The sequence below is a fragment of the Pan paniscus genome, chromosome 4 (genome assembly GCF_029289425.2).
Source record: "Pan paniscus chromosome 4, NHGRI_mPanPan1-v2.0_pri, whole genome shotgun sequence".
Taxonomy (NCBI): Eukaryota; Metazoa; Chordata; class Mammalia; order Primates; family Hominidae; genus Pan; species Pan paniscus.
The window spans coordinates 69353703-69497881 of NC_073253.2; the positions used below are offsets into that span (position 1 = coordinate 69353703).

The following is a 144179-nucleotide window of genomic DNA, read 5'->3' on the forward strand; positions in this document are numbered from 1 at the left end:
GTGTGAATGGCCTGAAAGTCCAAGGTAATTGAAAGGCAGGCATAAACCTGTTTTCTCAGACATTAACGGAAATTGCCTCCTACTGAGGTCGCTTTTCTGGCTTAGTGTTCTGAGAAAGAAACAAGCCATTCTGTTTCTAACACAAGTGTTGAGTACACTTTAACTAGTCCATCAAGGAAGAAAAATCTCAGTGGACTGGTATGGATACTCAGTTCTGCCAATCCCATACTAAGAATGGCCCAATTTATCTCTCTCTTTCTATCTCTCCTGCCTCCCCTTTTCTTTTCTCTTCTCTTCTTTGTCTATCCGCTCTACTTCAGAGAAGAGAAAGAGAAGTATTGGATACCCCTGAACACCCACTTCATCTTGTGCCCAAAGTATGCAATATCTTAGTTTTCTTCAAGTTTATGATGATGACCACTTCCACTAGCTATTATGCTGTGAAAATAATCCAAATGCCTGTGGTGGGTGAGTATGTGTGTATAAGTGAGTAAGTTTGTGTGTATTATGTGTGAGTATGTGTGTATTATCTCCAAATAATCCAAATGCCTGTGGTGGGTGAGTATGTGTGTATAAGAAATGTGAATAGGAACATAAAGAAAACACAGAATAATGATAAACCATGGTGCCGTGGTTTTCATGTGTTTCCCAAAGTTCATGTGTTGGAAACTTAACCTCCAATGCACGTGTTGGGAGGCAAGGCTTCATAAGAAGTGATTAGGACATGAGGTCTCTGCTGCTATGAATGGATTGTGTTGTTGTAACGGGAATGGGTTAGTTATCACGAGGGTGCTTTTGTTATAAAAACAAGTTCAGCCCCTGCTTCCTCTTGCTCTCTCTTGCCCTTCCACGTTTTGCCATAGGATGATGCAGCATGAAGGCCCTGCCAGATGCCAGCACCATGCTCATGGACTTCCCAGCCTTCAGAACCAGCAGCCAAATAAATTTATGCTCATTATAAATTACCCAGTTGGTGATATTCTGTTATAACAGCATAAAACAGACTGAGACAGGACGGGTTCAAAAAATATTGATTAATACACATACCTTGACCGAAAGAAAAAGTGATTACTAATTGGACACATAAGTGGACACATAATAAGCCGGGCACATAAATGGACACATACTAGGCTGTTTCAGGGAATGCTGTATAAACCAGCTGCTCAGCACTTGCAGCTCTTAGCAGTTACAAAACAACTAGATGGTTCACAAGACTCATGTGAAGCTGAGATTAGCCATGATCTGCCCAGCAAAGAGGGCAACCCTCAATCAGATTAGCCAGTTACCTGGCTAGTTGCTAGGTAATCCAAAGTTCCGGGGGTCACTTGTCAGATTTCCTGCTTGGCACTCCACATCCCTACCATACCCTACCTGAATACCAAGAACCCTCCTTCTCTTTCAAGGTGATTACAAGTCATCCTGCACTGGGAAAGAAGGTTACATTAATAACAGTTTGAATGGGGCTCATTAAATCTCAGGGCTTAGAGAAGCAGCACTACTTTTGATCAATTAGGAAATACATAAGATGTCACAGGAAGGCACTTCTCAAAACGATTAGGAAATATTCTCAGGCACCTTCTCTGCCCAGGTAACTTGTAGCGTCCTCATGAGTGGTAAGCGATGATCTGTAGGATGTGCCTTGGCCTCCACATAGCTCCCCGAAGCTAGTGATGATTAATGCACCAGCCAATTTCCTTCTCTTTGTCTGTTCCTTCTGAGGGCCAAATGACTCTAATCTCAGCAATGCTTTCTGCCCTCTGCCTCCTCCAAGCCTCTATCCCCTTCTAACCCAGATGACCCTCACCTGATCTGAGGCACAGGAAAGGGCAGGAAGATGGAATTCTCACACTCTTTATTCTTTTTCCATTTATTTTTGTGGTATAAAATCATTCCCTTAACTTTCCTCAAAGCCTCTCCATAGGTGTTCAAGAACTTATTTTGGAAGTTTCAAAACATTTTTAAAAATTTAATCTTAAAAATGACTTTCTCCTTGCTCTCCTGCTGCGACAATCCTAATTCTCCACAGGCAATTGTGAATGCCTCTGTTGGACTAGAGGAAAGGTCAGCACAAGAATGTTCAGAAAAGAAAAGGAGGAAAAAAATACAGTATTTCAAGACAACACCTCTTCAAGACAACATTCACTGCTCCTCTCCTTCTCCTCTCCTTGACTTCTCCTTCAATAACTCTGCTGAAATTCCTTTCTCAAACCTCTTAGTTACATCTACTCATTTCCTTTCTTTCAAACCTCAATCTCTGATGATATTTGATAATGCTGACCATATCTTCTGTATTATTTAGGAAGGGGGCATGGTGATACATAAGCGGTAGGAATCTAACTCCATACTAGCTTAAGCTAAGAGGAGAAATTATTGGAAGGATACTGAGGTATTTCCTTCCAAATGAATTACTTGTTCAACCTTTTGTCTCAGGGTCTGCATCCAGGCCTAGCATGTTCAAATGTGTCCTCCCATCCAGGGTAGAAATTAACTCTGTAATAACCTCTAACAAATGCAGTTGCAATGTCTGAATGTCATTGTTTTTAACCAATTGAAACCTGCCTCCTTGTAACTTCAACATATTATATCTGCATCTTCCCTTAGGGCACACTTTGATACAAAAAGCTAGATCTGGATCAGACATAAAACTTCAGGCAAGAACACATTAACCATTCATCATGAAAATCTTCTCTAAAATGAAACATCATACAAATGAAACAATTCTGAAGAATAGCATCTTTAATGAGTTTTCTAATCCTTGTCATCTGAAGTTTTGAAATATATTTACCAGGGTCAGAACAATACAGAGATAGTATTTGTATAATATAGCTTATTTTAAATTTCATTTAAGCCCTCTCATTTCTCCTCCCACAGCTGCTGTTTTGTTTTGATGAAAGAGAAATAAGGAATAAATAAAAGGTCAATGCTTCAAACTAATCTACCTGTGTACTCCCTGAAAACTCTGGGACTGTATCCACAGAATAGGGAAAACTATTCTCAAATGCACAGTCACTCATGCCTCAGGCATGAACTGATGTTCTTTCAAAAGAAAAAAGAACAGGGGCAAACTTCCAGTCCTATGTTTGACACATACTAAAACCCCAAAGAGAAGACTGAATTGTATTTGTTCTCAGACAAGACACCCCTGTGACCACAGCATAATGAATTCTGCTCTGACATTTTAGTGGTTCAATCTCCCGACAAGAGTAAGTATTCCAGCCAGGCGTGGTGGTTCATGTCTGTAATCCCAGCACTTTGGGAGGCCAAGGCAGGCGGATTACCTGAGGTCAGGAGTTGGAGACGAGCGTGGCCAACATGGTGAAACCCCATCTCTACTAAAAATGCAAAAATTAGCTGGGCGTGGTGGCGGGCACCTGTAATCCCAGCTGCTTGGGAAGCTGAGGCACAAGAATTGCTAGAACCCAGGAGGCGGAGGTTGCAGGGAGATGAGATCACGCCACTGCGCTCCAGCCTGGGCAACAAAGTGAGACTCTGTCTTAAAAAAAGAAAAAAAAGAATAAGGAATTCCTATCTGTGGTGGTTGACTCTATAGGATGAAGTGTGAGATTACTACTCAGGATAGAAATAGTTTGTATCTGTCATTTTTGTTCAAGTCCTCTTTATATTTGGTTCCATTGAGGAAAACCACCCTCTCTAATCAGGAGATCACGTTCTTTCTGTTATCCTAGTCATTTTGTAGAGTGTGTTCTGGCCCATGGGCTGTGTCAATCATACTTAATAAAATGATAGGCCTGAATGGAGCATTCAAGTTTCTCTAGCGCAATCCTCTAATTTTACAGATTTTAAAAAACCAAGGCCCAGAGAAGGTAACACATATTTCAAGAACACGCAGCCAGCCTGTGCAAAGGCTCATATCCTTACTGACATTAAAAAGGAGGCAAAAGAGTAATTCGATTCAGATTTGGGAGAACAAAGGATTGTGTTTATACAGATGGCTGGGAGTTGAGGAGGAAGGTAGACACTGGAGAAGAAGGAAAAGCTGTCCAGTGCCCAGTTGTGCAGATGTTTTCACTCAGCCCCAGCTGCCTGCTGAATTCCAAGCAAGCTGACCAGGGCCTCCAGGAGCCTACTGGGTTTCCACAGCACAAGGCCTTATGCTGGTGACAGAGATGCTCTGCCCTCTGCATCTCAGAGCGCCCGCCTCACACTCAGACATCGTCTGCTCCTTGCCGTTCACTTCCACACAAATGCTAAACCCTTCTTCCTCGCACTCCGATGCTTCTCGGCAGACACATTTGCTGCTCTCAGCTGGAAAAGTAAGTGAAAGAGGCTTAATGGTACATTGTGGAGGTCGGGGAGTCAAAGAACATCACCTCCAAAGTAATAATGTGGTGATCAGAGCTGTAGAAGCTCCTGCCTGGAATGATATAATAAATTATCCCCTGGAAAAGCAGTAGGACCAGGAAATTGGGGCATTTTGCTCCACTCCAAAGAAATAGGTTTTGAGGTTGGTAGCAGGCTTTATATTGGTTAGACCCACATGGGGTGGTTTTATCCAAGTCAAGAGCTCTTCAACTGTCTCCTACATACATGCTGCTGTCCATATGAGCCAGCAACTGAGGTCAAATGAGAAGCCCTCAACAAAGAACCAAGTCAAGATTCAAACAAAGAGAGAGAGAAAAAAAGAGAACTTAACTTGCTTTGAGAGAGAGCATGGCAGGCAAAAGGCTACAAATCCCAAAAAACAAACCAGAAATGAGTTAAGGAGGCAAGGAGTCTGTGCATGGAAAGTCCATGGTTGGAATACACCAGCCAGGAGTCTTCCAAAGATGAGTAACAAGGTCAGCCAGCAGACAATGGTGACCACCTAACCAAAAGTGACCCAGACATGGCTAGAGTCACATATGTATGTCATCAGTCTGTGCTGCAAACCTTGAGGGAGTGAGGGGACAGGTGCCAGCGGGTACAGGCCAGGAGGGCAGAGAGTGAAGAGCCGACAGAGAACTTACAAGTCATAGAGTCCAGCTCCCAAATTTACAGATAGGGAAGCCCAGAGAGTGACTTGGCTCTGGAGACCCAGCCATTCCACTCTCATAGTACTGCCCAAATCATGGGAGGTTTGCCATGCTCTTGGGGGAGTTCAAGATCACTGTAAGTGCTACTTAAACATAGTGTTAGCAAATATTGAATCACAACGTGAGAAAGTAACTTCTTCTTCTATTCTCTTCAAATCCGTCTGATTACTTCTAGAAGAAAGTGTCAGCTTGGTGCTAGTATGTTTTTAACACCCCTCTAACACTTGCTAAACTCACAGAGAAACAGCATAGTCAATGTTGGACCAGTATCTGGCTAGAGTCCACAACTTTATTTAGTTCCATTACATATAACTTTTATAGTTACCTAGTATTTATGGCAAGTGATACCTCCTTTTAAGGACATGATATAAAGTTTTCATTTTAAAGTTATTTTTATGTCAGACTTTTAAAAAATGAGTACACAATATGGATAATACAAGGACAGAGTAAAAATCATGAAGGTGGCATGGAATCACCCCTGTTTGGGAGAACATTTCCACATCAGGAATGTGGGAATCTTATCCTCTGAGGTCTGTGATCCGTGCCCTTCTCCAGTGAGGGGTATAGGAGAGGTCAGTGCATGTCAAATCAGTCTGAGTCTTCAACATCCTCAAGTATCTTCTTCGGCCCACTGCTAAACTAGAAACCACATTTTTTAAATCCTCAGTACTGTGACTTTAGCATTCTTATACTTACAAATATGAAAGGCCCCTTACCATCACATTTTCCCCACAGTGGGCAGGCACCACAAGCTTTCTCAGCTGAGGCAGGCAGAGTACAGCTGTCCCTACCAGTAAGGGTGTAATTTCTACCCTGACAGTGGAGAACATGCATCTTGCAAACTGTCAGAGGCAGTATCCTTTTGCTTCTCTCATCTCGAGCACATACATCCAAGGAAGGTCTGAAAAGAATTTTTAATGACATTATTTACAAGATTTTTCTTCGTAAAAGCTGAGAAGGAGAAATGAAAAGTGATGCTCTGAGCTTAGTGCCCCCAGATGTTATCACCCACAGCAAAAAAAAAAAAAGGTGGAAACTCAAATCCCCTTCATTCCTAGGTCCAACTCACTTAGGTCTTCAAAATGAAGATATTTGTGTTTACTCGTTATTTGCTCACAATTTTTCTAAGTGTAGATATCTAGTGTTGATCTGGTTCTATCTAGAACAGATCAGGTACAGCAAATTAGATGTGAAGGCAAGGTCTGCTAGCAACAGCTGACAAAGGAGACAGAAAGCCAGTGGAGACCAAGCATTCAATGTGATCATAGTTAAATGGGACCATTAATTGCAGGAGAAATGAGCTCATCCCAGCCCAACAGCCAAGAGTTCATGTCCATAAAACTGCATCGTCCAAAAATGGATGACCCTAAATCATCACGGGAAGATGAAACTGTATTTTTCAATGCTACTTTTAAAAGTATCTATGTTTACAAAATAGTTTAGAAATATTTCCATAAGTTTGGGAGCCTGTAATCCCAGTGCTTTGGGAGGCCAACGCAGGTGGATCATTTGAGGTCAGGAGTTCAAGACCAGGATGGCTAACATGGCGAAACCCCATCTCTACTAAGCATATAAAAATTAGCTGGGCGTGGTGGCGCACACCTGTAATCCCAGCTACTCGGGAGGCTGAAGCATGAGAATCACTTGAACCCAGGAGGCAGAGGTTGCAGTGAGCCGAGATTGCACTACTGCATTCCAGCCTGGATGACTGAATGAAACTGTGTCCCAAAAAAAAAAAAAAAAAAAATTTCCGTAAAATGTGTTACCTTCTTCATTAGCATTGGTGCTAAAATGGTGGAAAAAAATAGCTATTTAGAAATGTCACTATCAGAAAACTCCACATTTCTGAATGCTGATAGACAAGGAGGGCATTACTGTCACTGAAACCTTAGACAACACAGCATTTTTGTATACCAGATGGAGTCAGAAAGAGTCTATATTCACACACTTTATTTAGTTCTAATATTTTCCTTTTCTACCAAAAGCTACATTTACTTGGAGTTATTTATAAAACAGAAACAAATCCTGTTGTTTTGAATCTATCTTTTCATCTGTTTATTGAAACTTTAAATAGAACTACTTACAACAGCTGAAAGGGTAAAGACCTTACAATACCACCTTGTTGCCAGTATCTGAGACCATGGAATGACATGGAAATTTATACCATAACTATTAAAAACGAGCTGCAGATCAACTAAATGAAATCGGGAAGTTGGAAAGAGGATGAAAATGACTCAAAATAAACAATAATTATTAAAGATTAGCAGCAAAGTCAGAATATTAGAATGAGAATGTATCTAGGCTGACCACCATTTCCATCACGCCATTTAGTTATTTATATTCCTCTTCACACCAGAAATTGCTATATATAATAACAATTACCCACTGTAGCTTCAAGAAGTTGGATATTGGTTTTGATAACCAAAATCATTGAAAAACAAGTAATTAGTGTTTTGGTTCTTTTTTTTTTTTTTTTTTTTTCTTTTTGAGATAGGGTCTGGCTCTGTCACCCAAGCTGGAGTGCGGTGGCATGAATGTGGCTCACTGAAGCCTCAACCTCCCTGGCCTCAAGCAATCCTCCCACCTCAGTCTCCTGAGTAGCTGGAACTACAAGAGTGAGTCACCACACCCAGCTAATTTTTGTATTTTTTGTAGAGAAGGGGTTTCACCATGTTGCCCAGGCTGGTCTTGAACTCCTGAGCTCAAGCAATTGGCCCACCTTGGCCTCCCAAAGTGCTGGGAGTGCAGGCGTGAGCCACCGCACCAGGTCATGTGTTGGTTCTTAATTTTAAAAATGGCCACTAAGTCTAGGGGCTGGATATTTCTTATTTCCTCCCCAGATCCACTTTCCACTCTTCTCCACCTGCCTGGGAGGCTGACATGTATGGGCCACATCGTGGACTTCCTCGGCCTCTAGCTTCAGTTGGTTTGATCAGTGGTGAGCACTGACTAGCAGGAGACTCGAGGCAGGAAGGACAGTGCAGTTGAGGTGTTTATGCCCCTGGCTCACGCCTGTGGGATCTCTGAAGTCCCTAAAATGAGAGTGTCAGCTCCTCCTCAGGGCCATCTCCACACAGCCCTCTCTGTCTCCAGTTTTTCCTGAATGCCCCTCTCCTTACTCCTTGGACCTGGGTATGGCTATACGGTCAAGCTGTTAGCAGTCTAGGAATACTGCCATGGGACTTGTAGTTTCCTTTCCTCTGTTCACATTTTTGTAAATATTTCTGCTAATAAAGCTTTTCTTGTCCTAATTTAATTGTGCCATCTCTATCCTACTAGGACCATGACACAGACATCTATTAACTACTTCAGAGATATCCTCCTACAATGGAATGATTTCAAGTTGGTGGCATTCTTAACCATGCAAATCTAGAGAAGATGCTTCAAGAATCAACAAAAGCAGCTGCTGTTTCCCTATCAGTATTGCTTTAAGAGTTTATGTGCCAAAGGAATTTCAGTTTTAATCCTCTAATCCTCTAAAGTTCTAAATCCTCAGCTGACAGTTTTGCCATTTTGCTCCATTTTATATATAAAACAAGCAGTGCTCGAGTAGTCCTGCAGCCTTCTCCACTAGCCAGATTAGAACACTGCTTACTGCCATGGCTGTCAGCCCTAGTGACCCAGACAAATAACAGGCAGCAGATGGACTACATCGAAATGCAAACAAAGACCCTTAACTCTTGGTAAGCTACACCTTCCATCCAACAGACACTATTATCTAAGAAATTATCCCTTATCATTAATAAAATAAAACGGAGAAATGAGCAAAGGCGGCACTTACCCACATTCGTAGGGCATTTTACAAACACATCTTGAATTCTGCAGTTTCTCCCAGCGCTGACATTTAGGCACTGCCTGTGTTAACGGATTTTCTAAAAAAGGATAAGGGAGATGTGGTCGTTAGGAGAAAAGCTTCTTCATAGTAAACAAGGTATTATATGAATTGCTGGACCAGGGTCTGTAGTATTCTCAAACCGCAATGCGTTTGCACAGTAACAATAGTAATAATAATCAAGGTGTGATACATTTTACAAGCTATAGAGAGTTTCTAGAGCCACATTACAAATAACTGCATTGGTAGCAATAGCTACCATCTCGTGAACATTTATATTTGTCATGCACTTTTTATACATTGGGATATTCATGCCTCCCTAAAACATGCCCACCTAAGAAATCAGAAAATTAAGAGTAAAAAGAGTTAGGAAGTTGGTGCTACTTCACACATTTAACAAACTGGCCCAGGCAGCATTTAATTCTACATTGGTCTGAATCCAAGGACAATAAAGTGGCTCCCTTTCAAGAAGCTGGTGCTTATAAACTGTTTGTTGTTTGGACTGCATTCTGCCTGCTGTGCCCATAATGAGGCAAAAAGCAGCAACATCACTTGCCTTATACATGGAGAACTCCCTGGTGTGCCGAGAAGATCTACAATAACCTCTTACATATGAATGTCTAACTGGTCTCCCTCAACAGTGAATAAATGTCTAGAGGTAACTACGTTAATAAAATTCTTTCTATAACTTTGTGTTTTATAGAAACTGACAATTCAGTCATCATTTCAGTTTTGACAGGTAAACACCGTGGTCCAACTCACAAGAGCATAATGTGACTGCCATCCCCTCAGCTATCCCTGATTGCAATGGGAATGATCTAAAAACATCCTGACTTTTTTCACCTCGTAATAGCTTTATTACAATGAAATTCATTGCCATACACTTTTGCATCATAAAACTAGATAGTCATTTACTATATCTATAAAGGTAGTTTATCTGGAGAATATGTTTTTATGAATACACAAACTATGGAATACTTCCTTACTTTGGAAAATTCAAGAGCCTTGGACATGACATTACAATCTTGTGAGCATTCATAAACCTGTAAAAATGATGGCAATGTGAAGTATGCCTGCCATGGTCAGCAGTCTCAATAACAAGATTCATTATTAAAACACTTCTCTTGGCTGGGCGCGGTGGCTCACACCTGTAATCTCAGCACTTTGGGAGGCGGAGGCAGGCAGATCACTTGAGGTCAGGAGTTCACGACCAGCCTAGCCAACATGGTGAAACCCTGTCTCTACTAAAAATACAAAAATTAGCCGGGCATGGTGGCACGTGCCTGTAATCTCAGCTACTCAGGAGGCTGAGGCAGGAGAATTGCTTGAGCCCGGGTGGTGGAGGTTGCAGCGAACCAAGATTGCGCCGTTGCACTCCAGCCAGCCTGGGCAAGCGAGACCTTGTCTCAAAAAAAAAAAAAAAAAAAACACTTCTCTTTAAAATGGTATTATCCTAAATGCAACGTAGTACCCTGAACTGAACCCTAGAACATAAAAGAGACATTAGTGGTAAAACAGGAGGTATTTGAATAAAGCGTATAGTTTAGTCAATAGCATTGTACTAATATTAATTTTTTAGTTTTAACCAAGTTGTGTTATGTAAGATGTTACTATTAGGGAAGATGGGTGAAGGGTGTGTAGAAATTATATCTGTGACTTTGCTGAAATCTAAAATTATTCCAAAATGAAATTTTTTAAAAATGGTATTATCTACATCAGTGCTTCACAACCAGGGGCAGTTTTGTCCCCCAGGGGACATCTGGAAATCACTAGGGACATCTTTGGTTTTTACAACTGCAGAATGTTATTGACATAGGAGGATGCTACTGTTGGGTAGAGACCAGGGATGCTGCTAAGCACCCTGCAATGCACAGAAGAGGCTCCCATAGCAAAGAATTATTAGACCTAAAATTCCAATAGCGTTGAGGTTGAGAAGCCTTAATCTAGATGTACCAAAACTTAAGGTCAATGATCAAGCCATGTAAATTAGTTCTGCACTGTGGTTAAAAATTTACTTTAGGACAAATCCTGAAATTTTAGATTTTAAAAGTTTGCTTAAACTATTATAATGTCAAGCCGGGCGCAGTGGCTCACGCCTGTAATCCCAGTACTTTGGGAGGCCGAGGCGGGCGGATCACGAGGTCAGGAGATCGGGACCATCCTGACTAACACGGTGAAACCCCGTCTCTGCTAAAAATACAAAAAAAAAAAATTAGCTGGGCATGGTGGCGAGCACCTGTAGTCCCAGCTACTCAGGAGGCTGAGGCAGGAGAATGGTGTGAACCCGGGAGGCAGAACTTGCAGTGAGCTGAGATTGTGCCGCTGCACTCCAGCCTGGGTGACAGAACGAGACTGCATCTCAAAAAAAAAAAAAATGTATTATAATGTCTTTGTGGAAAAAAAAAACACGATGGAATTACCTAGCCCAAAGAATTTTTGCATTTAAGAAGAACATAGCTTTGTTGCCTTTACAGCTTGGTTAACCAAGTAAACACACTCTTAAGGCCCACCGAAAGTATGTGCTTTTGCTATTTTAAAAGCAAATTTATTCCCCTCAAGACTAACTACAGGGACAGTAGGGGAAAGTGAGGAATTAATGTTTAATGGATATAGAGCTTCAGTTTGGAAAGATGAAAAAAAATGTGATGGTTGCACAACAATGGGAATTACTTAATGCCACTGAACCATACATTTAAAAATGGATAAAATGGTAAATGTTATGTTATGTATGTTTTACTACAATAAAAAAAAAAGACTAAATACTAGAACAGCCAACATTTTAAAACATCAACTTTGGAAGCTGGTAAGTCTTGGATTTTTTTGTTTGTTATAGACTTAGAAGTAGTTACTGTTATTCACATCTTCAGAAAAACACACAGATCTGAAAAACATCCTTAATTAAAACCCACTTTAATAGAATTTTCTACTGGGTAAATGAAACTTCATACCAAACTGTGCTGTAAAATAGCTGAAGTAGCATTTTAGACAGACTAGTCTACAATCTCATTTGAACCAAAAGTGCAACCTCATCAACTGTATATTGTTCTCTTTCATTTTTAGAATTGTAAGTACTGGTCCATGACTTTAAATATTGCAAGTAAACTCATGTTTATACTTCAGTGTTTACAGAACACAAAACAACTGTCCTCTTAGATGGAGCTTTGATAACTTAACAGCACATCAGAACAGGCAGGGAGGGCACTCCAAGGACGTGTGTCTTGCCTATTGTTCTGCCTCTCATCCACTTCACATCACAGCCCATATCTACTATCAGTATCTGAGTGCTCCATACCCTGTCGCATGGAGAACTTAGTTATAAACATCTAATTCCCCTCACACCATCACCTGTGAAATCTAGTACTTCATCCTCACTATTAAAAATAAATTTCAGCATTTAATTAAAAATCACATACTAGAGAGATGATATCACATAAAATAGTATGCAAGTGAGTTTTTCTTCTTTCTCATTTTTGTTACAAATACAATATTTTCCATTTATTTAAAAAATGTAAACAAAGAATAAATAAGGGGTTATTGTCAAACAAATCTATCTCATCTAAAATTACCTCTAAAAAGAAATAATTTGGCTTTCTAAATCCTTTCTACCTTAGGTTCTTAAAAGACCATTTTAATTTTCTTGGTGTTAAAATACTGGATTTTTGGGTTTCCACATTAAGAACAATTTTACGAATCACAACACTTTTCCTTCAATAATGTCTGCTTTAAAGTGTTAAATGAAAATGCTTTCTAAATTTTCAATTTCAGAAATACTGATAAACTCTTTGAAAGCCCAAAAATGAAACATACAGAACTTTAAATAAATTATGATCTCAACTCTGTACTTATGAAAAATGCAGGGGAAAAAAATCTAGAGGAAACAAACAAACAAACAAAAAACAGATTTTAAAAATCCTTTATTGTCTTGGCACCATAACAGATATAAAGCTAATCTTTCACAAGGATGATTTAAGTTAAAAGTTTCAGAATCACCAGGCTATCCTTGCCTTTCCTTGCTTTCATGAGTCTTTCTGTGCCATGTGAAGAAAATCTGTTACTCAGTCTACAAACTGACCCCATCTTAAGGAGCAAGAATGGAGGGAATGACTCACAGCTATGGTGATACAGTACCATGAAGGTCGCCACAAGGACTCTCACTTGCCTGGGTACAAGTGTTCTTGAATAGACACGGAAGCCACTCACCTTTTTGTACACAGCGGGCATTCTTCATCTCAGGACTCCACTTAAGGCTGGAGCCACAGAGAAATGCTGAAGGACCTTCTAAGGACATGCCACCTGAACAGGAAACAGTCACCTTCTCACCAACTGTGTAGAAAGGTTTTTGGGGGTGACTCTGTATGCCATCCATCAGTACAGGCAGAACACAGGCAATTTCTAAAGATAAAAGAGAGCAAAATATAAGGGTCGTTGCTCTCCTAAACCATCTTTTTAAAAAAGTCTTATGTGATGCAGACACACTTGTTCTGCTTTTTCGTATTAGAGGACAAGGAGGAAGACGTAAGTTCACTGTTAGGGTGGACTGAAAGACATGTCACACAGAGCCTGGCATGTAATTGACCCATGAATAACTAAAAACCAAAACAGCTCCCCCTCTCCCACCCCTCCCCTCAAAACAATGTGACAACTTAAAATGAACAACCCCAATAGAGTCCTAATGCCCAGCCTACTGTTGAAACCAAACTTTTCACAGCTGTCACTTATTTATGTGCTCTAGTGATGTTCCACCAGGAGAGTTTCATTAACTTTCATCCAGTTAGATATTTTGCCATCTGAAATTATTAAAACACCACTTTTATTTTTATTTATTTTTATTTTTTAGGGACAGGGTCTGTCTTGTTGCCCAGGCTGGAGAGCAGTGACTATTCATAGGTCTAATCAGTGTATACTACAGCCTCAAATTCCTGGGCTCAGAAAAGCAATGGGGAAAGGATTTCCTGTTTAATAAATGGTGATGGCAAAACCGGCAAGCCATATGCAGAAAACAGAAACTGGACCCCTTCCTTATACCTTATACAAAAATTAACCCAAGGTGGATTAAAGACTTAAATGTAAAACCTAAAACCATAAAAACCCTAGAAGAAAACCTAGGCAATACCATTCAGGACATAAGCATGGGCAAAGACTTCATGACTAAAACACCAAAAACAATTGCAACAAAAACCAAAATTGACAAATGGGATCTAATTAAACTAAAGAGCTTCTGCTCAGCAAAAGAAACTATCATCAGAGTAAACAGGCAACCTACAGAATGGGAGACAATGTTTGTAATCTATCTATCTGACAAAGGGCTAATATCCAGAATCTACAGGGAACTTAAACAAATTTACAACAGAAAAACAAGCAACCCCATCAAAAAGTGGGCAAAGGATATGAACAGACATTTCTCAAAAGAAGACATTTATGCAGCCAACAAACATATGAAAAAATGCTCATCATCACTGGTCACCAGAGAAATGCAAATCAAAACCACAATGAGATACCATCTCACGCCAGTTAGAATGGTGATCATTAAAAAGTCTGGAAAGAACAGATGCTGGTGGGGATGTGGAGAAATAGGAACGCTTTTACACTGTTGGTAGGAGTGTAAACTAGTTCAATCATTGTGGAAGACGGTATGGCGATTCCTCAAGGATCTAGAACCAGAAATACCATTTGACCCAGCAATCCCATTACTGGGTATATACCCAAAGGGTTATAAATCATTCTACTGTAAAGACACATGCACACGTATGTTTATTGCAGCACTACTTACAATAGCAAAGACTTGGAACCAACCCAAATGTCCATCAATGATAGACTGGATAAAGAAAATATGGCACATATACACCATGGAATACTATAACGGGTTAATGTCCTTTGCAGAGACATGGATGAAGCTGGAAACCATCATCCTCAGCAAACTAACACAGGAACAGAAAATGCATGTTCTCACTCATAAGTGGGAGTTGAACAATGAGAACACATGGGCACAGGGAGTGGAACATCACACACTGTGGCCTGTCAGGGGATGGGGGGCAAGGGGAGGGAAAGCATTAGGAAAAATACCTAATGCATGCGAGGCTTAAAACCTAGATGATGGGTTGATAGATGCAGCAAACTACCATAGCACATATATACCTATGTAACAAACCTGCACATTCAACACATGTATCCCAGAACTTAAAGTAAAATTTAAAAAAAAATTAAAAACTCCTAGGCTCAAGCAATCCTCCTGACTCAACCTCCTGAGTAGGTGGGATCACAGGCACATGCCACCACACCCAGCTAAAGCACCACCTTTAAACTTGCAGACATAAAAGTGTTCAGTGTTCCCTGACTTTTCATCTGTATTCTTTCTTACTCAATTACATTCATTAGCTCAAATAGCTTACTTCAAAAAAGAACAGAGAAAAAGAAAAAACACACATAGTATAAACAGCAAGTCAGAATTCATGATTAAAAAAAAAATCTTGCTAATATCCCTAATGGACTTTGGACAATATTCTACAAAGTATTGCTGTATCTTTACAGCACTGTCATCAGAAAACCCATTCATTCATTTATTCATTCAAAAACAGCATTTGATGGATGCACTGAAGGCTTTGACTTCATCACTACGAGATATATCAATGTAGCAAAATTGAGCTAATACTCATGAATATATACAATAATCCACAGCACTTTTTGAATGCCTATATTTTGCCAAATATGTTGTGCACTGCTTGGGACACAGCAAAGTACAAGTCACATCTTATGCCTTCCAAAACTTCATAATCTAGTATTGAATCTGCTTGTTTCTAATGCGTTTGCTGTTGTGACATTAAATCTCCTACCAAGACAAAAAAAATAGAAAGACTGTACAAAATTAAAAGGAAAACTATTTCTGAAAGAATCAGAGCACTAACAAGGCAGTGCAAGTTTAAAAGTCCAAGATTTCAGAGAGAAGGGAAGTCTAATGTGGTGATTACATTTACATTTGGTAACACATTTTTCCTTGAGGTATTAGTAAATTAAAAAAAAAAAGAAAATATGCTGAAAGGCTGCTAAACTGAAGAGAAAACCATAGCTCAGAGGCTAAAAAGATAAACAGCTTTTAGCAGTCTCACAGGACCAGGGTTTTAAAAACTAGAGTCCAGTCCTGTCAAAAAGAAGGGGCCAGGTAGAAAGCCCATACCTTCAGTTGGAATCCCTTAATGGCCACATCCTTGGAATAGAGATAACCCAGACATAAGCCAGCCTCACTGGTTGCCATAAACAAAAGTTAGTCTTCTCTAGAGGAAGATAGCATCATCCAATTTTTAAATTTTCATACGTAAAGTCTGACATTCAATTAAAACTAATTTAACATTCAAAAAGACAAGAATTGACCAAATTCCAACCAAAAAAAACAATAGAAACAGACTTACAGTAACAGACGTACCTAAAGAATGAAATTAACAGATACAGGCCCTGAAACAACTGAAATTAATATATTTTTTTAAATGACAAGATGGAGAATTACAACAGAGAATTAGAAAATATAAAACAGTAAACATAAATGTTTGAAGTAATTGATGTTATTTACTCTGATTTGCTTATTACACACTGTTTACACATATCAAAACATCACTTAAAAACTATATTTTTAAGTGAAAAATTTTAATATTTTTAAATATAATAATGTAAGAATATAGGCTCATTCATTATAATAAATATACCACATTAATGGAAGATGTTAATACCTAATAGGGAAACTGGGCGGGAAGTAAGGAAGTAGATGGGAGCTCTCTGTACTTTCTAGTCAGTTTTTTGTAAGCTAAAACTGCTCTAAAAATGAAGTTATTAATTTAAAAATTCACTATGCAGTAAAAAAGTAGACAAATGAAACCTCTAAAGTTGAAAAATAGCCAGGCACGATGGCTCACACCTATAATCCCAGCACTTTGGGAGACTGAAGCAGGCAGATCACTTGAGCTCAGGAGTTTGAGAACAGCCACGGCAACATGGTGAAACCCCGTCTCTACTAAAAAGTACAAAATTAGCTGGGCACTGTGGCAAGCGTCTATAATCCCAGCTACTCAGGAGGCTGAGGCAGGAGAATTGCTTGAGCCCAGGAGGCAGAGATTACAGTGAGCCAAGATCGCACCACTGCACTTCAGCATGGGTGACAGGAGTAAAATCTGTCTCAAAAAAAAAAAAAAAATATATATATATATATATATATAATATATATATAATTGTTTTAAGTTGAAAAATAAAATTGATAAAATTTAAAACTCTATAATAGAGTTCTTAAAAGGAGATTATACAGAAATATACAGAGAATTAATAAATTGGAAGATAGGTCAGTTGAAAATATTTAGAATGAGGCCAGGTGCGGTGGCTCATGCCTGTAGTCCCAGCACTTTGGGAGGCCCTGGCAGGCAGATCACTTGAGGTCAGGAATTCAAGACCAGCCTGGCCAACATGGCAAAACCTCATCTTTACTAAAAATACAAAAATTAGCCAGATGCATTGCTGCATGCCTGTAATTCCAGCTACTCAGGAGGCTGAGCCAGGAGAATTGTTTGAACCTGGGAAGCGGAGGTTGCAGTGAGCCGAGATTGCACCACTGCACTCCAGCCTGGAAAACAAACCATCTCAAATAAAAAAAAGAAAAAGAAAAAGAAAATATTTAGAATGAAACAGAGGGGGGAAAGATGGAAAACAAACAAAAAAAGGATGTTAAAAAATATAATGGTCCAAAAAATGTATAATTTGTGTCCCATAAGGACAAGTGAGCAAGAATGGGACAGAAGCAATGTTTTAGGACATAATGGTCAAGAAATGGTCTAAAACTGACAAAAAACTTAAAGCACAGGTTCAATAAAAGCCCAGAAAAATATAAAGAAAATTATATCTAGACATCAGAGTAAAGTTGCTGGAGAAAACCAAAAGCAAAAAACAATTAATAATACCCTTTTCCCACCCCAGCACTACTGGGCCTGCAGGTCTCTGTCAAGCCACAAACGCAGGTCTCTGTCCCACAGGATGGGGTTTGTTAAAGTTGTTAATAATAAGGCCTACTTTAAAAGACACTAAGTGAAATTTAGAAGATGACAAGAGGGTAAAACTGATCACTATGTTCGGAAATGCTTGGTGATACAGGATAAAAATAAATACAGCACACCCAAATACAGGATGATATTTTGTGTAACAAACAGAGTTATCATTTGTCAGATTGCTTAGTCCTGTGTAGAAGGGAACGTGATAGTCTGTGCAGTGTATACACATGAACTGCCAAAATATGGTGTAAAGATTGGAGCCAAGATCGCTCCATTGCAATCCAGCCTGGGAGACAAGAATGAAACTCTGTCTCAAATAAATAAATAAATAAAATAAAAAATAACTGCTAGCTTAGAATGTCTTACCTAATAAAAATATCCTGGCCAGGTGCGGTGGCTCATGCCTGTAATCTCAACACTTTGGGAGGCCAAGGCGGACAGATCACGAGGTCAAGAGATGAAGACCATCCTGGCCAACATGGTGAAACCCCATCTCTACTAAAAATATGAAAAGTAGCTGGGCATGGTGGTGCACGGCTGTTGTCCCAGCTACTCAGGAGGCTGAGGTAGGAGAATCGCTTGAACCCAGGAGGCAGAAGTTGCAGTGAGGCAAGATCACGCCACTGCACTCCAGCCTGGTGATAAGCAAGACTCCGTCTCAAAAAAAAAAAAAAAATCCTTTGAAAAGTCAAGGTAAAAGACAGACATTTCATCAGTCGGTTCACAATAAAGGAAAAGAAGCCCTTCAAGTAGAAGTTTCTTATTAATCTTTTCAAAGAACAAACTTTTAGCTTTATTAACTCCCAACTAGCAAATATTCATATTCATATTCTATTTCATTTGTTTCTGCTTAAGGATTCCAAGAGAAAGAGAGAGAGAGATTAATAAGTAAAAGACAATGCCCATCAGTCAATGAACGAGTGGATAAAGAAACTGTGGTATATATATACGATAGAATACTACTCAGCCATAAAAAGGAATTAATTAATGGCATTCTCAGCAACGTGGATGAGACTGGAGACTATTATTCTAAGTGAAGTAACTCAGGAATTAAAAACCAAATATTGTGCCAGGCGTGGTAGCTCATGCCTGTAATCCCAGCACTTTGGGAGGCCGAGTCAGGCAGATCACGAGGTCAGGAGTTCAAGACCATCCTGGCCAACATAGTGAAACCCCATCTCTACTAAAAATACAAAAATTAGCCGGTCGTGGTGGTGTGCACCTGTAGTCCCAGCTACTCAGAAGCCTGAGGCAGGAGAATTGTTTGAATGCTTGAACCCAGGAGGCAGAGGTTGCAGTGAGCTGAGATCGTGCCACTGCACTCCAGCTTGGGCAACAGAGAGAGACTCCATCTCAAAAAAAAAAAAGAAAGAAAACCAAACATTGCATATTCTCACTCACAAGTGGGAGCTAAGCTATGAGGATGCAAAGGCATAAGACTGATGCAATGGACTTTGGGGATTCAGAGAGAAAGGGTGGGAAGGGGGTAAGGGATAAAAGACTACAAACTGGGTGCAGTGTATACTGCTTGAGTGATGGGTGCACCAAAATCTCACAATCACCACTAAAGAACTTACTCATGTAACCAAACACCATCTGTTCCCCAAAAACCTATGGAAATTTCAAAAAATTAAAATTAAAAATTAAATTAAATTAAAAAATAAGAAAAAGACAGACAAACCGATTATTTTTAATGGACAAAAGACATGGACAGCCATTTCTCCAAAGAATATAACCAATGGCTAATGAACATATGAAAACAAGCTTAACATTATTAGTCATTAGAAAAAATATAAAAATAGGCCGGGCACAGTAGCTCGCACCTATAATCCTAGCACTCTGGGAGGCCAAGATGGGTGGATTGCCTGAGTTCAGGACTTCGAGACCAGCCTGGCCGACATAGTGAAACCCTGTCTCTACTAAAAATACAAAAAATTAGCAGAGTGTGTTGGCACACACCTGTAGTCCCATCTACTCAGGAGGCTGAGGCACAAGAATCACATGAACCTGGGATGTGGAGGTTGCAGTGAGCCAAGATGGCACCACTGCACTCCAGCCTTGGCAAAAGAGTGAGACTCTGTCTCCAAAAAATATATACATATATATCACTATACGCTCACCACTGTGTCTGATGCTATCAAGTGTTAGTAAGGACAAAAGCAATCTTGATTTATCAGATTATGCTAGAGATGTAAATCAGTACAACCACTTGGAAGGCTAGCAGCCTCCACTAAATCTAAATGTATGTATACCCAATGTATGAATACCCAATTACTCAGAAATTTCACAATAGGTATATTCCCAAAGGGAGAAATATATGTATGTGTGTGTGTGTACACTAGGGCTTTCCTCATATAGCACAGAGCAACTGATTTAGGAAAAATGTATCACTGCAGCTCGGCCTATTCATTTGCTGAACAAACTTATATTGCAAGAGAGATGGAAGCCAGAGTAGTTTTAGGGTGGTGCAGCATGCAGATGCTGTTATTCAGATGCCTCTATCCGAACAGAACAGGAGGCAAAGCATTTAAGCAAGTTGATTGATTGTGGTACATCCTGAGTAACTGAACTCTAAAGAATATCCTAATGGTCTTCATCTAAAGAGAATTCCCTGGCCTACTTTAATTTGCACGAGAAAGTTTTAAATTGCAATGAAATTGACCTCACTGAATGGGGACATTACCAACTAGAGAAGGCGGAGGGCTTATTCAAGTCGCTCCTAAAACTTGAACAGGATCATGTCAGACTTACAGGAAAGGAAGGCCAACACATGGGCCATATGGTGAGTGTTATTTATCTTGATTCATTCTCTTCCATGTAATTTTCTCATCTTAAATTATATACAACTGACGCCACTCACTCTGACAATGCATTTCCCCAACAAGCCACCGTAAATCTTCTCCACATCTGGCCACTGGGTTTCCAATAAGAGAGTATCCTTCATTGCAAGTGTACACTACATTTTTCCCCACAGGAAACATTGTACCTTCATCCTAAACAAAAGTAAAAGATGGAAAAGGAAAGAGTTTGTCTATTTTGCATTAACAAAACTTTTTTTACATATATTTGGTCTATAAATCATAATCATCAGGCAAGCTACATTTAATTGATTCAGAAAAGTGTCTATAAAAACATTTTCCCCTGTATAGTCAATAACACTAGCACCACCATTAATTGAAATAAAACGATTAATACCACTGTCTATAATGTATTGATTGCTCCCAAAATACCAAGGACTATACTAAGCATTCTACTAAAATTACATTCTATTAAAATTATTTGGACACTGTCCAAATAATTTCTTTTCCTTTAACTTTTAGAAAAAATCAGTTCTTTATTAGATTTGGAGAACATCTTTGTCCATCAACTCTTCATATTAAGGTATTACCAGGCTGGGCATGGTGTCTCATGCCTGTAATTCTAGCCCTTTGGGAGGCCAAGGCAGGTGGATCACCTGAGGTCAGGAGTTCGAGACCAGCCTGGCCAACATAGTGAAACCCTGTATCTAATAAAAATACAAAAATTATCAGGGCATGATGGTGCATGCCTGTAGTCCCAGCTACTCAGGAGGCTGAGACATGAGAATCACTTGAACCTGGGGGACGGAGGTTGCAGTGAGGCAAGATAGTGCCACTGCATGCCAGCCTGTGTGACAGAGCAAGACTCTCTCTCTCTCTCTAAAAAAAAAAAAAAAAAAAAAAAAGGTATTATGAGCTGTTCATTGACAATACTGCCATACTGCCTACAAAATGTCAGTATGAACACCCAGAAATTTTCCAATCCTATTAGTATGTTCATGAAAGTTTAAGTTTCTTGCTGATAACTTTTAGGGGAAGCATAATGTTGATCTTCTCCCATCCTACCCTCCTACTCCACACTATATGTATGGAATGCTGCTGGGGCTGGGTCAGATTCAAGAACATTTCACTAACCTATAATGGCAGGAAGCGAGCTTTTATGGCGAAGCAAGGAGGAATTTGAAGTCTGAGCCTGGGGGTGGATGAAGGGTAATCACACTCATTCAGGGTCTCTCTTTCCTTACCTTTCTCATTGTCTTCCACCCAAGGGGATGGTGAAAAACTCAAGCCTGGGCTTGGAGCTCAGGCCTTGACCAGCTCTGCTCTAGGGATTAGAACAAGATTTCCTGGTATCTCCTTCCCATTGTCAGTATGCGCTTCCTGGCCCACTCTGGCTCTATCATGGAAGTTAGTAGAAAACAGAATGGGCCAGGCTGATGCTGAGGTTTGAGGGAAATGGGGAGGAGCACATGTTCTGTTTCGACTCATGATCCTATTCCTTCCTCCACCTTGCAAAAACAAAACAAAACAAAAACTTTCATATGAGGAAGTCTGATTCAACAGTGCACAAATGCGGCTGTATATCATAACCACTTGTAGAAATTACAAAATAGACTCTTAGGCTGTACTCCCAACCTATCAAATCAGAAAACGTGGAGGACAAGGGAGAAAGAGCCATCTCTAGTTTTAAGTTCCCTGAGTAATTCGGATGCAGCCAGTCCACAGAGCAATATTTGGGACTCCTGGCTCCTAAAACAACACCACACACACTGCAGTTGGGGACAGCAGCCTCATGGTTTGCTAACATGCATGAGTTTGCTTGGCCTATTCTCTGAGCATATGTTCCATTCAGGAACTCCATGAATTACGGTGACTGTGGTAGGACAGAATGGGTGGTAGAGATGCTAGGTTGATTTTCTCTCTCTCTCTCTACACAAACACACACACACATGTGCGTGAACACACAACTTTCATCTCCCAATAGTGCCTACATTTGGGGAAACAGTAAATTTTCAGTGAATGCATGTTCAAGGGCCTGGGGTTTGAAAAGCAAAATCCCTTGTGAGGAAAGCAGTGCTGGTAACATGGAGAGAGTCCTCATGAACAATATCCTGTGTGAGCCATGAAGAGGCACCACTGGGGCTTCAGGCCAAAGCCTCGTCATAAAGACTGAGAGCAGCATTAACGAAAATGTCCCAAAAGCCAAGAACAACAAAAGTCCCTAGAATGACAAATGGCAGATGACTACTCTTCTTTCCTGAACAGGAAAGTTCAATTGCTCAAAGTAGAATGATCCATATCTCACTAGACTCTAGCTAACTGTCTTACTGACTCCTGGAATAAACCTAATACTTCATCCCAGGGCCTACAGTTATGAGGGGAAAAAAAAATAAGTCAGTGGCAAAAATAAGAGAAGCTCTGTGAGTTAAAGAGCAAGCTTGTAGATTCGCAGTTTGGTGTTTAGGGTGGCAGTGTTTAGTAGCCCTCTGGCATGATTACATTTTTGATTCACTGGGTGGCAGTGTTGATTTCCCACACCATAGAAGATACAAAGCCTTCTGCAGAATTCAAATCACCTTGGGCCAAAGAAAAAAAGTCACACACTAAAACCCTCACCACTAAAACTAAAATGCACATATAAAATATTTTTGGCATGGCTTCACCATGGAGGAAGAAAATAGGTTATGGGCTCAGTAGAGAGATAGAAGTTAGAGCATTATAAAGGAAAAAAATATCTTTCATAACCAACTTGAACAAATCCATCTTTCAAGGCAGGAGGTGATGGACAGAATTCTGTTGGAACCAAAGACAAAGGAAAGCAATGTGGTTCAAGCAACCTGGAAGGAAAAAAAATGTAATTAATGTGATTGATTTGCACAGTATAATAATTATTTTGCATTACGTTGGATTTCTCCTTTGTATCTGAAGGAACTCCATTCATTTAAGTACACTGGTGTAATATTTTTGTCATTCTTAGAACCAAATATCTGCTTACATCCTGTGGTAGAAAACTCAAACATAAACTCAAGCTAACAAAAGACAGTGATTTAAATAGCTGCTAGGTCAGTAGTATGAAAAACAAACAGAAAGAATGAGAAGAAAAAGAAAGTCTTTGGCCAACATACTACTTTCTGCTTTCTAGAGGTCACCTGTTTCAAAACCTATTTTTCCTCTTGCCGTTTGGTTCTGAAATTCATTTAATACAGAATTAATTCTGTATTGAAAATAAGGTATTGGGCGAGACGCGACAGCTCACGCCTGTAATCCCAGCACTTTGGGAGGACAGGGCAGGCAGATAGCCTGAGGTCAGGAGTTCCGAGACCAGCCTGGCCAACAAGGTGAAACCCCATCTCTACTAAAACTACAAAAATTAGCTGGGCACAGTGGTGCACATCTGTAATCCCAGCCACTTAGGAGGCTGAGGCAGGAGAATCTCCTGAGCTTGGGAGGCGGAGATTGCAGTGAGCTGAGATCCCACCACTGTACTCCTGCCTGGGTGACAGAGTGAGACTCCATCTCAAAAAAAAAAAAAAAAAGAAGAAGGTAATTAGAGTTAGCGACCCCAAAAGAGAGGTAACACAAAATTATAACTACCTTTTACTAAGCATTTACTATGTGTCAGGCACCATGGCAGTTGCTCTGCATATGTGCATTATCTCAATTCATACAGCAACACCATGAGATACATGGAAAAAACAATGGCACAGAAAGTTCAAATAACTTGTCCAAGATTATGAACTAATAAATACCAAAGCTGGATTTACGTCTAGTCAATTAGGCTCCTACAATTGTGCACCTTCTTCCTCTCACAAGGCAATAGAGAAATAGGAAGTCTTAGTGTCTACATTTTTTTCTGAACGTGTATAACTGAAAGCACATTATTTGGTGAAAGCAAGTTTAAGTAAGGCTAGGAGTAAGAATCTTAAGCCTAAAAGGAAGATGGGAGAACAGAAGTCCTAATATCATCTCACAAGTGCCAATCCTGACACTTTACCATCACTATGACCATCTCCTGGGGGAGCCTGTAATAAAGATACTGATAATGATGACATCTGTCATTAAACAATGGTTTTCAAGACTGCCTCTAAGGTCAAAATAACACTAATATTATCTCCACTCCAGAGACACAAAATCTGAGAGAAAGCAGTACAAATAGCCTGGACTAGTGTGGCCTCCTTCTCATCTGAGTTCCTTATAATCTTGCCGTACTTTGAGGAAACTGTGGCAAGTTTAATTTTCCTATTTGTACTGAGAAAGATGATACTTCCCCTCCCCTGAGCACCAAGAGTGAAAAATCTCTTCAATGACTTTCTTAGGATGTACCTCTCTTCCTAGCTTTATGTCAAAAAGCAGGAAAAATGCATCCTCTCAGAGATCTCCTCCCAGACCCTCATCCTCCCAGAAACATGTGCACAGCAGCCAGCATCCTCTTCCCACCATAATTCACATGCTTGCCAGCTTCCTCAGTCAAGAGATACTGATTAATGCCAGATTACAAGGCACCAAAGATTTAGGAATAAGGCTTCCCACCTTATTCTTTTTTCTTTATTCACCCTATGCTTCTACCAGATACCCAAGCACCTCATCTCTTTCTTCAACTCACATGACCTTCAAATTATCTTACTAGAACATTTTGCCAAGTCCAGTCAGCAAAAATTACTAAGGACAATGTAAAACAGTAGGGTGTGGCATAAAGAATTCTGACCCAGGGCTATGATTCATCAACTGAGCATTTTTGAGATGGCTTTTGCAGGGTCCTGACAAATGGGAAGTTTAGTGCCAGGCTACTGGGTTCACCCACCAAGATATTCTCCATCTCAAGCAACTGGCTCTATGCTTAATCCAAAAAATAAATGAGTAAGAATGGTGTATCTGAAAAGTAATACAAACTTTAATGAATGCTTAGTAATCACTTTGGGTGCTTAATCTCATTTAATTCTGACAGTAACAATAAACAGATAATCTTAGTATCAGTTTACCTGCTATTATCATGCTAATTTTAGAGATGTGGCCAGTAACTTGCCCAAGGTCACACAGCAAGTAGGTGGCCAAAACGAATGAGAATGATCGTATCCACTCAGCAGGACTACTCCCAATTACCCAGCCTTTTGTAACACTTGTTTCAGGAAAACCTGAAGCACACAGAGCAAGCTCCTTCAACTCACCCTAGTGCTAAGGGACAAAGCAGTCCCTGGTAAAAATAGCCATTTAACTTCTAAATCTCTCGACAGCAGTGATCATGTGTTCCATGCTAACTGCAGAGGGTACTGTGTTCTATGCAACTGCCAGGGGGTCGGGTCTCCATTACCTCAAGTGCTCCAGCTCCTCATCTTCGCATTGTGTGCTTTCTGTCGTTTCTCCAACGCAGGATCTCCCACCCCCACTGGGAGGTGGGTTATTGCATTCACGGCTTCTTGTTTTCTTCCCTTGGACACAGGGGCTCCAAGAGGACCAGCAACTCCAACCTCCATCAACCCCTCCTACAAGATGAGAAAGAGGTTGATCAATAAGTTCTTAAAGAGGGCTTGGGAACTTAGTGCTATGCTTCCTGCTAACAAGTTAATTGGAGGAAGAGATCATTCTGGATATTGATTACCTTCACTCTTCCTTGAGGTTTTCTACAATGTTCAGAATGGCTCTACATACAGACTAGGAATGTCCATATTAAGGTTGCATTAGTGAACCTCTTGCAATAATATCCTTAATTTGTTGATTATTTTACAACTGTTTCAAAGCACTTTTACATACGTTGTCTCTTTTATTTACTTCTCACAACAGTGAATGGAGGTGGGCAGGAAATGTTACCATTCTATTTAATTAGACAGCAGGAGAGTGTGCTTCCATTTTAACAGATAAGGGGAAATCCAAGCCACAAAGGAATGAATCACAGTCGTAGAATTTTAATTACCAGAACAGGCCACTTGGAGAGACATTTAGGGATAAGGATGCCTTTGTAATGCTTGTATATAAGCCTCTATAGTTTAGTCTTATATTTATTCATTTATCGTTCTTTTAGTGACTTCTATGAATCAAGCCTTTTGTCAAGCTCTGGGAATAAAGAAAGGAATCAAACAGCCCTGATCTTAAGTAATGAGCGTTCTAGAAGAGACAGACATGTACATAAATATAGAAACAAAAGTATATAGATTGTAGTCATACTTTGACTACTCATAAAGTCAATTTCACATAGCCCTGTACTAAGTGCTTGAAGCACCATATACACTGTAGAGCACACAGCAGATGTTCAACAAATATTTGTGAGTGATTGATAGTACATCACACAGAATAGAAATAGAAATGTTTCAAAGAGCATGCCATCAGAAAGATTAGGCAATGCAAATATACAAGCTCCACAGACCTTTGCTACAGCAAAACCTTACTGAGATAATTACAGAGGATGAAGGTGTTTTAATCATAACTCTATTCTAATAGAGAATGGGAAGTGGAGGGCACAGTGGGGCTGTTACTTCAGATGGATAAATAGAGATAACAGCAAAGAGACTTAACCACAGTAGCTACAATCTGGAAGAAGGAAAGGGAAGGAGGATTCTAAATTCATTTGAGACTTCATCTCTTCATACACAAAGAAGCATCTCAAGGAGCAGAGAAACAGGGTAATTCGCTTTCAATGTGTACAGGCTGACTAGAGAAAATTCACCCCACTGACCTGCTTGATTCCCTACGAGGACTCCTTGCTCACATGCCGCACCAAATGTGTACGGTTTGCAATGGCACAGACAATGGGTCCCCTCAACAGTAGCCAAACCACCATTTTGACAAGGCCGGCAATGACAGGGGTCAAATTCATCCAGATACTCTTCAAGAGCCCATTTCAGGTATAGTTTTTTCACAGAGGCACAAGGTACTTCCTTTACCAGCTCATATAAAGGTGTCAGCTATAGAGATAAAGACATCATAGTCAGTAATCAGGGATTTAGGCAAGAATATTTTGCTTTTCATGTTTAGGAACGACTCTCATTAAAACAAAATCAAAAGCCACTGGTAAGTTTGTTACAATTGTTTCTTATGCAAATACAAAGGAAAACAGTGCACTCTCTTTGCAACAAAATCAAGACAAACTTAAGGAAAATTAGGGTCAGATGGGGGAGGAATTTTTTATATATCTTTTGTGCATGCATAAGATTTAAAAAAAAAAAACAGGCCAGGCAAGATGACTCATGCCTGTAATGCCAGCACATTGAGAGGCTGCGGCAGGGGGGATCACCTGAGGTCAGGAGTTCAAGACCAGCCTGACCAACATGGAGAAACCCCATCTCTACTAAAAATACAAAATTAGCCGGGTGTGGTGGCGCATGTCTGTAATCCCAGCTACTCAGGAGGTTGAGGCAGGAGAATCACTTGAACCCGGGAGGTGGAGGTTGCGCTGAGCTGAGATCATGCCATTGCACTCCAGCCTGGGCAACAAGAGTGAAACTCCATCTCAAAATAAAATAAAATAAAATAAAATAGGACATTCATTTTCTAGTTACAGCAAAGAAGCAAGTGAAATTAAATTTAGAATTAAATTTCCTGACTGAGAGATTTAACATATCTCTTAGTGGAAATCATGGATTCTTTCCTCATGGAGAAATTTAAAACAGGTAAACATTATTACTCTGTGTTGGCTATTTCAGAAGAAAAGCAACCTTGAAATCACAGATGTGCTGACTCAACTTTAACAGTCTGCTCTCCCAGGAACAGAAATGTCTCTGCTTTGTAGCATTTGCCAGTTTCTGCAGTGTAGCTGCTCTCACCATAGCCAATTTCGGGCTGCCACCATGATGCCTGAACTGGGAAGAGATATGCACCATTGGTTCCTGAGAGCCCAAGCTGTTGCGAACACGATGGCTTTGCATAGTCATGTACCTGCACCTGCATAGTGCCTTTTCTTTCTCTGTTCCTTTTTTGCCCTGCTAAAAAGGTAGCACAAATACGATAATTTATAGTCCTATGTGGAAAAGTACATGGAGACTGTTAAAGAACATGTGTCTTTCTCTAATCAATAATTTAATCGAATCAAGAGTTTCTAAAGATTTGTATGGGATGCTGACAATGAATACAGGCCATTTTGAATATTAACAGATGGTCCTTTAAGATAAGACTCTCTAGGAAAACTTCACCCTCCCTCCCTCACCCATATTTGGAAGCCAGTGGGCACTTTATGGGTGTTAGGAGGGGACTTGAGGACCTATTGCAATTTTTGAGTTTATAAAATGTATCTCTGAAAATCAGGCTTTGCCTGGGACATTGACTTTCATGCAGGGAATAGATCATAGAATCGGTTCTGCTATAATGTTTGTTTTGATAAGGTGAATTTGTTCCATTGAGATTGATATACTGAAAATTTTGAGTATAGCACAGATTTGAGATTTTCTTATGTACAACTATGTCCACATGAAACACAGGGTGAACACAAAATGCTTCACACAGTGGAAACAAGTCACATAGGAATATACAAAACTCATGCATACGCATGTGCGTGGATACACACACACACTCACACACCCCTCAACATCTATGTCAGTTCATTTCCTGCATTATAAACTATGCTGTTCACATCTGCTGTTACAAATGCCTGTCGGGTTTCTGACTGGCGTCCTTCTACCACTTCACAGTAACTCACAAGCCGTAACCCTTCCAAAACCCAGAAAGCTTCAGGTCTTTTTCTAGGTAATGCACCACACTTATTGTAGTATAGATACATTTTTAATAATTTAACATGTATAAAACCATGCAACTATTTTTATTGGCACCTGTCTTTTTCATATGAGTGTCACAGATGATAAATTTGAGTGCTGTGTCTCTAACCTGATTTTTTTTCCATAAGCCCTTTATTGTGCAATTTTGCATAGCTCAATGATTTTTAGAAACACATATGTTGCATTATAAAAGAATTGATGATAACAATAAAACATCTTAAAATTCTGCCAGCCAACTTGTTACTATTCTAATTTGTATGACTTCAGGAGCCCACGAGCCATGGCCACACAAAGAAACGTGATAGGAACATAACAGAAGGCAAACCTACATGCCTTCCCCTTGCTAGAATTTATAACTCCTCTGAATTAGGGACCAAGGAAGACATAATCGAACTTAGATCAAAAGTTAAAAATGCAAATTTTGTCATTAATTTCTCTTGGAAATTGCAAGACATTTAACATTTGCAACTAAAATATGAGTATAACACACCTTCTGTTTCTTATTATTATGTGTGCATTCATTTTACTCTACAAAATATAATTGGGATACGGAAAATGCTAATTACAGCCATGTCTGTTTAACCATCTTGATTTAACCACCTTCGTTTTCCTCATGCAAATAAACATGACGGCTTCCTATTGCTTTAAACAAAGCCTGACATACCTTTTGTTTTATGACTTGAGGAAGATTAGTCACAGATTCTGCCCAGGCAGAATATCGCCTTTTGTTTCCAGCAGGATTGTCCAGCTCTAGGTAACTAAGGCCAGATATGAAGCCTGCACCTCCCCCTCTGATGAACGGGTCTCCTCGCAATACATTGTTCTGGGTTCCTATACAGAAGAAAGCAAATGAAAAGTGAAAAGTCTATCAAGTATTAAAAAAAACTATCGAACTGTATGACATCCTGGAAAAAGCCAAACTATGGAAACAGTCAAAAGATAAATTGTGGTCAGAAAGAAGGGAGGGATGAATAGGCAGAGCACAAAGGATATTTAGGGCAGTGACACTGTTCTGTATAATACTACAATGGTGGGCACATGTCGTTATACATTTGTCAAAAGTCATTAAATGTTCAATATCAAGAGTGAACCCTAATGTAAATTATGGACTTTGGATGACAATGTGTCAATGTAGGTTCATCCATTGTAACAAATGTTCCACTCTGTTAGGAGATGTTGATAGTGGGGAAGGCTTTGCCTGTGTGGGAGCAGCGGATATACAGGAACTCTCTGTATTTTGCACTCAATTGTGCTGTGAACCTAAAACTGTTCTAAAAACTAAGCTATATTTATTTTATTTTTGGTGGTTTTTTTTTTTTTTTTTTTTTTTTTTGAGACAGAATTCTCACTCTGTAGCCCAGGCTGGAGTGCAGTGGCATACTCAATGCAAACTCTGCCCCCCAGGTTCAAGCAATTCTCATGCCTCAGCCTCCTGAGTAGCTGGGACTACAGGTGTACGCCACCACACCTGGCTAATTTTTGTATTTTTAGTAGAGATGGGGTTTCACCATGTTGGCCAGACTGGTCTCGAACTCCTGGCCTCAAGTAATCTGCCTGCCTCAGCCTCCCAAAGTGTTGGGATTACAGGTGTGAACCACTGCACCTAGCCAAAACTAAGGTATATTTTTTAAAAAAGAAAAACAACTCTTGCCTGAGAGCAGATGATATTAGGGAATTATTGTTCATGTTCTTTATATTTTTACTGTGAGTATCACATTATGCAAGAGAATGTTCTTCTTAGATGTTACATGCATATATTTAGTGATGAAGTATTATGATATCTGAAACTTACTTCCAAATAGTTCAGCAAATATTATAAACACTTTAAATACATAATATATATTTCAAAGAATCAGTCAATATTATCAATATTATATGTACATATATGTAGTGAAATTACAAAATACTAATTGTATATAGGAAATGGGTATATGGGTATTTATTACAACATTCTAGTCTATATGTTTTAAAATTTTCATAATAAAATATTGGAAGGAAAACAGTTTATTGCATCTGGTATACTAACAATGAATAAAATAAGCTGTTAATTAACAGGAATCTATTACTTAACACATGAAAAGTGTTCTGAAAAGTGTGAAATGCTAATGGAAGCTTCTTTTCCATTTATGTGCCTCATAATTTTAGAAATACTTTACTCCATTTGTAATGGTCATGACAAGAAATTTCCAACCTTGCAGATCGGATTTTGAGTGGTTTTCATTTCCTTGTAACTGTCCAAATTTTGCAATTTCATAAAATAAGCATATTTTACTCATATTCAGAAATCATTAAAGCCTGACAGGTTTTTTTTTTTGTTTTTTTATTTTTTATTTATACACAATAATGGTACACGTTTATGGGGTGCATGTGATATTTTGATACATGCATAGAATGTGTAATGATCAAATCAGGATATTTAGGATATCCATCACCTTACCATTTGTTTGTGTTGGGAACATTTCAAATCTTGTCTTCTAGCTATTTAAAATATACAATAAATTATTGTTAACTATAGCCACCTGACTGTGCTATCAAACACTAGAATTTATTCCTTTTTTTTTTTTTTTTTTTTGAGACAGAGTCTTGCTCTGTCGCTAGGCTGCAGTGCAGTGGCACTATCTCAGCTCACTGCAACCTCTGCCTCTCAGGTTCAAGCAATTCTCCTGCCTCAGCCTCCCAAGTAGCTGGGACTACAGGCGTGCACCACCACACCCAGCTAATTTTTGTATTTATAGTAGAGACAGGGTTTCACCTTGTTGGCCAGAATGGTCTCGATCTCTTAACCTCATGATCCACCCACCTCAGCCTGCCAAAGTGCTGGGATTACAGGCCTGAGCCACCACGCCTAGTCGAATTTATTCCTTTTACCTAACTACAGGTTTATACCCATTAAGCAATCTCTCTTCATTGACCCCTCCTCCTCCCCAGCTTCTGATAATTATCATTCTATTCTATCTCCATGAGATCAATTTTTTTAACCCTCACATATGAGAACATGCAATATTTGACTTTCTGTGACTGTAAATCTTAATAGTTTTAACAAATCACCTGATGCTTCCTCGTCTTCATTGTTAGCTGTGTTTTCAATATATACAGTAACACTTTTTAATGCAGTGAATCACGTCCCATCCCTGTATTATGAATCACAATCATCTGAGGGAACTGCAGATTTCTTAGTCCCCACCAAGACCTACAGGAGAATATCTGAGAGAATGAATAACCTTTGGAATCAGCATTTTAAGAGAATCCCCCAGGTAAGCGTCATGCATATTAAAGTTTGAGAATCACTGCCTTAGCTAGCACACCTATGTAAGAACTGCAGATTCTTTGCTAAGAATGATGGTTTCCGGCTTCATCCATGTCCCTATAAAGGGCATGAGCTCATCATTTTTTATGGCTGCATAGTATTCCATGGTGTATATGTGCCACATTTTCTTAATCCAGTTCGCAAGGACAAAAAACCAAACACCGCATGTTCTCACTCACAGGTGGGAACTGAACAATGAGAACACTTGGACACAGGGAGGGGAACATCACACACCGGGGCCTGTAGTGGGGTGGGGAGAGGGGGGAGGGATAGCATTAGGAGATATACCTAATGTAAATGACGAGTTAATGGGTGCAGCCCACCAACATGGCACATGTATACATATGTAACAAATCTGCATGTTGTGCACATGTACCCTAGAACTTAAAGTATAATAAAAATAAATAAATAAATAAATAAATAAAAAGAATTACAGATTCTACCATTATGATGTTTTTTTAAGGCTTTAGCCTCCCTTTCCATACCCCAGTGAGCTCTCTGTTCCAGCTAACTCTTTTCCCCTAGAAAAGGCAGCCCAATGCAAGTCAAGACCCCAGACTGTTAAGCCAAATTTTATGCATTTGCATTTCATATCTAATTCTTATTAACTATAATCTTGGGCAACATTTCTGGGTCTCAGTGTCCCTGTCTGTAAAATGAGAATATGAATAATACTTAACACATAGGTAGGAGGACTACACTGGTTTATTTTTGTACATCACTTAAAATTGTGCTGGCACACAGTAGGTGCCCTGTGTTTGTTAAATGTGAAATAAAATAAAATTGGTAAGCAGCTTCCTACTGCCAGCCCAACTGAAGACTGATGTCAACATCTTCTCAAAGCTCTCACTTCCATTTCTATGTTCAGATCATTCTTTTTCCACTTCATTCAAAAACTTTTCCTCCTCTGACATGTCAACTTCACGAAGACAAGCACTTTCTCTGGCATATTCACGGCTATATCTTGAGTGTCTAAAACAATTCCTGGCACATACCACAGACTCCATAAATAGTTGATGAATGAAGCAAGTGAATGAGTACATAAACCTGGTTTTACTACTCATCTTCCTCCTTCTTGCACTCATCTACCAATATCCCAAGAATCCCTGCTTCTTCACTGAGAACCATGACACATGGGTCAGTGTCCACTTTTGCCATTACCCCAAGAGGATTTAAGCTCTGATACTGCTCATTCTATGGCCTCACACAATGCATTGCAGTCTCACTTCCACCCCTACCATACTATGGAATCTCTTCCTTTAAAAGCAACTTTCTCTTCAACGTTTATTCTAGATTCATGGGGTACATGTTCAGGTTTGTTACCTGGGTGGATTATGTGATACTGAGCTTTGGAGTATGATTGATCCCAACACCCAGGTAGTGAGAGTAAGTACCCAATAGTTAGTTTTTCAACCCTTGATTCCTCCCTTCCTCCCCTCTCTAGCAGTCCCCAGTGACTATTTTTGCCATTTTTATGTCCATAAGTACCCAGTGTTTAACTCCCACTTAAAAGTAAGAATGTGCAGTATTTGGTTTGCTGTTCCTGCATCTGCACAGCAAAGGAAACTATCAATGTGTAACAGACAACCCACAAAATGGGAAAAAATATTTGCAAACTATGCATCTGATAAAACTCTAATATTCAGAATCTATAAGGAACTTAAACAACTTAACAAGTAAAAAATAAATAACCCCATTAAAAATGGACAAAAGACATGAACGGACACTTCTCAAAAGCAGCAACTAAGTCTTAATCACCAAATCCAGTGAACATTTTTTGGTCCTTATCTTCACTCTGTTGACCTCACTCCTCCTTTGCTTTCCATCTCTTGTTTTTTAATCCTGCCAAATGTTTCCTTCTCCATTCTTCTTTATTCTCTACAACTTTACTTAGGTAATCTTTTATTTCATCACTCCATGTATTAAATCTTTTAATGGAACCCAATAGCCATCAGAATGAAATCCAAACTCCTTAACATGGTACCCTCACAGTCTAGATCAGTTTACCCTTTCAGTCCTCCTTCAATCACCCAAAGACTAGCATACCACCTTCCCCCATCTCCACTGCCAACCAGCATGCACCAAAAACCTGACCTCCACGGAGTAGCCATGTCAGCAAGTGAAACTGAACTGTCTCTTGATATTGTCACTTGTCTAGGCTTGTTTGCCAATCATCATAAGGGAGAAAAGTGCTGCACACTGATAACATATTTATAATACAGAGGAGATAACCTGGTGAACTCCCTATCCTGTGTGATGTCTCACTACCTTGACACATGAAAGAGACAGCAGAGACAAAAATTACCTAATAGATTTTTTAAAACACAAAGTAGAACCCCTGATAAAGCCTCAAAAGCCTTTGGAGATCAAGAATTAACAATAGAAGAGTGGAGTAGAGGTTAGGCTTGTAATTATTCACAATAGCGAAGACATGGAATCAACCTAAATGCCCATCAATGATAAACTGGATAAAGTGTGGTGCATATACACCATAGAATACTATGGAGCCATAAAAAAAGAATAAGATCATGTCCTTTGCAGGAACATGGATGGAGCTGGAAGCCATTATTCTTAGCAAACTAAAGCAAGAAAAGAAAACTAAACATTGAGTATTTTCACATATATGCAGGAGCTAAATGATGAGAATATATGGAAATAGACAGAGGAGCAACACACACTGGGGCATTTTGGAGAGTGGAGAGTGGGAGGAGGGAGAAGATCAGGAAAAAATAACTAGTGGGTACTAGGCTTAATACCTGGGTGACAAAATAATCTGTACAACAAAGCCCCATGACACAAGTTTACCTACATAACTTCACGCATACCCTTGAACTTAAAAGTAAAAAAAAAAAAGAAGTTAAGTTTGCAATGCAAATTGCTCTTTTTTCATTTACCTGAAGCAGCTTTTAAAGCGTTTTCCAATTCCTTGCATCCATGACTTGAAAATTTAACGACAAAATGCCAACCTGAGGATTTACATTTCTTTTCTTCGACTGAATTAAAATCTAGGGGAAAAAATGTAAAAGAGACATGTTTAATTTCTGCATTTCTTGAAGATCTTCAGATATGAGAGTAGGGATAAGAGGTTGTTTGCTGCTACTATGGCCATCTAATCAAGAGTGACATGATATGAACATTTTCAAGTGCTCTAGAAGAGTCAAAGATCAGAAAAAATTGACTTTTGTTATTTTCCTTCTATCAGCTTCAGAGGGGAGGCAGAAGAGATTTCTACATAAAAAGGTGCAGGGAGTAGAAATTGAACACCCCAAAGAGTGATATCTTTCACCCATTTACAGTCAGCTTCTTAGGCATAAGATAAATCAATAAAAGTAGGAGCATGACAGCTTCTTCCAGCAAATCTACTTAAGGTTCCCAAAGCTGGCTTCTGTTTCCACAGGAATTAACTCCTAAAATTCAAGTTCTACTGGTTCAATCTCTCCATCTTTAACATCTGTGACTTCCAACATCTCCTTCCCATGACTTATACCCTTAGAATGTGATCATTTCTATTCATTATCAAGGGGAGTTTTTTGGGTTTTTTTTGCCAATGCATTTTTTGAAAGTAGGATAGAAAAATACTAAAATGTGCAAATATATTTTCTCATTTACTAACTATATTACAATAACCTTAATGTTTCTTAAAGAACAATTATTTGGGGCATACACTATATCCCAGAGGTTATGATTATATTTAAATAAAAATTTTAGGAAAAACATAAACTGCTCAAGAGTAAAATTTTTACTGAAAAATTTAATTTTACCAGCTTGGAATGTTTTTTTAATCCTCTCCATTTCTTTTAAGTGCAATAAAAAGAAGAAAACTGAATTTAGACCAAACTACTTGCTGGATTAATTCTCCAAAGAAATAGTGTCCTTGTCTTTGCTACAAAAACCTGTACTTGTGCACTCATTTCTAACCTGTAAGATTTGAAAAGATCAAGTTCTAGTTAAATTTTATGTAGTAGAGAACTTCAAAAAAAACAGCTCAATGGAAATGAAAAAATATTATAGTTTACCCATTTAAAAAGCTAAAAGACTTCCTCTGAATCTTATGTAAGAGATCTTATTCTTCTCCAAGGTTGTAACAGAATCTTTTCTGAAGAGAAAGACCTTGAAGAGGGGATTTGGAATAGAGAGGGAAATGTGGGCATCAGCTAAAAGACAAAGTTAGGAAAAAAAAGGTTTGACTTGGAACATTAGTAAGCCAAGGCTAGTCTCTGAAGAGGAGGAGTGGTTGTTAAGCCACCACCATCCCTGCCCATATCTAGACAGATAGTGAGGACCCTTCTCTCAATATGAAATCAACAAAGCATTAATTCAGGGGCATGTCCTGATTCTAACCAAAATCAGGCAATTTTAGCAGTGACTAGCATAAGGAATAAGCTAAACTGACTTTGAGGCCAGTTAGACCCAGCCTTAAATACTCTCCTTGCAATCTTCATGACCTTGGATAAGTCTCATAATAGCACTGAGTCTCTACTTCTCACTGTGGGGCAGAGATTATAATGCCCATCTCATTGGGTAGTAGTAAGGATTATTACTAATACATGTAACTCACTTGTCATGAGGAAGGTATCCCATCAATTTAAGCTATTGTTACAAGTATTAAGTAGTAAACAAACTTATGATATTCAGAGAGGATTTCTTTTAAAAGAATGAGAGGGTAAAAAACAAAGGTAAATGAAATACTTATTTAAACATCTTGATTTCTGAAATATTACTAAATTCCTCATTTAGTTTTTCTTGAGAAATGCTGTTTAGTTTGAGAAAGTGGAAAGTTTAAAAAGCATTCTAAAAACCCAGCCAATACCCTCTAGAGATAGCCAATAATGATAATGATTTAGCTCAAGGTACTATGCAAAAGAGTAGACAGGCTTTTCTTAAACCATATAAGATTTTAAGTAGACAATAATACATTCTTGCAATTTTAGATTCCTTTGCAATTTAAATTTCTGTTTGTCAAATTTTAAAGCTCAAAAGCTTACATTAACTACATGTTATTTCCCCATTAAAATCCCAGAAATGCCTTTAGACAACGAATTTTTTAATACTGTACCGTTTTGTTTTAATTTTTCTGAGTCCACATAAAATAGAACTCTGTATTCTCCTCCTAACGACCCAGATTGCAGATAATGTGTCCCGTACTGGTCGATTAAACTTCGGTAGGCACTGTAGTCATACAGAGAGGGGAGGTGGGAAAGCTCCTTCCAGAATGGCTCAGCAAGCTGTAAAAATTCTGGATTGTTATTAATGAACTGAGCCACTTCAACAGTGTTCTCAACAACCAGCAGTTGGTAACTCTGTGGAAAGAAGAAAGAGTACAAGGAGTTTTAGGTGGAAGATAAAAAGGCAATGGAAATAGTTCTCTGTTCAATACCTTCATCAGCTCTCATCTCCAATCAACCAAGACTACAAGAATTTTTATTTTTGACGCATGATGAGCACTCCTATGGGCCCACTTACTGGACGCAATCAGGAATATTTGGAGTCTCAAATAGTAATAATATCTGAGTAATGGCCAGGCAAGGTGGCTCACTCCTATAATCCCAGCACTTTGGGAGGCTGAGGCAGGCAGAGCACTTGAGACCAGCCTGGCCAACATGATGAAACCCTGTCTCTACTAAAAATACAAAAATTATCCTGCCATGGTGGTACACGCCTGTAATCCCAGCTACTCAAGTGGCTGAGGTAGAAGAATCGCTTGAACCCAGGAGGCAGTGATTGAAGTGAGCCGTGATCACACCACTGCACTCCAGCCTGGGTAACAGAGTGAGACCCCATATCAAAAAAAAAAAAAAAAAAAAATCTGAGTAATGCTATGTTAAGCCACCATCCCCTCCCACATCTGGACAGATAGTGAGGACCCTTCTCTCAATATGAAATCAACAAAGCATTAATTCAGGGTTCAGGATTAATTCAGGAAAATTCAGCTTTGTCGTGCCTCAGCCACTTGAGTAGCTGGGATTACAGGCATGCGCCACCATGCCTGGATAATTTTTGTATTTTTAGTAGAGGTAGGGTTTCATCATGTTGGCCAGGCTGGTCTTGAACTCCTGACCTCAAGTGGTCTGCTTGCCTCAGCCTCCCAAAGTGCTGAGATTACAGGTGAAGAAATTATATGATAATTTCTTATATAAACTCCAAAACCCCAAGACCAAGTTGCTATGCCATCTTCAACTACAAAAAGAGAATTAATCTATCAACTGATAAATATAAGTATATAAAATAATGTGTCCCTATGGTCCACATCTTGACAATGACTTGTAGGTATCATTTATCTCCCATGCTAGGGTATTTGCAGGTGAAGCTACTTTATAATGAGGTCTTTTAAACACTTCCTAAGCATCTTTTAATGACGTCCAAGACAGATCACAGATCTACTTTTGCCAAATCCCCACTTTGTGAACAATATAATGTGGAGACAATAAATGTTTTTACAACTCATAGCTCCATAGTCAGTTTCTCAGTCATAAAACAAATAAAATCAATATTCCTTATATTTTCCTAAGTGATTTATTAATCAAGTTACTAACTTTAAGGATGTGATGAAATGTGCAGATTGTGAATAATAATTAGCCCAAAAAAATTATTCAGCCATAACAGTATATCAATTAGTACAATCCATCTCTACTGTTCAGGTTTCTCAAGAGGAAGGTTTTAGTATTTCAAAACAATGAAGTATTTAAAAATGTCTTTTAACTTCCTTAGATAAAAATGTTGGTATCTCAAAAGTAATAAAGTGTTTTTAAAGTATTTTATCTTCATGCACCGTCTAAAAAGCCTCTAGCATTTGCATTTAAGAAGCATATATAAGCATTAATTAGATTTTTTTAAATTGTATATGACACTTAAAATAGTATCACCAGTAATCACAAATTTAAGAAATTTAAGATCGTTTAAATAGAAGATTTCAAGGTAATAAGGGCTTTGTAAACATCTTCAAATAAAAACAAATATTTTTAATGAGAAGTTTATAACTAAATATACATATATATATGTGTGTGTATTTTTTTTTGAGACAGGGTCTCACTCTGTTGCCCAGGCTGAAGTGCAGTGACGTGATATTGGCTCACTGCATCCTCTCCCTCCAAGGCTCAAGTGATCCTTCCACCTTAGCCTCCTAAGTAGCTGGGACTATAGGCATGCACCACCATGCTCAGTTAATTTTTGTGTTTTTATAGAGACAGGGTCTTGCTATGTTGCCCAGGCTGGTCCCAAATTCCTGAGCTCAAGCTCAAGCAATCCACTCACCTTGGCCTCCCAAAGTGCTGGGATTATAGGCGTGAACCACTGTGCCTGGCCAGTATAAATAAATGTATTATCAAAGAGATTTAATGAGACAATATTGTACCTTTTAGAGAAAGATATTGCATTGACTCTTAAAGGAAGTACTATTACTATTACTAATTTTAATATGAAAGCTGATCCTTTTGATAAATACAAGTTTATTAATGTAAGCAATACTTAAAAAAGTAAAACATGGAAAAGTTAACTGATATTTTATACTAACCTTTCCTTTATGGATTTCATTGGTATGTGAAGTATAACTGCGTGAAGAAGATGATGAAGATCTAAAAAAGGAGCACTTCCGACTAGATGATGTGTGTTCTGTCGACGTATGTTTTACATAAGACCAAGTACTATTGTAAAATTCATAATTAAAATCATTATTTATTTTCACCTACAAAGAAAATGAAAAATTTTGCTATGACTAAATTAATGCTTGGAGAGACCCAAGATACTTTTGTCATGGATCCTTTATCATGCATACTTTCTTCATGCAATCTTCCCAAAGAGAAAAGCTCTTCATTGGCACAAAGCAACTGTGACTCTCATTAAGACCAGGCCAGTATGATTATAAGGAAAGAGTTCATTCTACGATTATTTTTTTATTAAGCAGGACACATGGTACCAACAATGGCAATCCCAAGTGACTCACAAAATGCATTTAGGTACAAACAACTTCCATGTTCCTTTAATGTCAGCATTTGGCCCAGAAGCGAGCAAATTAACAAAAGCTACACTGACAGAGAACTCGAAAGAATTTCGTTCTTGATTTTTCATCTAACAAAGAGGAACAGAGATGCAAATAGGTGATATGAAACAATTAGCTCTTTTGGACTTTGTTTCGGAATGTTCTATGTGATCCAATAGTGGATTTAATTTTCTAATTCTGTTTCACTTGGATAAATGCTAAAATTGCATTTTTTTCTTTGCTAGATAGAAGAAAGGGTCACCCCAAAAGAATTTTAAAGTAGACAATAGGTTAGTCACATGTAGCTAAATGAGAAGTGACAGCTTCAGCTTTTATTGAAGAGACAATCATTCATTTATCCTTTATTTTGCTTTAGATCAAGTGTCAAAATGAAATGCCCACAGGGAACTGGCAAGTAACGTCAATGTTGGAAACCTCCAGTGGACAGCATGGTGATGAAAAAGTGAACATGTACCCTGTCTAAAAGGGATACACAACACTCAAATCCACTAGACAGTCACTAGATGTAACTACAGGTTCTGGTATTGACAAATTGTCTGATTTTTTCCAAGGGATAAATTTGACTCTTCATGTAAAACTCTCTTGATTTGTTAAAGTTATAGACAACTAATTTGCTAAAAATGTCAGTCCCTGTGGGAATGAAACAAATCAGGCAAGAAGACTCCCTCTCACTGTGTTTGTTCTATATAAATATTCAAATTGGGAGCTCTCCTTTCACAAGCATTTGTGTTTTTATTATATATACATACACGTCTGCGTTTGAGATCCAAGCATAAGGACAGAGAAAATTGAACTGATGGAAATGATATACTTTTTTGAAAACTAAAAGGAAAGAAAATGACAATATTACACAGTCATACTAAATGATGCTTGTGAAAGCAAAATATTCATGTTGTCACATTAAATAAGAAGACAGGTATAAGTGTGAAAATGCTATTAATGACAATCATGCAAGTATATGCCCAGTCAAAAAATACAAGACAGAAATACACCAAAATACCAGAAAATACAATATGGCTGTTATCACTACCCCCATTGAGTATTAGATATGCATGCTAAAAAGATAAGAAAGATAAGAAGATGGATTTCAACAAATCTTTTATTAGAGCATTATTTCCATCACATTATGAAATTGGTTTGTTTAAAAGTCAGATGCAAAAATTCAGCTTGGGCTGGGAGAATATATATATGTCTATGTGTATATATATACACACACACACATATATGTATATACACATATACACATACACACATATATATTATTGATTTTAAAAATATTTAGTTTATTATCTCTTTGGAGAAAGAAAAGTTATACACATCCCTTTCAATGCAAAAAAAAAAAAATTAGCCTATTTCCGCCTGTCTTTATATCCACAATTCAAATACAAATAAACCTCTCAGCTGCTTTAGTTCAGCATCTTCTCACTCCTATCTACCTACACATAGCTGCAGGAATCATCTTTCTCAAAGTGGTGTGGTCTTATTAAATTTTCTTTAATTAATACCCTCCTTCTTCCAGCTTAGATCCTGGATTCTCCAAGACTGATTCTTCCTCTGAAATCCCAAATTCAACCATCCTATATTCTAACATCTCTTATTCTTTTAACTCTCATTTTTATTATTGCCACATCTATTATTTAACATTATAGAAACATGTTCTTCCACTTATTCTCCCCCTTTCTCCCTATCAACACTTTCAGTTTTTTCACTTCCTTCCTGTTTCAGCTTAGGCTTCTTGGCTCATGACTTCAACCATTCTCTTGCCAATGGATTTAACTTCCTTGCCTAGATGACCTGCTATCATGTTTTCCTGGCAAAAACCCAGCCAGGGCTTGCTAGGCCAGGCATGGGCGTGGCGGCTTATGCCTGTAATCCCAGCACTTTGGGAGGCCAAGGTGGGCAGGTCACAAGGTCAGGAGATGGAGACCATCCTGGCCAACATGGTGAAACCCATCTCTACTAAAAATACAAAAATTAGCTGGGCATGGTGGTGCATGCCTATAATCCCAGCTACTCGGGAGGCTGAACCAGGAGAATCGCTTGAACCCAGGAGGCGGAGGTTGCAGGGAGCCGAGATCACGCCACTGCACTCCAGCCTGGTGACATAGCAAGACTCTGTCTCAAAAAAAAAAAAAGAAAGAAAGAAAGAAAATCGCACAACTGTACAGATTGGTGCCACTACAAATCCATTCGTGCTTTTCAACTTCAGTAGAATCCTCAAAACCAGCCAACAATACTTTATTTCTCTAGTCAGTTCCCTCCTCCCATTCTCTACAGTACCTATTTTTAAATTCTGCAAAATTTTGAAAATTTTTCAAAATTCAATTCCTCGATTCTACAGACACTTCCTTCACTCTCAGAAGATGATCTTACCTCTTTCTTTACAAAAACTCCCATCTTCAGAGACCTCTTAAACTGCTGGCTAACAAATCTACAAACTTATTAACTTTTCTTTCCTTCTTTTTCTCCATAGGTGTCCCTCTCTTTGTCTTAGGATAAATTTTCTCTCTCTTCTCTGTATTGCATTCTCTCTGACCTCTTCAAAGGGTGGATTAGATGGATTGATTGTTCCCTCTCCTACAGCTTCCATTTTTCTTGCTCTACTGGCTCCTTTCTATCAAAACATACATGTTCTAATACAACCAACTAAAATAAGAAAGGCTTTACCTGTTACTATATATTCCTTCTTTCCTACCTTCCCATCTCACCACCTTAAATGAGTTGACTATAATTAATTATCTTAAATTCCTCACCTCCCATTCACTCTTCCTCTTACAATGGTCTGACTTCCAGCAATGCTGCTGGCACATTTCTTATTTCACCAGACAGTGAACACTTCTCTCAACATCATTCGGCACTGTTGACCACTCTCTCCTACTGGAAATACTCTCTTCTGTTGGCTTTCTAGTTTTCTTTTTTTCTCTCTGGCTGTTCCTTCTAAGACTCCTTTACGCATCTCCTTCTATTACTCCTCTATGCTAATTCCAAGAGGAACAGTGTTCTCCACTCTGTGGCTTCAATTACCATTCCTATACCAATAATCACCAAATGTCTATTTCCAGCTCAAACACTTTCTCCTGAGCACTTGGACATACTTTAGATACCTAAACTGGATTTGTCTTCTCCCTGCAAATGGGTCTTTACCCATCTCAGAGGGTTGTATTTTCATCTGGCCATTGGTCCAAGTCAGAAACCCATTCATATCCCAGACTGCTCACTCTCCATCATATCCCGCATTCAGCCGCTCACCAAGTTTTCTCAGGCCGCTATTATGTCTCTCAGGGATTATTACAACAGTTTTCTAACCAAGGTTCTTTCCCCCAGTTGGCCACCCTCCAATATATTCTCCACTGTTCATAAGAGTAGCAACCCTTCTTAAACTCTCTGACTCTTTTTTTTAATCCAATCTCCTTAACTAACCAGAAAAAAAGTCTTTTTTATTTACTTTCCCGATCACTCATAACCTCATTTCTTACAACTCTTCACACTTCACTCTGTAATCCAGCCAGTTTGAACTTCATTCAGTTATTCAAAAGTGCTCCTCGGGCCAGGGTCAGTGGCTCACGCTTGTAATCCCAGCACTTTGGGAGGCCGAGGCGGGTGGATCACTTGAGGACAGGAGTTCAAGACCAGCCTGACCGACATGGTGAAACCCTGTATCTACTAAAAATACAAAAATTAGCCAGGCATGGTAGTACACGCCTGTAATCCCAGCTACTCAGTAGGCCGAGGCATGAGAATCGCTTGAACACAAGAGGCAGAGGTTGCAGTGAGCCGAGATCACACGACTGCACTCCAGCCTGGGCAAATGGGTGAATGAGACTCCCTCTCAAAAAAAAAAAAAAAGAAGTGTTCCTCTTGCACTCTTGTTATTTCATTTTCTCTCTCTCTCCCACTCCCACCCACATATAGAATGAGACACGATATACATATAGATATAGAGATATTCACTGCATATACATACATATATATACTATATAAAATGCTTGTAAGTATAGTGTCTGCTCCGAGGGGGTTTGGAGCCAGACTTCTAAAGTTCAAATCCCACCTTTGTCATCTTCTATGCTGTGGATAAGCTATTTAGATTTTTTGCCTCTGTTTTATCATTTGTAAAATGAGATGCCAGTACCTACCTCCTTAGGTTATTATAAGGAAAATAGGTCCATGTAAAGCTCTTGGAGCAGTGCTTAGTATATAAAGCGTTCTTATATGTGAGATATTTTTAACCATCATTTAAATTATTCCTAGCTAAGAAGGTAGATTTAGAAATCTCAGGTATCTAGTCCTCATACCAACAGAGGAAGCAAAGGCTTAGATAATGCAGCATTCATTAAAATTGCCTTTAGAATTTGTTTTTGTTTTTCATTTGATATGCATTCAGGATTTCTCTTCAAAATATATAATGAAGTATATTCAAGACCAAACACAGAAGAAGCCATGAAGTTTTTCCACCTTGATCATAATTCATTCCCTTCTGCAATTCATCACACACTGAGAATAAACACAATAGTCCTCTGCCATCTCTCAGGCTGAACAAGGCAGAGGGGCACCTTCCCAAGCCATAAATGCCTTCCTTGTTGTATAAAATGTATAAGTAGACAGAGAATGTGCACAGCATCAAAGTTAAGTAGCTTACTCGACAAGAAATTGGGTTTGCCCTGGATAAACCGCGATGCTAAAAACCGAAACAGGGATTATAAGAGAGACTGGCCGATTCTGTTTTATATTTACTACTAATATTTATGTTCCAATAAGCCAAAAGTCATTTTCCACCTCAAAGAGAGCTGAATACCCAGTGGGCCCGAGATGAATTTATTTGAACCATGGAGGACATTCACCACCTCCGCGTCCACACCTGAGTTTAGCATCAGCATGGCTGACTCACTGCCTGTTGCTTCCACTTCACTTCCCTCAGACTGCTCCTCAAAACATCTCTGTTCCTCATTCTATAGCAGGCTATAATTTCCCTCTACTATGACAAACACCTTCACATTCAGTGATGGGGAAGGCATTTCAGATGTCAATCTAAAGACCAAGCCCTGCTGAGGAAAATGAATGTCAGGATCACGTTGTTAATAAATTATCCCTCTTCTTCAGAAATGCAGACTTCCTGCCTGTCTACCTTCCAACGAAGTCAGAAACGCTCTTTCTTATTATTTTCTCTGCTCTGTAACTTTCTAAATTTGACCCTTTCAAAAATATACATGCAAGTCTCCACATTATAATTATGAAAGAATTAGGAACATATTCTCTAAGGTATAGAGGGAGAAAAAAATTATCTGTATATGCCTGTCTTACATTCTCCTTTCTGGCCAAAGGTTAAATTGTAATACATGTTATTCACCACGTTGAATTTAGAATTGAAAAATAAATTAAATGAAACACATGGGGAGAGTAAAATGTAATGGAAAAATAAAAGGCTGTGAAATCTGACAGACCAGATCTAAGCTCTACTACTTTTTAATTTGGTGACTTTGAGTATGTCAGCTGAAGTCCTCTTAAGCCTCAATTTCTACATATATAAAATAGTAAAATATTGCTTACTTTCCAAAGCTGCTGTGAGAATTAAACCTATGCTAATCACCTAAAATAGTGTAGATGCCACAGTAGGTATTCAAAAACTGGTAGCTACAATTATTTTTCAGATCTGTTTTACTTCTCATTTATATTACTCAACAACTCTTAAATGCAACTAACTTATTCTATGGTAAATTGGAAGATGGTATGTTTGCTATTTATAATCAAAGCTGCTTTCTGGAGAAGGTTAATTTGGGTAAGCAAAAGGCCCTTTTGTCTGAACATTTCAGTAGTTTAGGTTTACAAATTTAGAAGTAATCAATATTAAAAGCTGAATTAGACATTTTTGGAGTTTGGGGACAAAGGGAGGAAAAGGAGTGAGAGAGGGGATCTTGAAAGACGAGAGCAAGAAAGAAGCTAACACCCGATGAGACCAGAAATTTCGTTGTGTTGAGGCTGTGGAAGAGTGTTTTAAGATAGAAGATGCCAACCGCTATTGCTTCAATATGTTTGCATTACTGCAACAGAAAATCTCTCCTCTATCTTCCTTCTAAATCTTCTGTAAAGTTTCCTAAAGCCACAACTGTTTTGCATGAGTACGTATTGCGTTGATCAAAACCTACTCACGGGTGAGTTTAGGTGTGTATGACAGAAATAGCTTTTGAGAAACAGAAGCCTGGAGACAGAGGAGATCTGAGATCATAAGCAAAATTAAAAAGTTAAGCAATACCAACATTGGCAAGCATGTGAAGTGGAGGCCACTCATCCCCACTGCTGGGGTATGAAATGATCCAGCCATTTTGGATACTTTACCTAGTAAAATTTAGTACATACATATCCTATGAGGTAGCAATTTGAGTTCCAGGTGTATGCCCTGGAGAAGCTCTAGTTCATTTGTATGGGACTCAGGCACAAGAATGTTCAAGGCATTTTCATAAGAAAAAATTGGAAACAGCAATAAAAATGCCACCTGCAACAGCATGAGTAAATCTCAAATCCATAACTTTTAGTGAAAAAAGTAACAGAAGAATAGATATGATTCTATTTATACAAATGGAAAAAATAGGCAAAACTAAATCACAAATTTATATTTAGGGACAAAGACATATACAGAATAAGCATTTATAGAAAAAACAAGGATAATTAATACAAAATATAAGATAGTGGTTGCCTGAGGAGTGAGAGGGATGTGATCAGAGAGGGGCATAGAGGAGCCTTTAAGTCACTGGCAATATTCTATTTCTTAAGGCAGATGGTGGGCATATAAGGGCAGTTTTCTTCAAATTACACATATATGTTATCCACACCCTTTTGTATATATGAAATAGTTCACAATTTTAAAATAAAAGCATTTTAAGTGAGCTGACACTGTAGCAGTGTCAGGAGACTATCATTACCAGTCATGGACAGGGTCTTCAGTTTAATGCCTATGCCAGCACAGACAATAAGGTCTTGGGCCCATATAGAACATGAATTTACAAATGAGGTATAAGGATATGTCAGCTTGAATGACACATGTTAAAAGTATCATTGCCCTGTATCCCAAAGCAAAAACACTGTGTATACTTTTTAAGTCAACATAAAACATTTATAAAAATTGACCACACGTTAGGCCATAAGTAAATTCTCAACAAATATGTAAAAGTCAATATCATATAAATAATGCTCTCTGACAATTCCAGATTGGAAATCAATAACGTCGTAAGTACCTGGAATGTATAGGAGAGGACATTTCCACTCAGCCTGTAGAAATCTTTTCCATCCCCACTAAACACCTTTCTACATTGACCACCAAAACTTTTGGTATTGATGACTCTGTTCCTAAACTGGCCAGTGAGTTCATTGTAACTGTTAAAAGGAGGAGGAGGAGAAGGAGGAAATAAAAAGCCGTTAAAAACCAGAAATAGCACTTGGTGGGGAAAAAAATTTATTACAGAACTCTACAAATTCTTAAAATGCATTACACTTAAACACTTCTTTGAGAGAGTTCAAATGAAGAGCACAGCATCCTAATACACACCATACATTATCCAGCTTCCCCTGCTTGGTATAATCACTAAAACTAATGGCTCAGAAAATCCAACATTCTTTCCATCTAAGAACATATTTGGGAAACACATGGCTCTTTCGTATCTATGGCAACAGCTGGTTTTGAATTGAATCTGTAGATAAAACCAATACAATTAAGGTTACTCTTGAGGAGAGAGAGCTCTCTATAATAAATTTTAACTAATTGCCTCTTAGCATACTGAATGGTGTACTCTTTCAAATAATTTTACCCTATTTCTCTGTTAATAAATTTTAAAATATTTCAGAAAAATTACTTCTTTCACTCTAAAATAGGTTATTTTTAGGTCTTGAAACCTTAACAAGTCATATGACCCTTAAAAATTCTTCAGAATTCTCTTTGATAACGTAAACACAGTATTTTCCAACCTTCACTTGGAAACAGTTTCTTGGCTAGTTTAGACAATTGCTGTTCAGCCTGGATATTACAACACACTTGCTTCTGTCTCTCTTCTCATCCTGCTCTCATTCTATTGTCTCTTCATTCTCTTGCATAGCCCCACATTATTGAATTAGTCTTTTTTCTCTCTCTCTCCCTCCCTTCCAACCCCCATGAAGTGACCAACTGTCCAGGTTTCCCTGGGCCTGAGGGGTTTCTTGGAATTAGAATTTCAGTGCTAAAACTAGGACCATCCCAGGACAAGGGGTCACTCTGCATCTACCACATGTATCTACAGGTATACATGTGTGAACAAAAATACTGTCTCAGGATGTGGCAAAGAGCTCTGAGCCAATGAATAATCTTGCCTATTAGAAGACTTGTTCGTAGACTTACCAAACTATAAAATAAAACAAAATTTAAAACTACAATTCACTGATGTACTCAGGAGGCTGCCCAGCACCTTACCCATTTCCAGTAAGTTCTATGTTAGGAGGAGGTTTATCGATATCACAGGAAGTTCTCCTTTCTGAGTCCTCACATCTGTCTTCATCAGCACTGTCTTCATCACAGTCAGAATCCCCATTGCAAACCAATGATTTGCTGATGCACTGACCTGAACACCAGAGAAATCCATGTGCAAATGTAAAAGAGGGAAGAGGAGAAACACTACCCAGGACCAAAAAGGGTTTTCCTGCTACCTGTAACACTGCACTGATACACCAATGTAAATGGGAGATAAATCCTCAGAGTGTCTCAGAAAGGACTAGTGAGTATTTTGTCTCCATTTTATGGCACATGGAAATGGTTCTTAACTCAATCAGACACAAAATTGAAAATAGGATCTGAATTCAGAATTTCAGGATCTCACCCATAATCATCAAGCAGCTTGTCTAAATTATATAATTCCGACTACTGAGAAAATAGACTGACTTCCTGCCTTCAACTTTCACTTTTTTTCTGTCATTCTAAGATGACAAAGTTGAGCTTTTTTTGGTAATTTAAATTTGTAAGCTTTAAGAGCCGGACAATTTTATCAAAAGGTTAAAATTCAACATTTCTGTAGCACAATAGGGGCTAGGATACGAATATGAATAAAAATGGCCTTTGCCAGCTTTTCATATACTTTACAATCTAATAGGAAATACTACAAAGACATAGATCATAATTGTTATGATAGCCATAAATCTAGAGTACCAAGGAAGCACTGGAGAGTACCAGATGATCTAGTTCCTGCCTATCTCCCCAGCATCATCCCCAGCCATTCTCCTACTAGCTTCTTATACCCTAGTCATACCAGACTACCTGCATGAATAAAACGCCAAGCTTTCTGTCATCTCCAATGATCTTGCGCTTGGTTAGTTCTCTCTGCCTAGACGGGTTTTCTCTATCTATCTCTTACTTGTCCTTCAAGAATCAAATTAAACATTATCTCCTCTTGAAAACCATCGCTGCCTCACAGGCTCTGATGCACGTTCTTCCTCTATGTCCTCATAGGATGTTTGGTGCACAGCTGTCCTTATAGGACATGTACCCTGCTATACTGCCACTCAATCCAATGCAGCAAACATTTGTTGAGAACTTATTATGTACCAGGGACTCCAGAAGTCAACATGTAAGAAATATAATTCATGTATTCAAGGAGTTCACAGTTCACCAAGAGAGACATTCAGGCCAACGAATCATCCAAATGACAGATGGTACAATATGCATAAGGAAAATATGGAAGTGATTGCTTAATTACTTCTATCAGTTGGGGATTTAGGGCAGGCTTCCTGAAGGAGTGGTTATCTAATTTGGATTTTGAAAGTAAAATAAGCGTTCGACAGGTATCACTGAGGAGCACTTCTAACACAGGGATTATTTATGTACTATTCTGCCCATAAAACTTTAATATTTGTGAGGGAAGAGGCATGTGTTTCACTTGTATATACAACTCTCACCACTATTTGAAACAAGAATCATAAATGTTTACTAAATGTTGTTACATTAATCTGACTGCATAAATGCAACATAGAGTATTGGTCAAATAATATTCTATGCCAAAACTGGTGTTTCAATCACCCCATGCATAGGAGAGAACTGTATTGCTCCTTAATCAGTTCATTAGGGTTGCTTTTCTTGTAGATATAATAATTTAGGCAGTAACATTGTTTTCGTCTAATCTCAATATATGTACAAGACTCACTCTGCATCTTTACTCAAAATACACTGTCAAGAACTATTTGGGTCTGTCAGTAACTAGAGTTCCATTCAAAGAGACAAAGAGCATTCCTATGTTTATTACCAGATGCATCCCCTTGCATTTGAAAAAATGATAGCTGAGTGGGTGATTAACATACCAACAAAAATCCTAATGATATTTGGGGGAATTAACTTTAGGCCAATATAAATTCAGTAAAATTTAACAAATATATAACAAGCAAGTTCACCAAATAACATTTGAATTTACAATCTGCATGCTGAGCCTATGGAAAACAAGTTACCTGAAAAGCACCTGAAACGCTCTCCACATCCCTCCTCTGTTGGACATCCTCTTGTAGGTTCACAGGACTGTGTTTCAAAAGCATTTCCAACACAAGGCTGGCCTCCATACTGCCCATACACAGCAACTGACCGCCTGCGAGTCTAAACACAAAGCAGGCAGTGGTTTGTTTGTTTATTTGTTTGTTTTCAAAGAAATCTCTAGTTTCCTTTATCTGAGTAATAAAATCTGAGAAAAAGTAATACAATTAGAAAAACAACGTCTGGAAAATTGTTCTGGTGTTCTACAGAAATAAAACCTCAAAATCAATGAATTCACAGACCTATTTGTCCTTGAGTTAAGCAACATTTTGGCTATTATTTATAGAGAGCTCCCAGGCATATATTGACTTTCAGGATTAAATGCAAAAAAAAAAATGATGTTAGTGAATCTTTAAGAAAGTAACCTGATTGCAGTGAGCTGAGATCACGCCACTGCACTCCAGCCTGGGCAATAAAGTGAGACACCGTCTCAAAAAAAAAAAAAAGAAAAGAAAAAAGAAAGTAACCTGAGTAAAGCTTAGAGGGTAGACACATAAGCAAATACATTAGAGCATAGAATGATTAATATATTTACCAAATCTGTGTTCCAAGAGCTCATTAGAGAAAGTGAAATGACTTTTTCTGGAGAGAGGATAAGGTACTGGGAAAGGGGTTAAGATGAAGCAGAGTTAAGGAAACCTTCAGAAGAGTGATGGTGATTCCTTTCAGCTAAACTGTAAGCCTTCTTCAGGAAGAAAGGCAAGCAAAAACAATTCAGAGAGAAATACATGAATATGGAAGTCAAATTTACAAAACAGAAGCCTAAGTAATCCAAAGGTGAAGCTACATCTACAAAGGAATACGTAAAATACAAACCTCTTGAGGGAAAAGAATATAGGAAAACTGAAGAAATTATCAAACTAAATGAGAAACTTACAACTAATTCATACGAAAGTTTATTTAATCCTCATTCACTACGAAGACATGTATCTAACATTCAAACAAAAAGAAAGATCTACCCCTGGCAATCAGTGAGCATCTTCCAGGCCTCTTCCTCTACTCACCTCTTCTCCATTAACAAACAAAACGGAACCAAAACTGAGCGTCCTGAGGATTTAAACCTTGAGTGAAGATCAACAGGGAAGAGTTGCTGTACATATCAATGTCGAACTTATTCATCCATCCTAAATTGGGTTAGAAGTGGGAATTCCTTGGCATGAGGGGTCACAGTGGCCATAATTTGAACTCAGCAGGTACGCACCAGCCTGAGCGTGGCTCTGGTGTCTTTCATTATGTTTAAGCAAAGGAGCCACAGAGGAATATGAGTGGGGAATGGAACTCGATAAGGTTTCTTGATACCATTTTTAGTCCCTTTGTAAGAGATGAAGATACCGCTCATGTGTGACTTAACAGTGTCCTTTTGTGAAGTTCCAGAGCCCAGATGGTGTTGTTTGCATAAGAAAGTGTTTTTCTTCTCCATATTACCAGGGAGCCCTTGATGGCAGCCACTCTCCACGGTCTCATTCTCACCTGTCAAAGTCTGACCCTACAACCCCTTTCTCATTTTCACTTGTCTCTTTCTGAATGAAAATTTTGTTTTTATAATCTAGGATGTATCCATTGCATAATGACCTTCACTCAAAGAAAAAAATTGCTTGTATAAAAAACACCCTCTATCTCTCTGCTTCTATTTAGTGTTCTTTCTTCTTTTTAAATGATAAAAATATTTAACGTGCTTGATGTTTCTTTGACCTTTGCTTGTTATTCATGTACCTGGTTGCCTGTAATCAGAGCTGTTATTTATTATACTTGCTAGAAGCCAAATTCTTTATTCGTGTAATTTGTTTTGAAAATACTACTCATGTAGGTACTAAATAAATACCTGATCTTAATGATGATGCTTCAAAATAATAATTATCTTCTACGGTATGATTCTGTTATTTTAATAATTAAAAGTGATTTTTAAATGTAATTTTACCCAAACTGGACTATTTCTAGAATATTTAACTCTTGAAATGTTCAGAAACTTTAAGATAAACATTTTATTTCTAGGACTATCCTCAGAAAATTATGGGAAAAGAGGACAGATATCTACATTCGAAAATGTTTATTAAAGTTTTCTTTATAACAAAAATGGAAACAAATATCAAACAATAAAAAAGTGGAAAAATAAGAAGGCTATATTCATATCATGGAACATAATACTGCTGTTACAAATTATTTTGCTGATAGTATAATGTTAGATTAAAATAGAATACAAAACTATGATAAAATAATCTCAATTTTTTAATTATAAGCACACACAGAGAAAAAGTAGACAGAGCTGAGGGAATAAATACCAAATGCTGTTATATAATTTGTTTCTTCTAAATGGTAGAATTGGCCAGGTGCAGTGGCTCACACCTGTAATCCCAGCACTTTGGAAGGCCGAGGCAGGTGGAACGAGATCAAGAGATCGAGACCATCCTGGCCAACATGGTTAAACCTCATCTCTACTAAAAATACAAAAAATTAGCCGGGTGTAGTGGCACGTGCCTGTAGTCCCAGCTACTTGGGAGGCTGAGGCAGGAGAATCACTTGAACCCGGGAGGCGGAGGTTACAGTGAGCCAAGATCGTGCCACTGCACTCCAGCCCGGCGACAGAGGGAGACTCCGACTCAAAAACAAAAAAAGAAAAAGGCAGAATTGTGAATAATGCCTTATTTCTTCATAACTTTCTGTATTTTCTCCAGTGAACATTTTATAATAAGGAATACAAACATTTTTAGAAGCTTTTTATAATATCCAGATTAAGTCCAACATTGTATTTGTGTTACTTAGCAATTAAACTTTAAGACATTTTGCAAAATTTTTTTTCATGGTTGTTCGCTATTTGTGAAGTAAAATCAAGCAGCCATTTTGCTATTTGCTAGTGTTTGTTTGAGATGAGAAGAAAAGTTGAACTCAGTGAACATAAAACACTTTACATTATCTAAAAATGTCATTCTATGTTATTCCTATTTCTCTCATAGTTAAAGAGTTAGTAAATTGCCTTGAACTTTTAGCCTATATACATTTCTAGCTCCAAGATAAGATCTAGAAAAATGAATATATAAGTTACTTTATTACAATATTACAAGTTACTTTATTACCATATTAATTATTAAACAAGTCATACTTTTCTCCCCTCAAAATTACTAACATAGTTTTCAAATTTGACACTATTTAATGAACATTCAAAAGTTAATACCATTTTGGCCATGCCAAAGTATTTCTGCAATAAATAATCAAACACAAAGTTTTGCATGGTCCTACCTGAGTCTTGGTACAGCCATTGCATTCTGACCAAGGGGCATAGGAGTCCCACTGGCAGTTGACTGGAGAGGAGGCACTGCCACAGTGTCAAATTGTCCATCATAAAGCAGGTGGAAAGATACGCAAGGGAACACAAAGAATAGTGAAAACAGTCAAAAATAGTTAAATGTTGCCTCAAATATTTTTTCCGAAGAGACACTAAAAGTATCCTAAAATATATAAAAATGGAGGGAGCCCCACTTTCTTAGAGACTAACACTTAATAAACATCTATTATGCTGGCACAGTGGCTCAAACCTGTAATCCTAGCACTTTGGGAGGCTGAGGCGGGCAGATCACCTGAGGTCAGGAGTTCGAGACCAGGCTGGCCTACATGGTGAAACCCTGTCTCTACTAAAAATACAAAAAAAATTAGCCAGGCAGGGTGGCGCGTGCCTGTAATATCAGCTACCCGGGAGGCTGAGGCAGGAGAATCACTGGAACCCAGCAGATGGAGGCTGCAGTTACTGGAGATTGCACCACTGCACTCCAGCCTGGGCAACAGAGGGAGTCTCCATCACAAAAAAACAAAATCTATTATGTACCAGGTTCTAAAGACACTAGAATTGTAGAAATAATAAAAGAGGTAGGTCATTGGCCGGGCATGGTTGCTTATGCCTGTAATCTCAGCACTTTGGGAGTCCGAGGAGTGCAGATCACTTGAGATCAGGAGTTCGAGACCAACAGGGCCATCATGGTGAAACCCCATCTCTACTAAAAATACAAAAATTAGCCAGGCGTGGTGGTGCATGCCTATAATCCCGGCTACTTGGGAGGCTGAGACAGGAGAATTGCTTGAACCTGGGAGGCAGAGGTTGCAGTGAGCTGAGATTGCACCACTGCACTCCAGCCTGGGTGACAGAGGGCGACTCCATCTCAAAAAAAAAAAAAAAAAAAAAAGAGGTAGGTCATTGACTATTGATAGAAGGAAGGACAGAGACACAGATGTATAAACAAATAATCATAGTACAATATATCTCATTTGATGGATTTCAGAACAGAAATGCATTCAATATAATGTGTTATGGGAATATAGATAAGGGAGAGTTTGAGTTAAGAGGGTAGGTGAAAACATATGTAAATATGTTTTATGGCCTTTGAAAGGAGCAAGGTTTTATGGCCTTTGAAGGGATTCTGAATGATGAGTTGAAAAGTTATCCAGAAACACTTAACTGAGAGACAAGAAACTATAAAAAGTCCCCATGAGAAGTGGAAAACTAAAAATTGGCAGAGGCTGAATGGACAGGAATTTATTTAAATGCATCCCCTGTTCATTTAGGCCATTTTTCAAGCACACAACCAAGGAGGACAATCTGAGCTTAAACAGCTCCACTAAAATAAAGTACATGTGAAAATGGAGAGTTGACTCCCATACAATGCTCACATTCTGGCCATGTCATATGGAAAAGACTACCTGAGTCAGCTTTAAGAGACTAAGGAAGGCTTGCCTAAAATGATGCTCTACGAAGAATAAAAGAACTAGTATTCCTGATTTCTAGATTCCCAGCACATTCCTCGGCTGGGCAATATCTTGAGTCAAGATGATTCTTGCATGTCTTAAGAGGGTCAGGTTACTCTGAAAGTAATGACTCTCATTCTATAGTGTGTGCCTTGGCTGCTTTTACAGGGCCAATCTTGCCAACCTGTGGTTTTCGTATGGTACCAATGATCAAAATACCTGAATACTTTTGACCCTTGAACAATCTGAACTTACTGTTATTTTTCTAGCCTCTGTCCTGGGGAAATGCAGAGGGCTTCCTCAAACATGGAGACTTACGAAAGAAAGTTTGCTTGACCTTACTGCTGTGCTCCCACATCACCCTGAGCAGGCTTCTGTCAGAGCCCTTAACACATTCATATTGCAATGAACTGGCTCAAGATACGAATCACCCAGCATGATCCCAGTGGCTTCTTGCTCCTTGTGGTATCCCCAGTACCTAGCACAGCCCCTGACACATTTTCTGATAGTTCCATAAAATGAACTGACCTGGCTCTGTCTCATCAATCTGACACAGTGAGAGCATAACAAAGCCTTGGATAAATGATGCTGGCTTTTTTCCAGGCCTCAAGAACTGGTAAAACTATTTTCTTAAAAAACTCTCAACCTTTAAAATCCAGAGGATGCTTTGCAAGGATTACATTTAAAGATCAAATATTGCTCTAAGATATATAAGTCCACTGTGATTATCTGCATTACAGATAAAACCACGGCACTGAGACAAAAAATTTATACTTTTAGTCTTCAATTTTTAAAAATAATTTTACAAGAGAATTATTCTTCTTTAAGTAAAAGAATAATAATTAAAAACACACGCTTTTGTTATCATTGTCTTTTATAAAAATATGGAAACAGAAAATATGTTGGAGGGATACACAGATTCAAAGTGCAATGTCAAAATTAGACTAAAGAATTTCTAAAACATTTTTTAAATTTAATGATTTTTACACACAACCCAAAAAGTCCTCACCTTGAAAAACTTTGGAACTCTCCTATAAATCCCACCAAAATGAATAAGCTTATCACCTGGAGAAGAAAAACAATAAAGTATTATTTTAGCTTGCATTTCTTTTTAAAACTATAAATTGACAATTTGTAATTGTATAAATTTATGGGGTACAAAGTGATGTTATTATTTCTCAATACAATGTGAAATAATTTAATCAAGCCAGTTAACATATCTATCACCTAAAATATTTAACATTTTTTGTGGCAAAGAAATTTGAAATTTACTTTTGGCAATTTTGAAATGTATGATACCCCAATTTAACTATATTCACCACACTGTACAATAGAATTCAAAATATATTTCTGCTAACTGAGATCGTGTACGCTTTGACCTTTATTTCCCTATTACCCCAGTCTCTATAACCACCATTCTACTTTGCTTCTACGAGTTCGATTGTTTTACATCAAATAAGTGAGAACACGTGCTATTTGTCTTCCTGTGCCTGGTTTATTTAACTTAACATAATGTTTTCCAATTCCATCTATGTTGTCATAAATGACAGAATTTCCTCCTTTTTAAGGCTAAATACTATTCCATTATGTACACCCACCACATTTTCTTTATCCATTCATCTGTTGAGGGACACTTAGATTGATTCTATAACTTGGCTATTGTGAATAGTGCTGCAATGAACATTTACTTTTGTAAATACCCAAAAGTAGGATTTCTAGATCATATGATAATTTTTTTAAGTTTTATGAGAAACCTCCATGCAGTTTTCTATAAGAGCTGTACTAATTTACATTACTACCAAGTGTACAAATGTACAGGGATTCCCTTTTTTCCACATCCATACCAACGCTTGTTACCTTTTGTCTTTTTGATAATAGCCATTCTGACAGGTGTGAGATAATAACTCAATGTGATTTTAATTTGCATTTCTCTAATGATTAGCAACGTTGAGCACTTTTTTTACTTATCTGTTGGCCATTTGCATGTCTTCTCTTCAGAAATGTTTACTCAGGTCTCTTGCCCATTTTTTATTTTTACTTTACTTCCATCTCCCTTTCCTGGTATTTTGCCAATTTTTTATTGGTTTTTTTTGTCTTTTTGCTATTGAGTTGTTTGAGCTCCATATATATTTTTGATATTAGCTTCTTCTTAATGTATGACTTATAAATATTTTCTCCCAATCTGTAGGTCGTCTCTGAAAACTGATCATTGTCTCCTTTGCCATGCAGAAACTTTTTGGTTTGTTGTACCCATTTGTCTATTTTTGCATTTGTTGCCTGCACTTTTGGAGTCAGATCCAAAAAATCCCTACCTAGAACAATACAGTTTTTCCCTTAGATTTTTTTCAAGTAATTTTTCAGTTTCTGGTCTTATGATTAAGGCTTCATCCCATTATGAGTAGATTTTTATATACGATGCTAGATAAGGGTCCAATTTAATTCTTTTGCATGTGGATATCCAGTTTTCCCAATACCATTTATTAAAGAGACTATCCTTTCCCCATTGTGTATTCTTGGCACCTTTGCAAAAACAACCAATTGACCATATATGTGGGGTGCATTTCTGGGCTCTCTATTCTGTTCCACTGGTTGATGGGTCTATTGTTTTGCCAGGATCATGATGTTTTCATTACTATAGCTTTGTAGTATAGTTTAAAATCAGGCAGAGTAACACCTCCAGCTTTGTTCTTTTTGCCCATGATTGCCTTAGCCATTTGGGGTTTTTTTGTGATTCCATATGAACTTTAAGATTTTTTTCTATTTCTTTGAAAAAATGATGTTAGAATTTTGATAAAGATTGCATTAAAACTCTAGATCACTGTGGTAATATGGACATTTTAGCAATATTTTCTTCCAATCCATGAACAAGGGATATCTTTCCATTTGTCTATGTCTTCTTCAATTTCTCATCAATGTTTCATAATTTGCAATGTACAGGTCTTTAACTTTCTTGGTTAAATTTATTCCTAAATATTTTTGTAGTTATTGAAAATGGGATTGTTTTCTTAATGTCTTTCTCATATAGTTTGTTGTTAGTTTATAGAAATGTACTTTTTAGTGTTTATTTTATATTCTACAATTTTACTGTATTCATTTATTAGTTCTAACAGTTTTCTGGTGGAGTCTGCAGGGTTTTCTACATATAAGATTGTGTCACCAGCAAACATAGGCATTTTCACTTCTTCCCTTTCTATTTTAATGCCTTTCATTTCTTTTTCTTGCCTAATTGCTCTGGCAAGAATTTCCAATACTATGTTGAATAAAAGTGGCAAAAGTGGGCATTTTTGGCTTGATCCAGACCTTAAATAAAAGGCTTTCAATTTTTCACTGGTGGGTATAATGTTAGCTGTGGGCTTCTCATATATGGCCTTTATTGTGTCAAGGTACTTTTCTTCTGTACCTAACTTGGTGAGAGTCTTTATCTTGAAATGTTGTTGAACATTGTCAAATGTTTTTCAGCATCTAATGAGATGATCATATAGTTTTTGTCATTCATTCTGTTAATCTCATACAACATATTTATTGATTTGTGTTGAACCATCCTTGCATTTCAGGAATAAATCCCATTTGATCATAGTAGATTATACTTTTAATGTGTTGTTCAGTTTGCAACTATTTTGTTGAGATTTTTGTATGTATGTTCACTATGTTCATCAAGAATGTTGGCATATAGTTTTCTTTTTTTGTAATGTGCTTCTTTGGCTTTGATATCAGGATAACACTGGCCTTATAAAAAGAATTTGAAAGTTTTCCCTCGTTTTCAATGTTTTGGAAGGGTTTGAGAATGATTCGTATTAGCTCTACTTTAAATGTTTGGGTTATCTCTTGCACCCACCATTGCAATGTGACATGCCTGTTCCCACTTTGCCTTCTGCCATGAGTAAAATCTCCCTGCAGGCTTCACCAGAAACTGAGCAAATGTTGATGCCATGCTTGTACAGCCTACAGAACCATGACCCAATTAAACCTCTTTTCTTTATAAATTACCCAGCCTCAGATATTTCTCTATAGCAACACAAAGAACAGGCTAACACAGAAAATTGGTACTGAGAATTGAGGCATTGCTATAAAGATACCTAACAGTGTGAAAGCAGCTTTGGAACTGGGTAATGAGCAGAGGTTTGAAGAGTTTGGAGGGCTCCAAAGAAGACAGAAAAATGAAAGAAAGCTTGAAATTTCTTACGGACTGGTTAAATGATTGTGACCAAAATGCTGATAGTGATAGGCACAGTGAAGTCCAGGCTGATGAAGTCTCAGATGGAAATGAGAAGCTTATTGGGAATTAGAGCAAAAGTCACCTGGTTTTGTCTTAGCAAAGAACTTGGCTGCATTCTGTTTATGCCCTAAGGATCTGTAGAAGTTTGAACTTAAGAGGGATAACTTAGGGTATCTAGTAGAACAAACTTCTAAGCAGCAAATTTCAAGATGTGGTCTGGCTGCTTCTAACAGCCTACACTCAGATTTAGGAGCAAAGAAATGACTTAAAGTTGGAATTTATACATGAAAGGGAAGCAGAGTACAAAAGTTTGAAAAATCTGCAGCCTGGCCAAGCAGCAGAGAAAGAAAAAGCATCATCAGGAGAGGAATTCAAGGAGGGCTGTGGAGCAACAACTTGCTACAGAGATTTGCATGATTAAAAGGAAGCCAAGTGTTAATAGCCAAGACAATGGAGAAAAGGTCTCGAAGGCACTTTAGAGATCTTTGAGGCAGCCCCTCCCATCACAGGTCAGGAGGTTTGGGAGGAAAGAATGGTTTCATGGGCCAGCGCCAGGGTCTTGCTGCCCTGCACAGCCTTAAGACACTGCTCCCTGCATGCAGGCCACTCTCTAGCTCCAGCCTTGTCTCAGTAAGCCCCAGATACAGCTTGGGCTGCTGCTTCAGCGAGTGCAAACTGTAAGCCTTGGCAGCTTCCATGTGGTGTTAAGCTCATAGGCACACATAGTGCAAGAGTGAAGGAGGCTTGGCAGCCTCCAACTAGATTTCAGAGGATGTATGAGAAAGCCTGGTTGCCCAGGCAGAAGCCGGCTGTAGGGGTGGAGCCCTCACAGGGAACCTCTACAAGGGCAGTAAAGAGGGGAAATGCAGGGTTGGAACCCCCCACACAGTCCCCACTGGAGTACTGCCTAGTGAATTAGTGGAAAGGGGATCACTGTCCTCCAGACCCCAGAATGGCAGATCCACCAGTAGCTTGCATATTGAGCTTGGAAAAGCTTTAGGCACTCAACTCCAACCCATGAGAGCAACTGTGGTGGCTGAACCCCGCAAAGCCAAAGAAGTAAAGCTGCCCAAGAGGTGGAGTGGAGCCCACCCCTCGCAGCAGTGTGTCCTGGATGTGGAACCTGGAGCCAAAGGAGATTATTTTGAAGCTTTAGGATTTAATGACTGCCATGTTGTGTTTCAGACTTCCATGGGGCCTGTAGCCTCCTTCTATTAGCTGATTTCTCTTCTTTGGGAAAGGAGAGTTTACCTAATGCATGTACCCCAATTCTATCTTGGAAGTAAGTAATTTGTTTTGATTTTACAAACTCATAGGTAGAAGAAACATCTCCAGATTGGACCTTGTCCTTGAGACTTGAGACTTTTCAATTAATGCTGGAATGAGTTAAGACTTTGTGTTACTATTGGGCAGGTATCATTGTCTTTTATAGTGTGAGAAGGCCATGAGATTCAGGGGGCCGGGGTGGAATGGTATAGTTTAGATGTCCCTTTCAAATCTCATGTTGAAATGTAATCCCCATGTTGGAGGTGGGGGCCTGTTGGGAGGGGTGGATTTCTCATAAATTGTTTAGCACCATCCCCTCAGTGTCATCCTTGCAACAGTGAGTCTCATTAAGATCTGATTGTTTTAAAGTGCATGACATTTTCCCCCTCTCTCATTCTTTTTTTTTTTAGACAGTCTTGCTCTGTCACCCAGGCTGGAGTGCAATGGCACAATCTCAGCTCACTGCAAACTCCACCCCCTGGGATCAAGTGATTCTCCTGCCTCAGCCTCCTGAGTAGCTATGATTACAGGCACCTGCTACCATGCCTGGCTAAATTTTGTATTTTTAGTAGAGACAGGGTTTCACCATGTTGGCCAGGCTGGTCTTTAACTCCTGACCTCAGGTGATCTGCCTGCCTCAGCCTCCCAAAGTGTCGGGATTACAGGCGTGAGCCACCACACCTGGCCCCCTCACTCATTCTTGCTCTCACTATTGCCATATGACATGTCTGCGCTTGCTTCACCTTCCACCATGAGTAAAATCTCCCTGAAGGCGTCACCAGAAGCTGAGCTGATGTTGATGCCATGTTTATGCAGCCTGCAGAACCACAAGTCAATTAAACCTCTTTTATTTATAAATTACCCAGTCTCAGGTATTTCTTTATAGCAACACAAATAATGGCCTAATACAATTAGTAATATTGAGCATTTTTTCATATACCTGTTAGCCATTTGTATGTCTTCTTTTGAAAAATGTCTATTCAGAGCATTTGCCCATTGTTAATCAGATTAATATTATTATTAATATATGCTACTGAGTTACTTCCCTATATATTTTGATTCTTAATCCCTTGTCAGATGAACAGCTTGCAAATATTTTCTCTAATTCCATAGGTTGTCTCTCTTTACTCTTTTGATTGTTTGCTTTGTAGAAGCTTTTTAGCTTGATATAATCCCATTTGCCCATTTTTACTTTTGTTTTCTGTGTTTTTGAGATCTTACCCCAAAAAACGTTGCCTAGACCATTGATCTATGCTGTTTCCCTATGTTTTCTTCTAGTTGTTTCATAATTTCACATTTTACATTTAAGTCTAATTCATTTTGAGTTATTTTTGTATATGGCAGAAGATAGGAATCTAGTTTTATTCTTATAAATATGGATGCCCACGTTTCCCAAAAACATTTCTTAAAGAGATTGTCCTTTCCCCAATGTATGTTCTTCTTTTTTTTTTTTTTTTTTTGGCAGTCTCACTCTGTCACCCAGGCTGGAGTGCAGTAGTGCGATCTCAGCTCACTGCAACCTCCACCTCCTGGGTTCAAGCGATTCTCCTGCCTCAGCCTCCTGAGTAGCTGACATTACAGGCACATGCCACCACGCCCAGCAAATTTCTGTATTTTTAGTAGAGACGGGGTTTCACCATGGTCTCAAACTCCTAACTTCATGATCCGCCCACCTCAGCCTCCCAAAGTGCTGGGATTACAGCTCTGAGCCACTGCGCCCAGCCCCGAGTGTATGTTCTTCTTATGTTCTTCTTTTTTTTTTTTTTTTTTTGAGACAGAGTCTCACTCTGTTGCCCGGGCTGGAGTGCAGTGGCACGGTCTCAGCTCACTGCAAACTCCACCTCCTGGGTTCAAGCAATTCTCCTGCCTCAGCCTCCCAAGTAGATGGGACTACAGGTGTGTGCCACCATACCTGGCTAATTTTCATATTTTTAGTAGAGATGGGGTTTCACTATGTTGGCCAGGCTGGTCTTGAACTCCTGACCTTGTGATCTACCCACCTTGGCCTCCCAAAGTGCTGAGATTACAGGCATGAGCCACTGAGCGTGGCCTCCAATGTATTTTTTTTGTTGTTTTTTGTTTGTTTGTTTGTTTGTTTGTTTTTGAGACAGAGTCTTGCTCTGTCACCCAGGCTGGAGTGCAATGGCATGTTCTTAGCTCACTGCAACTTCCACCTCACAGGTTCAAGCCATCCTCCTGCCTCAGTCTCCTGAGTAGCTGGGATTACAGGTGCATGCCACCACGCCCGGCTGATTATTGTATTTTTTTTAGTAGACACGGGGTTTCACCATGTTGGTCAGGCTGGTCTCGAACTCCTAACCTCGTGATCCACCCACCTCGGCCTTCCAAAGTGCTGGGATTACAGGCATAAGCCACCATGCCCAGCCCAATTTATGTTCTTACCACTTTTGCCAGAAATGAGTTGGCTGTAAATACATGAATTTATTTCTTGGTTCTCTATCCTGTTCAGCCATCTATGTGTCTGTTTTTAGGACAGTAGTATGCTATTTTTGTTAGCATACTACTTTTTTTTGTATAAACTATTTTTGTTTTTTTTAATAATCTACTTTTGTAGCTTTGTAGTATAATTTAAAAGCAGGTAGTGTGATGCCTCCAGCACTGTTATTATTCAGAATTTCTTTAGCTACTTGGAGTCTTTTGCTGTTTCATAAATTTTTAGAATTTTTTCTATGTCTGTGAATAATTTCATTGGTATCTTGATAGAGATTACATTGAATCTGTAGATCACTTTGGGGAGTATAGATATTTTAATGGTACTAATTTTTCCAATCCATGAGCATGGGATATCTTTCCTTTTTTGTGTTCTCTTAAATTACTTTCATCAGTGTTTTATAGTATTTTTTGTAGAATCTTTAACTTCTTTGATTAAATTTATTCCTTGGTATTTTATTTTATAGCTTTTATAAATGGAATTTATTTCTTGATTTTCTGTTCAGAATCATCTCTGTTAGCATATAGGAATGCTGCTGATTTTTGCACGTTAATTTGGTAGCCGGCAAATTTACTGAATTAATTCATCACTGCTAAGATTTATTTAGTATAGCCTTTACTTTTTTTTTTTTTTTTTTTGGAGACAGAGTCTTGCTCTGTCACCCAGGCTGGAGTGCAGTGGCATGATTTTGGCTCACTGCAACCTCGGCCTCCCAAGCTCAAGCAATTCTCCTGCCTCAGTCTCCTGAGTAGCTGAGATTATAGGCGTGCACCACCATGCCCAGTGAAGTTTTGTATTTTTAGTAGAGACGGGGTTTCCCCATGTTGGACAGGCTGGTCTCAAGCTCCTAACCTCAGGTGATCCTCCCTCCTTGGCCTCCCAAAGTGCTGGGATTATGGGCATGAGCCACCATGCCCAGCCTACATTTTTTTCTAAATATAAGTTCATGTTGTTTAAAAGCAGGAATAACTTGACCTCTTCCCTTTAAATTTGAATGCCATTTATTTTGTTGTCTTGCCTAATTGCTATGGTTAGGACTTTCAGTATTATGTTGAATAAAAATGGTGACAGTGAGGAAAAATAAAAAATAAATGTTTGGTAGAATTCAGCCATGAAGCCGTCAAGTCCCCTGCTTTTTTTTTTTTTAATGGGAGAACTTTTATTACAGATTCAATCTTTTTACTCATTATTGGTCTGTTCAGATTTTCTCTTTCTTTATGATTCAGTCTTTGTATGTTGTATGCTTTGGAGCACCTAAACATATAAAACGGATGTTTATATTCATACAATATATAAATATTGTACTGCAACCCATCTCTTTCTTCAGATCCACAGGATCTGATGGATTGCAATATAACAGTAGAAAACTTCCATACCTCACTTTCAATGCTGGAAGATCATCCAGACAGAAAATTAATAAGAAAACATTAAACTTGAACAACACTTTACAGAAACACTTTACAGGACCTAAATGGACAGAAGAATTTAACCACTTCTTCTTAGTTATCCAATTTGTTGGTGTATAATTGTTGATGATAGTCCCTGATATCTTTTGTATTTTTGTGGTATTATGAATCTTCTCTTTTTTTTAAATTAATCTAGTTTGTCAAATTTGTTCATCTTTTCAAAAAAGAACTTATTTTATCTATCTTTTGTATTGTTTTTCTAGTCTCTATTTCATTTATTTCTGCTCTGATTTTTATTATTTCCTTTCTTATGCTAACTTTGGCTTAGTTTATTCTTCTTTTTCTGTTTCCTTGAGATATGACATTAGCTTATTTATTTTAAATCTTTCTTCTCTTTGATGTAGGCATTTATTGTTATAAACGTTCCTCTTTGAACTGTTTTTGCTGTATCCCATATGTTTGCTATGTTGTGTTTCCATTTTTGTGTATCTTAAGATAACAAGATTTTTATCTTGTTATCTAAAGATTTTTAATTTCCCTTTTAATTTCATTGACCTATTGGTTGTTGAGGAGCATGCTAATTTCCATATATTTGTGGATTTTTCAAAATTACCCCTATATTCATTCATTTATTTTTATTTATTTATTTTTAGAGACAGGTTCTTTTTCCGTCACCCAGGCTGGAGTGCACTGGCACAGTCATAGCTACTGCAGCCTTGAACTCCTGGACTTAAGCAATCCTCCCACCTCAGCTTTCCAATTAGCTGGGACTACAGGCACATAACATCACACCTAGCTTCCTCCCATAATTGATTTCTAGTGTCATATCACTGTGGTCAGAAAAGATACTTGAGGCCAGGTGTGGTGGCTCACACCTGTAATCCCAGCACTTTGGGAGGCCAAGGTGGGCAGATCACTTGAGGTCAGGAGTTTAAGTCCAGCCTGGCCAACATGGTGAAACCCCATCTCTACTAAAAATACAAAAATTAACTGGATGTGGTGGTGCATGCCTGTAGTCCCAGCTACTCGGGAGGGATGAGGTGGGAGAATCACTTGAGCCTGGGAGGTGGAGGTTGTAGTGAGCTGAGATCAGACCACTGCACTACAGCCTGGGTGACAGAGCAAGACTCCAACTCAAAAAAAAAAAAAAGATACTTGATATAATTTCAATCTTCTTAAATTTGCTGAAGCTTGTTTTTCCCCCTAACATGTTATCTGTCCTGGAGAAAGTTCAGTGTGCATTTGAGAAGAATGTGCATTCTGTTGCTGTTGGATGGAATGTTCTGTGTGTGTGTGTGTGTGTGTGTGTGTGTCTGTTAGATTCATTAGGTCTAAAGCGATATTCAAATCCAATGTTTTCTTACTAATTTTCTGGATTATCTTTCAATGTTGAAAGTGGCATATTGAAATACCCTACTATAATTGTATTGCAATCTGTCTCTTCCATCATATCCTTAATATTTATTTTATATATTTAGGTTCTCTGAAGTTGGGTACATATATATTTACAATTGTTATACCCTCTTGATGAGTTGAACTCCTTTATCATCATATAATGTCCTTACTTTTTTTTTACAGTTTTTGACTTTAAGTCTATTTTGTCTTATATAAGTATAGTTATCCCTGCTTTCTTTTGGTTTCTATTGATGTGGAATATCTTTCTTCCATTGCCTAATTTTCAATCTGTTTGCCCTTAAAAGTGAGGTGAGTTTCCTGCAGGTAACATATAGTTGGGTCTTTTTTATTCATTCACTTACTCTATATCTTTTTATTGGAGAACTTAATTCATTTACATTCAAGGTAATTATTGATAGATAAGGACTTACTACTGCCATTTTGTTATGTTGTTGTTGTTTTTTTTCTTGTTGTTGTTGTTGTGGTATTGTAGATACTTTTTTTTGGAGATAGGGCCTCTCTTGCCCAGGCTGGAGTGCAGTAGTGTGATCACAGCTCACTGCACCCTCAACCTCCCAGGCTCAAATGATGCTCCCACCTCAGCCTTTGTGAGTAGCTGGGACCACAGGTATGTGCCACCACATCCAGCTAATTTTTTTTTAAGTTATTGTAGAGATAGGGCCACCCTATGTTGCCCAGGCTGGAAGATATATTTTTCTTTCTTTCTGTCTTGCTGTCTTTGCAGTTTCGCGGTTTTCAATAGTGGTATTCTTTGAATACTATTTCTGTTTTGTGCTTCTACTAAAGATTTTTGCTTTGTGCTTATTATGAGGCTTCCAGAGAACATCTTACAATCACAACAGCCTATTTCAAGGTGATAACAACTTAACTTTGCATACAACTCTACATTTTTACTCTCCCGTCAAACAGTTTATATTTTTTTGATGTCAGAGTTTACATCATGTGTATCCTTTGATAAGTTATTTTAGTGTTACTATAGTTGTCGTTAATAGTTCTAGCTTACATTTCTTAAATGATTTGAAAACTATTACATTTGTACAAGTCAAGATTTGTGACTTGGCAGTATAAAAATGAAAGAACCATGGAGAAGGCTAAGTGACTCTGCTTATCTTTTTAAGTTTCTATTTTAAATAGAAGTTTGAAGGATCTTCAAAACATTAAAAATAGAACTAGCATATGATTCAGCAATCCCCTACAGGGTATATAGCCAAAGTAAATGAAATCAGTATATCAAAGAGAAATGTGCACTCCCATGTTCATTGCTGCATTATTTACAATAGCCAAGATACAGAACCAACCTAAGTGTCCATCAAATGATAAGGGGATAAAGAAAATGTGGTAAAGAGACACAATGAAATAGTACTTGGCCTTAAAAAAAGAAGAAAATTCTGTCATTTGTGACAACATGGATTAACCCAGATAACATTATGTTAAGTGAAATAAAACAAGCAGAAATAAAACATTCAGTATTTTTCTTTCTGGAAAAATACTTATATTTGGAATCTAAAAATGTTGAAGTCTAATAAGTAAAGAGTAAAATGGTTACCAAGGGCCGTGGGGGCAGGGTGGGGATTGTTGAAGAAATGTTGGTCAAAGGTTACAAAACTTCAGTTACATAGAAGGAATAAGTTCAAGAGATCTATCATACAAAATGGTGACTTACTTAATACCAATATATTATATTCTTTTTCTTTTTTTTTTTTTTGAGATGGAGTCTCGCTCTGTCACTCAGGCTGGAGTGCATTGGCGCAGTCTTGGCTCACTGCAACCTCTGCCTCCGAGATTCAAGTGATTCTCTTGCCTCAGCCTCCCAAGTAGCTGGGATTACAGGTGAGCGCCAACATGCCTGGCTAATTTTTGAATTTTTAGTAGAGACTGGGTTTCACTATGTTGGCCAGGCTGCTCTAGAACAATGTATTATATTCTTTAAAACTCCTAAGAGAGTAGATTTTAAGTATTCTCTCTACAAAACTATGGGAGGTAATGCATATGGTTAATTAGCTCAATTGAGCCATTCTACAATATATACATATTTTATAACATCATGCTGTGCACAATAGACACAATTTTTATTTGTCAGTTAAAAGAAATAAATTACAAAGATAAATAAATGCTTTTTTTAAAAAAATAAAAATTTGGTACAATCCTGTCAAACCCTATCTCCTACCACTGAATTCTGTAAAGACAAGTAAGGGTTGGGTGATGCCATGGACACACAAATTGAAAATACTCAGTAGACTTAAATGGTTTCGAGCATTTCCTTAAGGTCCCATCATCTTTTAATCCCTTATTCTACTCCGGTTCTCTCTGACTACAGCACTCCGGAGGGATACCAAGAGGAGAGAAAACCTGAATGAAGTAGCAGTGCAAATGGCTGATTTTAAAAAGAAACCAAGCTTCCTAAGTTGGTAATCAAGGTTGAAGCACAGCAGTAGGCAGGGGGCAGTGACTCTCATCTTATTCTTTAGTACAGTGGGTGGTCCTTTTGATGTTTAAAACACTCCTGAGGCCTTTTATAATCATCTTTATGTGATAGCACAAGCCTAAATAAATATAGAGGATCTGATAGGTTACAAAATTGTACATAAAATGTGATTACATTTTGTTTGAAAAATCAAATGTGCATTGAAAAACAAAATCTAGAAAGAAATATAATAAAGCATAATAGTTTATTTCTGGTTGTCAAATTATAGGTAGTTTCTATTATATATTTTCCTACTTTAACTGTATGTATTTTCCTACTTTAACTGATAGCTGAAGGTGATGGAGAAGATACAATTCAAATCTTTACTGATTCTCTAAGAATATCAAATGCATCCAATTTATAACTCTGGATAAAGGACTTTAAAATCATCTCACATTTTAATAGCCCAATATTTTCTCTCTTCTTCCTGAACTCCCCAAAACTCTTTTTCTCAATGTACCTATGAAAAGTCTTCTTAACATTATTTTCTGGATCTTTCCACTATCCTTCTTAGATAACCCATTCTCTTATTAGGTATATTTTTTTCAGTTGTAAAATTCTTCCTGCCTGCTTCTGGCTGTTAGAGTTCTAAAAATGTTTAAGCCTATTGTGCTGATTAGCATATCTGAAAGGGTGAAAAGGTGCCAAGGAGTTGGGAAACTGTGAACAATGTTGGGGGAGGTTATTTGGGGGAGATTATGAATACTTTTCTGACTTCAACAAACATGTGGATCATCTAATTTTTTAAGACGTTTTTGTTTTAAATTATAAGCTATGTGGGGTGTGTTTTTTCTTTTCCGATAATGTGGCTTTCCTCTGTGCTGTGTCAGCTCATTTTGTCTTGTCCCTGGGAAAGCCTATCTCACAGCTTTACTAGTCATTTTTAGGCATTAAGCACTAGTCACATTTTCAGAAAACAATCCATTATAATATTCAAACTTCAATTTATCCTCCAATTTTAAATCTCTCTCTCTTACTTTCAGTTTCTGCGTGCTTGTAATGAGGGAGGAGTGGGGTCCACTTCAAAATTGCGCCACCTGACTCCTCTTCCCCACCTCCCCAAGCTGCCTCTTTCCTCTCCAAAATCAGAGCAACAGGAATGAGAGAGACAAGAGTAAAACAGAATCTTGCTTGACTGATCCAGTTGGAGTCTGGTGATGGCAAATAAATGTGTTAGACGTTTGACTGCTGATTCTTTATCTCTCCCAGTGTTTTTGTGGTTCTTTGGACGTCTTCCTACTACTCTGTAGCCACTGTACTCTGGCACAAATGATTCATCCCTTTGTTAATCACTTTCGATTCTCACCCATGCCTGCTTCCTGGGGGTCCTTTCCAAACTGATGCTATTTCTTGGGGTTGCTTCATCCTGCAGTCAAGCACTCTCTCAGGCAGTGTCTCTGACAGTCCAGATCTGGTTCCCTTTTAACCAACCATATGCGGGCCATGGGATCCCTGCACACATCCGTGTCCTGCCAAACTCTGAATGTCCGCGCTGTAACTGATACTGCTGGGTTTATTTACTCTGCTAAAGGAGGTCTGTACCTTTACATTTTCTCAAATGTGCATAGGGTAGCATTTCCTATATCTCCTATGCACAATCTTGTATTCTCTTGAGAATGGGGATGGCCCAAGGGTTACCAAACAGATTTGGGAATACTCTCTTTGTAATATTGCATAGAATGTCTAGCATCTCACTTTAAAATGTGAAGGTCCTCCTGTCTCTCACCTTATACAAAAATCAACTCAACATGGATTGAAAACTTAAATGTAAGACCTGAAACTATAAAAACACTAGAAGAAAACCTAGGGAAAACTCTTCTGGACATTAGTCTAGGCCAAGAATTCATAACTAAGGCCTCAAAAGCACAAGCAACAAAAACAAGATTAGACAAATGGAACTTAATTAAAATTAAAAGCTTCTCTACAACAAAAGAAATAATCAACAGCGTAAACAGACAACCTACAGAATGGGAGAAAATATCTGCAAATTATGCATCTGACAGAGAACTAATATCCAGAATCTACAGAAACTCAAACAATGATAACAACAAAAACAACAACAACAAAAACATTAAAAAGTGGGCAAAGGACATGAATAGACATTTTTCAAAGACATACAAATGGCTCACAAGCATATGAAAATGTGCTCAACATCACTAATCATCAGAGAATTAAATTAAAACCACAAGGAGATATCATCTTACACAGTCAGAATGGCTACTATTAAAAAGTAAAAAAACTGGCTGAATGTGATGGCTCACACCTGTAATCCCAACACTTTGAGAGGACAAGGCAGGAGGATTGCTTGAAGCCAGAAGTTTGAGACCAGCCTAGGCAACATAGTGAGACTCTGTCTCTACAAAAAATAATTCTTAAAAAATTATTTGGGGCGGTCGGACGCAGTGACTCACGCCTGTAATCCCAACACTTTGGGAGGCTGAGGTGGGCAAATCATGAGGTCAGGAGATCAAGACCATCCTGACTAACACGGTAAAACCCCATCTCTACTAAAAATACAAAAAATTAACCAGGCATGTTGGCACGCACCTGTAGTCTCAGCTACTTGGGAGGCTGAGGCAGGAGAATCGCTTGAACCCAGGAGGTGGAGATTACAGTGAGCTGAGATCATGCCAGTGCACTCCAGCCTGGGTGACAGAGCGAGACTCCATCTCAAAATATATAAATATACATATATATATATTTGCACATGGTGGCACATGCCCAAATAGTGCCAGCTACTCAGGAGGCTGAGGCAGGAGGATCACTTGAGCCCAGGAATTCAAAGGTGCAGTGAGCTATGATTGCACCATTACTCTCCAGACTGGATAACAGAGCAAGACCCCATCTCTCTTTAAAAATGTCAAAAAATAACAGTTGTTGGTAGGAATGCAGAGATAAGTGAGAATAGGGAATAGTATATATTCCCACCAATATACACTATTGGTGGGAATGTAAATTAGTACAACTTCCATAAAAAACAGTATGGAGATTTCTCAAAGAACTAAAAATTGAACTACCATCGGATCCATCAATCCCACTACTGGGTATCTACCCAAAGGAAAAGAAATCATTATATCAGAAAGATATCCGTACTCGTATGTTTATCTCAACACTATTCACAATAGCAAGGATATAGAAGCAACCTAAGTGTCCAACAACAGATGATTGGATAAAGAAAATGCAGAATATACACAATGAAATACTGTTCAATTTTTTTAAAAAGAATGAAACCATGTCTTTTGCAGCAGCATGGATGGAACTGGAGGCCATTATATTAAGTGAAACAACTTAGAAACATAAAATCGAGTACCTCATATTCTCACTTACAAGTAGGAGCTAAATAATGTGTACACATGGACAAAAAGTATGGAATAATAGACATTGGAGACTCAGAAGAGTTGGGGATAAAAAGGGGAAGAGTGATGAGAAATTACTTAATGGGTACAATGTACATTATTTGGAAGATAGATACACTGAAAGCCCAGACTTCAACACTACCCACATATCCATGTAACAAAATTGCACTTGTACCCCTTAAATGTATACAAATAAAATAACTAAATGAATAAAATTTCCAAAAAAACCATAAAATTTCAAAAAATCTTGAGTACTTGTTCTTGGCCCTTGACTCTCAGCCAAAATGTGGATACTGAAAATAATTATTTCTAACATTCTGTCACAGATGTTTTAAAATAATTTCAGCCAGGTTTGGTGGCTCATGCCTGTAATCCTGGCATTTGGGGAGGACAAGGTGGTAGGATCACTTGAGCCCAGGAATTTGAGGCCAGCCTGGGCAACATAGTGAGACCTTGTCGCAACAAAAAATACAAAAATTAGCCAGGCATGGTGGCGGGCACCTGTAGTCCCAGCTACTCGGAAGACTAAGGTGGGAGGATCACTTGAGCCCAGGATGTAGCGGCTGCAGTGAGCCATAATTGTACCACTACACTCCAGCCAGGGCAACAGAGCAAGATCTTGTCTCAAATTTAAAAGCATTTTTTAAAATAAAGAATTTCAATGAAATTTTAGGAAATACATTTTTTATCATCATGGATGCCTTTGTCATCACCTTCTTCATATACATACTCATTATAACACATCAAGGTCTGCTTATTACAAGACCAGTTCTGTTCATGAGTTATACAAACTGAATCTACTAACCAAAAGCATTTCTTGAAATTTTGCTAACCTTAGGATAATTACCTTTGGAAAAAATACCTTATAAATGAACAAGAGAGATAGAACAAACACAAATAAATCACGTGAATGACAGTGATAGACATACATCTGAACTGACTCTATAAAAGAATTGCTTGGTTGAAGAAGTATGTGGGGCCGGGCGTGGTGGTTCACGCCTGTAATCCCAGCACTTCGGGAGGCCGAGGCGGGTGGATCATGAGGTCAGGAGTTCAAGACCGGCCTGGCCAATATGGTGAAACCCCATCTTTACTAAAAAAAAAAAAAAAAAATACAAAAATTAGCAAGGCATAGTGGCGCACGCCTGTAGTCCCAGCTACTCAAGAGGCTGAGGCAGAAGAATCTCTTGAACCCAGGAGGCGGAAGTTGGGGTGAGCAGAGATCGTACCTCTGCACTCCAGCCTGGGTGACAGAGTGAGACTTTGTCTCAAAAAAAAAAAAAAAGAAAGAAAGAAAAGGTGTGTGGTATTTTTGTTCTGTGTCAATGTAGCTAAGCTGGAACTACATTCCCCTGAATTATCTTCTCCTCTTTATCATCAGTGAATGAGCATTAGCTCTATCTCCTTCTTCCAGTATGTCCCAGCCACAGTCCTGATTTGAGACATTACTGTGTTTGACCATCACTGTGCTTGGCCACTGTGACGACCATTCCCTAGATTCACAGGCCCCAGGCTCAGCTCGCTCCCGGATGGACAGAACAAATGGCTGGGCCACAGCCAGCTCCGAGGGAAGTCCCTTGGCCCTGACATCCTTCTCAAACACCTCAGACCCAAGTTATTTCCTATCCAAGAACACAGAGAGAACCAAAGGGAATCCTGTGACTGTCTCTCTGAATTTAGTTCACGTGGGGGCTGTGGGGCCAAAACATTGCTTCCTCTTAAAAAGTCTGACATAGAAACCATTTCTAGCTTCTTGATAGCCCAAGGCTTTCACAAGTGTCCCTTCTTTGTCACATATCACCAAAGCATGTCCTTCAGGTTTACTGTAAAAATATGAATGTCCACTTTCAAATACAGGTAAGAGCTCTACATGTGACTTGGAGTGAAATAATTGCTTTAGTGTTACAGTTGTTTTAGTACTTGTCTATCAGGCTTCCCAATTTTTGCTGGAAAGCCCCTATATGTAAAATTTTTAAAAAATTAATTGCTTTATTTGTTGATATTTTGTCAACTAATTAAAGGATAGAAGTATATTTATTACTACAGCAATAAAATATTATAATAATGATTGTAAACATGTTTTTAAGCACAAAGCAATTATTAAGATTTCTTATTGTAAAATAAAGTAAAAGATTAATAGTTAACACAAATATTAGGAAAAAACATTTTGGCTAGATAACTTTCAGAAGAGCATCATATTCTTTTCTTGTTTTTTTTGTTTTCTTTTTTTTTTTGAGAGAGAGTCTCACCTTATTGCCCAGGCTGGAGTGCAGTGTCTAGTGTTGCCATCTTTATGTCCATGAGTACCCAATATTTAGCTCCCACTTAAAATTAAGAACATGGGGTATTTGATTGTCTGTTCCTGCATTAATTTTCTTAGGATAATGACCTCTATCTGCCTCCATGTTGCTGCAAAGGACATGATTTCATTCTTTTTTATGACTGCCCATCATAACTTTAAACAAATTAACTTTGTTATTTGTGTTTAATTTTAATTATTTAATTTCACAGAAGGCATGGCTTAATCAAGATCCATATCTTGCTCCTCCTCTAACCCCAATAATGAGCGAGCTTGGATTCGGTGCCCCAGTGGACAATACAGTGACTATGGAAGCAATCTAGGCACTGACAGGTCTGTGAAATTATTCCTACAGTCTTACAATGCAACATTTTTAAAGTTTAAATACCAAAATTTACAATAATAAAATTTGAATAGCAATCTCAACTTATTTTTGCATTCCAGAGATTTAGTCTATGATAGTGATTTCTATCTTTGGTCTTATCTTTTGTTGAATAGCTTTTTGGTTGTGTTTTGTTTTGTTTTTTAATATTTGGCCTTTTTGCATTGGGCCAACATGTATACTTGGTAGACCTTTAGTTTTAGTCCATCTACTCATATCTTCTATTCTCACAATGCTGACTCTTTCATCCAGGATTTCAAATTCTCAAGTTCCAAGCCTGCAAATTTGCTTTTCTATTAGCTCTTAGATAAATCGCAGGACCCTACTGCATGGCTCCGAATCCAAACAAGCAAAAAAAAAAAAAAAAAAAAAAAAATACACCAGAGGAAAGTTTTTCCCAAGAAATAACAATAGTACTATTGTATTTCTTTATGACTTTATCGGAACTTTCATAAACATTGTCTCCAATTCCTGATTCCCAGACCTCTGGACCTATAATTTCACCACAAGATAAGAAAAAGGAATTCACTTTGGCTGAACTGTTAAATATGTTTAAATAAGGATTTCTAAACATCACCCCCAGGTCTTTTTCTTCTGTATTTTCCTCTGGCCTTCTATTTATTTGATGTCTTTCAGTTAAGTATTACACCTCTTCATTTAAATTACATTTATATTACCCCTGTTCATTTGAAAAGATGCTTCATTTACAAAAGTAATGAATTTATTGTCTTACCTTCATGTTTGGGAAAACATTCAGGGCAGAAGAGAGGAGGAAAATTTCCTCTGTAAGGGCCGGGTAAGTTTTCAACAGCAGGAAGAGCCCAGCAGGCTGCCTGCCTCTCTGCCTCTCCCTGCTCTAGATTATCTTGGCACTCATATATAGAGCAAGTGGTCCTGAGATTTAGCTCCTACCCCAGCCGGATTCTCCAACGACAGCAAGAGCCTGACCTTGTACTTAATCTGTGCCTTGAAACCAGATGCATCTTATCAATTACACAGCCTTAGCTACAGCCAGCTGGGACTGTTTGGAAGTTATAGATATGTTTCTTAGAAACATATCTATAAATCAGGAAACACAGCAAATGTTCTCAGTTCAATGTTTAAGTGATTTTCAACCAAAGGAGACTCTGTAAGGCAAGGGATGAGCCTCCTTCTTGTTTCAATCTACTAAACTAAGTGGATGTTTTCATGATTCTCTTAAAAGGTGTTATACGCCAGACTTTGAGATTAAATATTTTGTGAAAGAAAATATTTAAATGCAGTTCTGTCACTCAAAATCTAAATAGAATGTTCTGGAGTAGAATTTTTCCCCAAAGTACAGCCTAATACAACCCAATAGTCATCCCTTCATGCTTAACTTTCACAGAATAATCACAAAGAATATCAATTTTTGTAAACATATTTGAGGACATCACTAATTTTCTCAAGAACTTCACTTAATCCTTTGATAATCAGATCACTGTGTTGGAAAGTTCTTCTCAGGGTCATTATCCACATCCATTTTCTCTCCTTTGCTTTTTATCTTGTCTTATTCTACCAGGTCTTTATTTGCCCATAGCTTTGCATTGATTCTAGCAAGTCCCCAACATCACCTTCATACATTTAATAAAATGCTGCTTATTTTGCAAGATTTTAGATTTCCTGTTGAAACTGAGCTACAGTTGGCCGGGCGCGGTGGCTCATGCCTGTAATCCCAGCACTTTGGGAGGCCAAGGCGAGCGGACCACGAGGTCAGGAGTTCGAGACCAGCCTGGACAATACGGTGAAACCCCGTCTCTACTAAAAACACAAAAAAATTAGCCAGGCATGGTGGCATGCACTTGTAGTCCCAGCTACTCAGGAGGCTGAGAGAGAAGAATCACTTGAACCCAGGAGGCGGAGGTTGCAGTGAGCAGAGATCGCACCACTGCACTCCAGCCTGGGAGACAGAGTGAGATTCCATCTCAAAAAAAGAAAAAAAAAAAATTGAGCTACAGTTTTATTTGTATTGTTGGACCAAATATTCTAACACTAGCTGCTAGTGCATTATGAGTGAGGTAGAATAAATGTTAAGCGGGAAAGAAAATTTGAGTTAAGAATAATTTTATAAGTAAACATTCCATTAGTGAAGATTTTCTAGCTTTAATGACTTTTTCTTCCTATATCCAAAGCACTGGAATAATAAAGACAACCCCTATCCTCCCCTCATAAATTAATGGTGGTTTCCAGAGACAAAGCTTCCGCATCTTTTGTTCAAAGCTTTAGTGATTTGTGTGGAAGAAATTTTGTCACAGAGACAAAGATCCTGACTCCTGAAAGAAATATTTTTTATTCAGCTCCAACTGCATAAATTCCAGATGCCATAGACTCATCTTAAATTCTCAATATGCAATTCCATTTCAGCGGCTCTCTTAGTTTGGGTTCCCCCAGAAGTAGATTCAGAAACAAGAATTCAATTGCAAGTAGTTTGTTTTTGTTTTTGTTTTAAGAGATAATCTTAGAAAGCACCACTGGAAGTGGGAAAGTGAGACTGGGGAGAAAAGAAAGTCAATAAAGGGTGTTTTATCAAGCAAGAGACTCCAGTGGGCAATTTGAGTTCAGTTCTAATGAGGAACTCTGAAAGACATTGCACACCAACTCTGCAATTAAGAGTTAGTCCAGCCAGGTGTGGTGGTTCACACCTGTGATCCCAGCACTTTGGGAGGCTGAGGTGGGTGGATCACTTGAGGTCAGGAGTTCAAGACCAGCCTAGCCATGATGGTGAAGCCCCATCTCTACTAAAAATACAAAAAAAAACAAAACAAAAAAAAAGCCAGTTATGGTGGTTCATGCCTGTAATCCCAACTACTCAGGAGGCTGAGGCACGAGAATCACCGGAACCCAGCAGGCAGAGGCTGCAGTGAAGTGAGATTGCACCACTGAAGAGATTGCACTGCTGAAGAGCAGCCTGGGTGACAGAGCGAGAGCCTGTCCCAAAAAAAAAAAGAGTTAGTCCAATTAAGGGGTAAGGAAACCCATCGCTGATGATGAAGGTAGCTTCTGAACCCATTGGCTCTCTGGCACTACCAGCTTGCCCTGGGGGCAAGCTAAGCACACGCCTGCAGCCATAAGTAAAGGTTTTCAAGCAGGGAATTGTAGCATTTGCAATATTTGCAGGTGTTTACCTTTGTCATTTAGAGGCGAGCGATGAAGGAATATGGGTAGGGTACCAACAGCATCTGCTACAGTAGCTTTTTATTTATATATACATGCATGTATTAATTTTTTCATCCTGAATTTGATCAATATTTTCTAAAATGTGTAATATGATAGGCTATCAGCTTTGACAGGTAGAAGCCTTATGCTATATCCTTCCTTATTTTTGTTCTTTACATGCTATAAAGGACCGTATTAGCCCATTTACAGAATATCCTTAATCTAGAGGATGATTTGGATATATTTATAGTAATTTAGAACTTGAATTGTTCAGCTCAGTTATCCCATAGATCATTCAATTCTGAAAGGGTTACAGAAACTTCCTTTCCCCAATTGCCTTGCACACTCCTACCTTCATATCTGTAACATCACAAGAGCATTTCTTCTGTCTGCAATTTTAATGGAGGAACCATTAGCACAAAGGCTTTAAATGCAGGTGGGAGCAACGCTGTGGGAAGTTTTACTGCTAGCATAAGTTGTATGGACTTTATTCACAAAATGAGTCACTGAGAATTCACCCACTGGAAGTTTTTAAGAAAGAATCAAAGCAGTGTTTTAGATTGATTGAAACAGTAGCTGTGTGCAGCCTACATAGAATAGGTAAGGAAAGGAAGCAGGAAGCATGACTTGGAATTTATTTCAGTAGTTTAGACAAGGGGATCAAGGCCTCATTTAAAAAGGGATTGACACAGCTGTCTCTACAAAAAACACAAAAATTAGCTGGGCATGATGGCACATGCCTGTAGTCTCAACTACTCAGAAAGCTGAGGTGGCCCAGAAGGTTGAGGCTGCAGTGAGTTATGAGCAGGTCACTGCACTCCAGCCTGGGTGACAGAGCAATGCCTTGTCTCAAAAACAAAAACAAAAACAGAAACAACAAAAAAAGAAGGGGCTGGGCACGATGGCTCGCACCTGTAATCTCAGCACTTTAGGAGGCCGAGGCAGGTGAATCACTGGAGAGGTCAGGATTTCAAGACCAGCCTGGCCAACATGGTGACAACCCCATCTCTACTAAAACTACAAAAATTAGCCAGACGTGGTGGTGGGCAACTGTAATTCCAGCTACTTGGGAGGCTGAGGTAGGAGAATCACTTGAACCTGGGAGGCAGAGGTCGCAGTGAGCCAAGATGGCACCACTGCACTCCAGCCTGAGCAACAGAGCAAGACGCTGTCTCAGAAAAAAAAAAAAAAAAAAAAGGATAGACAAAAAAGCCAGAAGAATTCACAGGGTTTAGTGATTAAATATGGTTTCAAGTCTGATTGACTCAGAGAATTGAAAGAATTTAAGAAAAATTTAAAGGAGGAAGAAAATTAGAAGTCAAAAAGGAAGAGATGGTTTTGGAGAGGGGATATTTTTACTTTGGGGAAAGCATCCAACATATAATGGAGGTCTCTTTGGGAAGAGACAGGCTTCACCTATGTCTCTTGGAGGGGGACATGGGTGGAGCTGCTAGCATGGAGGTATCTAACTAAAATCATGGACTTCAGTGAATCTTCTAGAGACTGAACATAATGAACCATAAAACCACAAGAAATGCCCCTGTTCAGGAGTAAGAAGAAAAAAAGTCCCAAAAAGGAGAGGTTACAGAAAAAGAAGAAAAACCAAAACAGTGCAACATCAAGCCAATTCAGGAGAATTTCAAAATGAAGAACCCAGTCAACAGTTACTTCCAGCAAATGCCCAGCCTTGGATTTGCAAAGCACAGTGCATTGTAAATTAAATGTTCTGAAAGTTCTGTAACAAGTAAAACTTTTTTAACTTTTTCAACCCGGAATTTCTCAAGTTCATGTGACTCCCTGGACTTTTATTTCTAACAAACCCCAAAACTGGTATATGGGCATGCTTTGGCAAATAAATGGTGTCTGAGCCAAAGCTAAATCAGTAGAAGGATAAAGCAGATTTCTGCCAGACTGGGGAAGGGTCAATAAGGGCACAGCCCTCTCCTCATCTCCTGTGACACCAGCTCTTCCCTATTTGCCCTCACCTACCTTGGGAGCTCCTCAAACACTGTTAACATCCCCAAACCCTAATGAAACTATTATGCCACCGATGATATCAGGAAGCAATTCTGGTCCACCACAGGGAGATATTTGAAAACATTTTAACGAAGCTATTTCATTTATTAGTCATTTCATTTTGCTCTGAATTGTTCCAACAGATTTAGCTGACTCTGGGGGTTTCAGAGGAACAAACTCACTGGGGAAGAGTAAAAGCCTCCTTTTTCCTCCTCTCTTGTATTGAGGCTGATAAGGTCAGAATTGAACCGGCCAGGAGTTGGAGTGAAGAAGCAAGAGCATCCCCTAGTGGCAGACTGCTCCAGGCCCTAGAGTCAAAGAATACCAATAAGCTCTGGAGTTAAACCACTCAGGAGGGAGTGAAACACAGTGAATCTTCCTAGGCTCCCAGGCAAGTGCTTGTTAAGCTAATAAGTACTCCAGGTGGTATTGCTTTTTCCATTTAAAGTGTCACACTGTGAACAGTTTGAGAATGAAAAATGGCTGCCAAGCAATGCCTTATTCAAAGGAAGATTTCAGAAAAATGATGATTATTAAATGCTTTATCATTACACATAATAAGATGCTGCCCATCTCTGCTGGAAGCACTGCATTAAATGCTGCGATCTGTGCACTAATTTAAAGTGAGGCCACTAGATTAATACTCTCTGTTGGCATCCGGTTCTTCATAGGAAAGTTGCTTAAGGTTTAAATAGATTAGGAAATACAAGGTTTCACACTTCCCTTCTGGACAGACTTCTGGACAGGTGCCACCGTACTTTTCCACACTGGACAAGCCTTTGCCCTGGTGACCCCGATGGCTGCAGATGGCAAGAATCAAATTACAATCACGAGGAGATAAGAAGTTTTGTCGTTATGGTTTTTAATAGCGACAGGCATTTGCTAAATTTAGGAGAAGGCCCAGATTTGTTTGGGTTTCTGAATGGCATCTGGGTTTTTCAGTTATTGCAATGCACATTGTAGCAGTAGCCTGCAAGTACAAGATACATTTCATTTGGTTTAAATTTGAATTAAGTCAAACAGCTCTGAGAAGGAAGACATAAAATACAAAGATTTCAGTGGTTCTGTAACTGCCTTATGTAAAGTCCTGTGGAGGAAGGGTAAAAAAGGACAAGGTCATTTATTTGATCTACACTTCAAACTTGTGGTGCCTAAACAGAAAGTTGTTTTTGTTTTCATACCAAGAGCTCAGCATGCAATAGACCTAAAATAAAAATCAATCACTCAGAAAATGTCAGGCCACCCCTTAATTTTAAGCTTTAACTCTTTAAACAATCTTTAAACAGATATGTTTTAATATCAGATTCATCGTTAAATATTCCACAGGCCAAGAAAGAATAAACAATGTGGTTAAAAAAGTAAAATCCTAGGCGGGTGGATCACAAGGTCAGGAGTTCGAGACCATCCTGGCCAACATGGCAAAACCCCATCTCTACTAAAAATACAAAAATTAGCTAGGTGTGGTAGCACACCTGTAGCACATGCCTGTAATTCCAGCTACTCAGGAGGCTGAGGCCGGACAGCTGCTTGAACCCTGGAGGCAGAGGCTGCAGTGAGCTGAAATCGTGCCATTGCACTCCAGCCTGGGTGACAGGGAGGGACTCCGTCTCAAAAAAAAAAAAAAAAAAAAAAAAAGAAGTAAAATCCTGAATTGTGCAACCTTTTTTTCACAAATGTTTGTGAAAAAAAATCTTAGTAACCAGGGAAGAAAAGTCACAAATACCTAACTAGAAACTTCTTAGGAGGAAAATTTTTCTTAAAGCAAAACGAGTACTAATTTGTATTTCTTTTGTTTATTTTTTTATTTTTTTGAGACAGGGTCTTGCTCTGTCACCCAGGCTGGAGTGCAGTGGTGTGACCACAGCTCACTGCAGCCTCAACCTCCTGAGCTCAGGTGATCCTCCCACCTTAGCCGTCCCTTGAGTAGCAGGGACCACAGGCACATGCCACCATGTTCAGCTAATTTTTGTATGTTTTGTAGAGCTAAGGTTTCATCATGTTGCCCAGGTTGGCCTCACACTGCTGAGTTCAAGTAAACCTCTTGCCTTGGCCTTCCAAAGTGCTGTGGGCCTCTAATTTGTGTTTCATTTATACAAATATGTGCTCTGAAAACAGATAATCTGGGTTCAAATCTTGGGCAGGTTTGTTCATCTCTCTGACTTTCTGTTTTCTTATCTGAAAGGTGGAAATCATTATCTAACCCCTAGGGTTATTATATTAAATGAGATAATCCAAATACAACAATTAGCATCATGCCCAGAATATAGTGAGCTTAGTCCAATAAATATGAACTAGTATGCAAATTATCATAAACAATCCAGTTCGGCACAGTGGCTTGCTCCTATAATCCCAGCACTTTGGGAGGCCAAGGCAGCAGGATTGCTTGAGGCCAGGAATTCAAGACCACCCTGAGCAACATGGCAAGACCCCATATCTACAAGAAAATTTTAAAAATTATCCATGCATGGTGGTGCATGCCTCTGGTCCCAGCTACTCAGGAGGCTGAGGTGGGAGGGTCACATGAGCCCAAGAGATTGAGGCATCAGTAAGCCATGATTGTGCCACTGCATTCCAGCCTAGGCAACAAAGTAAGAACATGGCTCAAACAAACAAACAAAAAAAAAATTGGGCCGGGTGCAGTGGATCACACCGGTAATCCCACCACTTTGGGAGTCCAAGGTGGGTGGATCACCTGAGGTCAGGAGTTCGAGACCAGCCTGACCAACATAGTGAAACCCTGTCTCTACTAAAAATACAAATATTAGTCGGGCATGGTGGTATGCACCATAGTCCCAGCTACTTGAGGCTGAGGCAGTAGAATCGCTTGAACCTGGGAGGTGGAGGTTGCAGTGAGCTGAGATTGCACCACTGCACTCCAGCTGGGGCAACAAAGTGAGACTCCGTCTCAAAAACAAACAAACAAACAAAAAACAGTGAAACAATCCGAATAGTCATCAGTGATGGATTGGTTAAATAATGTATAGCCTATACACACTTTTTTTGTTTTTTGTGTGAGATTTGCTTTGTTGCCAAGGTTGGAGTATAGTGGCGCCATCTTGGCTCACTGTAACTTCCACATCCTGGGTTCAAGCTATTCTTGTGCCTCAGCCTCCCGGGTAATTGGGACTACAGGCATGTGCCACCATGGCTGGCTAATTTTTTTTGTATTTTTAGGAGAGACAGGGTTTCACCATGTCACCCAGGCTGGTCTTGCACTCCTGAGCTCAGGCAATCCACCTGTCTTGGCCTCCCAAAATGCTAGGATTACAAGCATGAGCCACTGCACCCAATGACAGTATGTACACACATTAATGGAATATTATTCAGCTAAATAAATGGAAGAAACACTCTATGCACTGATATGGAAAGATCTACAAAATATACTCTAGAGGTGAAAAAAAGGTGCAGAACAGTATGGCATTTTGGGTTAAAAGAACGGAGGAGAATAAGAATATATATTCTATTTGTTTGCATTTGCATGAAAAAACTCTCATAGGATACACAAAGAAACTAATAAAAATTCTTATCTGAAGATTAATGTGGGAAGGAAACTACGTGAAGAGATGGAAACAGAATGAATAGAAAAAGGTGGGACTAAGAATTTTACTTTCCACTAGTTTTATAGTTTTAATACATTAATGAATGTATTTCTGATTTTTAAAAAATGTAATTACTTAATTTTATTTTGTTAGCTTTTATTATTTTATAATTCAAAGTACAAAACAATAAGCATCCTGGCTGGATGTGGTGGCTCATGCCTGTAAACCCAGCACTTTGGGAGGCCAAGGCAGGTGGATCACTTGAGGTCAGGAGTTTGAGACTAGCCTAGCTGACATGATGAAACCCCATTTCCACTAAAAATACAAAAACAAAAATTAGCCAGACGTGGTGGTGTGCACTTTTAGTCCCAGCGACTTGGGAGGCTGACGCAGGAGAATGGCTTAAACCCGGGAGGTGGAGGTTGAAGTGAGACAAGATCACACCACTACACTCCAGCCTGAGCGACAAAGTGAGACTCCACCTCAAAAAAAAAAAAAAAAAAAAGAATAAGCATCCTAATATATTCTTTGTCCTTTGTTTGTTTGCTTGTTTGTTCATTTGTTTATTTGAATGAATCACGGGATACTGTAGGGATACACATAGCACTAAAAGTAACAGCAATCTTACTAAAATGCTTCATGGTCACCAGGGCCAAAAGGATGGTCTGGAAGGTAGATATAGTGATTCATAGATCTTTACTTTAGTGCACCACCAATCTATTTCTTTGATATTTATGTGACCAAGTTTCCAAATGCAAGCTCTCAAAGTGAGCATATGAGTAAACATCACTGCTGCTGTGTAATTAAATATACACGAAATGTAATAAATTACCCAGACTCACAAAGAAATTGGTTTCATTCTCTTCTTTCTCCTTTTCATCTTCTACTGATTTGGGCCTGTTTCTGGAAAGAAAATGTGGCTTGCCAAAAAAGGCATCAAACAAATCTTGTCTCAAATTTAGAGTTCACAATCTGCTATCTGTATTATCCTCATAGGCCTCAATTTTCTTACATAAAAAAGAGAATGAAACTTTTTATAGGATTGATGAGATTCAAGATATATAAAAAACATAGTACATCATCTTGAGCACATATAAGCTCCACACTCATGAACAATAAATGAGTTTCTTTTAAATATGCATAAGTAAATGTGAACCAAAGAGAAATTTTTATCAAAACAGTTTATTTTTTTCTTATTATACTTTGAGTTCTAGGGTACATGTGCACAACATTCAGGTTTGATACACAGGTAAACATGTGCCATGTTGGTTTGCTGCACCCATCAACTCATCATTTATATTAGGTATTTCTCCTAATGCTATCCCTCCCCCAGCCCCCTACCCCCCAACAGGCCCTGGTGTGTGGATGTTCCCTGCCCTGTGTCCAAGTGATCTCATTGTTCAATGCCCACCTATTAGAGAGAACATACAGTGTTTTTTTTCTGTTCTTGTGATAGTTTGCTCAGAATGATGGTTTCCAGCTTCATCCATGTCCCTGCAAAGGACACGAACTCATCCTTTTCTATGGCTGCATAGTATTCCATGGTGTATATGTGCCACATTTTCTTAATCCAGTCTATCATTGATGGACATTTGGGTTGGTTCCAAGTCTTTGCTATTGTGAATAGTGCTGCAATAAACATACATGTGCATGTGTCTTTATAGCAGCATGATTTATAATCCTTTGGGTATATACCCAGTAATGGGATTGCTGGGTCAAACAGTAATTCTAGTTCTAGATCCTTGAGGAATCGCCACATTGTCTTCCACAATGGTTGAACTAATTTACACTCCTACCAACAGTGTAAAAGTGTTCCTATTTCTCCACAGCCTCTCCAGCATCTGTTGTTTCCTGACTTTAATGATTGCCATTCTAACTGGCATGAGATGGTATCACATTGTGGTTTTGATTTCTGTGATGGCCAGTGATGATGAGCGTTTTTTCATGTGTCTGTTGGCTGCATAAATGTCTTCTTTTGAGAAGTGTCTGTTCATATCCTTTGCCCACTTTTTGATGGGGTTGTTTATTTTTTTCTTGTAAATTTGTTTGAGCTCTTTGTAGATTCTGGATATTAGCCCTTTGTCAGATGGGTAGATTGCAAAAATTTTCTCCCACTCTGTAGGTTGCCTGTTCACTCTGATGGTAGTTTCTTTTGGTGTGCAGAAGCTCTTTGGTTTAATAAGATCCCATTTGTCAATTTTGGTTTTTGTTGCCATTGCTTTTGGTGTTTTAGTCATTACGTCCTTGCCTATGCCTATGTCCTGAATAGTATGGCCTGGGTTTTCTTCTAGGGTTTTTATGGTTTTAAGTCTAACATTTCAGTCTTTAATCCATCTTGAATTAATTTTTGAATAAGGTGTAAGGAAGGGATCCAGTTTCGGATTTCTACATATGGCTAGCCAGTTTTCCTAGCATCATTTATTAAACAGGGAATCCTTTCCCCATTTCTTGTTTTTGTCAGATTTGTGAAAGATCAGATGGTTGTAGATGTGTGGTGTTATTTCTGAGGCCTCTGTTCTGTTCCATTGGTCTATATCTCTGTTTTGGTACCAGTACCATGCTGTTTTGGTCACCGTAGCCTTGTAGTATAGTTTGAAGTCAGGTAGCATGATGCCTCCAGCTTTGTTCTTTTGGCTTAGGATTATCTTGGCAATGTGGGCTCTTTTTTGGTTCCATATGAACTTTAAAGTATTTTTTTCCAATTCTGTGAAGAAAGTCAATTGGTAGATTGATGGGGATGGCATTGAATCTATAAATTACTTTGGGCAGTATGGCCATTTTCACGATATTGATTCTTCCTATCCATGAGCATGTCATATTCTTCCATTTGTTTGTGTCCTCTTTTATTTCATTGAGCAGTGGTTTGTAGTTCTCCTTGAAGAGATCTTTCACATCCCTTGTAAGTTGGATTACTAGGTATTTTATTCTCTTTGTAGCAATTGTGAATGGAAGTTCACTCATGGTTTGGCTCTCTGTTTGTCTGTTAATGGTGTATAGGAATGCTTGTGATTTATGTACATTGATTTTGTATCCTGAGACTTTGCTGAAGTTGCTCATCAGCTTAAGGAGATTTTGGGCTGAGGTGATAGGGTTTTCTTTCATATATATATATATATATATATATATAAATTTTTAAATTACACTTTAAGTTCTAGGGTACATGTGCACAATGTGCAGGTTTGTTACATATGTATACATGTGCCATGTTGGTGTGCTGCACCCATTACAATCATGTCATCTGCAAACAGGGACAATTTGACTTCCTCATTTCCTAATTGAATACTCTTTATTTCTTTCCCTTGCCTGATTGCCCTGGCCATGGCCAGAACTTCCAACAGTATGTTGAATAGGAGTGGTGAGAAAGGGAATCCTTGTCTTGTGCCGGTTTTCAAAGGAAATGCTTCCTATTTTTGCATTTGAGTGAGTTTCTTAATCCTGAGTTCTAATTTGATGGCACTGTGGTCTGAGAGACAGTTTGTTGTGATTTCTGTTCTTTTACATTTGCTGAGGAGTGCTTTAGTTCCAATTATGTGGTCAATTTTAGAAAATGCAATGTGGTGCTAAGAAGAATGTATATTCTGTTGATTTGCAGTGGAGAGTTCTGTAGCTGTCTATTAGGTCTGCTTGTTGCAGAGCTGAGTTCAAGTCCTGGATATCCTTGTTGACATTCTGTCGCATTGATCTGTCTAATATTGACAGTGGGGGTGTTAAAGTCTCCCATTATTATTGTGTGGGAGTCTAAGTCTCTTTGTAGGTCTGTAAGGACTTGCTTTATGAATCTGGGTGCTCCTGTCTTGGGTGCATATTTATTTAGGATAGTTAGCTCTTCTTGTTGAATTGATCCCTTTACCATTATGCCTTCTTTGTCTCTTTTGATCTCTGTTGGTTTAAACTCTGTTTTATCAGAGACTAGGATTGCAATCCCTGCTTTTTTTTTCTTTCCATTTGCTAGGTAGATCTTCCTCCATCCCTTTATTTTGAGCCTATGTGCGTCTTTGCATGTGAGATGGGTCTCCTGAATACAGCACACTGATGGGTCTTGACTCTTGATCCAATTTGCCAGTCTGTGTCTTTTAATTGGGGCATTTAGCCCATTACATTTAAGGTTAATATTGTTATGTGTGAATTTGATCCTGTCATTATGATGTGAGCTGGTTATTTTGCCAGTTAATTGAGGCAATTTCTTCATATCATCAATGGTCTTTACAATTTGGCATGTTTTCGCAGTGGCTGGTACCAGTTGTTTCTTTCCATGTTTACTGCTTCCTTCAGGAGCTCTTGTAAGGCAGGCCTGGGGGTGACAAAATCTCTCAGCATTTGCTTGTCTGTAAAGGATTTTATTTCTCCTTCACTTACGAAGCTTAGTTTGGCTGGATATGAAATTCTGGATTGAAAATTCTTTTCCTTAACAATGTTGAATATTGGCCCCCACTCTCTTCTGGCTTCTTGGGTTTCTGCCAAGAGATCCACTGTTAGTCTAATGGGCTTCCCTTTGTGGGTAACTTGACCTTTCTCTCTGGCTGCACTTAACACTTTTTCCTTCATTTCAACCGTGGTGAATCTAACAATTGTGTCTTGGGGTTCCTCTTCTAGAGGAGTATCTTTGTGGTGTTCTCTGTATTTCCTGAATTTGAATGTTGGCCTGCCTTGCTAGGTTGGGGAAGTTCTCCTGGATAATATCCTGAAGAGTGTTTTCCAACTTGGTTCCATTCTCCCCATCACTTTCAGGTACACCAGTCAAATGTAGATTTGGTCATTTCACATAGTCCCATATTTCTTGGAGGCTTTGTTCATTTCTTTTTACTGTTTTTTCTATAACCTTGTCTTCTCACTTTATTTCATCAATTTGATCTTCAATCACTGATACCCTTTCTTCCACTTGATCAAATCGGCTATTGAAGCTTGTGCATGTGTCACAAAGTTCTCGTGCCATGGTTTTCAGCTTCATCACGTCATTTCAGGTCTTCTCTACACTGTTTATTCTACTTAGCCATTCGTCTAACCATTTTTCAAGGTTTTTAGCTTCCTTGCAATGGGTTCGAACATCCTCCCTTAGCTCGGAGAAGTTTGTTATTACTAATCTTCTGAAGCCTACTTCTGTCAACTCATCAAAGTCATTCTCCATCCAGCTTTGTTCCATTGGTGGCGAGGAGCTGCGATCCTCTAGAGGAGAAGAGGCGTTCTGATTTTTAGAATTTTTCAGCTTTTCTACTCTGGTTTCTCCCCATCTTTGTGGTTTTATCTACCTTTGGTCTTTGATGTTGGTGACCTACAGATGGGGTTTTGGTGTAGATGACCTTTTTGTTGATGTTAATGCTATTCTTTTCTGTTTGTTAGTTTTCCTTCTAATAGTCAGGTCCCTCAGCTACAGGTCTGTTGGAGTTTGCCAGACCCTGTTTGCCTGGGTATCACCAGCAGAGGCTGCAGATCAGCAAATATTGCAGAACAGCAAATATTGCTGCCCAGTCCTTTCTCTGGAAGCTGTGTCCCAGAGGGGCAGCTGCCTATATGAGGTGTCTCTCAGCTCCTACTGGGAGGTGTCTCCCAGTTAGGCTACATGGGGGTCAGGGACCCACTTGAGGAGGCAGTCTGTCCATTCTCAGAGCTCAAACACTGTGCTGGGAGAACCACTGCTCTCTTCAGAGCTGTCAGACAGGGACATTTGTCTGCAGAAGTTGTCTGCTGCCTTTTGTTCAGTTATGCCCTGCCCACAGAGGTGGAGTCTAGAGGCAGTAGGCCTTGTTGAGCTGCGGTGGGCTCCACCCAGTTTGAGCTTCCTGGCCACTTTGTTTACCTACTCAAGCTTCAGCAATGGCAGACGCCCCTCCCCCAGCCAGGCTGCCACCTCGCAGTTCGATCTCAGACTGCTGCACTAGCAGTGAGCAAGGAACTGTGGGCATGGGACTGGCTGAGCCAGGCACGGGAGAGAATCTCCTTGTCTGCCAGTTGCTAAGACCTTGGGAAAAGTGCAGTATTTGGGTGGGAGTGTCCTGTTTTTCCAGGTAGTCTGTCACAGCTTCCCTTGGCTAGGAAAGGGAAATCCACCAACCCTTTGCACTTCCTGGGTGAGGCGACACCCAGCCCTGCTTCTGCTCGCCCTCCCATTGTCCAACCAATCCCAGTGATATGAACCAGATACCTCTGTTGGAAATGCAGAAATCACCTGTCTTCTGTGTCAATCACGCTGGGAGTTGCAGACCGGAGCTGTTCCTATTCAGCCATCTTCACTCCTTCCGTCTCAAAACAGTTTATTAGTCAAACACAGTGGCTCATGCTTATAATGCCAGCACTTTGGGAAACCCAGACAGGAGGATAGCTTAAGGCCAGGAGTTTGAGACCAGCCTGCACAGCATAGTGAGACCTCATCTCTACAAAAAGTAAAAAAAAATTAAAAAGCCAGATATGGTGGTGGTGCATGCCTATAGTCCTAGTTACTTGGGAACTGTGGTGGGAGGATAGCTTGAGTCCAGGAGTTTGAGGCTGCAGTGAGCTATGATCATGCCACTGTACTCCAGCCGGGGTGACAGAGCAAGACTTTGTCTCTGAAAAAAAAAAACAAAACAGTTTATCCAAAGATATGCCTTCAATAATACACAACTAAATCAACCTACAAACACTCAGTCCAGGAGTCCAGAAAGAACCCAACTGTAATTACTACCGGAGTAATTGCCAACTATATGAAATTAGATTCTTATGAGTTTGTGAAGACAGTCATTGTGTACCTAGGGCTATTTTTAAATTTACATGATCCAAAATGAGAGTGCAGCAGCCTATTAAAGTATCAAAACTCTTTTCTTTGGATTGAACATTATATCAACTAGCATTGTGATAGTGATGGTATGGCTCACATTAATCAGAAGGTCTAGTTAACATTTGCATATATTATAACTTTGATTAAGCAAAAGATGAAACAAATTATGTTAGTAAATGCTTTATTATCAAAAAAAAGTATCTCAAAACATGTAGTCCAATGCAGGATGAAGAAGAGGCTACCTCATTTGTGAATAAGCCAGGAAGAAGGTTTTAAAATAGTAGTGTAGAAGTAAACGGGCTTCACTACTCCCCAAAGACAACATAAAACAAATATACAGCACTAAGATTTTCACCAGCAACAACCCAGAACCCAAATATGAGAATGAGACAGATCCTGGGGCCACAGAGAAATGAAAAAAAAAAAAAAACTCTGAGCAGGTCGTAGGAGATGATTCTTCCTCATCTGCAAGGCCCACCCCATTCTGCCCAGCAACAAGTGCATAAAAAAGTCTCCCCCCAAAGCACCGTTTCCACACTAGAAAAACTGAGATTGAAGGGGTCAACCAGCTTTTCCAACATCTTGGATTTTCTGGCAGGAGACCTGTCCTTGCCTTAACCCATGAGAAGCATTGTAGCTGTCTGAAGGGAGAAATATACCTAAGAATGGGCAGCGACAAAAGGTAGAGGCAAGATTAGCATCCCCAACCCTGGAAACTCTGCTCTATAACTTGGCCAAAGGAAATGCCAAATTAGAGTGGGTATTCAGCAGCAGCACACTATAGGAAGTATGTTTCATAGGTCCCTTTGGGCACACCCGTAGTAAGCTTACCCACATGGCCAAGATAATTCCTTTGGGATAGGTAACACTGCAGTCATTTTCTAGAGCCAAGGAGACCCTGGACTTAAGGTGACACCCAAAGCTGAAAAAAGGCAGTGACCTAGCAGTAATGACTTGCTAAGAAAATATATCCAATAAAAACCAAAACAAGCCAGAGAGAGAACACTGGAATAAATAAATTCTTCAATGCAAAGACATAAATTTATACCCATGAGAAACAACAGTAAACAGGGAACGACAACCTCCCTCAAAAGGACAAAGCAAAAATCCAGTGATTGACCCTAATGAGATGGCAATTTGTGAGCTCCCTGACCAAGAATTCAACAGCACTTTTAAGGAAACTCAGTGATCTCCAAAATAATACAGAAAAGCACTTCAGAAATTTATCAGAAATTTAACAAAAATATTGAAGTAATAAAAAAAATCCAACAGAAATCTTGGAACTGAGAAATACATTTGCTGAACTCAAGAACTCATTACAGACTTTCAAGAGCTGAATGGATTAGGCAGAGGAAAAAAAATTAATGAGCTTGAAGACCAGCTATTTGAAAACACACAGTCAGAGAAGAAAAAGAAAAAAGAACAAAAAGGAACAAAGACCACCTACAAGACTTAGAGAATTACCTTAAAAGAACAAATCCAGAGCTCAACAAGAACAAGGGATAGAAATCTTATTCAAAGAAATAATAACAGAAAACTTTCCAAAACTTGAGGAAGATATAAATATCTGGGCACAAGAAGATCTGAGAACATCAAACAGATTAACTTAAATATGACTAACCCAAAGCATATAACAAACTCTCAGCCACACACAGTGGCTCATGCCTGTAATCCCAGCACTTTGGGAGGCTGAGGTGGGCAGATCACTTGAGGCCAGGGGTTCAAGACCACCCTGGGCAACATGGCAAAACCCCATCTCTACTAAAAATACAAAAATTAGCTGGGCGTGCTCGCATACGCCTGTAATCCCAGCTACTTGGGAGGCTGAGATATGAGAATCTCTTGAACCCAGGAAGCAGAGGTTGCACTGAGCCAAGATCATACCACTGCACTCCAGCCTGGGTGACAGAGTGAGACCCCATCTCAATAATAATAATAATAATACTTTACTGCTAAAAAATGCTACTGAAGTGAATATGTGCCATTGGAAAATCAGTACTGATAGTTTTGCTTAATACAGAGTTTAGCACAAACCTTCCATTTATTTTTTAAAATGCAATATCTGCAAAGCGCAATAAAGCAAAGCACAATAAAATGAAATATGCTTGTATTTTCTCTCATTCTGTAGGTTCTTTTTTCACTTTCTGGTGAGAAAAGTTTTAATAGACTTTCGATGGACTAAAGTTTTTAATTTTGATAAAGTCCAATTTATCTAATTTGTCTTTGGGTGTTTATGCTTTTGTTTTCATATCTAAGAATGTATTGACAAATTAAAGGTCATGAAGATTTAATCCTTCTTTTCCAAAGAGTGTTATAGCTCTTTTTTGGTCTTTCATCCATTTTGAGTTTATTTTGCATAGGTTGTGAGATAGGGGTCCAACTTCATTCTTTTGCACTTGGATCTCCAGTTATCCCAGCACCATCTGTTGAAGACTTTTATTTACCCATTGAATATTCTTGGCACTTTTATCAAAAATCGATTGACTATAAGTATATGGGTTTATTCCTAGACCCTTAATTTTATTCCATTTATCTAAATGTCTATCCTTATGCTAATACCACAGTATTTCAATTACATCAACTATGTAATAAAGTTTGAAATCAAGAAGTATGAATCTTCTAACTCATACTTCTTTTTAAAGTTCGTTTTGGCTATTTGGGGTTACTTACATACAATTCCATGTGAATTTTAGGATCAATTATTTCATTTCTACAACAAACACCATTTTGATTTTGATGGGAATTGCATTGAATCTTAAGGTTGCATTGGGTAGTATTACCATCCTAACAATATTAAGTCTTTCAATCCATGAACATGATATGTCTTTTTATTTATTTAAGCCTTCTTTAATTTCTTTCAGCAATGTTTTAAAGTTTGTAATGTATAAATTTTGAGATGTTTGGCTAAATTTATTCCTAAGCATTTTATTCTATTCTGTTTTATGCTATTATAGATGGAATTTAAATTTTTTTCTGGCCAGGCACAGTGGCTCATGCCTGTAATCCCAGCACTTTGAGAGGCCAAGACGGGCAAATCACTTGAGGTCAGGAGTTTGAGACCAGCCTGGCCAACATGGTGAAGCCCCATCTCTACTGAAAAAACAAAAATTAGCCGGGCATGGTGGCAGGTGCCTGTAATCCCAGCTACTCGGCAGGCCAAGGCACGAGAATTGCTTGAGCCCAGGTGGTGGAAGTTGCAGTAAGCCAAGACTGCAACACTGCATTCCAGCATGGGCTACAGAGCAAGACTCCATCTCAAAAAAAAAAAAAAAAAAAAAAAAAAAAAAAAAAAAAATTCGGATTGTTAATTGATAGTGTATAGAAATAAAGTTGATTTCTGTATGTGGACATTGTATCTCACAACCTAGATGAACTGGTTTGTTAGATATAATAGTATTTTGTGTGTGAATTCTTTATAATTTTGTGTCTAAAACCATGTTATCTGCAAGTAGAAATAATTTTACTTCTTCCTCTCCAATCTGGATGTCTCTCTCTCTCTCTCTCTCTCTCTCTCTCTCTGGCCTAATAACCTTGTTTAGAAACTACAGTACAATATTATATAGAAGATAGAAATTGAAAGAGGACATCTTTGTCTTGTTCTTCATCTTAGAAGGAAAGCTTTAAGTTCTTCGCCATTAAGTATAATTTTTTTTTTTTTTTGAGACAGAGTCTGGCTCTGTCACCCAGGCTGGAGTGCAGTGGTGTAATCTTGGCTCACTGCAAGCTCGGCCTCCCAGGTTCATGCCATTCTCCTGCCTCAGCCTCCGAGTAGCTGGGACTACAGGCACCCGCCACTACGCCCGGCTAATTGTTTGTATTTTTAGTAGAGACGGGATTTCACCATGTTAGCCAGGATGGTCTCGATCTCCTGACCTCATGATCAGCCCGCCTCGGCCTCCCAAAGTGCTGGGATTACAGGCATGAGCCACCGCGCCCCACGATAAAGTATAATTTTAGATACGAGTTCTTCATAGACACCCTTTATAATGTTGAAAAAGCTCCCTTCTATTTCTATTTTGTTGAATGTTTGTGTCATGAAAGGCTGTTGGATTTTGTCAAAATTTTGTATGCATCTATTCAGATGATCATGTGCTTTTTGTCCCTTATTCTCAATATGGTGCATTACATTGATTGGTGTTCATGTTGAAACAACATTACATTCCTAAAATAAATCCTCATTTGGCCATGGTGTATAATCCTTTTTATACACTGTTTGATTCTGTTTGCTAGTATTTTGAGGAATGTTATGTCTATACTAATATGGAATATTGGTCTGTAGTTCTCTTTTCTTCTGATATATTTTTCTGCTTTTGGCTTCAAGGTAATATGGGGCCTCGTAGAATGAGTTGGAACATGTTCTTTCCTCTTCTATTTTTTGGAAGGGTTTGCAAAGGATTGGAAGGACTCCATTTCTGCCCATCTCTATCCTCCTCCCTATCTTCTCATTAGTAACCACTTGTGTTAGTTTTGGGGCACCCTTTCAGTGTTCTTTTCATACAAATATAAGAAAATACAAGGCCAGGCGCAGTGGCTCACACCTGTAATCCCAGCACTTTGGGAGGCCAAGGAGGGCAGATCACGAGGTCAGGAGTTCACGACCAGCTCAACCAACATGGTGAAACCCCGTCTCTACTAAAAATACAAAGTTAGCCAGGCATGGTGGTGCATGCCTGTAATCCCAATTATTCAGGAGGCTGAGGCAGGAGAATCACTTGAACCCGGGAGACGGAGGTTGCAGTGAGCCGAGATTGCGCCATTGCACTCCAGCCTGAGCAACAAGAGCGAAACTCCACCTCAAAAAAAAAAAAAAAAGAAAAGAAAATACAAATATATGTTTTTATTTCTCCTCTTACACATAATTTGTATATGCAAACTCCCTGTATGTATGTGTTTGTGTTTGTGTGTGTGTGAGAGAGAGAGTGAGAAAAAGAGAGAGAGAGACAGAGACAGAGACAGAGAGTTTGAAGTTATGACAAGAGAAGAAAATCATGAAACAGCCATAAGTCTTTCAGTCTAAGCATCCTTGGATTCTTTCAGTCTAACCTACCCTTGTTAATTATCCTCATTCCACCCCTCATTTATCTCTACCATGCTAACTAACATGTCAAAATGTAGTATGTCAAAATCACAACCCTATTTAAATACAGTCCACCTGTTCGCTGACTATACTCTGTGATTGGTCTTACTTTAAATTCATGATTATGAACTTCAGGTGGACCTTCAAGTGGCAATCACACCACTTTGCCTAGTCCACCGAGTAATTCACTACGATTATTTCACACTTTCTTCTTTAAACCTATTCCCATAAACTCACTTTCTGGTAATAATCTTTTTTCCTACTTCATTGAGCAAAACAAACTGAAAAAACTTAAACCTGCTCCCACTGAATCAATGCACTCTGCCTTTCTTCCTGTTACAGTGAATTACTTCTCTGTGTTCCTAACTCAGTAGCTAGAAATTCTGTCTCATGTTTCTCCTTGAGAGGCCCTGAATGGAAGGAAGGTAAGTCTGGACTCAAACTGTGTCTTTTCCATCTTCAGAATTCCTGGGGTACTTATCAGAGCAAATTGGTTAAGAATACTGTTGAGCAGGGTCAGACACGGTGGCTCATGCCGTAATCCCAGCACTTCGGGAGGCCAAGGCGGGCAGATCACTTGAGGTCAGGAGTTTGAGAGCAGCCTGGCCAACAAGATGAAACCCTGTCTGTACTAAAAATACAAAAACTAGCTATCTGTGTAGCACATGCCAGTGGTCCCAGCTACTGAGGAAATTGAGGCACAAAAATTGCTTGAACCTGGGAGGCAGAGGTTGCAGTGAACTGAGATTGCACCACTGCACTCCAGCCTGGATGACAGAGTGAGACCCTGTCTGACAAAAAACAAGAATACTCTTGTGCAGGCATTCCAGACAGGAAAATGCCTCTGCCCCTACTCCTACCCATGTAATCAAGCTGATGTATTTGGGGGGCACTGGGATGGGCATGAAGATGGGTGAGTTGATGCTACCAAGACTTTAGGTGACAGGAACAGAGCTCCCTCTCAGCCCCATGGGGCTTAGTAGAATCGGTACTGAGCTTAACCATTGCATGTCTGTGCCCTGTGATATTCTTCTCTTGTTCATCACCGTGAATCTTTCTTCACTGGTTTCTATATAATGTTGATAATTTGGATGCCAGGGATAGGTGAGTGTGATGGGGAAAGTTGATAAGTATACCTTAGACTGAAAGAATCTAAGAATTCTTACACTGAAAGACTGTGGATAACCATTTCACACTTCATTTTTCCCTCATACCTCCAATATCTACTGTCTCATATTCATTCTTAGCCAATAATTTTCTTATGTCATTGATAAAATGGAATCCATTGCAAGAGTATTTACACACATTCTTATTGTCTATCCATCCACCCACCAATATCTGTGCCCAAAATACTCTGCCTTACGTTTTGTCACCATAGGTGAACTCCACATGCTCCTTGCTGAGGCAAATTCCTCCACATGTATACCAGATCCCATCTTGTCCACTCACAATTAGAGCCTGAAAAGTCAGCCTTTATCCATCTTAAAACCTCTGCTCAGGAACAACCCTGCACCACATGAGACTGCATCCCTACTCTCTTTACAATTCATTTTGCATGGCAGGGAAATTATGTGGCCCTTCTTCTGGCAAACATTTGTAAGCATTCCTCCAAACAAGCTGCATTTTAAGACTCGATGATGCTCTGCCTTTGGGCCCATAGTAGGGGCTCATAGCATTTTGCACATTGACTAACATTCATAGACACAATCCCAGATCTCAGGGCTGCAACTTCAGCCAGAGAGTTTCTAACTAGGAAAGGTTTTACCTAGTGCTTGATCCATTATTGATGAATGACCCCAGTAAAGTGCTATAAAGTATATTGATGTGGCCCATTCCAAGAAAGCTTATTATATAATCTAATCCAATAAATTCCTCATACCTTATGCCAAGGGAACTTTTTTCACTCTCATAACTAATAAATACTCTGCTGAGTAATTGCCTGTGTGCCCTTCTAGTGCAAAAAGATAAAATTGACCCTCTATTCACCCTAAGTCCCTTCAGCAAGAACATAAGAAATATGACACTGCCTATAACTAAAATTGGGTTTCTTAAGCATTTTATATTTTATCTGAGAGCAACCTTCAAAAAAAATCATGGGAGGAATGCCACTGATGAATTAAGCTCCTAGGCAATGAAAGGTGCTATTGATCCTGATTATTTTGGAATATATTAAAGCAGTGTTTCTCATGAGTTATTGGTAACACAAGTTCATTGAAAAGACTTAACTGTGATGCAGCCTCTGTCCTCTGCCCTCCCTTTTTTTACTTCTCTTTCAACCATAAAAAATTCTTCCATGTAAATTTTCATGCACTTTCAGGCATATTTTCCAGATACCCCTGACCTAACTATTCTCTCTCATGAGGCCTGACATTATAGCCTTAACAATTTATTCTTTGCTTCAAACAATTCATCTCCAGTCTGGGCAACTTAAAAGTATTATACTAGAAAAGAGTACTGATCATGTGGAAGAAAAGAGAAAAGAGGGGAGTGTTCGTCTGTTTTGTGTTGCTATAAGGGAATACCTGAGGCTGAGTCATTTATTTAAGAAAAGAGGTTTATTTGGCTCATGGTTCTGCAAGCTGTACAAGAAGCATGGTGACAGCATCTGCTCTTCTGGTGAAGGCTTAGAAAACTTTTACTCATGGGGGAAGTCAAGGGGAGCCAGTATGTCACATGGCAAGAGAGGGAGCAAGAGAGAGAGGTGAGGTGCCATGCTCTTTTGTTTAACAACCAGTTCTTGTGTGAACTGACAGTGTGAAAACTCACTTATTACTACAAGAAGGGCACCATGCCATTCATGAGGGATCTGCCCCCATGACCAAAATACCCCCTACTAGGCCCCCCACCTCCAACATTGGTGATCACATTTCAACCTGAGAATTGAAAGGGACAAGCATCCATGCTATATTAGGGGGTAAGGGAAAGACAGGAAAGCAATTAAGCAGTGTATTAGTCTTTCAGTCTCAGCTGTGGCAGGGCCAAGCAAGTAATGCCAAGAGCTCTGGCTCTCAAAGCTTCCACTCTGACCTCACCTTCTCCTACAGTCTACTCTGCTGCCATGACTGAACTGGTCATCTACTTTGCAAAGGGTTTCTTGGCTGCAACAACACCACCACTGCTATCTCCAAGACTCCAGTGGTTCAATCAAATGGGTTAAGCTGCTCTGTCATTTGCAACCGATTGCTATCAGCAAACAGATTGCTGCTGACTCCTGTCCAAAGGCACAAGGCAAGGCCAGGTGTGGTGGCTCACGCTTGTAATCTCAAAACTTTGAGAGGCAGAGGCAGGAGGATTGGTTGAGCCCAGGAGTTAGAGACCAGCCTGGACAACATAGGGAGAACCCATCTCTGCAAAAAATTAAAAAAAATTAGCCAGGCATGGTGGTATGTACCTGTGGTCCCAAGTCGTAGAAGGCTTAGGCAGGAGGATGACTTGAGCCTGGAAGTTTGAGGCTGCAGTGATCCCTGATCATCATGCCACTGCACTCCAGCCTGAGTGAGTGATGGAGTGAGACCTTGTCTTTAAAAAAAAAAAAAAAAAAAAACGGCCAGGCACGGTAGCTCATGCCTGTAATCTCAGCACTTTGGGAGGCCAAGGCGGGCAGATCAACTGAGGTCAGGAATTCAAGACCATCCTGGCCAATATGGTGAAACCCTGTCTCTACTTAAAATACAAAAATTAGCCAGGCATAGCGGCAGGTGCCTGTAATCCTAGCTACTCAGGAGGCTGAGGCAGGAGAATCGCTTGAACCCGGGGGGCAGAGGCTGCAGTGAGCCAAGATCACGCCATTGCACCCCATCATGGGCAACAAAAGCGAGACTTCGTCTCAAAACAAAAACAAACAAAAAAAAAACTTAAAAACTTGGCTGGGTGTGGTAGCTCACACCTGTCATCCCAGCACTTTGAGAGGCCAAGTTGGGTGGATCACCTGAGGTCAGGAGTTCAAGATCAGCCTGGGCAACATGGTGAAACCCTGTCTGCTAAAAATATAGAATTAGCGGGGCATGGTGGCGCACACCTGTAGTCCCAGCTACTCAGGAGGCTGAGGCAGGAGAACCACTTGAACCCAGGAGACAGAGGTTGCAGTGAGCTGAGATCACACCACTGCACTCCAGCCTGGGCAACAAGAGTGAAACTCCATCTCAAAAAAAAAAAAAAAGAACTTGATAGAACAACCACCCCCAAAAAAATTTTTTGACAGAGCCTTGCTCTGTCATCCAGGTTGGAGTGCAGTGGTGCAATCTCGGTTCACTGCAGCCTCCATCTCCTGGGTCCAAGTGATCCTCCCACCTCAGCCTCCCATGTAGCTGGGATTACAGGCACCCACCACTACACTGGGCTAATCTTTGCATTTTTAGTAAAAATGGGGTTTCACCATGTTGACCAGGCTGGTCTTGAACTCCTGGCCTCAAGTGATCCACCCACCTCAGCCTCCCAGAGTGCTGGAATTATAGGAGTAAGCCATCGCACCTGGCCAAAAATTTTTTTAGTAATAAAGAAATAATTAAAACAGAGGCATAAGGCATTGTGTACTCCATCCAAGTGCCAAGGAGGTTTCTTTCACCACTACAACTTGAAAAGTACTACTCTAAAGCACACAAAGTTTGCAAGATAGCAGACCTAGAATAGGTCAATAATGTCACAGTCAAAAAGATGAAAAAAGAAGCAGGAAAATGTTATGGTTTCTCAATCTAGTTGTCAAATGTTTACTGAGCACCTAATGTGAGCAAGGCTCTTGTCTAGGCCTCAGGAATATAGCAATGAACAGAACAGACAAAGCTCCTGCTCTTTTGGGGCTTACACTGTTTATTCATGTGAAAACATGAAAATACCCTTCAGGATTTTCAGTGAAAGGGCTGAGCAGAAAAGATGCTTGTCGACATCACTAGAAAAAGACCTACCCTTATTCTCTTTCAACATAAGAAGAAGAAGAGGGCCAGGCATGGTGGCTCACATCTGTAAACCCAGCAATTTGGGAGGCCAAGGTAGGTGGATCACCTGAGGTCAGGAGTTCGAGATCAGCCTGGGCAACATGGTGAAACCCCGTCTGCTAAAAATACAGAATTAGCCAGGTGTGGTGGTGGGCACCTGTAATCTGAGCTGCTAGGGAGGCTGAGGCAAGAGAATTGCATGAACCCAGGAGGCAGAGGTTGCAGTGAGCTGAGATCATGCCACTGCATTCCAGCCTGAGCAACAGAGCAAGACTCTGTCTCAAAAAGAAGAAGGAGAAGGAGAAAGAGAAAGAAGGAAGAAGGAAGAAGAGTCAACATTTACTCAGTACTTACTGTGTGCCAGACAGTGAGTTAAGTACTTCATATACATTACCAAACATTCTAATATAGCATTTGCACTATTTTTTCCCTTTTGACCCATTTTGGTATAACAGAAAAAACATTTCATATGAATTCAGAATATCTGGGCTCAAGTCCTGAGTTGACCACTTGCTGGCTGTGTGATCTTTAGCAACTCACTTTACTTTCCTTACTCTCAATTTTATTACATAGGAATGTTACCTTTACAAGTCTTTCCAGAATCATAGAGAGAATCAAGTGACATTACCTGTTAAGCACTTAGGACAACACTTGGCATGTAGAAAAGATTTAATAAATTCGATCAGTCATCATTATCATAACTATTTAAAATTTTATTCATAGAGAAATGAATATAAGTAAAAAGACATTGTACAGTAGATTCAGCCTCATGGCATGCATTTCACGGAGCACTAAATTTTTCTTTTTGTTAGTTCATATTTGTATTAAGTAGAAACTACATAGTACAACTTATACTCAAGTTATTTTTATCTTATTTATTGTATCATAGATTATAAAGCTAAGATTATATTTTACTGCCTCATGTTCCATTTTTTTAAAATCTGAGTGCATCTCTCTTCTAGCAGCAGAAACCAAAATGCAGTTTTTACTGCATAAATATCTGCTAGTAAGAAATATGAAAATGGTACTTATTTTGTATAATATTTCCCAGTTTCAGGCCAATATTTAAAACACATTACAAAGCTCTTATAATATCAGTTATTATTGCCAGCATGTTTATACCATTTTTTAAGTCACTTGTTGTATTAATCTGTTTTCATGCTGCTGATAAAGACACACCAAAAACTGGGAAGAAAAAGAGGTTTAATTGGACTTACAGTTCCACATGGCAGGAGGTGAAAGGCACTTTTTCCATGGCGGCAACAAGAGAAAATGAGGAAAAAGCAAAAGCGGAAACCCCTGATAAAATCGTCAGATCTTGTGAGACTTATTCACTATCACAAGAATAGCACAGGAAAGACCAACCCCCATGATTCAATTACCCCCCCGGGTCAATCCCACAACACGTGGGAATTCTGGGAGATACAATTCAAGTTGAAATTTGGGTATGGACAGAGCCAAACCATATCATTCCACCCCTAGCCATCCAAATCTCATGTACTCACATTTCAAATCCAATCATGCCTTTCCAACAGTTCCCCAAAGTCTTAACTCATTTCAGTATTAACCCAAAAGTGCACAGTTCAAAGTCTCATCTGAGACAAAGCAAGTCCCTTCTGCCTAGGGGCCTGTAAAGCAAGCTAATTACTTCCTAGATACAATGGGGATACAGGTATTGGGTAAATACAGCAGTTCCAAATGGGAGAAATTGGCCAAAACAAAGGAGTTACAGGGCCCATGCAAGTCCGAAATCCAGTGGGGCAGTCAAATTTGAAAGCTCCAAAATCATCTCCTTTGACTTCAGTTCTCATATCCAGCTCACACTGATGCAAGAGGTGGGTTCCCATAGTCTTGGGCAGCTCTGCCCTGTGGTTTTGCAGGATACAGCCTCCCTCCCAGCTGCTTTCATGGGCTGGCGTTGAGTGTCTGTGGCTTTTCCAGGTGCACAGTGCAAGCTGTTGGTGGATCTAACATTCTGGGGTCTGGAGGATGGTGGCCCTCTTTTCATAGCTCTACTAGGCAGTGCCTCAGTAGGGACTCTGTGTGGGGGTTCCAACCCTACATTTCCCTTCTGCACTACCCTAGCAGAGGTTCTCCATGAGGGCCCCACCACTGCAGAAAACTTTTGCCTGGGCATCCAGGCATTTCCATACGTCTTCTAAAATCTAGGCAGAGGTTCTCAAACCTCAATTCTTGACTCCTGTGCACCCACAGGCTTAACACCACATGGAAGCTGTCTAGGCTTAGGGCTTCCACCCTCTGAAGCCACAGCCCAAGCTGTACGTTGACCCCTTTCAGCCACAGCTGGAGCAGCTGCGTCATAGGGCACCAAGTCCCGAGGCTACACACAGCATGGGGACCCTGGGCCTGGCCCACAAAACCACTTTTTCCTCCTGGGCCTCCAGGCCTGTGATTGGGAGGGACTGCTGTGAAGGTCTCTAACATGGCCTGGAGAAATTTTCCCCATGGTCTTGGGGATTAACATTAGGCTCCTTGTTACTAATGCAAATTTCTGCAGCTGGCCTGAATTTCTCCCCAGAAAATGGGTTTTTCTTTTCTATCACAGAGCCTGCAAATTTTCCAAATTTTTATGCTCTGCTTCCCTTATAAAACTGAATGCCTTGAACAACATCCAAGTCACCTCTTGAATGCTTTGCTTCTTAGAAATTTCTTCCACCAGATAGCCTAAATCATCTCTTTCAAGTTCAAAGTTGCACTAATCTCTAGGGCAGGGGCAAAATGCCACCAGTCTCTTTGCTAAAACATAACAAGAGTCACCTTTGCTCCAGTTCCCAACAAGTTCCTCATCTCCATCTGAGACCATCTCAGCTTGGATTTTATTGTCCATATCACTATCAGCATTTCGGGCAAAGCCATTCAACAAGTCTCTAGGAAGTTCCAAACTTTCCCACATTTTCCTGTCTTCTTCTGAGCCCTCCAACCTGTTCCAATCTCTGCCTGTTACCCACTTCCAAGGTTGCTTCCACACTTTCGGATATCTTTTCAGCAACTCCCCACTCCTAGTACCAATTTACTGTATTAGTCTGTTTTCATGCTGCTGATAAAGACATACTAGAGACTGGGAAGAAAAAGAGGTTTAATTAGACTTATAGTTCCACATGGTGGGAGGTAAAAGGCACTTCTTACATGGTGGCAGCAACAGAAAATGAGGAGAAAGCAAAAGCAGAAACTGCTGATAAAACCATCAGATCTTGTGAAACTTATTCACTATCACAAGAATAGCACAGGAAAGACCAACCCCCATGATTCAATTACCTCCCCTGGGTCAATCCCACAACACATGGGAATTCTGGGAGATATAATTCAAGTTGAGATTTGGATGGGGACACAGCAAAACCATATCACTTGCATAGAATGACATTGCATAAGCATAGTATCATCATTTTCTTAAGTATTCTGGGATTTCCTAATCTTTTATAAACAATGTAAAATTGTACATCTTTTACATATATACATTTTTACAGACATTAAAAAGAACATACGTAAGTAGAATTCATAAAGTAAATTTTCTTGGTCAAAAGTTCCATGGTTTTGTTTGTTGTTTGTTTGTTTGAGATGAAGTCTTGCTCTGTTGCCCGGGCTGGAGTGCAGTGGCATGATCTCAGCTCACTGCAACCTCTGCCTCCTGGGTTCAAGCAATTCTCCTGCCACAGCCTCCCAAGGAACTAGGACTGCAGGCATGAGCCACCAAACCCAGTTAATTTTTGTATTTTTAGTAGAGACGGGGTTTCACCATGTTGGCCAGGCTGGTCTCAAACTCCTGACCTCAAGTGATCCACCTGCCTCAGCCTCCCAAAGTGCTGGAATTACAGGGGTGAGCCACCATGTCTGGCTTTTATTTTTATTTTTTATGAATAAAATACAATTGCCTTCCCCAAAGGCAATAATAATTTATACCCTCACATGCAGTGAATGTGCTTTTATACCCACACCTTTATTAACATTAATCTTAAAAACTGTAATTGGAAGAGGCTGAACCTAACGGCCAAGAGGTGGCTGTTGACCTGAAGATTAAGTTGTTATAGAACCCAAACGGAGGGATTGAAACCTCCTTTGCAAAATTATGACTGAGACAGTGAAAGAGATCTAACTTAACCGAGTCCATCTTGCTTCTAACCTCCAAGCTGTCCTTGTTCATTCCTGGCATAGGCTGAACTAACTTTAGGGGAAACTTTGTAGTTTATAGTTTAAGCAAAGACAGTAACAGCCATTTCCCAAAGCAGATCTCCTTCTTGCCTGGGGACTAGATTGCCTTTATAGGACTAACATTGGCCACAAGATTAGAAATTATGGTTTAGGAGTCATGCCGCTGGAGGCTACAAGATTCTGACCCTCTCTAAACTGTTCCTAAGATCAGTGCTTGAGATATTTTGCAGACCCTGCACTTGATGGATCATCTAGCACCACCCAGATCAATAAACTGGCTCAACTGATCTTGTGGCCCCCAACCAGGAACTGATTCAGCCCAAGAAGACAACTTCCACTCCCTATGATTTCACCTCTGACCAATGAGCACTCCTGGCTCACTGGCTTCCCTGCACTCACCAAGTTATCCTTAAAAACTCTGCTCCGGGCCAGGTGCGGTGGCTCACACCAGTAATCCCAGCACTTTGGGAGACCAAGACGGGCAGATTACTTGAGGTCAGGAGTTCTAGACCAGCCTGGCCAACACGGTGAAACCCGGTCTCTACTAAAAATACAAAAATTAGCTGGGAGTGGTGGTGGGCGCCGGTAAGCCCAGCTACTCAGGAGGCTGAGGCAGAGAATCACTTGAACCTGGGAGGCAAAGGTTGCAGTGAGCCGAGATAGCACTACTGCACTCCAGCCTGAGCGATAGAGCAAGACTCGGTCTCAAAAATAAAAATAAAAATAAAAATAAATAAACTCTGCTCACTGAATGCTCAGGGAGACTGGTTTGAGTAATAATAAAACTCCGGTCTCCGAAAAAAGAAAAGTGGCTGTTGAATTACTAGTAAAGTTTAACTGTACACGTTTTTCTCCATCCTCTACAAACAAAAATAATAACCAACCTCTGAATACATTTAATTTTATCCTCCATATTTGATATGTATTAAGTTGAGAAGAACTCTCTCAATTCACTAAAGAAATATTTTTACTGTCTCTGTCTTTAAAGAAAAATAATTATAAACAAAATGTAATATGTCACCACGAGATTTGAAAGAGTTGGACAGACCTGGTTTCAGATATCCGTTATTAATGTGTAAGTATTCAAAAGATCCAGAAGGTGGCAGTATAACAATGTTTTCCTAAATTTTGGACCCAGATTATCTGAAAATATATAGATTGTTCCCATTTTTATTTTCTCTTTTCTTAAAGTGATGCACGATCATAAAATACAAAGCACTAAGGAACAAGAGGAGGAAACCTCCACACACTTACAGAAAGAGGAACCGTGAGGGGATGGAATGTGCTCAGGTAGGGAATTAGAGAACTCGCTACAAATTTCAGCTCCTTGGGCAAGTCCCTTAATCTTGAAGTCTACGTTTCCTTGTAGGTGAAATCATATGGCAATGTCCACTCACAAGACCACTGTGAAGACTAAATGAGATAAATTATTTAAATGAACGCAGCACACTGGAACATAAGAATGTAACAAGCATTCAATCAATTTTTTTTTTTGAGATGGAGTCTCCCTCTGTTGCCCATGCTGCAGTACAGTGGCACAATCTTGGCTCACTGCAAACTCCACCTCCCGGGTTCAAGCGATTCTCCTGCCTCAGCATCCCAAGTAGCTGGGATTACAGGCATGTGCCACCACATCCGGCTAATTTTTGTATTTTTAGTAGGGACGGGGTTTTCACCATGTTGGCCAGGCTGGTCTCAACTCCTTACCTCAAGTAATCCACCTGCCTCAGCCTCCCAAAGTGCCAGGATTACAGGCATTAGCTACCGCACCCAGCCCAATCAATATTATTTTAGGCAGTTCTATAGGGAACTACTCCAAGACTTAGAATAAAATTATTGTTTAGGAAACAATGAAATAAAAGCCTCATACTTATATAATAAAAACCTATTATGTTAAAGGCCTACATCTTGAAAAAGGGTAATAAGACACACAGGAGAATGTCCTCCCTCCTCAAGGGGTGGGGAAAGAATTACCTAAGCAGGTAACAGTGCAAGGCAGTGAAGAGAAAAAAAGGTCTCCAGCTGGTATGATGCTCTGAAAAGTCTTCACCTAAAATGAAAGGAAATAATTTGATATTTGAAGGAGAAGAGAAAAGGTATTTCAGAGGTAGGAGTGGTACAGCTCTGGGTGTGTTTGGAAGGCCATCAATGAATAATTTGACTTCTCTAGAAATTAGGTAAATAGGCAGGGCGCTGTGGCTCACACCTGTAATCCCAGCACTTTGGGAGGACGAGGCGGGCAGATCACAAGGTCAGGAGATTGAGACCATCCTGGCTAACATGGTGAAACCCCGTCTCTACTAAAAAATACAAAAAATTAGCTGGGCGTGGTGGCGAGTGCCTGTAGTCCCAGCTACTCGGGAGGCTGAGGCAGGAGAATGGCGTCAACCCAGAAGGTGGAGATCGCAGTGAGCCGAGATCACGACACTGCACTCGAGCCCGGGCGACAGTGCGAGACTCCGTCTCAAAAAAAAAAAAAAAAAAAGAAATTAGGTAAATAGATAAATTAGAGTTGCATTACAGAGAGGCACAGATCAGGGCTAATAGTTACTGACTACAGGCCAGTGCTTCTCAAACTTTAGGTGAACAAGCAACCTCCAGGTATCATTCACATGGAGATTATTATTTAAATCATAATCTGGGATGTAGCCTGAGAGTTGTTAGATATGAGTTCTAAATTTCTCTTCAAAGAATCAATATGTCAGTATGTTCAATTCTTTGCCTTCTACTTTTAAACTTAATTTCCTCATAAAGCAATCTTTTTCGATTACCTGCTCCACCCTGATTCATTCTGATTACCTGCTCCACCATGACTCATTCTGATTACCTGCTCCATCCTGACTCACTCTGATTACCTGCTCTGCCCGGACTCATTCCCCACCCTGACTCATTCCGATTTCCACTCTGCCATAACCATTTTTCCCACCATACCACTCACCCTGTCACTCTTTAAATTAGCCAATCGGAATTAGTTTAGCCAGTGCGGTCTAACCCTAGCCAACAGGGGAACGACACAGCAGCAGGGGCCACATGCCTCAGGAATAAGAACCCCTTCCCCTCCCTTGTCCAGCTGTGCACTCACCATTGCTCCATCTGTGAGGGTGCACCCTTCTATAGGAGTAAATTGCCTTGCTGAGAAGAAAAAAAGAAAATTTTATATTTGAGTGCTATTTATTTTGTGGCACCAAAACTTTATTTATAACAGAGTCTATGTTTCTAAAAAGCTCCCAGGTGATGTCAATGCTGCTGATCTGAGGACCACATTTTGAGTAGTGAGACTATAAATGAAAAGACCCTAAACATTTGAACAAGTTATAAAAGAATCTGAATGTGGTGACAATTCATCTAGAGACAAGATTCAGGTTTGATTGAAATAATGAACATGGAGTAAAACACGATATAAATGTTTTCATGTTGGGTACTAAAGGACCCATGAAACTTATAATTTGAGATGTTGGGAGAAGAAAACTACAGGCATATAAATAAACCAAAAAAAAAAGGCAAATGTAGAAAGTTATATGCAGAGAATTTGCATAAGGTGATGTAATAGAGAATGACAGGGTAGATACTCTAAAGGGAGTGGTCAGGGAAATCTGAATGACAAGAAAAATGAATCTGAAATATGTTATCTGAATATTAATGACAAGGAGGAGCAGATCATGCCAAAATAGGAGCAGAAAAGCATTTTATTTTTTTTTTATTTTTGAGATGGAGTTTTTGCTTGTTTGTTTGTTTTTTGAAAACAAAGCAAACTCTGTGGCCCAGGCTGGAGTGCAGTGGTGCCCTCTTGGCTCACTGCAACCTCTGCCTCCCGGGTTCAAGTGATTCTCCTGCCTCAGCCTCCTGAGTAGCTGGGATTATAGGCACGCGCCACCACACCTGGCTAATTTTTGTATTTTTATTAGAGATGGGGTTTCACCACGTTGGTCAGGCTGGTCTCGAACTCCTGACCTCATGATCCACCTGCCTCGGCCTCCCAAAATGCTGGGATTACAGAGGTGGAGTTTCACTCTTGTTGTTCAGGCTGGAGTGCAGTGGCATGATCTTAGCTCACTGCAACCTCTGCCTCCCAGGTTCAAGCAATTCTCCTGCCTCAGCCTCCCAAGTAGCTGGGATTACAGGCTCGTGACACCATGCCCAGCTAATTCTGTATTTTTAGTAGAGATGGGGTTTAACTATGTTGGCCAGGCTGGTCTCGAAATCCTGACCTCAGGTGATCCACCCGCCTTGGCCTCCCAAAGTGCTGGAATTACAGGCATGTGCCACCGCACCCAGAGGGGAGAACATTTTAGATGGAAGTCTTGTTTTGAGAAGACTGTGAATGCAATGTGGCTAGATTTTATGAATAAAGGGATGAGTGGTATGAGATGCTGCTTGGAGACACATTCAGTCCAGGTCAGGTATGTAGTGCTTTGTTTTTGGTTTGGTGGGTGGGGGCTGGGGGCTGTTTTTCTTGTTTGTTATTTTTTTTTTGAGACAGGGTCTTTGCTCCAGGGTCAGGCTGGAGTGCAGTGGTGCAATCATGACTCACAGCAGCCTTGACCTCCTGAGCTCAAGTGATCTTCCTACCTCAGCCTCCCAAGTAGCTGGGACTACAGTCGCATGCCACCATGCCCAGCTAATTTTTTTTACTTTCTGTAGAGATGGGGTTTCGCCACGTTGCCAAGGCTTGTCTCAAACTCTTGGGCTCAAGCCATCCACCGTCCTAGGTCTCCCAAAGTGCTGGGATTATAGGCATGAGCCACTGCACCCAGCCCGTTTAGTGTTTTGCAAATTAAACTGTAGAATTTGGATTTCATTCTAAGTGCAATTGGTTGCCACTAGATAGTTTTAATCAAGGAATATATAAGTGATGTGATTTAAAACTTTTTAGAAATTATTTTGACTTGAAAATACTAATCAATCTTAACATGACTTGTGCCGCCTGATGTCATGCAATAGGAAAAGCCCAGTACAACCTATGAGGTATTCTTTCCAAATGAATTGAACCCGGATCTTATTAAGCCTCAAGCTCTACCTACCAGTTTACAGAAAATTTAGAGGTTAGAAGAACATGTTTAACAACACTACAAGGAATCAATTAGCTAGATACAGAAAGTGGAGTATTCTACAGGATAAATAACATTTTATTTTCCAAAAACAAATGGATAAAATGGGTATACTAGTATAGTCTTACAAAACACAACAACAAAAAAAAAGCTAGAGAGGCATACCAACCAAATGCAATGTGTTTAATTTAATGATAATTAAATAACAAAGCATATATTGAGAAATAATTGATCATTTTTAGGTGTAATTATTCCATACTGGTTTTACTCTTTAAAATTCATACCTGTTGGAGATATCTACTGAAACATTTATGGTTGAAATGATATATCTTGGATTTGCTTTAAAATACTTAAAAGAAAAAAAAGAAAATGTGTTATTGGGAAAATAGATAAAGATGGGGAAATTATTGATAACTTTTGGAACTGCTGTGGTAGCATAAAGAAAAGTGATAAACTATTCTATTTATGTGTGTGGAGTTTTTTGTGTTTTTGTTGGTGGTAGTGGTGGTGGTAGTTGTTGGTTTTGTTTTGTTCTGTTCTGTTTTGTTTTTCTTTCTTTTTTTTTTTTTTTTGTTTGAGACGGAGTCTCGCTCTGTCACCAGGCTGGAGTGCAGTGGCATGATCTCGTCTCACTGCAACCACCGCCTCCCAGGTTCAAGTGATTCTCTTGCCTCAGCCTCCCAAGTAGCTGGGACTACAGGCACATGCCACCATGCGCAGCTAATTTTTGTATTTTCAGTAGAGACGGGATTTCACCATGTTAGCCAGGATGGTCTCAATCTCTTGACCTCATGATCTGCCAGCTTTGGCCTCCCAAAGTGTTGGGATTACAGGCGTGAGCCACCTCACCCACCCTCTGTTTTGTTTTTCTAATACAGGGTCTCACCGTTGCCCTGACTGGAATGCAGTGGTGCAATCATAGCTTACAGCAGCCTCAAACTACTAGGTTCAAACAATCCTCCCACCTCAACCTCCCAAGTAGCTAGGACTACAGGAACATGCCACAACTTCTGGCTAATTTTTTATATTATATGTATGTTTTTAAATTTCCCCGTGTATACACACATACCTCACTCTGGTTGAAATGCAGAGAATGGGTTGCAGGGAGGCAATAGTGAAAGCAGGGATGGCAGTTAGAACACTGTTGCAGTGGTCCATGTACGAAGAGCCGGTGGACTAGACTAGTGGTGGTGGTGGAGATGTTAAAGAAGTGGATGGTCTCAAAATATACTAGGGAAATTAAATTGACAAGACTTCTTGATGATTTGGGATGGGGTTGAAGTGAGTTGGAAAAGAAAGGGAAGATGCACTTTCAAGATAATTTCTGAATTTTTAGCATTATTTTGACAGGTTGTGGGGAGGCTGGGGTGCAGGGTTAGGAAGAGTTCTATTTTGTCCATGGTAGTTTTGAGATTCCTATCAAGAGCCTTTTTTGGAAATGCAAGATAAACTATTGGGTGGAATTTGCAGCACAAGTCAGGACTAGAAGTGTAGATCTGGAGGTGAGTCTTGCAGATAATATTTACAGTCAGGCCACTGGGGGATATCACTGAAGAAGTGGAGAAATAGAGAAGGAACCTCAGAATAGATGCTAGAGACTGAGCACAGGAGAATCCAATGGAGCATCAATGTGCCCATCTGTATAGCAGAATTGTAATAGGGCTATCAAAAGGGTTGCGCATGATTTTGTATGCAAAGCCCTCTGTGGCACATAGTAAATGTTCAATAGCCATTATTCATCTTTGACCCATTCATTTTTAGCAAATAACCTCTCCTCTTAACTTCCCTGAGAAAAACAGGAAGCAAAGACCTGCAGGAGGCAGCTCCATCACTTTCCTTCTCCCCAACACTCAAACTCACTTGTAAGTCTATCATCCATCTCCTCCTCCTTTCAGTATCAGAAGACAAATTCCCTTTCCTTTTCTAAGTTCATTTTTTTCAACAGGCTGTCAATTCTATTCCTTCCACCTCTTCTGAGATGTTGCCCTACCGATTATGACATTCTGTCTTACACTTTCCCTTCCTCTCCCTTTCTAGCTTCTTCCTTTCAGCCTATAAATATATGACTTCATTCTATCTTCTTGCTTTTTTGTTTTTGTTCTCATTTTTGTTTGAGACAGGGACTGGCTTTGTCACCCAGGCTTGAGTGCAGTGGGGTGATCTTGACTCACTGCAACCTCTGCCCTCAGGATTCAAGTGATTCTCATGCCTCAGCCTTGCGAGTGGCTGGGATTGCAAGCATGTGCCACCATGTCTGGCTAATTTTTTGGTAGAGACGGGATTTCAGCATGTTGCCCAGGCTGGTCTCGAACTCCTGGCCTCAAGCGATCTGCCTGCCTTGGCCTCCCAAGGTGCTGAGATTACAGGTGTGAGCCACTATGCCTGGCCACTTTTGCTCATTCTTGTGCTGAGGCCATAACAGTCCTTTCTTTGAACTGATCCCCATCATTTTCAAAAATTGCAACCATATTTGTGAAAACTAACAATAGGTCTCAGGTTAGAATTATGGGAAGGGCCTGACCTTTGCTAAAGAATAAGCATAGTTAAATAATGACCTGCCACTGCCTAGCTTGCTTTTTTTTTTTTTTGAGACAGAGTCTCTCTCTGTCGCCAGGCTGGAATGCAGTGGCACCATCTCGGCTCACTGCAGCCTCTACCTCCTGGGTTCACACCATTCTCCTGCCTCAGCTTCCGTGGTAGCTGGGATTGCAGGCGCCTACCACCACGCCCGGCTAATTTTTGTATTTTTAGTAGAGATGGGGTTGCACCATGTTGGCCAAACTTGTCTCAAACTCCTGAACTCAGGTGATCCTCCCGCCTCTGTAGCAGGACAAGCCACAGACAAAACTCCTCAGACACCGAGTTAAAGAAGGAAGAGGTTTATTCGGCCGGGAGTATCAGCAGGACTCCTGTCTTAATAGCCGAGCTCCCTGAGTGAGCAATTCCTGTTCCTTTTAAGGGCTCACAACTCTAAGGGGGTCCACATGAGAGGGTCATGATCTATTTGAGCAAGCAAAGGGTACGTGACAGGGGCTGCATGCACTGGTGGTCAGAGTGAAACAGAACAGAACGGGAGGTTTCACAATGTCCTTCCATACAATGTCTGGAATCTATAGATAACATCAGTTGCTAGGTCAGAGGTCGAATTTTAACTATCAGGCTTAGGTCAGGCAGGCCCAGGCCTGGTTTCAAGTCTGGTTCCTTGGTTTCGGGTCTGGTTCCTAGGCGCCAGGCTACCTGCCTTTAGTTTCGCTTCTCTTTCCTTTTCTGAGTATAAAGCAATATAAAACAATATGAGAGGGTCTATCTCTCTTCTCTCACCTCAGCCTCCCAAAATGCTGGGATTACAGGCATGAGCCTCTGTGCCCGGCCTCTAGCTTGCTCTTCTATAAGTTGCTTACTGCCCCAGAGTCATGTAACCAGAGACTGCAATATTTATAACTTCCCCCACTACTCCTATAGATAACATCACTATTAGAAAACCTAAAGAAATGGTCTTTGAGATATTTTTCCAGTTTAGCATTTTGGCAGACTAAAAAGACATCAACAGGCCTTCAGACCCCCTCCCATGACCTGAATCAGCAGCGTGAAGACAATTTAGATTGTCTGTGATTTCATCCCCTGCAATCAATTGTTTCAGTTCCCCAGCCCCCTGCCCACCAAAGTACGCTTAAAAACCGTAGCCTCTGCCAGGTGTGGTGGCTCGCACCTGTAACCCCAGTACTTTGGGAGGCCAAGGTGGGTGGATAGCTTGAGCCCAGGAGTTTGAGACCAGCCTGGGAAACATGGCGAAACTCCATCTGTATACAAAAATACAAAACTTAGCTGGGTGTGGTGTCACACGCCTGTAGTCCCAGCTATTCAGGAGGCTGAGGTAGGAGGATAGCTTGAGTCCCGGAGGGCAAGGCTGCAGTGAGCCATGATTGCACCATGACTGCACTCCAGCCTGGAAGACAGAATGACACGCTATCTCAAAAACAGACAAAAAAACCAAATCCCACCCCCTAGCCTCTGAATTATTGGGGAGGTGGATTTGAGAAATTTCTCCCACCCTCAAGCTTGGCTGGCCCTGGGATAATTAAACTTTCTTTGCTGAAAAACCTGCTGTTCTTGGTGCATTTGTTTTTTTCAGGCAGCTGGCAAGAAGAACCTGTCAGGTTGTAATAGCAGTATAAAGGAAAATAAAAAATCTCAGGAGATTCAACCTCCTTATGCCAAAGGGAAAGTAAAGCCTGGAGGCTGAGTCATGCAACGCCCTCTTCCAAATGAATAGCTGTTACTAGCACTATGCATCTGCCAGATTGCTGCAGAAAGGTAAAAACCCCAGGCATCTGGGAATGACAGCCCTCACAGATCATTCATATGTAAATTCTTTTCTGGCCTCCCATAAACAAGGACACGCCAATTGTAACTTTCGATTTGCCATTTAAGTTTAGCTCCTAAAACTAAAGTCTGTTCAATTCTACACTGATAATGTCAATTACAAGCCTTATCTTTTCAGATGTGGAACAAAGACAAGAAGAGATCAATCATTCTTCCACTCACCCAGATTGGTCTGCGTAATCGATTCTTTGCTTACTCCCTTTTTTTAATTCAGACATTCACCTTATCATATATAAAGTGTAGATTTACTGGGCACTAGCTAAAGTCTCACAAGAATGTAGCCATTTGCCTTACTGCCTACCTGTCCCTCTTCCTAGATGCTCTCCCCTCCTGTATAAATGTAGAAATACTAAACTTCCCGAAAACATCTTTGGAAAGAACAGCCACAGATGTGTCTGTAGCTTGTGCTTTTCTCAGGCACACCATAAAGCTGGCTTAATAAACCTCGATTGATTGAGATCCTTGCCTTGGTCACTCATTTGGGTTATCAGTAGCAATGGTGAACACTAAAAAAAAATCACAGTTGTGGACATGAAGAATTTTTTTTTTTAACTAGAGCTTTGTGCATGCATTGAGCATTTTATGTTCCCATGTATCATTAAACACTGTTCTTTGCTTGGTGACAATAATCATTTTATAATGTATTATTCTCATATAAAGAGAAAAATAACGGACAGTGCTTTTGCTTCCTAGGGGCTCCAAAAACATTAGCCAGCTGTATCAAATAAGTCAGAAAAATCAGTAAGATAATAACAGATGTGTCTCCTTGCATTGTGGTCATTGTCAGTACATTTAAGGAAGAAAAGGACACAGAAGCCAGGCTGAGAAGGGCTGAGGTGTGAATGGGAAGTGTGGAAGTGGACATTTATGAAATTTGATTGAGAAGGAAAGGGCTGTAGGGCCAGGAAAGGTTTTTCTTCCTTTCTTCTTTTCCCTTCTTCCTCATTCCCTTTCTTCTTTATTTCCTTTTCCTTCTCCTCATTCTTCCAATTCATCTTCCTTTTCTTAAAATCCAAAGCAACATAATATTTGGAAAAAATTTCAAACACTGTAGAAATATATGATGTAGGATGCCCCTGTAGCTAGGAGGAGCATTTTTTTTTTTTTTTTTTTTTTGAGACAGAGTCTCGTTCTGTTGCCCAGGCTGAAGTGCAATGACACAAACTCAGCTCACTGCAACCTCTGCCTTCTGAGTTCAAGTGATTCTCCTGCCTCAGCCTCTGGGGTAGCTGGGATTACAGGCATGAGCCACCACGTCCAGCTAATTTTGTATTTTTAGTAGAGACGGCATTTCCCCCATGTTGGCCAGGCTGGTCTCGAACTCCTGACCTCAGGTGATCAGCCTACCTCAGCTTCCCAAAGTTCTGGGATTACAGGCATGAGCCACTGCACCCAGCCGCTAGAGGAGTTTTTAATATTGGCTACGTATTACATAACCTGGGGAGGTTTTAAAAAAAGTCTGATACCAAGCCCACAGCCCATATCAAAGACCTCAGAATCTCTGAGTGGCACTCAAATATCAGTATTCTTTAAAGCTCTGTAGGTGATTCCCATAATGCAGTCAAGGTTAGGACCACTGCTCCAGGGCTTTGTTCCTCAAAGAGTGGTCTGTGAACCACCAGCAGCAGCATGAACATTCAGCTGAATCTCAGCTCTGCACTCCTCTCTGCCTAATGAATCCTAATCTGCATTTTAACAAGGTCTCTTGGGATTTCATATGCACATTGAAATTTGAGAAGCACTTTCTAGAGAAAAACCACTGGAAGCAATAGAGAAGTTTTGTTATTGTTTTATTTAAAGATAGAATAGTAGGCCAGGTGTGGTGGTTCACGCCTGTAATCCCAGCACTTTGGGAGGCCAAGGAGGGAGGATTGCCTGAGGCCAGCAGTTTGAGACCAGCCTAGGCAACATAGTGAAACCCCATCTCTACAAAATGTACAAAAATTAGTAACCGGGTGTGGTGTCACATGCCTGTAATCCCCACTACTTGGGAGGCTGAGGCATGAGAATCACTTGAATCCAGGAGGCAGAAGTTGCAGTGAGCAAAGATTCCACCACCACACTCCAGCCTAGGTGACAAAGCAAGACTCTCAAAAAAAAAAAAAAAGGAAATTTAGCCTGGTAGAAGCAAGATGGAGTCAGTTATGTCAGATTTCCCTTACTACTACAATTTTTGCAAAGGCAGCTTCACCACCAAAAGATAGAAACTTTTTTCATTCACCCACTCCAAATCAATTTACTTACTTTAGATTGGATTTAATAATTTCTGTCAATGATTTCCACCCCAAGAGAGTTAATAAAAAAAAAGAGTCAGGTCAGGTGTGGTGGCTCACACCTGTAATCCCAGGACTTTCAGAGACTGAAGCAGGAGGATTCCCTGAGTCCTGGAGTTCATAAACCAACCTAGGCAACCTGGTGAAACCCTGTCTCTACTAAAAATGAAAAATTAGCTGGGCGTGCTGGTGAGCACCTGTAGTCCCAGCTACTCAGGAGGCTGAGGCAGAAGAATTGCTTGAACCCGGGAGGCAGAGGTTGCAGTGAGCCGACATAGCACCACTGCACTCCAGCCTGGGCGACAGAGTGAAACTCCATCTCAAAAACAAATAAATAAATAAATAAAATAATTTAAACAGAGCCAAATCACTTTACTCTTTGAAGTAGACTCTCACAATGATACAGAATGGCTGGGCTCCCAGTTAAACACCTCCCTCAAGCCTAGAACTCTGGCCCTAAGTGAAAACAGCTGACCCCGCTTTTTTCGGCCCAAATGATTGCCTTTTGGACCCACCCTGTTACAGGAAAGTGGTCCTGATCCAGACCCCAAGAGACGGTTCTTGGCTCTTGCACAGGAAAGAATTCAGGGCGAGTCCATAGAGTAAGATGAAAGCAAGTTTATTGAGAAAGTAGAGGAATAAAAGAGGGACTTGTACTGAGGGATGCTGGTTGCCCATTTTTATGGTTATTTCTTGATTATATGCCAAGAGGTGGACTATTCATGCCTCCTTTTTATAGACCATATAGGGTAACTTCCTGACATTGCCATGGCATTTGTAAACTGTCATGGCACTAGTGGGAGTGTAGCAGTGAGGAAGACCAGAGGTCACTCTTATTGCCATCTTGGTTTTGATGGGTTTTAACTGGCTTCTTTACTGCAAACTGTTTTATTAGCAAGGTCGTCATAACCTGTATCTTGTGCCGACCTTCTATCTCATCTTGTGACTTAAAATGCCTTAACCATCTGGGAATGCAACCCAGTAGGTCTCAGCCTCATTTTACCTATCTCCATTCAAGATGGAGTTGCTCTGGTTTACATGCCTCAACAGCCCCTCCCCCATCCTGTGCCCATAAAATCCAGACCAGCTGGCAGAAAAAAAAAGGAAAAAAAGAGCAACACAAGTGGCTGAACCTCAGGGATACAAGCTGCTGAGCCTTGGGGATGCAAGCAGTTGAGAGGTGAGCAGAGAAACAACTGAGCATGAGAGACTATGGATAAATGTGGCTAACTTCAGACGGTGCGATTTCGGAGGGGAGCCCAGCCAGAGACGGCTGGGTTTCAGGGAAAGATCACCTTCTTCCTGCACCATCCCGTTTCCAGCTCCCCTTCCATGAGAGCCACTTCTACTGCTCAATAAAGTCTTCCACATTCATTGTCTTTCAAACAGTTCCTGTGACTTGATTCTTTCTGGACACCGAACAAGAACTTGGGTGTCGAAAAAGGGCAGGTGCAGGAGGCTGTCACCCTGACCCTTCACTGAGCTGTTAACACTTAGCCGTCCATTAACTGCAGGCTGAGTGAAACGAGACACTCCAGTTCCTGCCCATGAAGGGGGTCAAGATCAAGGGAAAAATCCCATCTCAATAGTTACAGACAAAAATCCCTGGGTCTGGATTCTCACAAAAAGGAGAGTGGGGTAAGTATGTGAAACCGCCCAGACATTTGAAAAAAGAAGAAACACTTTTCACAAAGATCTTGTGCCAGTTCTGGTCCTCTGGGAAGCAGACGGTGAGATGGAATTAGAAGTGTAAGAAAAGTCTTTGAAGCATGAAGGGAGGATAGAGCCTGAGAAGGCAGGGATAGCCTCACACTGCCATGCGGGGCTGATACCTATAAAGAGAAAGAGAGGGGATGGAGGAATGGACGAGCTTCTGACTACAGCACAGCTCAGAGAAAGTCTCAACCAGGCCAACAAAGAGCCCCAGAACAAAGATTGCCTGGTAGAGGAGTCCCACATGACAAAGACTGGCCCAGCTCTATTACACTACCATGCCCAGTCACTGGCTGGAAGCAGCTTATGAGAGTGTGGCTTCAGCAAAGCTGCAGAGTGGACCCCCAAGGTGTCACGGAGGGGGACAGCCGGCCAAGCACACTCCTTACCACAGGAGCTATTGTGAAGGGAGAACGAAGCAACACTCTCATCAAGCAGCCCTGGACTGAAACTGTATTGGTGATATCTGAATAATTTTAAACATAGTTTAGGCAGAGTAAAGATGCAGCAGAATACTCCTTTGATGGTGCTGTCTCTTAGCTTCTGAAACATTTATCTCATTCCTTATCTTAAAAGCACCTGAAGTAGGTTTTGTTCAAAAGTAAGGAAATTGGCCCTAATCTGATAAAAAGCCTGAGTCTCCATTGTCTTCTTGAAAGTGCCCCATCCAGGGCTTCCCAGCACCCCTTGGGGCTCCTCTTCCCCACCCAGACCTCACCCAGACTGGGGAATTGACCTTACTGACTTCTTAATGTGCATTACAGGCTGCCCTTGCTCAAGCCACTCTTGCCACTCTGTCCCCAAGGCCCAGGCTACTGTTGTGTTGGGATGATATCTCAAGTATTGGTTGACATATTTTTGTATTAATAGTATTTCCTGCTTTCTTACTCCATCCCTTCATTGAATTCAATTGTGGGAGATAGGACAGATATTAAAGGCATGCAGTAGTCAAACCTGTCTTTGGGTTTTATTCTTTATCCTGATACCCAGAAATGGGGGTGGAGATTACCAAGGACAGGGACTAGGGAGCCAAGGCCCTTCAGGAGAACTCACAGCATCTCAGTATCTCAATATCTTTTAAAAAAAAATTTTTTTTTAAATTTTTTGAGAAGGAGTCTCATTCTTATCACCCAGGCTGGAGTGCAGTGGCCGATCACGGCTCACTGCAACCTCTACCTCCCAGGTTCAAGCAATTCTTCCACCTCAGCCTACTGAGTAGCTGGGATTACAGGCATGCACCACCACGCCCAGCTAATTTTTGTATTTTTAGTAGAGACGGCATTTCACACGTTGACCAGGCTGGTCTTGAACTCCTGACCTCAGGTGATCCGCCTGCCTCAGCTTCCCAAAGCGCTGGGATTACAGGTGTGAGCCACTGCGCCCGGCCAGTATCTCAATATCTTGATCTATTCTCCACTCTCTCTGCCTTGACCATCCCTGAGAAATTCATCTAGTCCATGAGGCCTAAAGACATGGCAGTATCAAATCAAGCCCCAAGCCAAAAATTATACTGCATGTTACCCTCGTAAAGTGATTCTCTCAACACTGAAAGAATGATATTATATTCCCCAGTGACACTGGGCAAGAAGAAGGAAGGATTGAGGCTTAAGAAAAAAAAATCAAGTCCTAGCCATGGAGCAAGGAGAAAGAAGCACATGTTGAAAAAATATAAGGAGGTCACTTACATTTAATCAGGTACAAAATTTACAGACAAAATTAAAAGTGCTAGATACAGAAACTTACAGGTAGAACAGCCCTAATCTTAAAGGGCTATAGATTTTTACCTCATTATCATCTCATTTCTATCAGGGGAACCCACCCCCAATATTTCAACATAGGTTCTTTCTATTTTCCCTAAGTGTCGGCTGGTCTGAGAAATAAAGAGAAAGAGTACAAAGAGAGGAATTTTACAGCTGGGCCTCCAGGGGTGACATCACATATCGGTAGGTCCGTGATGCCTACCTGAGCCACAAAACCAGCAGGTATTTATTAAGGACTTAAAAAGGGGAGGGGGTGTACGAACAGGGAGTAAGTCAGAAAGATCACATGCTTCAAAGGGCAAAAACAAAGATCACATGCTTCTGAGGCCAATAAAGATCACAAGGCAAACGGCAAAGCAAAGATCACAAGGCAAAGGGCAAAATCAAAAACTCCTGATAAGAGTCTATGTTCAGCTGTGCACGTATTGTCTTGATAAACATCTTAAACAATAGAAAACAGGGTTTGAGAGCAGAGAACTGGTCTGACATCAAATTTACCAGGGAGCGGTTTTTTTCCCCACCCTAATAAGCCTGAGGGTACTGCAGGAGACCAGGGCGTATTTCAGTCCTTATCTCAACAGCATAAGACAGACACTCCCAGAGCGGCCGTTTATAGACGTCCCCCCAGGAATGCAATTCTTTTCCTAGGGTCTTAATATTAATATTCCTTGCTAGGAAATGAATTTAGTGATATCTCCCATACTTGCACGTCTGTTTATAGGCTCTCTGCAAGAAGGAAAATATGGCTCTTTTTGCCCGACTCCGCAGGCAGTCAGACGTTATGGTTGTCTTCCCTTGTTCCCTAAAAATCGCTGTTATTCTGTTCCTTTTCAAGGTGCACTGATTTCATATTGTTCAAACACACGTTTTACAATCAATTTGTACAGTTAACACAATTATCACAGTGATCCTGAGGTGACGTACATCCTCAGCTTATGAAGATAACAGGATTAAGAGATTAAAGTAAGACACATGTAAGAAATTATAAGAGTATTATTAGGGAAGTGATAAATGTCCATGAAATCTTCACAATTTATGCTCCTCTGCCACGGCTCCAGCCGGTCCCTCTGTTTGGGGTCCCTGACTTCCTGCAACATATTTCACCAGCTTTTGTGCCCAATTTTCCAGGAGGAGATGAATAATGAGTTTAATAAGAGTAACGAAAAAGACTACCCCAGCCAGGATTCTTGGTCTAAATGGAAATATCTTTCTCTGAGCACCTGAAAACAGGCTTTTCACCCAGGCTATATCTGGGTTTTTCACGGAGAAACCCTGCTATCTGCCTCAGCAGGGGTTCCTGTTAAGAGGCAGATTTCTCAGGTTAAGCACAGTGGCTCACTCCTGTAATCCCAGCACTTTGGGAGGCCAAGGCAGGAGGATTGCTTGAGTCCAAAAGTTGGAGACCAGCCTGGGCAACACAGTGAGACCCTGTATCCACACAAAAAAATGAAAATTTTAAAAATTAAATTAAAAAAAAAAGGCAGATTTCTCAGGCCCAGCCCAGACCTAGTGAACCAGAATCTAAGGGTGAAGCTCTGCAATATGCAATTTTAACATCTACCCTAGATGATTTTTACACACATTCAAATGTTAAAACCACTGCTTTAGATTTTTTTTTTTTTTTTTTTTTTTTTTTTTGAGACGGAGTCTGGCTCTATCACCCAGGCTGGAGTGCAGTGGCCCGATCTTGGCCACACTGCAAGCTCCACCTCCCGGGTTCAAGCAATTCTCCTGCCTCAGCCTCCCAAGTAGCTGAGATTACTGGTGCGTGCCACCACAGCCAGCTGATTTTTGTGTTTTTAGTAGAGATGAGATTTCACCATGTTGCCCAAGCTGGCATCGAACTCCTGACCTCAGGTAATCTGCCTGCCTTGGCCTCCCAAAGTACTGGGATTACAGGCGTGAGTCACCGCACCGGGCCAGGAGGGTATGAAAAATATTGACACCTCGGATTAGAAAATACAATCTAGGGGCCGGGCACGGTGGCTCACACCTGTAATCCCAGCACTTTGGGAAGCCAAGGCAGGTGGATCATGAGGTCAGGAGATCGAGACCATCCAGGCTAACACGGTGAAACCCCATCTCTACTACAAGTACAAAAAAAAATTAGCTGGGCGTGGTGGCGGGTGCCTGTAGTCCCAGCTATTCAGGAGTCTGAGGCAGGAGAATGGTGTGAACCCAGGAGGCAGAGCTTGCAGTGAGCTGAGATCGTGCCACTGCACTCCAGCTTGGGCGACACAGCTAGACTCCATCTCAAAAAAAAAAAAAAAAAAAAAAGACAATCTAGTCTGGGCTCAGTCTAGGAGAGCGGATCACCTGTCAGGAGTTCAAGACCAGCCAGGCCAACATGGTGAAACCCTGTCTCTACTAAAAATACAAAAATCAGTCGGGTGTGGTAGCATGTGCCTGTAATATCCCAGCTACTCCGGAGGCTGAGGGAGGAGAACATCGTGAACCTGGGAGGCAGAGGTTGCAGTGAGCCGAGATGGCCCACTGCACTCCAGCCTGGGTGTCAGAGCAAGGTTCCGTCTCAAAAAAAAAAAAAATGAAAGAAGGAAAAGGCAAGGCCAGGTATGATGGCTCACACCTGTAATCCCAGCACTTTGGGAGGCCGAGGCAGGTGAATCACGAGGTCAGGAGCTCAAGACTAGCTGTCCAACATGGTGAAACTCCATCTCTACTAAAAATACAAAAAATTAGCTGGGCATAGTGGCAGGTGCCTGTAATCCCAGCTGCTCTGGAGGCTGAGGCAGGAGAATCGCTTAAACCTGGGAGGCGGAGGTTGCAATTAGTCCCAGAGGTTGCAGTGAGCCAAGATCATGCCACTGCACTCCAGCCTGGGCGATGGAGCGAGACTCTGTCTCAAAAAAAAGAAAAAGAAAGAAAAGAAAAGACAGTCTACAGTCTAGTTTATGGAATAACAGAAATCGTTATGGCCTTGCAAGGTTTTTGGTGAATAAAGTTTTTTTAAACATGAAAAAGATAAAGAAATCTTTATGGCCCTGTCAACCTCAATTATAAGCAGAGAGGCTCTCTAACGGAAAATGTTAATCTGGGAATACAGTGTGCAATGGGAATAGGCATGCTTGGTAAACTATGTATTCGGGGAGGAAAAGGAAGACAAAGGTTTTTAAAGGAAAGAATAAGGAGGATTATGTAATTGTTTTGAGATAATTACCTTTGGCTACAAAGATCAATAACAAGGGTGACATCAGTCCAAGGTCAGACAGACAGTTGCTGGGCAAATGTCCTTGTAGTAGTATCTTTTTGTATAAGGTTTGAGATGGTCTTTGTGCAAGGTTGTGTTTTTTGTAGTCTTTTTTATTAGGCATAATACATGAGACTTCTCTCTCTCTCTTTCTCTCTCTCTCTTTTTGTAGACACAGGGTTTTGCCATGTTGGCCAGGCTGCGTTTGAACTCCTGGCCTCAAGTGATCCACCTGCCTTGGCCTCCCAAAGTGCTGAGATTACGGCCTGAACCACCATGCCCGCCTGAGAACTCTCTCTCTCTTTTTTTTTTTTTTTGAGACAGAGTCTCACTCTGTCTCCCAGGCTGGAGTGCAGTGGCACAATCTCAGCCTCACTGCAACTTCCGCCTCCCAGGTTCAAGGGATTCTCCTGCCTCAGCCTCCTGAGTAGCTGGGATTACAGGCACGTGTCACCACGTCCAGCTATTTTTTGCATTTTTAGTAGAGATGGGGTTTTACCATGTTGGCCAGGCTGGTCTCGAACTCCTGACCTCAGGTGATCCACCCACCTCGGCCTCCCAAAGTGCTGAGAATACAGGCATGAGCCACCGCACCCCGCCAAGAACTCTCTCTTTATAGCTTTCCCTCGCTCCCTTTATCAGTGTTTTCTTGACGTTAGTGACTCCATTTTGATTCTGATAACTTTCACAGCCTTCATGTGTGCTTTAGGGTAAGGAGCAGCCATACCCAGATCACAATAGCAATGTTCCTTTATCAAGCGAGTGTATAAGCTAAAAGCTTTTCATCATTGCAACATCATTCAAAATTCGCTCTTCAATTTAGGCAATTGCTACCACTCCCCATCAATAAAATAATGTATAGTCTATAATAAGTAGTAAATTGTGATCAATGTTTGTTTTGAGATACTATCTGTTGACTTTACCTGGGCCTCTTTCTTTTCTTTTCTTTTTTTGAGACAAGATCTCACTCTGTTACCCAGACTAGAGTGCAGTGGCACAATCTGGGATCCCTGCATCTTCAACCTCCCTGGCTCAAGGGATCCTCCTACCTCAGCCTCTCAAGCAGCTAGGACCACAGTCACGTGCCACCACGCCCAGCTAATCTTCTTTACTTTTTGTAGAGATGGGGCCTCACTGTGTTGTCCAGGCTAGTCTCAAATTCCTGGGCTCAAGTGATCCTCCCAACTTGGCCTCCCAAAATGCTGGGATCACAGGTATAAGCCACTATTCCAGCCTGGTATTTTTGATATTCTACAATATTGTGATTGACTGTTTCTCCTCCTCTTATTCCTGGATGCGTGGTCTTGCCACTAGTAACAGCATTTTCCAACTTCCCTTGCAGCTACATTTGGCCATATGACCAAGTCTGAGCCAATGGGAGCTGATTGTAAAACATCTAAAATTTCCAAGTCATCTCTAACTTAAACTCAAGTTGGTTCCTCTGAACTTTGCCTTTTCTCATGTTTTTGTAAACTGAATCAAAGAAATGAGAAAGACCAGCTTCATTCATACACAACAGGATGATGCCCAAGGAGATGAAAGAACAACAAACTAGAAGAAATTTAGTTCTTGATTAACCCTACTAAGAAAAGCTGCTCCATCAACCTAGACAGGCTGAAGTGTTACACGAGAGAGAAATAAGTTCCCATATTATGTAAGCCATTACACTTTTGCCTTATTTTTACTACAGCATTTTAGCCTTTACTCTAACAAATACCAGTAGCTAATTAGCACTTAAAGGCACTGGTATTTGTTAGAGTAAAGGCTAAGATGCCCTTAGCTAATTAGCACTTAAAGGCACCTATTAAGTCAGACTGAACCATTGGCAATCAGAATGACATTTATCTTCCGCACCAAATATTTTGTTTCCATGAATCCTATATAGCAAACATTGGAAAGGTGATTATACCTTAATCACAAGAGGAGACTACGAAAAATTCAAAGACCTAAGGAAATGTAGGAGATCAAGTGAATACAGGTAAAACCTAGGTTTATGAAGTTAATTTGATTCATTAAGTGCACAACTTTGTCCCAATGCCCAGTCTTTGTATCACATTGGTATGCATGCCTTTCAAGCATCTCAACAAAGAACACAATTTTTTTAATGTTAAAAAGACAAATTTTATTTACTTTCTTGTACAAAATATAAATGGATGTTTGAGATGTTTGAGGCAGAATTTTCAGGCCAGGCAGGGTGGCTCACGCCTGTAATCCCAGCACTTTGGGAGGCCAACGTGGGAGGATCGCTTAAGCCCATGAGTTCGAGACCAGCCTGGGCAATACAGAAAGAAGAAAATAGGATTTTCAGGTGTCGAAAGTGGTAAATCATTGAGTAGACTGTGGCATCTGCTTACAAAAATAGTCAAGTACAAACTTGAATGCTCTCAATGTAGTAAATAATATATATATATGTATACATACATAAACAAGTTTTTGTGTTTTGTTGTTGTTGTTGTTTTGAGGTGGAATCTTGCTCTATCGCCTTGAGCTGGATGGAGTGCATAGGCACCATCTCGGCTTACTGCAACCTCCGCCTCCCGAGTTCAAGTGATTCTCCTGCCTCAGCCTCCCGAGTAGCTGGGATTACACGCGTGTACCATCACGTCTGGCTAATTTTTGTATTTTTAATAGAGACAGGGTTTCACTATGTTGGCCAGGCTGGCCTTGAACTCCTGACCTCAGGTGATCCATTCGCCTCGGCCTGCCAAAGTGCTGGGATTATAGGCGTGAGCCACCACTCCCGGCCCAGACTTTCTTAATACATCTGAAAAAACCAACATTTCGTGCTATCTATACTGCCTGCTCCTAACACTACACCACTCCCGGCCCAGACTTTCTTAATACATCTGAAAAAACCAACATTTCGTGCTATCTATACTGCCTGCTCCTAACACTATGTTTGACTTTGACACATTCAACCCTAGTACAAACTCAAAAATGTAATAGGCTACCTGTAAATATATATATAGAGAGAGAGAGAGAGAAAGTCCAGGAAAATGTTATTCATGAGTAATGGGACTACATTACTAGTTACTCTTCATTATAAGACTACAGGTTGACCGGGTTCATGCCTGTAATCCCAGCACTTTGGGAGGCCGAGGCGGATGGATCACCTGAGGTCAGGAGTTCAAGACCAGCCTGACTAACATGGTGAAATCCTGTATCTGCTAAAAATACAAAAATTAGCCAGGCATGATGGCGGGTGCCTCTAATCCCAGCTACTCGGGATGCTGAGGCAGAAGAATCGCTTGAACCTGGGAGGCGGAGGTTGCAGTAATTGCACCATTGCACTGCAACCTGGGCGACAAAGCGAGACTCCATCTTTAAAAAAAAAAAAAAAAGACTACAGGTTATTTTTATACTTTTTTTTTTTTTTTTTTGAGACAGGGTCTCACTGTCACTCAGGCTGAAGTGCAGTAGCACACTCACAGCTCACTGCAGCCTAGACCTCCTGGGCTCGGGCTGTGAAGTAGCTGGGACCACAGGGGCACTCCACTATGTCTGGCTTTTTGTTTTGTTTTGTAGAGACAGGGTCTCACTATGTTGCTTAGGCTGGTCTTGAATGCCTGGGCTCAAACGATTCCCCCACCTCAGCCTTCCAAAGTGCTGGGATTAAAGGTGTGAGCCGCCACACCTGGCCTTATTTCTGCATTTTCAAAACTATCTGTAATGAGCTTGTATTAAATAGTTTTATAATAAAGAGGGAACATGGAGATTTATAGGATGTCACAACTACCGTGGGATTTCTCATTCTTTTCCCATGTCTTACCAGTTCGTATTCCAAAGCCTTGCATGTAATAGATGCTCAATAAATAAATGTTAGAGAAGGAAGAAAGAAAAAAAAGAAAAGGAAAGAAGAATGGGATGGAAAGGGAGGAATCTGCTGGATGTCTCCTGCTTGACCCTGCAAATTCACTGTCCATTCTGCTCTAAATCCTAAAAGGCTGGACTATATGGGCTGCCTGGACAGGCTACCTTACCCTCTGGCTTCTGATTGGGTTTGGCCAAGGAGATGCACCAGCAGCCGACCAGAGGTAGGGAGGAGATATTTATTTCCTTCAGGTCACTCACTGTAGCTTGCTGTATCCCTCAACCAACTAGACCTAAGACCATTTCCATACAGCTCTTCTGATTGGGAAAGGCACTTTCTTCTCCTCTCTAGAGTGCTTTTACTGGATCCAGGGTACTGCACTCTCCTTTGCATTTTCTTTTCCTTTATCTTGTTCAGCCCTTTAGAAATACTTCCTTTAGGGCCAGGCACGGTGGCTCACACCTGTAATCCCAGCACTTTGGGAGGCCAAGGTGGGCAGATCACTTGAGGTCAGGAGTTCAAGACCAGCCCAGCCAACATGGTGAAATCCCGTCTCTACTGAAAAACACAAAAATTAGCTGGGCTTGGTGGGGCATGCCTGTAATCCCAGCTACTTGGGAGGCTGAGGCAGGAGAATCACTTGAACCTGGGAGGAGGAGGTTGCAGTGAGCTGAGATTGTGCCACTGCACTCCAAGCCTAGGCAACAGAGAGAGACTCCATCTCAAAAAAAAAAAAAAAAAAAAATGGACACACTCAATATTGATTGTTTAATACATGCACAAAGGAAAAATATCTATTGTGATATGATACCATTCTCAAGGATTAATTATTGCTTTTCAAAGACCAGCTCTCATTCATTTGTCAATATGACTTTTTCTTTTTTGATGTACTTGAAGGTACTTTTTTTACACATAAAAGACTATTTGGGGACTATTGTAGTGCTTTAAATTAATATTAATTTTACTAGAGTTACCAATTCACAAACTGAGGCTATTAAGTTCAATTTATAAATGTTATTATTTTATTCTTAATCTAGTGACTTTTAACAGCTACTTTTAAAGTGTCCTTTTATCCATATTTGATGTCATTTACAAACCTAGTTAACTAAATGTCACTTAAATGTTTTAAATTTAATACACTATTTTTCCTTAATGCCTCTAACAAGCAGAATTTACCCAAATGTTTAGAATAATATGAATCTAATAAAAGTATAAATTTTGTGAATCTTAAGTTCTCTTTAACATTTCAATGTTTTTTGTAAACTTATCTTTTAACTTAAGAAATTACAACTCTAAAATTGAAACCTCAATAACATTTTAAATTTGAATCATGAGGTATTAGTATATTAATACCAGACCCTCTAATAAGTCCAATTTTCTTAACTATTACAAATATTTAAACTATTGTATTAGTCTGTTTTCACACTGCTATAAAGAACTACCTGAGGCCGTGCATGGTGGCTCACATCTGTAATCCCAAAACTTTGGGAGGCTGAGGCAGGTAGATCACAAGGTCAGGAGTTCGAGACCAGCCTGGCAAACATGATGAAACCCTGTCTCTACTAAAAATACAAAAATTAGCCAGGTGTGGTGGCAGGCGCCTGTAGTTCCAGCTACTCGGGAGGCTGAGGCAGGAGAATCACTTGAAGCCAGGAGGCAGAGGTTGCAGTGAGCCAAGATCGGCGTGTGCCACTGCACTCCAGCCTGGGTGACAGAGCAAGACTCCATCTAAAAAAAAAAGAACTATCTGAGACTGAGTAATTTATAAAGGAAAGAGGTTATTGACTCACAGATCTGCATGGCTGGGGAGGCCTCAGGAAACACAATCATGATGGAAGGTGAAGAGGAAGCAAGGTATGTCTTACGTGGCGACAGAAGACAGAGAGAACAAGGGGGTAAGTGGCACACTTTTAAACCATCAGATCTCGGCTGGACTTGGTGGCTCATGTCTGTGATCCCAGCAGTATGGGAGCCCAAGGTAGGTGGATTACTTGCAATCAGGAGTCTGAGACCAGCCTGGCCAACATGGTGAAACTGCATCTCTACTAAATACAAAAATTAGCTAAGTGTGGTGGCAGGCACCTGTAATCCCAGCTACTTGGGAGGATGAGGCAGGAAAATTGCTTGAACCTGGGAGGCAGAGGTTGCAATGAGCCAAGTTCATGTCACTGCACTCCAGCCTCGGTGACAGAGCGAGATTCCATCTCAAAAAAATAAAAATAAACCATCAGATCTCGTGAGAACTCACTCACCATCACAGGAACTGCATGGAGGAAACCGGCCCCATAATCCAATCACCTCCCACCAGGTCCCTGGTCCCTCCTGAGGGACATGGGGATTACAATTCGAGATAAGATTTGGGTGGAGACAGAGCCAAACCATATCAAATATGAAACAAACATAGATCTTTCGCAAAGTTAATGCCAAATAATTAAATTTATTGGTTGTTAATTCATTATTTCTACCTGTAAGGGTCAAATGAGAGCGTTTTCCCATTCAAGCAAATTGGGGCTATTAGCAGAAGCTAGTTGATTTAACCACACCAAATAAGCAGGGTTATCTGCTCAGTGGCTGATATTGAACCAGAAGCTTTTGACAAAGATACCTCTGGAGCAGCCAACAACTAAGATACTTTTTCAGACACAGAGGCAACTTTCGTCCTATTGTACAGTCATTTTGCAATTAGCGACCCTAACCCCATTCTTCTCCAAGTGGGGTTGTCTCATAGACCCCCATTCCCTGGGTGCAAGTTATACATTATCTAATAATACTCAAGATTGGATTCAATTATCTACTGCTTGATTCTAGTGTTAATTATTTTCATATTTTTCTTCTTGGTTAGGGATACAACACTTACAGATATCTTAAAGATATCCAATTCCGGCTGGGCGCTGTGGCTTACACACATAATCCCAACACTTTGAGAGGCCTAGGCGGGCGGATCACCTGAGGTCGGGAGTTCAAGACCAGCCTGACCAACATGGAGAAACCCTGCCTCTACTAAAAATACAAAATTAGCTGGGTGTGGTGGTGCATGCCTGTAATCCCAGCTACTCGAGAGGCTGAGGCAGGAGAATCACTTTAAGCCAGGAAGCAGAGGTTGCGGTGAGCCAAGATCGTGCCATTGCACTCCAGCCTGGGCAACAAGAGTGAAACTCTGTCTCAAACAAACAAAGATATCCAATTCGGTCATGTATATCTTTCTTTGTTTTACATGCTAATGACAGTAGTCTTTTACTTTCATGGCAACTCTTCTGCTTACTATATGGTAGGAATGGCCTGGGTAAAGGATATGCTTTATAGATCTCTGGAGTTAGCTCTTTAATGCTTCCCTCCCCTCTTCGGCCCTGCTTTTGAGTGGTGTGCCTTAGCTTGTGAAGGATTGGTTGAGGATGACTTAGGTTGAGTGGGTCTGGGCTGAGAAGGCTTAGACTGGGGAGGCCGGGGCTGGCTTGGCTTAGGCTGAGTGGATTTGCATGGAGAAGGTTTAGTTTGGGAGGGCTGGGACTGACAGGATTTTGTCTGAGAGGATTTAGGTTGAGAGGGCACAGAACGGAAGGGTTTAGGCTGGGAGTGTTTGACTGTGGATGGGTTGGACTGATCGGATTTGAACTGAGAGCTCTTGGACATGGGATGGGACCCTATTTGGAGAGCTGGATTTGAAGCCCCACCTTGTGTCTTCATCTGGGCTCCTTGCTGAGAAGCAGGTCTTAGTTTTTGTGTGGCTCCTGCTGGTTGAAAGGACTGAGGGTGAGGCTTTCCAATATGGGATGTTCTTATCAGTTTTCCAGTTGCTTCAGTTAACTCTGTTACCCTGGTGCAAGCTTGCTGAGGCGATGGCTTCCCTACTGCTCTTGCTGGCTGTGAATCCAGGGAATAGGAGTGACCTATCTTGGAGGCTACTGCCCTAGACCTTTCAAGAGTTCCCATCATTTGTGGTCTCTCAGGGCAGGCCTGTACATGCTGACAAATGGGTCTTGGCGGTCTCCCAAATGTTCCATTCGAGTGACATCCCCGAGCAGCTCTGGAAAATTTCATGAATCTTTCACCTGAATAAGATATCTGGGGATGGAAGGATTGAATACCAAAACTTTTACCTCGGCCCTGGGCCCCTGCATTCTGAAAAGGCAAAGGACAGAACCACTTAGGCCTCTGCTCTGACCCAAAGGGGCGGCCCATAACCCAGGGGGCTTTCAAGGAAACATGGTTAAAGTTACCTCCAATTCTGGTTGGAAAGAGCCAGGAGTTCTCTAGAACAGGCCTGAATACTGGGGTACCATAGAGATTCTGAAGATTCTGGCTGAGCTCACATTGAGTCCCAGGCTCTTGAATTGGCATTAGAGGCTGGCTTTTAGATGAGCTTTTTAGCTGACTGTGTCTTTGCTGAGCCTCACCTTCAGCTGTCCCAGCCATGTTTTCTCCAGAGGAAACTTGAATTCTCTGAGTGTTTTCAAAGTCTTCATCTACCTGAATCCCCAGCTCCCTGGCCAGGGCGGCCATATCCTCCACAGACACACATCTGAGGCAAGAAGAGAACATCACTTCCTGGAGGGCAGCTTGAAGGCCCTCCATGTTCTTCCTTCTATCCCCAGCATCTCCCCTCTCCCAAAACAGTAGCTGTGCTGGCTTCAAGTTCAGTATCCTCTGAAAAATTTGAGCCTCTTCACTCTCCCTGGCTTGGGAACTGAGAACAAAGTAGCATCTTTCAATGGCAGCTTCTCCTAAAAACATTAGCAAGTCCCATTCCTTCTCACCTAAACAGTCAGTGAAAAAAAACACAGCTGAAGAAACTTCCATCAAAAAACCAAACTGAGTCCAAAAGCTTTCTAGATTTCCACGGAGATTAGCCAGAGCAACAGGCTTTTGGAAAAAGGGGTTTTCCTTTCTATCATCGCTATCAGGAAAACACCATGTTATCTCAACCAGGCCATCAGAGATTTGCCGGGGAAGCACCAAAAGAGGCAAATCTTGATGAAGAAAGATTTTGTGTAATTTCAACTGGGCAGGGCTGAGAAGTGTGTTGAGGATTCTGGACTTAGAGAAGCTACAGTATCCTAGACGCACAAAAGAGATGACAGGCATCTTCATGAGAGTCAGAAACTTTTCTGTATCCTCTGTAGGCCCCCCTGAAAACTGTGTTGACTGCTTCTTCACAATGTCTTTCATGGCCCCCAGCATTAAGATGCTTTTGTTGTTTTCTGCGTCTGGCAGTAGCAGGGGAAGAGCAAACTGGCACTGATACATGTTTGACATGACTTGGCGTTGCAAAGAGCTATCTGAACACAGCATGGCGGCACAAAGGACGTCAAGGGGATTAATGGTTTGTATGTCTCGAATTTCCAAATTCTCCACTCCAGCCAGCAAATCCTCCTTGCTATCTTCATCCAGAACCTTGTGCCTGAGGATTGAATCCCTAGCCGTCACATCTCGTGCTTGAACTTTCATCAGGAAATTCCAGGCTAAGTCTCCTGGACTCTCAGGGGTCCACTTACATCCTCGATCTAAGGAGAATTGTTTAACAAAATCTGGCAGAACCTTTCTGCTTCTATCCATGTTCAAACATAACAGGACATCTTTAAACACCTTTTTTCTTTCTGTAGGAGAGAAGATAATAGTGAATGCCATGTTCAGAATTTCAATTTTCCCCATCGACTTCTTTTTTTGAGACAGTCTCACTCCATCACCTAGGCTGGAATCCAGGGGCATGATCATCACTCTGGGCTCAAGCAATCCTACCATCTCAGCCTCCCAAGTAGCTGAGACTACAGTCACCCACCACCATGCCTGGCTACTTTTTTTTTTAATAGAGATGGGGTCTTTCTATGTTGCCCAGGCTGACTCTGAACTGGTCTCAAGCGAACCTCCCAAAGTGCTGGGATTACAGGCATGAGTCACTGTGCCCAGCCTGACTTTTAAAATTAAATAAGTCATCTGCATTATTTTTTGCTTTGAGGCAGAGTTTGAAAGAAAACTGTCACCCAGGCTGGAGTGCAATGGAGCCATCTCAGCTCACTGCAACCTCCACCTCCTGGGTTCAAGCTATTCTTGTGTCTCAGCCTCCCAAGTAGCTGGGACTACAGGTGTGTGCCACCATGCCCGGCTAATTTTTGTATTTTTAGTAGAGATGGGATTTCACCATGTTGGCTAGGCTGGTCTTGAACTAGACTCAAGTGATCAGCCTGCCTCAGCCTCCCAAAGTGCTAGGATAGACTTAAGCCCCTAAACCCGGTCTAATCTACATTTTCACTGCAAAAAGCTGAAACAATATAAATAAAGTGGAAGTCTCCTTTCACCATTCTGGCAAGTCAGCTTCGTTTTTAGGGGAGATATCAATATGGTAGAGTACGTTTGCTTCCCATCCTTTTTCTATGCAAGTACTTAAGTATGCATGCATATATAGAAATATATAGTTTTACTTAGTAGATTCTATTTTTTTTTTGAGATGGAGTCTGGCTCTGTTGCCCAGGCTAGAGTGCAGTGGCAAGATCTCAGCTCATTGCAACATCCACCTCCTGGGTTCAAGTAATTCTCCCAGCCTCAGCCTCCTGAGTAGCTGGGATTACAGGCATGTGCCACCACACCAAGCTAATTTTTGTATTTTTGTAGAGATGGGGTTTCACCATGTTGGCCAGGCTGGTCTCGAACTCCTGACCTCAAGTAATCCACCTGCCTCAGCCTCCCAAAATGAGGGATTACAGGCATGAGCCACCGTGCCCAGCCCATGCTCTTTTTTTTTTACATAAATGATATTATACTAAACAAATGATTCTTCAGCTTCTTTTCACTTAGTGGTATTCCTTGCAAATTATTTCAGGTCAGCATATATACTGATCTACCTAACTCATTTTAGCTATTTCATGGTACTCCATGGTTTGGATGGATGTAACTATTTAACAATTGCCTATGGATGATCATTTAGGTTTTTTATTTTTAAAAATGTGCTAACATTTACATGCAGCGATGAAAAAAAATTTTGTTAATATACATCTATGAGAAATACTCTAGGTTGATACTGGTTTTTTTTTTTTTTTTTTTTTTTTGGAGACGGAGTCTTACTCTGTCACCAGGCTGTAGTGCAGTGGCTCGATCTCGGCTCACTGCAACTTCCGCCTTTCAGGTTCAAGTGATTCTCCTGTCTCACCCTCCCGAGTAGCTGGGACTACAGGCGCCCGCCGTCGCACCCAGCTAATTTTTTTTTTTTTGTATTTTAGTAGAGATGGTTCACCGTGTTGCCCAGGCTGGTCTCGAACTCCTGAGCTCAGGCAATCCACCCTCCTCAGCCTCCCAAAGTGCTAGGATTACAGGTGTGAGCCACTGCGCCTGGCTTTTTTTTTTTTTTTTTTTTTTTTTTTTTTGAGATGGAGTGTCACTCTGTCACCCAGGCTGGAGTGCAGTGGCACGATCTCAGCTCACTGAAACCTCCACCTCCTGGGTTCAAGCGATTCTCCTGCCTCAGCCTCCCAAGTAGCTGGGACCATATGTGGGTGCCACCACACCTGGCTAATTTTTTGTATTTTTAGTAGAGACGGGGTTTCACTATGTTAGCCAGGATGGTCTCGATCTCCTGACCTCGTGATGCACCTGCCTCGGCCTCCCAAAGTCCTGGGATTACAGGCATTAGCCACCGCACCTGGCCGATACTGGTTCTTTCTTAAATTTATCTCTTGCTGAAGTTTACAGGAACTGAAGATTTTATTTCCTTCAAAGTTTTTCTTGGAGTTTGCATGCTATACCTAATTTTTCCTGATCTCCCATTTTCCAAACTATCTTCTACCTACTTTTTTTTTTGAGACAGGGTCTTGTACTGTTACCTAGGCTGGAGTGCAGTGGTGCAATCTCAGCTCACTGCAGTCTCAACTTCCTGGGCTCAGGTGATCCTCCTGCCTCAGCCTTCGGAGTAGCTGGGACCACAAGTGCACACCATCGACCCCACCTAACTTTTCATTTCTTCATTTTGTAGAGACAGGGTCTCACCATTTTGCCCAGGCTGGTCTCAACTCCTGGGCTCAATTAATCTGCCTGCCTCAGCCTCCCAAAGTGTTGGGATTGTAGGCATGAGCCACCCTGGCTGGCCTACCTACATCTTATAAATACAGAGATAGTACATAACAGAGAGAGAAGATCAGACTAGATTTTCTACTCCTGACAGACGGCCAGCTAGTGTAAAAATGTAAAATTACCCTTAAAAATAGCTTTGAAGAAACAACAGAAATAAGAGAAAAGCATAGATTTTAGGAATTAATAAAAGTAACTATAAGAAGCCCTTGAGTAGTCTCAAAGTTGCTTGAACTGATATATGTGTTGGGGCAAAAAGGTGAGGGGGAAGTTGAATCTAGCATGAAGAGTTCACAGAGGAAGCAGTGAGAGAATAGGTTGCAGGACAGCTTTTAAGTTCTGCTTTTTCCTGTCTCATACTTTGCCTTAGGAAAGCAATTCTCTACTTCTTCAGCCAGAAATTGGTACCCATGGCTGGGTGCAGTGGCTCGCACCTATAATCCCAGCACTTTGGGAGGATGAGGTCGGCAGATCACCTGAGGTCAGGAGTTCGAGACCAGCCTGGCCAACATAATGACACCCCGTCTCTACTAAAAATACAAAAATTAGCCAGGTGTGGTGGCAGGTGCCTGTAGTCCCAGCTACTCAGGAGGCTGAGGCAGGAGAATCACTTGAACCCAGGAGGTGGAGGTTGCAGGGTTGCAGTGAGCCAAGATTGTGGCCCTGCACTCCAGTCTGTCATCTCAAAAAAAAAGAAAGACATCAATACCCACAGGATCCAAGCCAGGTGTGTCGACAAGGTAATAACAGTGTCACTATGGAGCAGATCAAAGCAACAGAGTAGATGTACACACAAAACAGAGATGTATCTAATTAAGCACAGAGCTAGGTGAAAAAGGTAAGCAATAATATCAGGAAACTAATCTCAATTTTATAAATTAAAAATTCATAAAAATAACTCAGCTAAGGCAAAAAGAAATAAACAGAGATTTCAGCTGCCACCCATGGAAAAGGAGTCTAAATTTTGAATTTAAATACAGTTAGGTTAACTGGAGACAAAAACAGACCAAAATAATATTCAGACTCTTGGGAGAAATATAACAATCTAGAGTCTCTATGACCTATTATATACAATGGATAGAACACAATCCAAAGCTAATAGACATAGGAAGAAACAGGAAATGTAACTCATACTCAATGGACACTGAATCCAAAATGACCCAGATGTTAGATTTAGCATATAAGAATTTTACAGTCAGGCATGGTGGCTCATGCCTGTAATTCCAAAACAGTGGGAGGCTGAGGCAGGAGGATCACTTGAGCCCAGGAGTTCAAAACCAGCCTGGGCAACATCGTGAAAACCCTGTCTCTACAAAAAAATACAAAATTAACCAGGCCTGGCGGTCTGTGCCTGTAGCCCTAGCTACTTGAGAGGCCGAGGTGGGAGGATGGCTTGAGCCTCAGCCTAGGAGACTGAGGCTGCAGTGAGCCAAGATTGTGCCACTGCACTCTAGCCTGAGCAACAGAGTAAGACTCTGTCTCAAAAAAAAAAAAAAAATTAAAATTAAATAAGTCCACAATGAATGATTAAATAGGAATTCTCAGAAAAAAATAGAAAGTATTTTTAAACAGGAAATTCTGGAATTAAAAATCACAATATATGAATTTGTTTAAAATCACTAGATGGGCTAACAACAAATTGGAGATGACAGAAGAAAGTAAATATCTAACCTGAAGAATAGAGAGAAAAAATATTAAAGAAAACTGAGCAGAGTCTCTGGAACGTGTAGAACAATATTTTTAAAACTCTAAAATTCATGTACTTGAAGTCTCAGAAAGAGAGAAGAGAAGAAGTGAGAAAGAAAAAAATCTCGGTAAATAACAGCTGAAAAGTTTCCAAATTTGATTAAAAGTTTTTTTATAGATTCAGGAAACTCTGCAAACACTAAGAGAAAAAAAAAATCACCCCAGACACATCAGAGTCAACTGCTCAAAAAAAATTAAGAAAAAATCTTGAAAACAACCAGAGATAAATGACACAGCACTTACAGAGGATCGATGATAAAATGACTGAAGATTTAGCATCAGAAACAATGGAAGCTAAAAGACAAAGGAATGGCATCCATAACATGTTAAAGGCAAAAGTTGTAGAATCCTATATCCAGCAAAAGCAACCTTCTGGAATGAAGGCAAAATAAAAATATCTTTCAATAAACAAAAACTAAGAGAATTTACCACCAGCAGACTTGTACTAAGAGAAAAAATAAATAAATTTTTCAGGCTAAAGGAAAATAATATAAAATGAAAACCTGGATCTTCAGGAAAAAAGAAAGGCCACAGGGAAAGGTAAACATATTGGTTCCACCCAATGGTTGAACCCAACAACAAGCTGGAGGGGGAAGAGAGTCAATTGATACTGTCTATACAAGTTGAACTTCTATAGTGCAGAGCACACAAGGCAATAGTTTAAGCCTTTCTGAGACTGTGACACTGTGATATTTTTTACATAAAATTTCACATGACAAAGAGCATGAAGACCTTCCTTTGATTTAGAACTATTTTTTTCAGTTCTCAGCTGCACAGACAAATATTACTTGGGAAAGAAACAAAGAATAGCCACGTGCCTCCAGTCAACTAGAGTGGATGGGCAGCCATTAGAATTACATTGCAGATCATAACTACATTATTATTAAGACTTCTCTTGATCTGTTTTACTAAAGATGTTAGACTGATTGTAATAATGTCCCCAATTAATGGCTTTCTGGTATCCATAGTCTTTGCTATCTTATTTTGCAAGAAGTAGAACTTGTTTTCCCCCAACCCTAAACCTGGCTTTGAGACTTGCTTTTGTCAACAGAATGTGGCAGAAGTAATGGTGTTATGGGTTGAATTTTGTCCCCCTCAAAAAGATATCAAGTCCCCCAGTAATGCAGAATGTGGCTTTATTTTGTAAATAGCATCTTTATCTTTACAGAGGTAATTAAGTTAAAATAAGGTCATGGAGGGGGGCCTAAATCAGTATAATTGGTGTCTTAATAAAAAAGAAAAATTTAGACACAGAGACATGCATAGAGGATAGATGATGTGAAGAGACACAGGGAGAAAATGGCCATCTGTAAGTCAAGGAATGCACGAAGCTACCAGGGGCTAGGAGAGAAGCCTGAGACAAATCCTTTCCTAGCACCTCCAGAGGGAGCATGACCCTCCTGATACCTTGATATCAGGCTTCTGGCCTCCTGAACTGTGAGACAATAAATTTTTGTTGTTCTAAAGCCACTCATTTGTGGTACTTTGTTACAGCAGCCCTAGGAAACAGATACAGATGGCATAGATGGCATGATGATCGTTCTAAAGCTAAGACTCAAAAGGCCTTCACTACTTCTCTGTCTCCCCCCCTCCACCTTGCTCTCTCTCCCTTTCTCTCTCCTTTACCCTCATCATAAGAATATACTTGGCCAGGTGCAGTGGCTCATGTCCATAATTCCAGCACTTTGGGAGGCCGAGGTGGGTGGATCACCTGAGGTCAAGAGTTCGAGACCAGCCTGGCCAACATGGTGAAACCCCATCTCTACTAAAAATCAAAAATTAGCCAGGCGTGGTAGTGGGCACCTGTAATCCCAGCTACTCAGGAGGCTGAGGCAGGAGAATCACTTGAACCCAGGAGGCAGAGGTTGCAGTGAGCCAAGATCATGCCACTGCACTCCAGCCTGGGCAACAGAGTGAGCCTCCATCTCAAAAAAAAAAAAAAAAAAAAAAGAATATACTGCATCTATTCTGAAAACAAGCCCAGAGTAGCCTGCTAGAAGATGAGAGACCAGCCTTCAACCACCTCATCACAGATGCATGAGTGAACCTAGGGAAGACCAGCAGAACTGCCCAGCCAACCACAGACATGTGAACAATAATAAACTCTCAGTGTTTGAAGTGACTGAATTTTCAGATGATTTGTTATGTAGCATTATTGAGGCCAGGAGTTCAAGACCAGCCTGGGCAACGTGGTGAAACCCAGTCAGTACCTGATACAGAAAAAAAATTTCATGAAAACCAAACAATATGTAAGAGATGCCCTGCAATATTAGAATGTTACCTACAGAAGAAGGTAAATGGGAAATGGAGAAAAAAACAGAATAGATAAACAGGGGATTTTTGCAGAATAATGATGATACTATGCAATGAATTAATTAATTCAACCCTATGCACCAACTAAAATAAATAAATAAAAATTAAGTATGGGGCCCCAAAATAATCATGTATTAAGAAGTTATTTGGGGGTGGGGCAAGAGGCGTGGGTTGAATTATGTCCCTTACAAAATTCATATGTTGAAATCCTAACCCCCAGTACCTCAGAATGTGATGTTATTTGGAAATAGGGCCATTGCAGATGTAATTAGTTTTAATAATGTTATTAGAGTGGGCCCTAATCCAATATGACTGGTGTCCTTTTTTATTTTGGCCAAAGGGGTGCACACTCAGGGACAAGGACATTTGAAGGTGAAGGCATATCAGAGGGATGCTTGCACAAGCCAAGCAGTGTCAATGATTTCCAGCAAACCACCAGGAAAGCTAGGATCCTTCAGATCACATCCTTCAGAAGGAACCAACCCTTGTCCAGGCACAGTGGCTCATGCCTTAATCCCAGCATTTTGGGAGGCCAAGGTGGGTGGATTACTTGAGGTTAGGAGTTCGAGACCAGCCTGGCCAACATGGTGAAACCTCGTCTCTACTAAAACAACAAAAATTAGCCAGGCGTGGTGGCACGCACCTGTAATCCCAGCTACTTGGGGAGCTGAGGCAGGTGAATCGCTTGAACCCGGGAGGCGGAGGGTACAGTGAGCAAGGTCACACCATTGCACTCCAGCCTGGGCGACAGAGTGAGACTCTGTTTCAAAAAAAAAAGAAGGAAGCAACCCTGTCAGTACTTTGATACTTTGATTTCAGATTTCTAGCCTCCAAAAGAGTGAGACAAGAAATCTGTGTTTATTGTTTAAGCCACTGATTTTGTGGTATTTTGTTACAGCATCCCTCACAAACTGATACAAGGTGTGATGAGGAAGAAATGACTCTCTTCCTACCCATAAGTGGATTATGAGTTCCCAAGATTTGAAATGAATGTGAGATGGTAGCTACATTTTCATCCTCTACTCAGAACTTAGTGATGTCTATTTTCCCAGGCAATATCACTCCAATGAAACACTTCTCATATTTTGAATTTTCATTAAGAAATATTCAGATTTGGCTAGGTGCAGTGGCTCACACCTGTAATCCGAGGATTTTGGGTGGCCAAGGTGGGCAGATCACTTGAGCCCAGGAGTTCGAGACCAGCTTGAGCAACATGGCAAAATCCCATCTTTACAAAATACAAAATTAGCCAGGCGTGGTGGCAGGCACTTGTAATGCTAGCTACTCAGGAGGCTGGGGTAGGAGGATCACCCGAGCCTGGGAGGTAGAGGCTGCGGTGAGTCATGATTGTGCCACTGCACTCCAGCCTGAGTGAGACCCTGTTTAAAAACAAATTTTTTTCAAATAAAGAAATATTCAGATTCAAGATACAAATATAATTCTCATCAAGATGGCATTATGTGGACTGGATCAAGCCAAGTAACAATATTTTGGGATCTTAGCCATTTACTGACTGTTTTCACTTAAACAGTCAAACCCATAATCCCCACATCTCTCTGGTCACAAAGGCACTAAAATAACTAAAGTGGTTTAACCTGAGAAATAGGTTAGCCTGAAATTAATGATTAGCAACTCCTCGTACGTATAATGGGAAATTAATGATTGGCAACTCCTTATACGAACTACAGAAATTTACAAACTGACAATCAATATTTACTTTTGCTTATGCTGTCCATCATTTCCTAGGTCCTGGGAGCTCCTTTAAGTCAACACCTACCTCGAGGAGATTCCAGGTCAGAGAGGCACGAGGAATTTCTTAGTAGTTGATTTTCTGCTGACATCTGTCCCTTTTTCATCCCCCATCCCCATTATGTCATGGCAAGCTTATTAACTTATTAAGTTGTTGCCTAACTATACAAGATATTTCCATACCTTCTATACTTTTCTCCTGTTCCTCCTCCAATGAAAGGCTGGTTTCTGATTCCTCATAACTTGGTTCTTCACCAGAGAACTCTGTGGTTTCTGAATTCTCGAAGTCCTCTTCACCATCATATCCAACGTGCTCTGGGTCATCATAAACCTCCTCTTCCACAGTGGCTTCTGCATCTTCAGGGGTGTCAACAGATCCTAGATATTCCTCTTTTCCTAAGTATAAAGAATCATCTAGCTCCTCATATCTCTGTCCATCTTTTATATATGTAATAGTTGCTGGAACTTCATATCCAACTTTCTCAACTGAATATGATAATGTGACTTCTGGTGTGTCATATTCCTTCTCATTCTTCCTGGCAGACAAAGCTGTTTCCCTATAACTAGTTTTCTTGTCCCTGAAAAACTCAGAGGTTTCCAAATCCAAGTGTTCCTTCTCACTGAAGAACACTGTGATCTCAGGGGCTTCAGGCTGTTTAATTCCAGGAGAAAAAGCATCTTCTGAATTACTGCTTGCCCCCATAGATTGAGGAGGTACTGTATTCTCATGTTTTAAAACTTCTGCAAAGAAAACAATTGTTTTTCCCAATTAAGAAAAAGAAGCTGTATAACAGCTAGAGTTCCTGAGGCCTCAAAGCTTCATCCCTCTCCTTCTATTTATTTATTTATTTTTTGAGACAGAGTTTCACTCTTGTTGCCGAGGCTGGAGTGCAATGGCACGATCTGGGCTCACTGCAACCTCAACCTCCCGGGTTCAGGTGATTCCCCTGCCTCAGTCTCCCAAATAGCTGGGATTACAGGCATGCGCCATCATGCCCAGCTAATTTTTGTATTTTTAGTAGAGACAGTGTTTCACTATGTTGGTCAGGCTGGTCTCAAACTCCTGACCTCAGGTGATCCATCTGCCCCGGCCTCCCAAAGTGCTGGGATTACAGGCGTGAGCCACAGCGCCCAGCCACCTCTTATTTCACTGGAGGACAGGAATACCTAACACCTCCTATATAACTTGCATGTCAACACGTCAACTTTCAGAACTTTCTTTTTTCCACTAAAAAAAAAAAAATCAGATCACACCACTGTCTTGCTTAAAGTCTGAGTCCTTCCTAGCAACCTTACAGGGTAAGTGAATAAAACGAAAAATTTGAATCATATGAACAGTGTTTACTTGTGGACTTACTGTGACTCACAACAGACTCACGTCTCTTGGGGTCATTGCTAATGAAATCTGATCACAAATAATTTCTAATCAGTAAGCAAATGGCTCTATTTGGAATAGTGTGCTTTAGAAATAATAAAAGAAAAATTTCTAAGCATATAAATCTTGTCCTAAATTAGGTATCATTAACATTCACCTTTTTATCTGAGCCTCTACCTCTCTAACATCCCTTAAAATAATTTTGAATATTTTTTTTAAGATTCCTAGAAAAAGAGCTAGACCTAGTCCCAGTAGTAATTTACAGAATTGCTAAATAACTGGAAGAATTGCTTTTTCATGGACTACCAGTTATCTTTGAACCATTTAAGAATTAGCACTGGAATTGCTCCAGAAAACAGCTGCTGCTGGCATTCTTATCACCAAAAAAATGAAACTACTGATTTGCCATCTATGTGTTAAAAATTATTTTCCTTGTATTTTCAAAACGGCTATACTAAGTGAAAGATACAGCTTGTGGTCTTGGCACTGTAAATATCCACGAATTCACCTACTTGAAAAACAAACCCTGGATTGTGTTATTATTAAAGTATTTTCCTTCCAACTGTGAGATTTTAGCATGTTACTGCCAGAATAATGAGCAGTTTGTTAGCATTAAAACAACTGCAAGTTTTGAGTACAGTCTGAAAAACAAATTATCGATTCAGTAAACCAATAAGATGTTAAATTTCAGAAACTTTTTAAATTCCAGTTTTTCCCTATTTCATATTTCAATGAAAATTATCTCCAGAAAAAGACTAACAAAAATAAAAGGCAACAATTTTCTTTCATTTTGTTTTCTTTTTCAGAAAGTCTGCCCCCTTCCTCTCACCCCAAAAAGTATACAAAGTCAACTTACCATGCCTTAAGCCGCAAATGGCAGCTGACTGTGGAAAAGTACTAAATAAACACTTGAGAAAATGCTGACAGGTCGCCTCTCCCTTTTTCTGTACCAAAATTAACAGCTTCCGACTTTTCTTCAGGAGATCTGTAACATTCTCCAGAGTCTCATACTCTTCCTCAGAAATCAGCCTCCGAGAAGTTAACGTGTCTAAGATAGAATCAGGATCATGTTGAAGGATTTCAAGCAACTTTTTTCTTTCTCTTTCTATGATCTCTGAGGGAGTACTCTCGGTAGCCATTGTTCCTGTTTCCTCTAAACCAGGAAATATATATATATATATATATATTTTTTTTTTTTTTTTTTTTTTTTTGAGACGGAGTCTCGCTCTGTCGCCCAGGCTGGAGTGCAGTGGCGCGATCTCGGCTCACTGCATAAACCAGGAAATATATTATGAAATCATCCTAATGAATAAGTAAAAGTTAAAAAAAGAATGACAAAGAACAATTCTATTTGGCTAAGCTTTAACATGTCAATGATGCCTAGTGTTGGAGAGTGCAGATACAAGCACAGTGGGGCAACCCAGCTCGGAGCACTCTCTGATCCGGGGTCCTTGTGGATTATTTATCTGCTCTTTTGAAGTCTTGATAAATTCTCACCATGACTCAGACCCAGGGTCACCTCCTCCAAGAAGTCGCTCTTGAACTTCAGGTTGGACTAGGTATTCCCTGCTCAGAGAACTATACTATGATGCCAAGAATGTAAATTATTAATTGATATTTGGTGGGCAATATGGCAATATACAGCAATAAATAAATAAAGTTGAAGACAGACAAAAATAAAACTTCATATCCTTCAACCCAGCAATTCCAGTTCTAGGAAATTATCTTAAGGAAATAATCGAGCAAATGCCCGAAGATGTATGTACAAGAATCTGCATTACAACATTGTTTACAACAGTAGAAAATTGAAAATAACCAAAGTTGGGGTTTAGGGAATAAATATTGACATGTCGACAGTGAAACACCAAAGAACTGTTAAAAAGGATAAA

The 144179-nt window shown here is 40.1% G+C and overlaps 2 protein-coding genes and 1 non-coding gene across 3 annotated transcripts; 1 reads left to right on the forward strand and 2 right to left on the reverse strand.

Annotated features, from left to right (window-relative positions):
- Positions 1-1014: 1014 nt before the first annotated feature.
- Positions 1015-76136, reverse strand: C7 (complement C7). Its single transcript, XM_003810975.6, has 18 exons — positions 75935-76136; positions 56954-57009; positions 54448-54523; positions 51135-51276; positions 49117-49264; positions 47912-48050; positions 40200-40370; positions 37746-37989; positions 35584-35694; positions 30047-30213; positions 27351-27579; positions 25992-26163; positions 23433-23520; positions 20746-20878; positions 13066-13257; positions 8815-8905; positions 5750-5934; positions 1015-4266 (listed from the first exon to the last, which is right to left on the reverse strand). Exons 1-18 carry the CDS (start codon positions 75938-75940, stop codon positions 4085-4087), a joined length of 2532 nt encoding a protein of 843 aa, XP_003811023.1. The 5' UTR covers positions 75941-76136; the 3' UTR covers positions 1015-4084.
- On the forward strand, positions 74418-74479 carry LOC112439946 (U7 small nuclear RNA). Its single transcript, XR_003028165.1, has one exon. It is a non-coding gene; the product is annotated as a U7 small nuclear RNA (small nuclear RNA).
- A 53333-nt stretch (positions 76137-129469) lies between the features above and the next one.
- On the reverse strand, positions 129470-143781 carry CARD6 (caspase recruitment domain family member 6). The gene is made up of 3 exons (XM_008963334.6): positions 143147-143781; positions 141099-141656; positions 129470-132646 (listed from the first exon to the last, which is right to left on the reverse strand). Exons 1-3 carry the CDS (start codon positions 143427-143429, stop codon positions 130374-130376), a joined length of 3114 nt encoding a protein of 1037 aa, XP_008961582.2. The 5' UTR covers positions 143430-143781; the 3' UTR covers positions 129470-130373.
- Positions 143782-144179: the final 398 nt, after the last annotated feature.

What these genes read in the sequence shown, in the direction of transcription:
- C7 (XM_003810975.6), bottom strand. An exon ending in CGCTTTAAAAGCTGCTTCAG is followed by an intron (nt 30,214 to 35,583) that starts GTAAATGAAAAA and finishes TCTTCTGTATAG; the next exon opens with GAACCCAGAACAATGTATTG. An exon ending in ACTGTGGGGAAAATGTGATG is followed by an intron (nt 4,267 to 5,749) that starts GTAAGGGGCCTT and finishes TTACTTTTCCAG; the next exon opens with CTGAGAGCAGCAAATGTGTC.
- CARD6 (XM_008963334.6), bottom strand. Translation starts at nt 143,429, where the DNA reads ATGGCTACCGAGAGTACTCCCTCAGAGATCATAGAAAGAGAAAGAAAA. An exon ending in CATTTGCGGCTTAAGGCATG is followed by an intron (nt 141,657 to 143,146) that starts GTAAGTTGACTT and finishes TTTTCTTTGCAG; the next exon opens with AAGTTTTAAAACATGAGAAT. An exon ending in ACAGGAGAAAAGTATAGAAG is followed by an intron (nt 132,647 to 141,098) that starts GTATGGAAATAT and finishes TCTCTCCTACAG; the next exon opens with AAAGAAAAAAGGTGTTTAAA.